The 138,955-nt window shown below is 41.2% G+C and overlaps 2 protein-coding genes across 3 annotated transcripts; one reads left to right on the plus strand and one right to left on the minus strand.

The window, feature by feature from the left end:
* Positions 1-15,727: 15,727 nt before the first annotated feature.
* Positions 15,728-56,735, plus strand: PRSS54 (serine protease 54). Its single transcript, XM_063109910.1, is given in 8 exon segments — positions 15,728-15,814; positions 42,731-42,761; positions 42,764-42,820; positions 46,297-46,468; positions 52,050-52,308; positions 52,920-53,051; positions 56,224-56,665; positions 56,668-56,735. Coding segments are annotated over 8 exon segments (1,248 nt in total).
* CFAP263 (cilia and flagella associated protein 263) lies at positions 53,822-90,350 on the minus strand. 2 transcript variants are annotated; one of them, XM_063111071.1, is made up of 9 exons: positions 90,234-90,350; positions 88,385-88,508; positions 87,378-87,539; positions 76,112-76,267; positions 75,196-75,276; positions 72,793-72,948; positions 68,614-68,721; positions 58,224-58,379; positions 53,822-57,231 (listed from the first exon to the last, which is right to left on the minus strand). In XM_063111071.1, the coding sequence occupies exons 1-9, from the start codon at positions 90,332-90,334 to the stop codon at positions 57,145-57,147; spliced, it is 1,131 nt and encodes a 376-aa protein (XP_062967141.1). In that variant the 5' UTR covers positions 90,335-90,350; the 3' UTR covers positions 53,822-57,144. The 2 variants fall into 2 exon arrangements, with proteins under 2 accessions (XP_062967141.1, XP_062967142.1); XM_063111072.1 differs by lacking the exon at positions 90,234-90,350 and adding an exon at positions 89,979-90,036.
* Positions 90,351-138,955: the final 48,605 nt, after the last annotated feature.

The raw sequence follows: 138,955 nt of genomic DNA on the forward strand, positions 1-138,955 counted from the left end.
CCATCTCTCTGTCTACCCTGGCTTCATTCTTAAGGTTTCACATGGAGGCAAGGTGTCTGCAGCTCCACACTCACATCTTTCCACGTTCAAGTTCAGAAAGAAAGCACAAGAAAGGACACCCATCAGTCCTCTAGGACCTCATCCAAACCACACATCCCCTTGCTGGGGCACATGCTACCCTGTGCCCAGGCCTGAGCCTCCTGCCCCACCCAAGCTGGACAAGGTGGAGTCAACTGCACCCAAAGCATGAGACTGAGAGTAGGGAGAGGTGACCCTCAATGTCAAGTTTGCTGATGGTTACCAGCAGGAGGGGAAATTGATGCTGGGCCATCAAAACAGCAGATGACTGCTACTAGCGTCAAATATATATGTAACCAATAATAAAACACAGTGAAAGTAACCCGCAGGTCAGCTAACTTATTAGCATTTGAAATTTTCAAAGTGTTTTTATGATTTTTGTTTCCTTGGTTCCCCTAGCAATATTCCCACAACTTAGTTAAGGCAAGTACCGCTACTCCCTCTTCCTGGGGGATGAAACTAAAATCCCACGTAGCTTGTCTGGGGTCCTTGGTCATTCCGGGTCAGAGGCTTAACTAGAAACCATGCCTTGGGTTCCTAAAGTTGCCCTCTATTCATCCTGAGGACAGAACTGCTCTGTTTACAGATCATGTAGGAATTAAAAAATTTCTTTAGTAGCGTTGGCTAAGTTTCTGCTTCTGGTAGGTAAAAGAATCTACTACCCAAGCACCTAAAGGTGTTCATGCTCCTCGTGATGCAACCTTAGGTAATGACTCGATTACCAAATTTGGGCTAGAAGAGCTCAAAGAACATGATGAAGATGTAAGGAATCTTCAAAAAGTTCATGGTAAGATTTGTATTATCTTTTAATTTCATTCTTCCATGAACTTTTTGAAGTACCCTTATATTAGTCTGTTTTCTGTTGCTTATAACAGAATACCTAAAACTGGGTAATTTATAAAGAAATGAAACTCATTCCTTACAGTTTTGGAGGCTAGGGAGTCCAGGGTCCAGGGGCACATCTGGTGAGGGCTTTCTTCTTGGTGGGGGCTCTGTACAGAGTCCCACGGTGATGCAGACAGTCACGTGGTGAGAATGGCAAGAACGCTTTCATGGGCTCTCCTTATAGAGCCAACAGTCCATGCCCACAACAACCCATTAAACCATCTAAGGATTAATTCATTCATGAGGGCAGGACCCTCATGATCCAATCACTTCCAAAGGCCCCACCTTTCTTTTTCTTTTTCTTTCTTTTGTCTGCATCATCTTACATCATTTTATTCATTTTATTTTTTATATGTTTATTGAATCATAATTGATTATACACATTTTGGGGACTCACTGTTGACATATGTTGATCAAATCAATATTACTAGTTTGTATATTGTTACAAATCATACTTATTCTTTATGCCCCTTGTCCAATCTCTCTATCCCCTCTCCCTCCCCGCTCCCACCACTGATAACCCTAGATTTCTTCTCTCCCTCTGAAAAAGCAATGGTTACTCTGTTAATCTGTTGCCTAGATGATCTGTCCAATACTGAGAGGTGTGTTCAGGTCCCCCAATATTATCACAGAGCAGATGCTTCTTCTGTCACTCTGGAATGGGCTTTGTGGAGAGAGACATCCTCTTCTTTTCTTTGGTCTCTGCTGCTGACTCTCCTTGTGTTGATGCACTTCAGTGGCTCGTGGACTATCTGCGTGGTGGTTGCGACGTTAGTCACTTTCACGGCATCCATGGTTAGTGTGGTGGCTGTGGTGGGCCACCAACATGGAGGTGATGTTTTTGGCATGCTCCTTGGCGCTGGTGGTGTGTTTGGTTGGGGGGGGTCTGGCCCCCGCTCAATACCCCAGGCCCCTGGGGGGGCCCCAAGGCACTGGCAGTATGCCCGGCTGTGGATGGGGCATCCAGTCCCTGGCTTGTTGCCTGGGCCCCTGGGAAGGGCCCCACCTTTCCACACTGACAAATTGGGGATCAATCTTCCACATGAGCTTTGGAAGGGACATTCAACCCATATTAACCCTCATATGGGTTGGACTTCCAGATTGTCTAAAAAATCATAAAAGTCTCAGTAAAGCATAGAAAACACAAAAGTCTTTAAAAAGATGTGTGCTCTGTGCCCTTATATCATTTGAGCTGTCATTCAAGGGCAGCTCTATGTAGAGAAATGGCCCTGCACTCAGTGAGCAGAGAGGTTTGGGGAAGTGGACAGCCACCAAATGACCAACCTGGCAGTACCTTGCCTTGTATTCTTTTAGGGGTTAAACTCTTTCTGAAAGGTACTGGTGAATTGAGCCTTGGTGATTTGTTTGGTGGTGCTCTGAAAATTTCTTGACTCTGTTCCTAATTTTAGAGCCAGCAGCTGTCACTGCGTTGCTCTGACAATGTGGTAACTTTCCACTCCCCTTGCTAGCTTGTATTCCCTTTATGTACTTAATCACTCACTGAACGAAAATTTCTAACTTGGTCTTATTTTTTTTTAACCCCAAGGAAGGATGTGCGCGTCATATAATCCCTCATTTAGTATTTTGTCATTTCTGTGATTTAGTAATTGCTTTAAAAAATTAAAGTATCACCTTTTATTTTACCTGCATATACTCTACCCCTAAAATATATGAACCTTCTTACATTATGTGGTAGACCTAGAGTTTTATCGCACGATGACATGGCGTTCAATGCTTTTCATCTTCATAGCAGAAAGATTGCTTTTTGTTTCTTATTAATCTTTATTCATTTTTTAGGATCTCATGAGTGCTATTAGAGTACCTTAGAGGTGTTTTACAAGTTTATCTTTCTATTTTAATTTTGCAGGAGTCTGGGAGTCTTATTTGCTTCGACATAATCCAAATGGAGGGGTAAGGGATATGGGTTAATAAAACAAGACTGGCCATGGTGGCTGTTGAAGTGGTGATGAGCACATGGTGGTTCATTATACTACTCTCTCCACCTTTGTTTATGCTTGAAACTTTCCATAATAAAAAGTTTTAAAATTTTGCATGAAGATTATTTCCAGTAATCTTCCTTTAGCAAAGATGCTGCTGCTTGTATGAATATTGCCAACTATAGGTGAAAAATACGAGTATGTTATACTTGGTTTTCTTTGATTTGGATAGGTTGTAACATCAAAAAAAGATAGGAAAAATTTATTATAATCTTTATCTTCAACCTAATAAGTAGTGTCTCTAAAATCTTATTGCCAGAATCTTATTCCGAACTCTCCATTAATATAGATTACTATGTATAACTCACATAAATTATCTTACAATCTCTGTTCTGTTTATCAGTAACTAGAGATTGAAAAAGGTCTAATTACGTATTAATATAAAGACTCAGGATTTCAAAAAGTTTGAAAATCCAAGCCAGAATATAATTTAAAAAATGTTCTTTGACACTTCAAATGTTTTGGGGGACTTGAGAATGTGGCTGTATTGTAAGTTTTCAAGTTCATGTGAGCTTGATACTTCCCACGAGGCCACAAAGAAAAAAAGTGCTGCTTTCGAATTTGGGGAAAATGTAAGAGAAACTTCTCTAAATCAAATAGAGTTGACATAGGTAACTTTATGATTACCATTTTGGGGAAAATAGTTTAGTTAGGCCCCTTTGCCTCAAGTATGGTTGGGGGTGGTGCAGCACATTCTTTGTAAACAAGGTGTGGGTGGAGTTAGTGCACATGTGCACCCATGTATCTTTTTAGTTTTGTTGCTAGCATGTGTTCTTGAGTTTGTGAAGCAGTGGCTGGAGGGCTGAGAGCTCGAGTCTAAAAATAGAGCATGTTTACTTTGCTGGCAGCTGTTCAGTGTTTCTCTGGACTTTGCCAGTAGCTGATGAGTTTCTGAATTTCTCTTTGGACTGCCTAGTATTAGACGTGTGTGTGCTGAATAAAAACTAATCTTTCTTCCAGCAAGTCTCCAAGGAACTTTTTGCCAGTTACCTAGCTCAGAGACCTGCACGTGAAGGGTTTGTGACGTGGTCTGTGAGCTCCAGACCCAGCCCTAGCTCTACAATAGGTGTAGTTGTAGCAGGATTCTGAGAAGGTACAGGAAACAAAAGCCCTTGGGAGAAGGAGGAAATGTGGCTACTTTTGAATATGCTCTGCCCTATGGCCACTTTCCTGTTGACCGGGATCTGGCTGCTGCTCACTATGCTGTAAGGCAGCATAGACCAGGCACTACAGTAGAGAACCCCTTGGGAGGGGGAGGAAATGTGGCTGTCCTTGGGCATGTGGTGCCCGGTGGCCACTTTTCTGCTGACCGGAGCCTGGTTGCTGCTCACTATGCTGCAAACTGATTGAGATGTGAAGAAGAAAGCAGAGGTGTTGGAAGCAAGGATGATTGTCCTGGAGGATGACGTGCAGCGACTGGCCATCCCTGCTCACACCAGGGAAGATGATGAATCCAGTGCTGATTGAGATTTGTGGCAGAAAGCAGAGTTGTTGGAAGTGTGGATAAATGTCCTGGAGGACGACGCGCAGTGACTGGCCACTCCTGCTTCCCATACAAGGGAGGACGACGAAACCAGTTGTCAGTTGGGGGACACTGCACGTCTCCAAGCACAACCTGTTGTGCATCAGAAATTGAAACGCAAGCAGTCTATGGGACCGGCCAGACAACCGGTGGGCAATCCAGAGGTGACTCAATTTACTACCTATGTCCCATATACCCAGGTTGAATTAGTTGACTTGGGGAGACAGTTTTGGCAGAAACAGGGGGAGCCCCTGGCTGCTTGGCTATTATGGTTATGGGACCTAGGGGTGGATAGTGTGATATGCTCTGGTGAGGAGATGGAAAAATTGACCTCCATCACCATGCACCTGTCCCTGAGGCAGCGGCTGCAGAATAGCGGCAGGTATGCACCAGGGTGAGGTAATCACTCCTTAATGGAATGGGTGAGTGCAGCTGCCCAAACCTTGTGGGCAAATGCTGGAGAACTGCCCAAGATTGTTAGTAAATGGCAAACATATGCTGAGTTAGTTCAAATAATTCGGGAGCTGGGAATGCGGCAGTCCATGTTTAATGTGAACACTCGTGGCCTGGATGATGAAAATTTTACAGGCAGCATGAGAAACATAGTGCTGCAGAATGCCCCATCAATGTCCTTTGGTTCACTGATGGCCATACTGGACCCATACATTGGTCATCCTATACATGAGGTAACAACCATGATAGCCAGTTTGGGTGAAGTAGAGGATAGCAGACAAGCAAAAGGGGTCCGAAAGGTGGCTAAGACCAACCCCCAAGAAATGCTTGGGATTTTATCCCAAAGGGGGACCAAGCAAAACTAGCCATAAGCAAATGTGGCTTGACTTGCTTGCAGCAGGGGTTGATAGGAAGAAAATTGACTGGCAGCCAAATGCAGTTCTGTTTGCCTAGTGGCAGCAATTGCACCCTGAACAGCGTTTCACTAAACGTCCAGAAACAGGTATCAAGGTACACTCAGTGGATTTAAAAGATTTTTTGGTTGCTCCCAAGGAGGCAGATGAACTGTTCCATTTCGAATAAGGAGCAGGCCAAGGTGCTCGTCTTTTGGGGGCAGGCAAGGACCGGAAGCCTCATGTTGAATTGGCAATGATGAAGCTGATGTGTTGGCTAAGGTAAGGTGGCTGGAGAGAGCTCCAGCAGCTGATGTAGCTGGGTGGCTACATTGGAGAATGCAGCATGCTGGCTGCAAGACCGGGTGGTCGATGGCTTGCTGGGTGCTGCATAAACCTGAGAAAAAATGTCCCTGATGGGCAGATGTGCTCCTGATGAGCAGACCGGTGCTGCTGATGGGCAGATAACTCACGTGAGAGTGCCCCTGACGTGTTGGCAGGTGGATCTTGTGGGACCACTGCCAAAGTCAGAGAGTTACTGGCCTTCTGTTTGTATGGCCTTGTGGGCCCCAAACCAGGTAAGATACCTATTCCTGCAACCATCCTTTCTCAGGATGGCAAACTGGCATGTATCTTACCAGAGGGGTGAGAACTTCCCCTATTGGTACCAATAACTCTTCTGTCTTTTTGCCCATAGTGTTCTGGCTACAGGCACTAAACCAGAGTCTACTATATATATACATACATTTGCGTGGTCACCTACTGAATATGCATTGAACTTCCCATCAGTATGACTACAGGATTCGCATGGAAAATCACACCGATGATGACAACTAACCGGACATGTGCAGCTAATAGTTAAAAGGACAGAACTACAAGCCTTAGGGCATACTGAATGAACAATAGGTTATATAAATGTAAGGGTCATTTATCCTCACTAAGGGAACATCGCATCGTGGAACATTCTGAATGCATAGATTGTACAGCGAGGGACCCTGAAAGGGTGGATGTGGGGAAAATAGAATAATTTAGTCAGGCCCCCTCACCTTGGGTCTGGCTGGGGGTGGTGCAGCACATTCTTTGTAAACAAGCTCTGTGTGTGTGTGTGTGTGTGTGTGTGTGTGTGTGTGTGTGTGTGTGTGTGTGTGTGTGTGTGTGTGTGTGTGTGTGTGAGTTAGTGCCCATGTGTGTCCACGTATCTTTTTAGTTTTGTTGCCAGTGTGTGTTCTTGAGTTTGTGAAGCAGCGGCTGGCTGGCAGAGAGCTATTAGATGTGTGTGTGCTGAAAAAAGACTACTCTTTCTTCCAGCAAGGCTCCAAGGACCTTTTTGCTGGTTACCTAGCTCATAGACCTGCATATGAAGGGTTTGTGACCCAGTCTGGACAATGGGCTTGAGGGGTCTGTGAGCTCCAGACCTAGCCCTAGCTCTATAACCATAAATAAGTGACAAAAATAAATACTTTTTGGGTTATGGAGAATGTATAGAAATTGTACTTGAAGCTTTTTATAGTTCTGATACCAGGATAAACACAAAGTTGCCACCAGAGACTTTTTTAGGCCTCCTTTCCTGTTCTGTGATTAGAGTTACATGTGCACTTAATCCTCCTTTGTCTTCCTAAGTACTAATTGTATTCAACATAGTTGTTGTGCCTTTCAGATAAAATTTATAATACAATTTGGTCTATTAAAATCCCAAGAGTAACAATCTTTTCTGAGATGAACTTGCCCAATAGTCTTTTCTTCCTAATCATGTCTGTAGGACCATGTGTGTTCCTTTCTGCCTCTGACAGCATATTCTGAGGACAGAGGTTCACCCAGTAATGAAAACATGATACACTGATCCTGTAGGCCAAGTCCATTCACCAAGAGTCAGACACATACTTTCACATCTTCTGGAGAAACCTACATAACCTATAAAACCTATGTAACTGGCTGGCCTAGGCTTTCTTATTACTTACCAGGGCACAATACAAAGACGATATCCAAACATTACCAATAACAGCAACACAATTCTTAATCAAAACCCACTTGTTGAATCAATTCATCTGAATTTTTAAAATTCAATTCCTCTGAATTCAATTCACCCATTTCCTGCTTGAAGATCATGTAGAATTTCTAATATTTTAGGGTGAGAACCCATTTTAATATTTTAGGGTGGGAACTGCATTGCACTGTCAGATTGTCAGGTTGTTCTTGAATATGACTCCAAAACATGGGCAATGATAGAAAAATAGGTAAATTGAACTAAAAATCAAATTTTAAACTTTTGTGCATTAAAGGCCTTTAACTCACTCAGTTGGTTAGACATCAGTTTGTATTATAACACCAAGGTCAAGGGTTTGACCAGCTGCCAAAACAAACAAACAAACAAAGGACACTATCAACAGAGTGCAAAGGAAACCCACGAAATGGGAGAAAATCATATATCTGAAAAAAGTTTAATATCCAGAAAAATTTTAAAACCCCTACAACTCAACAATAAAAAACCAAATAACTGGCTTAAAAAATGGGCCAAGGACATGAATGGATATTTCTCCAAAGAAGATATGCAAATGGTCATTTAGCACATGAAAAGATGCTCAGCATCGCTAATCATCAGGGAAATGCAAATCAAAGCCACAGTGATGTGCCACTTTACACCCAAAACAAAATAAAACCAACCCCCCCAAAACAAAACAGAAAATAAGTGTTGATAAGAATGTGGAGAAATTGAAAACTTGTGGATCACTGGAGGGAATGTAAAATGGTGCAGCTGCTATACAAAATAGTACGGCAGCCCCTAAAAAAATCAAATAAACATTTACCACATGATCCAGTAATTCCACTTCTGGGTATGCACCCCAAAAATTAAAACTAAGGACTGGAACAGATATTTGTGAGCAATATTCATAGCTGTATTATTTACAATAGCTGAAAGGTGGAAGCAAACCAAGTGTCTATCAACAGATGAATGAATAAACCGAATGTTATATATATATACACAGTGGAATATTATTCAGCCTTAAAATGGAAGGAAGTTCTGACACATGTTACCACATGGATAAACCTTGAGGACAATATGCTAAGTGAAATAAGTCAGTTACAAAAAGACAAACAGTATATGATTCCACTAACATAAGGTACCTAGAATAATCAAATTCATAGAGACAGAACTTTGAATGATGGTTGCCAAGGGTTGAGAAGAGACAACGGGGAGTTAGTGTTTAATGAGTACAGAGTATCGGTTTTAAGTGTACAGCTTCAGTTTTAAGTTTTCAGTTTTGCAAGATGAGAAAAGTTCTGGAGATGAATGGTGGTCGGTGACGGTTGCACAATATTGTGAATGTAATTAATGCTACTGAACCGTACACTTAAACCTGGTTAAAGTGGCAGATTTTATGTTACGTAAATTTTACTACAATTAAAAATAAACAAGTAAATAAAATTTTAATAATAAATTTGAACAAAATTGGCAAATTAAAAAAAATCATCAGGGAGATGAAAAAGGGATAATTTTTGAGACAACTTAAAAAGTAAATGTATTTTAAAGCAGCATGTTAATTCTTATCAGTTCTGAGACCATTCTTTTCAGTAGCGTCTTCAGAATTTCTCCATGTGCCTAGCACTCTACCAGATACTGATGTGGATATTGTAGGTACGTGAAAGACTAGCATAGTCTTTGTAGAGAGGACAACCTTGGTGGGAAAATAAGATGCATGAGAAACAAGAGAGTAACAAGAAAAGGCTGCGTGAGATGAAGCCTCAAACGAGTGGCACAGATAATAAACTTAACAGAGAAAAAGTTCTGGGGGGTGGGGATGGTCTAGGAAGTAATAAAGGGCTTAAAAATAAGAGGAATGACAAATCTTGATATTGCTGTGAATTTATGAATTCAGCTTCAATTTGGAGCCATCTCCATTTATTCAATCCAACAACAAATACTTATTGAGCACCAGAGCTGAGTAAAAGGAAATTAGAGAATGTATAAAAATGAGTAAGACATTCTCTGCCTTCAGAGAACTTACAATCTAGTAGAGGAACTAGGGCATGCATACAAAGAATTATAACGTAAAGCAGAAAGTAAAAAATACCAGAAGAGTAATCAAGAAATAACAAAACAGTTAATCATTGGCACTTGAGTGGACATGCAAATCCATGATACTGAAAATCACAAAAGATACTTTGTTATTTGATAAGGTGGCATTTCAGATCAGTGAAGAAAACATAGAATAGTGAATAAATGGGATTCAGGAAATTATCTTGTTGAATTCCAATTTACCCAAATATGTTCCAAATGGATCAAAGATTTAAATACAGTGAAACCATTATAAATACTTGAAAAACTTATACCAATAGAATGATTTTTAAGTCTTGAAGTAGAGAAGGTCTTTCCAAGCTAGACAGAAAGCCAAGAAGCCTTAAAAAAGGACTGATAAATTTTACTTTGGAAAGGTTAAAAAATAATGCACAGGAAAACTTATACAAGTATCACAAACAATGTTTTTTATGACAAATTAAAGTAAATATTTTTTTAAATGTTACATGATCTATCTTAGATAAGGAGTTAACTTATTTAGTACATAAAGTGCTCCTATTGGTTAATAAGTCCAATAAGCCAATAGAAAAATGCACAAAGAACAAGAACAGGCAGCCCCAGGAAAAGAAGCAAAAATGGCTTATGATGTCTTGCTGAAAGAAAGTACCTTATAAACTCTTACTAAAGGAAAGAAAAAAGCATTTTTTTAATGCATCAGAATGACAAACATATAGACATTAATAATGCAAGTGTGGGGGAGACAGAGACACATATTGAGTGTTTCTGGAGAAGTTAGTAGACTTGGGCTCTGGCCTGGGAAAGGTAATTTTAATACAATTTTTAATGGTGGGGAGAGAGAGAGAGATTGATTTTGAATGAGAGAAAGTTCCAGGGGAATGGAAGGAAAACAGTCATGTTGCCTGGGTTAATGGGTGGAGGTCTTGTGGAGGGCAGGATGTAGAACTGGGCCTGGAAAATGGAGAGGTTGTTGAGAAGCAGAGATGAAGGGACTTCTGAGTTTGAAACAACATCTAACCTAAATTATACATTTTTATCAACTGAAGTACACTGGGATACAGAAAAACTCTTCTATTAAACAGATTATGACCATGGAAAAAAATCAATAACAATAACAGAATATTCTGAAAACTCACCTTTTTTTTTTTGGTTTTCAGATTATAGAAACTAAGTTCTATCAGTTGCTAAAAAAGAACTCTCTGGGGACTTGGTCATAAGTTCCAAGGCAATTTCTGATGTGCACAGTCCCACTGAGCTGGTCTTAGTCATGTGGGATTTGGTGGAGAAAACTCCTAACTAAATATCAGATCTGCTGTCTCTAGCCTCAAGCTGTGCTACCAAATGGGATGAAGGCAATTCACTAACCCGTTTCTATAAACCAAGGAAGTTGGACCATCTGAGCTCTACCCTTTCCAACTCCAAAATTATCCGTGGTGGTTCTTTACTACCTGTTGTCAGAGCTAAAATACAGAAACTGACTGTGGTTTTCCTTGAGGCAACAAAATGGAACTCAATTAATGTTTGAGGAAGGCAGGGAACAGACAGAAGGAGCCCCAAATGTGGGGAGGTGCCCCACATCACCAGTTAGGTGAGGACAGGATTCTCTCCCAGGTGAAGTCTGAATGAGACAAACCGATGTTCATTGTCTGGTCACATGGAAAGCCTTGCTCCATTCAGGTGTTGCCCAGCACTTTCCTAACCTTGTGGATGTTGTACAATCATTGCCAGGTGTGCTCCTGGAAACTCAACTGTGCTGTAAGTAGTAATGCCTATTTTTGTCTTCCCAAACAAAAGACTTTAGAATACTGTTAAACTATGGAATTCTGAAAAGGTTCTGTGTTGCCCATCTTTCAAAAATAATTGTGATTATAGTTTTTCACTCCGAAGTTTGGATTTCTTGAATTTACATTTAGAATTCAATTTATGAACATTAACTTTTGAGAACATACTCAGATTGATCATAACAAGGTTTAAACGCCATTTCTGTCAAGGGCTTTATCTTTGCTAGCCTACTTTGTTTCTCAAGTTAAGAGACTTGGAGTATAATCCCCAGATGCTTTTCTATGGCACCTGACATCCATGGGCCTTTGTAACATAGTGGTTTTTTCAGGGCTGGTTGGTTTGTTTTCACAGCAACAGAGACTTTCCATCAAATGAAATCTTACCTTTGAGCTCCAATACAGGTGCTGGGGCTGAAAAGACCCTACTCTGTCTCTTGGGTTCACTCAGGTCTGTACAATGCTGCAAGAGAAGCCAAAAAGTGGCTGCAACCCCAAGTTTCAGTGGTGCAGAAATGTTCCAAACACTGCCACCCAGTGATGGTGACAGACACGGATAGACACTTTTGTGCAAGGCCAATCTGCTTTGAGAGTTCATTTCACAGAGAGCTGGGGTGCGAAACTGGGGTGAGTCTGCCACTCTGCCTTACTGGAAATAAGGAAAATGAAAAAGCCACCTGACATCAATGAAGAAAAATACCAAAATTTTAAAGTTTAAACATTTTCAACAAGTTGACAAAAACAAGCAGTTTCTTATTCTCTCTTTTTTAAAAATAGCAGATCTTCCTAAAAAACAGTGGTCGCAAATAAGAAGGCCCATTTGAGAAATCGTGAATGTAGAATGTTGCAAGCAAGATTGCCACCTACCGGCCAAAATGATCATCGCACATAAGCGCCAGCGTGGCGTTTGGTCGGCAGGGCTGCTTGGGGGGGATGAAAATATTTAACCACGCGACTTCACTGGCTGGAATTCCTTGGACAATGTATGGGTGGTAACGTTTATATGGTCACCTCAGGAAATGAGTGAGAGCTCAAAACTTACCCAGTTGAGGATAAAATGTTCCCATTTCTGTTGCAACTCTCTTGGAATTCTCTATGCCTCTGGAACAGTATGTGTCATTCAAAGTAAACAATATTTTACAAACTCACCTTTTTGTGAAACAGGAGCTCTAAAAATAAGTCATTTTATTAATTTATGAGTCATGAAATTTTAAAGAGCAATCAACCCATAACTTCTTCCACAAAACACGAGGCTTTGGGGGCCACAGGAATAACTAGCCTCCTCATTACAGGGAGAGGAATGTCACCCAGCATGCTTACACCCGGTTCCAGGCAAGTTGTTGTGAACACCAGGGTGTTCACCTGGCCCCTCGCCTCAAAGACTGTACAGTTTAGCAGTTAGCTTACAGCACGTTCTCTATTTTTTCAACGTGCCCAACGAATATCCGTGTTAGATCCTACCACTCTGAGTGGGTGCAGCGTCTATGCAGACCAGTAGGTCATTCCTTTTCCAACATATATTTTTTCAAGAGAATATTTGTAATTTACAGCATACACTTCAAAGTCAGACAGATCTGGGTTTGCATCCCAGCTCCCCTATTTACTAGCTGGGCAAGTCGTTTAACCCCTCTGGGCCACAGTTTTCTCCTCTTTAAAAGGTAGATAATAAATTCTACCTCACGCGGTTGTCATGAGGTTTAAATGGGATGATCATGTGTTAACGCACTGAATGCAGAGTTTGGCCCATAGGAGCAATAAGTAGTTGTTATAAGTATTTGAATATTTCGATTAAACTGGCTTTGTTCTCTGACTTGCGGAGTGGGGCTTGGTGGATACAAGATTTTCCAAAAGTTTTGCCTTTTATTGCACAAGTTTTTTCTAGCCACTTTGACCCTTGTACTGAGGCAAACAAGTCTGCTTCTTCTCTGGTTTTCCGGTTCTCAGGCGAGGTAGGTGGCTGCTTCACTCCTGCCAGAGGTCATACCAGCTAAGTGTGTAGACACTCACAGAGCTCCCATGGTGTCCTTGAGTTTGACCTTGGTGCCAGAATCTATACAATTTTTGTTTATTTAAATAACCAGTGCTCTGTGGACTTTTAATTTTTTGGAGAGCTGGAGAAGTGCCATTTAAAAGTTGTTGACAGTTTTCTGTCTCTGGAAGTTAAGTGACCGCTGTTGGAGCAGCTTCCTTTGCTTGGGGAAAATCTCTAGGATGGGCCTTTTAGTCATACCTATGTAAGAGGTTCTTGGACATCTGTGTGTGATCGCTTGTGACCAGAATGTCAATGCTTCAGATCAAGAATTGAATAAGCCACAAGAGTGGTGAGGGCATCTTTAGAGGGCGTTGGGCCTTCAAGCTCAACTCAGACAGCATTGTCCTAAATATTGTTGTTTTGGGGGAATGTGGGTGCCCAAGAATTGCCCAACAGAGATCTGAAGCACAGGCTGGCCCAAGCAGGAAGGATGAGGAGGCATCTCAGCCGCACCTGGAATGAGCCCTAGAAGAACCAGCCAGGGCCACTAGTGAGGGACCTGGAGGGGAAGGGGGTTGTTCCTGGACTTCACAAGGGGTACATTGTCAGAGGCACTCCTGTGGCTGATGGGTAGGCTGGCCTGTCAACAAGTGAAGGGGACACCACCAAGGGGAGGGGTGGCAGGGAGAGAGAGATTCCTTGAGTCCACTAAATTAGACTGTGCAGAACCAAGGCCTGGGAAATTTGTTTTTTTAAACCAGAGTCACAGGTTGGAGATATGGCTCGAATTCAGTGGTTCACAGCCTTGGCTGCATTTTAGAATCATCGGGGGAGCTTTTAAAAAAAATACAGATGCCCAGTATATACCCCAAAGGATGGAAAATAGATGCTAAATAAATACCTGTACCCCTGTTCATAGCAGCACTATTCCCAATAGCCAAATAGGTGGAGACAATCCAAACGTCCACCAATGGATCAATGGATAAACAAACTGTGGTATATGCAACACTATTCATCCATAGAAAGAAATGAAATACTGATACATACTACAACATGAGTGAACCTCAAGAATATTATGCTAAGGGATAGAAGGTAGACACAAAAGGTCACATTTTGTATGATTTTTTATATGGAATGTTCAGAATAGTTAAATTCATGGAGATAGAAAACAGACGTGGGGTCACCAGGGGCTGTGGGGAATGGGGAATGGACAGTGTCTGTTTAATGGGTGTGCAGGGTTTATTTTGGGGTGATGGTGGTGGTTGCATGGTAGTGTAAATGTATTAAATGCTACTGAACTGCTCACTTTAAAATAGTTCATTACATGTTATGTGAATTTCAGTTCGATAAAAAATTGTAATGATATTTTAAAATATATAAATGCCCAGGCCCCATTGCAGCCTAATTAAACCTGAGCCTCTGGGGATGGGGCCCGACGCGAACAGAGCTCCCAGGTGATCCTTGGTGTAGCCGGCTGAGAACCACATTCATAGGGGACTTGCTGCTGACTTCTTGGGACTGCAGCACTTGGCTCACACCCAGGCCTTCTACAGGACTCATCCAGATGACCTCTCCTTCAGGAAGGTGTCTTCAAGGGAGCCCTTCCTCCCTCCTGCCTGGCTGGGTGATGTACCCCTTCCCTTCAATGCTCTGTAACACCCAGGACAGGCTTCTTCCAGAGCACTTTCTGAACTCAGTGGCCATCATCTGTTGCTCCACCCCCCACCCCAGGCCACATGCTTTCTGGGGGCAGGTGTCAGGCCTTCCTTCTATTTCAGTTCCTCCAGAGCCTGGCACAGAGGGGAGCTTATGAGACGTTGAGTGAATGAGTGGGTGAGTGAATGACTGAGTGGTGCATGAATGAGAGATTGAATGGGAGCAAGGTTCACATGTTCCTTGTAGTGTTTCTTCCATGCACTTAGCTTGCCCGGAGCTCTCATAACACAACTTCTGAAGGGTTCCTCTGGGAGTGGGACTTTGCTTCCTCCTACAGGTTTATTCCTGCAAAGTTGAGTAACTTCACCGCTGGCAGATCAACGGTGTTTCCAGTTTCTTAATTGTCCAGCTTCTCCTGCCATGACAGCCAGCCTGGGCACATTGAAATCCCCTGCAGAGCTTTGAAGCCATACTGACACTTGGGCTCCACACCCAGTGTCTGGCTCAATTAGTCTGGGTTGTGACCAAGGCATGGGAGACTTTAAAAGCCCCCAGATGATTCTATTGTGCAGCCAAGATTCTAATGTGCAATCACTGCATTAATGCTTGGTTGCAGTATTCTTGAGTTATTTGGGTGGCTGGCCAGTAAGTGGATCCGAACTCTTGATTTTGGAGTTACAAGACAGGGCTCTAACCAACTGAGCCAGCCCTAGTTTTATTTTTAAAAGCCCGGAACTATTTAGAAGCTGACCCTAAAGTTCCCTCATGTGGAAACAGAGGATGTTTAGCACAACCATGGTAGCCTCCTTCAATTTACTCTAGAATTTAATGTCATTTCTTTAAGTGTTGTTACCTTCAGGACCTGGAAGCCCTGGGGGAGATGATTTGCCCTCTCCATGCACTGGCTGAAAGAGGCAGTGGATGAGAGGAAGGCAATAGCAAGTTCTGTCCGTGTAGCTTAATGCCGCTGAAGCTTAATGCCTCACCACAGTATCAAGAACTTGCCATCCAGCAGTACGTGACAGAGTGGGCCACTGAGTTCATCGAGGTTAGTGTAATTTTGACATCGGATGTATACTTGCCCGAAGCCCCATAACAGAGCTCTGATGATAATTATACCCCTTCTCTGCATTGTAATATCCATAAATATTAATAAATCATCTGTTTAATTGTCTAAGTTTTCTTTACTAATTGTCCATTTGTATAAGAAAGGTGTTTTCATGTACTTATATAGATCGTCATGATGCGAAATAGAATGTTTTTATCAATTAACTGTATTGATTGATTATGTAAACACAAACGTCTAAACCTGAAATACCTTGCAACTGTTAGCACAGGGCTAGAGAATATAGCAAGATAATATTCTGTCCATTAAATTCTTATGAAATTACAATTATCAGGGGTGCCATTTGCCTTTCATTAGGCACTGACATTTTGTTTTTCTTTAGAAATTATCCCGTACATGGATTCTGTTGTCATTTAGCTATTTCCTTGATTTATACATTTACCACGTTTACTTTTCTACTGGTAGATAACACAACCCGCGTGGATGGGACAAGTAGGGGCCGGGCAAGAGGGGCAGCGGGGGATAGGAATGGGCCGCAGGGCTGAAAGACGGAGGGAGGACCGCGGGCTGGGGGGGCCCTGGAGAGTCCCGGGATGGCAGATGGCCGGGACCCGCGGGGGGGACTCGGGCCTCAGACGCCCCAGACCTTGGCAAAGGGCAAGAGACAGGTGCGGGGAGGCGCAGCGAGGCGCTGGCGGTCGGGCGCCCCCTGCCGGCGCACGTAGCCATACCAGCTTCTGCAGTTTCCTCTGTTGCCAACATCTGGGATGTTCTGTCCTTCGTATGTAAGGAATCCTTTGCTGGGTGGCACTGCTTTAACGACTCCTGGAGCAGCTACTTTTGAGTTGTATTTTGATAAAATCAGAGCTGTGCTGTTCTTTGTAGAAGGAAATTCAAGCCAGGAGTGCAGGATATAGGTGCCAAGAAGGGAATTCATCTACTCGGCATCTACAATCACAGACTGAGAGGTTTCACGCTCAGCTTCCAGCCCAGAGCCAGGTCTTCAGATACCACTCAGGGAAAGTAGTTTCGGAGGCTGGGAAGTCCACAATCCAGGGAGCACATCTGGTGAAGTGATTCTACAGCAATGCAGGGTGTCACATGGTGAGAATGGTGGAGCAGAAAGAGAGAGAGCTGTATGGTTTCTTTTTTAATCATTATTTTTTAACTAGGAAAAAAAAACTTTTCTTTTTGGGGTTTCTTTTCTTTTCTTTTTTTCTTTTTGGCTAGCCGCGGGGATCAAACTCTGAACCTTGGTGTTTTCAGCACCACGTTCTAACCAGGTGAGCTAACTGGCCAGCCCTGAAAAAAATACCTTTAAAAAAGATAATTCAAATGCTCAAGCAATCACTTTCTTTTGCTACTTTTGCTTCCACCTTATGACCAATACACGTATAACACAATATTAATTTGGGATCAATCGTCCTCTTACACAAGGCCCCAGAGGGGGCGCCCAGTGACCTGCCTCATTAGCAGGCGGGTTTAACAGCAGGTTCTATTGCTTGTTTTCCCAGTAAACGTCCAGAATATTTTAAAGGATGTGTAAAATTCACCTACTTTGTTCTCATCTATCTGCGGCTGGTGCTGGGACTAATCGGTAGTTCTAGTTTTATGTTTAATCACAGCTCAGAAATTCAGTTGCCACAGATACGGAGGACTAGAATGATGTGACCGTCGCCGTTTGCCTCATAAGCTGGTTAAAACTGACCTTTAGAGAAAGTAAGCTGAACTAGCTTTCCTGCCAAAATAGGACCCCAGAGACCATGCCTTATGAATTCGTATTTTGGCAATCATTTTCTTCTTTCCTCATCATTAAAACTTATCTTCTCGGTTTGCCACGGAATGCACACCGGGCCTTTCTAAATTGAACGTTTTCCAAATCCACACAAGACAAAAATCCTTATCCTGCCTTTTCCCTAGAGAGGAGGGAGTGCAAGGAGGTCCCACAAAGAAGGTGGCCTAGTTTCTTCTCTCTGTCCCTCCACTCTCTCTCTCCTTGATGGGCTCACCTGACAGGAGCAAAACAAGGGGGAATATGGAGTGGGGATTGTAATAATCCTAGACACAGCCCGCTTTTTCTTAAACACAGCAATATCTTGTTTTATAAATGCTGTGGGAAATAGGTTCTACAGTGAAATTTGCTGTGGTTTAAGATGAGAAGTATACTCACAAACCATGCAACGTACCAGCCATGCTCCCAAGCTGCATGCCCACATGCACAGCTGCACAGCCCTCACCCCCACCCCGTAGCTGCAGCTGGTCCACAGCAGTGAACCCACATCTTCATTCATTCATTCTTTGAACAAATGTCCTGGAAACCCAGGATACAGCAGTGAGCAAGAATGATAAGGAAACAACCTTCCTGGATCTACTTTGAAATGGGGGAGGCTGAGGTGAAACTAATACTCTCAGAAATAACTCTACAACCCCCCTGGTGTTTGGTGTGAGGGAAGAACCCAGGGTGCATAAGAGCCTATTTCTGATCTCTGGGGTGGAGTACGGGAGGGGGTTTCAGTCAAAGTCTCCTCAAGGAAGTGGCATTTAAATTAAGACTTGAACAATGGCACTGCAGATTCTCTGTATAGGTGATGGATTGGGACAGTAACCAGGTTAGAAGGGAGAGGGGGCTGCAGCTGCATGTTTTTGAAAAAACAATTGCTCGTGTAAGGGAAGGGGAGGTGATAGATAAGGCCTCCTCAGACACCCCTTTTTCACCCATACTGGACACGATGAATGAGGTAGCCAAAGAGAGCACGTGCAAATGCCCTGAGCTCAGTCTCCTACTGGGATATATAGATAAAGGATCTAAACTCAAATTATTTTCATTGTAAACTAGTGGTTCTCAAACTTTCTGGTCTCGGGACCCCTTTATAAAAATTATTGGGAACTCCAAAGAGCTTTTGTCTATGTAGATTATATTTACTAAAGATAAATTACCTATTAGGAATTAAAACCAAGAAAGTTTAAAAACTGTTATTAATTCTTTTAAAGATAATAAACCAATTACATGTTAATACAACATATTTTTTTTGTAAAAAGTAACCATATTTTCCAGAACAAAAAAAATTGGGGAAATGTGGCGTTATTTTACAGTTTTGCAAATCTTTTAAATATGTGGTTTAATAGAAGAGAGCTGAATTTCCATATCTGCTAGTATATTCAGTCTCTTGCAATATGTTATTTAGTTGAAGTAAACTGTTGTGGGCTGAATTGTGTCCACTCCCCATCCCACAAATTCTTATGTTGAAGTCCTAGCCCCAGTACCTCAGAAAGTGCCTGTGTTTGGATGTAGGGTCTTTAAAGACATAATAAGTTTGAATGCAGTCATTAGGGTGGGTGTTAATCCACCATGACTCGTCTCTTCATAAGAAGAGAATATTTGGACACAGGCAACGAGAGAAGACCATGTAGAGACACCTGAAGAAAACCTCCATCACAAGCCAATGACAGAAGCCTCAGAAGAAACCAGCCCTGCAGATACCTTGGACTTCCTGCCTCTAGAATTGTGGGAAAGTATTTTTGCTGTTCAATCACCCAATTTGTGGTAATTTGTTTTGATAGCCCCATCAGACTGATGTGTATATGAAGAAAGTTTGGCCTCACACAGATAGTATATTTGGAAAAGGTAGAATATTTTAATGGTTTTTTTAGATAATTGTAATTATTCTTCTTTGATACTATACCAACACCTGACAATTGATAGTTTATCTTATAGGTTAGCTGCAGTGTGAAATTTGAAGTTATATCAATTAATTTTTTGTTCTCCCATATTAAAATCTATTGGTTTGCCTTGCTCTTTAAATGGATCTTGGTTCATGCATGCTTTTATAACATTGTGTTTTGGTCATTTGGAAAATATTGGTTCATTGAGTTATGCAGATTTTCCCAATGTTTTTCTTATACAAAATTGAAAAAAATCACATTTTCTAATGTCACTACCAATCTCACCAGAAAAATATGTAAGTATTGCAAAGCCACCAAGCTCACAGTAGTGGATACAAGTTTTCCAAATGCTAATTTTCACTTGAAAGCTCAACTTTTGTCATTGTCAACAAATAGTTCAGTTGTTTTCTTTGAAGTGACAGGTTCACTTCATTTATTTTCAAGAAAATGTCTCTTGAATAACTACAATTTGTCTGCAGTTATTCTTTCAAGTAAAAATGATGTTCTGTAATAAAGGGGGCTAGTTCATGCAGAATATTTAAAAACTGTGTACTCAAAGGCCAAAATTTAATAAAATTAATAATTTTATTGGTTTCATCAAAGACATTGTTAAGTGAAATTGGCTTTGTTTTTGATTTTGTTTTTACTATGAGTATATGGTGGTGAAGAACCAGGCTGAGTTAATCTTTGGGTCTCTGTTCTGTTTTCCTTTCAAAATGTATCTCAAATCTGACCACTTCTCACTAGAACCCACTTTTCCCTCCCTGGTCTGAGCCTCCACCAACTCTTTTGGATTGCAGAAGCTTCCTAATTGAGATTCCCACTGCCACCACTGTAGCCCCACCAGTCACTTCTCCACATAGCAACCTGACCACTCTATCCAAAACAGCACATACACAACCTGTCCCTCGCCTGGCTTTTTCTTCTTAGCACTTATCATGGACATTATAGTGTATCTGTGTATGTGTCTGTGTGTGTGTGTTTGCGTGTGTTTCTAAATTGTCTTCACTATTAGAAGGGGATCTACCTTGGGCAAGGACTTTATTTGGTTCATACATCTAGAACCGTGTCTGGCACAGAGCAGTCGCTCAATAAACATTTGTTGGTTGAGTGATGCCAATGCTCAAGTAAACCTTCCCTAACTAAACCCCCAAAATACTTTCCTCCTCTGCTCTCCCTTCCTCCCTTTGTCCCTTCTTTGTGCATTTGTGCCAGGCTGGTGGCCAAGTGTTGGGAACAAAAAGGCAAACAAAATGCACAGGAATCTCCTGTTTCAGTGCAGAGGATGGACAGGTCCACAAGCAATTCTTTTTCTTTTTCTTTGTATTGAAACATAGTTGATTGTACATATCTGTGGGGTACAGAGTTGAATATCAATATCTGTGCACAATATGTGATGCTCAAGTCAGGTTAATTATTATATTCGATATTATACAATGTAAATATTTTTTTGTGGCTCTTAACCAATTCCTCTATTACCCCCTCCCCATCCTGTTCCCATCTCTGGTAACCTCAGTTTTCTCCTCTCGTTTTGGAAGTTCAATGAATCATTATGATTGTTGTATCATTCTTTCTTTTTAAAAATTTGTTTTGTTTTGTTTTAGCTCCCACTTATGACTGAGGACATGTGGCTTTTCTGTGACTGGCTTATTTCACTTAACATAATTTTCTCTAAGTTCATCCATGTTCCTGTGAATGGCAGTATTTCATTCTTTTTTATGGCAGAGTAATATTCCATTGTGTAAATATACCACATTTTCCTTATCTGGTCATCCAATGATGGACATTTAGGTTGGTTCCAACTCTTGGCTATTGTATATAGAGCTGTGATAAACACGGGGGTGCAGGTATTCCTTTGACATGATGATTTTCATTCCTTTGGGTATACACCCAGCAGTGGAATTGCTGAATCATATAGCACTTCTCTCTGTAGTTGTTTGAGAAACCTCCATACCATTTTCCATAATGGCCACACCAATTTACAGTCCCATCAACACTGTAGAAGGTTTCTCCTTTTTCAGTATCCTCAACAGCATTTGTTACTCTCTTTTTGATAATGGCCAGTCTAACCGGAGTGAGATGATATCTCAGTGTGGTTTTAATTTGCACTTCCCTGATGCTTGGTGATGCTGAGCATTTTTTCATGTGTCTGTTGGCCATCTGTATATGTTTCTTTCAGAAATGCCTATTCAGCCCCTTTGCCCATTTTTAAATTGGGGGTTTTTTTTACTGTTAAGTTGTTTGAGTTCCCCATGTATTCTGGATATTAATCCTTTGTCAGATGCGTAGTTTGCAAATATTTTCTGCCATTCTATAGGTTGTCTTGTTGCACTGTAATTGTTTCTTTTGCTGTGCAGAAGCTTTTTAGTTTGATATAATCCCATTTGTTTATTTTTCTTTTTGTTGCCTGTACCTTGGAGTCATATTCATAAAGGCTTTGCTCTTTATGAAATATTTCCCCTATGTTTTTCTTTAGGAGTTTTATAGTTTCTGGTCTTATATTTAAGACTTTAATCCATTTCGAGTTGATTTTGGTATATGGTGAGAGGTACAAGTTTAGTTTCATTCTTCTGCATATAGATGTCCAGTTTTCCCAGCACCATTTATCGAAAAGGCAGTCTTTTCCCCAGTGTATGTTCTCGGTGCCTTTGTCAAAGATCAGTTGGCTGGGCCGAGCCCGTGGCGCACTCGGTAGAGTGCTGCGCTGGGAGCGCGGCGACGCTCCCGCCGCGGGTTCGGATCCTATATAAGAATGACCAGTGCACTCACTGGCTGAGTGCCGGTCACGAAAAAACGACAAACAAAATAAAAAAAATAAAATAAAATTAAAAAAAAAAAAAAAAAAAAAAGATCAGTTGGCTGTAAGTATGTGGGTTGATTTCTGGGTTCTCTATTCTGTTCCATTGGTCCGTGTGTCTGTTTTCATGCCGGTTTTGGTTACTATAGCTTTGTAGTATAATTTGAAGTCAGGTAGTGTCATGCCTGGGGCTTTATATTTTTTGCTAAGGATTGCTTTGGCTGTTTGGGTTTTTTTGTTGTTCCATATAAATGTTAGCATTGTTTTTCCTATTTCTGTGAAGAATGTCATTGGTATTTTGATGGGGATTGCATTGAATCTATAGATCATTTTGGGAAGTATGGACATTTTCATAATGTTAATTCTTCCAATCCAAGAGCATGGAATGTCTTTCTTTTTGTGTCTGATGTGGTTCAGGGTTCAGAGTCCAGGACTTGAAGTGACAAAGACCTGAGTTCAAAGCCTAGGCTTCTGAGCCTCAGTTTCCTCATCTGTAAAATGACAACAATAATAACACTTACTGCTCAGGTCTGTTGTAAAACTTAAGTGAGCTAATAATATAATAATATATATATATATATTTTTTATAATAATATATTTTTACGTATTATTAATGGTAGCTGTTTTTTTAAGTGGTGAAGGTAGAATTTGAGTTTTAAAGACCAGATTTTTTAAGAAAATAAGCACAGAAATCACCAGAGACAGGGACAGGGGTTGAGGACAGGGACAGGAGGATCTTCCAGGAGGCAGGTACGTGAGACCATGTCTGGAGCACTGCTGACAGGGTGAGATTTGGTAAGGTGAGTGACTGAGGTGGAGAGAGATTGGGATGACACTAGACAGCGTGGCAGAAGCTGGATGGCAGAGGAGTTTGTGACCAGGCCGAGATGCCAGGGGCTTCAACCTAGATAAAGCTTCCCAGAGTAAGATGACTGGCAGCAGGAAAAGGGTGGTTTGCAGGAGGCAGGGAGACGAGTGAGGGGGCAGAACACACAGGATGTCATGGGGGTGGGTTGGGGCAGAAAAGGCAGCTGGGGAAGACACCTGCATTGGGAAGGAAGCTGAGAACTAGGTCACTCTTATTGCTTTTATTCCCCATCTCCTACAAACATAAGTTGAGGTACAGTAGTTTCCCCTTATCCATGGGTGTAGAGCTAGGGTTAGGGTCTGGAGCTCACAGACCCCTCGAGCCAGTTCACAAACACTTCACACACAGGTCTACAAGCTAGGCAACAGGAAAAAGGTCATTGGAGCCATAGTTGAAGTAGGAATAGTCTTAATTCAGTACACACACGTCTAAGAACTAGGCGGTACAAAGAAAAACTCAAACTGAACTGCTGCCGGCAAAGGCCAAAGACAAACTGAGTAGCTGCCAGCAAAGTAAACATGCTCTATTTTAAGATGCGAGCTCTGCTGGCCAGCACTGCTTCACAAACTGAAGAACACACAATAGTAACAAACTAAAAAGATACATGGGTGCACATGTGCACTAACTCCACCCACACACAACTTGTTTACAAGGAATGTGCTGCACCACCCACAAAGGGACCTGAGGCGAGGGGTCCTGACCAAACTATTCTATTTTTCTAACAATGGGGAATATGTTCTGAAACCCCAGTGGAAGCTTGATACTGTGGATAGTCCTGAACCATACACACAAACACACACACACACACACACACACACACACACACACATATTATGTTTTATTCTACACGTATATACCTATGATAAAATTTGACTTATAAATTAGGGCACAGTAAGAGATTAACAACAATAACTAATAATAAAATGGAGTAATTATAACAATGTACTATAATAAAAGTTATGTGAGTGTGGTCTCTCTCTCTCAGAATATCTTATTGTACTGTACTCACTCTTCTGTGATGAAGAAGGAACAAAGCAGGATGGCATAAGATTTTGTTGTGCTACTCAGAATGGCACACAATTTAAAACTTATGATTGTTTATTTCTGGAATTTTCCATTTAATATTTTCAGATTGTGCTTGACTGTGGGTAACTGAAACCATGGAAAGTGAGATCATGGTTAAGGGTGGGACTACTATATTTGCTGCCTGGAATTTTCTGTTCCTCCCATCTGTCTCAGTATGGTGACATGGGTAATCCAGGATGTCTATTTCTGCAATGAGGCAGAATATCTTAACAGCCAGTCTGACAGATGGGTCCCCAGCCTCTTCCATTGCTTTATTCTACAGTGAGGGACATGGGGAGCCCTTCCTTAGTTGGTTGGTGGGTTTAGACACATCATACTTTGTCCTTCCCCTCCCCCCAAAAATCTTCTCATTCTAACTCTTATTCAATAAATGCTCATTGGTCGATTAATGTTAAATATATATATATATATATATATTTTGAAACAATAATATTTGTTACTAATTATTTATAATCGAATGTTCTTAAAATTAACTGTGCTGCTTTGAGCTCCACAGAAAGGCTAGAAAGACTACATTCTGCATTCTCTAAATGTTCCTTACTATATAAAAATAACGCATGCTAATTAAGGAAAAAGTACAACATTGAATGAAGTCAAAAGTAGAAGATCCCTATCTCCTCCCCACCACCCCTACATTCTTTAACCCACCCTATGGAGGTGTGGATGTAGCCTGTCAGACATTTTCTATGTATCTTTTTATAACGTACTTTTTAACAAACCAGAAATGAGCTCACACTCTATATCCTGTTTTGTAGCTTACTTTTCTCTTCAACAATAGGTTTCCTTTTGGAGGTCCAGGTGTTGACTTGCACCTCATTCTACGTTTTGGCTGAAGAGGCCTCTCTATACAGATTTTGTTTTTACAGGGATCGGTAGCTTTGAGCCTGGCCATCCTCGGTAGAAAAAGCAGTCTTTGTAGCTACCAACTTAATTTGCAAGGGGAACCTTGGAAAAGGGGCAGTTTCTGTCCTTTGTAAAGCACCAGTTTGTGGCTGGGTGACGTGTACCTCACGCTCATGGGAACTCCAACTCTCCCAGGCAGAACTGGACAATGGACAGCCCCAGAGAGCAGGAGAAGGGAGGTTTATTGTTAGATCCGATTCTTGCTGTAGGGGGACCCAAGATCTCAAACAGAACATGTTTAGACACATTTTCCATTTCCTCCAGGGGAAATTGGTCATTGACATTGAGAAATTAATGGCAAGTTTATTTTATGTCAAGGAAAAATTCCTTCCAGGAAAACTAATTATATCATTCACTCAGCACGGTCTAGCGATGACATTTCTTTGGTGTAATGGGTTAGTTCTATGGAACACAAAGACAATCCTTTACGCTGGCATATGAAGACTTGTACAAAAACATTTACTACAAGATTGTTAGTACTTTAAAAATTGGTAACAATTCAAATGTCCATCGGCGGGGGAATGAATAAATAAATTGAAATGTATTCATAGGATAGAATACTCGCCAGCAATTATAGTGGACTAGATCTTAAAATAATGTTGAGCAAAAGAACGTGCAGCAGAATGACACCTATAGTGTGAGATGATTTAAAACACACACAAAATGCTTCATCTTGTTTATGGGTACATGCAATTTGTAGTAAAAGTGTAAAAAAACACCAGAGTTGTGGTAGTGATGGCCTTGGGAGTGGGGGTGGGGAAAGACTGCCTGGCTGGGCCATATCAGGGACTTCAGCTATCACCTGTGATGTGAATTTCTTTCTTCCTTTTTTCAGAATTTTAGAGGAATTTATTAATCTTTTGTTTTTGCTCTTTGTTTTACTTTATTCCCCCCACCCCCAGATTTATTAACAAATACAAATTCTGTATGTTTACGGTGCACATGATATTTTGATATATGTATACGTTGTGATATGATTTCCACAATCAAGCTAATTACCATATCCATGACCTCACATAGTCATTCTTTGTGTGTTGTAAGAATGTCTAAGATCTACTCTCTTAGCAATTTTCAGGTATACAATATGTTATTATAAACTATAGCCACCACACTTACAATAGATCTCCAGAACTCATTCATCCTGCCTAACTGAAACTTTGAGCAACAGCTCCCTAGCCCCTGACCCCATCCCGTAGTAACCACCATTCTATTCTCTGCTTCTATGAGTTCAATTTTATAAGATTCCACATGTAAGTGAGATCGTGTAGTATTTATCTTTCTGTGTCTGGCTGATTTTGCTTAGCATTACCTCCTACGGATTCATCCATGTTGTCACAAATGACAGGATTTTCTTCTTTTTTAAGGCTGACTAGTATTCCATTGTGTAAATATACCACATTTTCTTTATCCGTTCATCTGTTGATGGACACTTAAGTTGCTTCCATACTTTGGCTATTGTGAATAATGCCGCAATGAACATGGGAGCTCAGACATCTCTTTGACATACTGATTTCATTTTCTTCGGATATATACCCAGAAATGGGATTGTTGGATCACATGGTAGTTCTATTTTGAATTTTTTGAGAAACCTCCCTACTATTTTCCATAACGGCTGTATTGGTTTACATTCCCACCAACAGTGTGCAAGGATTTCCTTTTTTTCTACATTCTTGCTAACGCTTGTTATTTTTTTGTCTTTTTGATAACAGCCATTCTAACAGGTGTGAGGTAATGTTTCATTGTGGTCTTAATTTGCATTTCCCTGACGATTAGTGATACTGAACAGTTTTTCCATATACCTATTGGCCAATTATATGTCTTCTTTTGAAAAATGTCTATTCATGTTCTTTTCCCTTATTAAATTGGGTTATTTGGTTTCTTGCTATTGAGTTGTTGGAGTTTCTTATATATTTTGGATATTGACCCTTATCAGATATATGGTTTGCAATATTCCATTCCATTGGTTGTCTCCTTATTCTGTTGATTGTTTCTTTTGCTGGGCAGAAGCTGTTTGGTTTGATGCAATCACATTTGTCTATTTTTGCTTTTGTTACCTGTGCTTTTGTGATTATATCCAAAAAATCATTGCGCAGAACAGTGTCAAAAACTTTTCTCCCTGTTTTTGTCTAGTAGTTTTACAGTTTCAGGTCTTATGTTTAAGCTTTTCATCCATTTTTAGTTGATTTTTGTATGTGTTGTGAGATAAGGGTCCAGTTTTATTCTTCTGCATGTGGATAACTCGTCCGAGAACCATTTATTGAAGAGACTGTTCTTTCCCCATTGTGTGTTATTGGCATCTTTGTTGAAGTTCAATTGACCGTAAATGTGTAGATTTCTGGGCTGTAGATTTCTGTGCTATTGGTCTATACATCTATTTTCATGCCAGTACCATGCTGCTTTTGATTACTGTAGCTTTGCAGTATAATTTGAAGTCAGATAGTGTGGTGCCTCCATCTTTGCTCTTTTTGCTCAAGATTGCTTTGGCTGCTCGGGTTCTTTTGTGGTTCCATACAATTTTAGGATTGCTTTTTCTATTTATGTGAAACATCATTGGAATTTTCATAGAGATTGCACTGAATCTGTAGATTGCTTTGGATAGTATGGACATTTTAACAATATTGATTTTTCTAATCCATAAACATGGGATATCTTTCCATTTATTTGTGTCTTCTTCAATTTCTTTTGTCAATGTTGTATGGTTTTTGGAGTACAGATCTTTTACTTCTTTGGTTAAATTTATTTGTATTTTTTATGCTGTTATAAATGGGATTATTTTCTTTACTTCTTTTTCAGATAGTTTGTTGTTTTTTCCTTAGTATGTGGAAATGCTACTGATTTTTGTATGTCGATTTTATTTCCTGCTACTTTACTGAATTTATTAGTTCTAACAGTTTTTTGGTGGAGTCTTCAGGGTTTTCTATATACAAGATTATGTCATCTGCAAACAGAGACATTTTACTTCCTCCTTTCTGATTTTGATGCCTTTTATTTCTTTCTTTTGCCTAGTTGCTTTGGCTAGGATCTTCAGTCCAACACTGACAAGTTATCAGTGGTGTTTTATCATCATTCCTGTTTTGTTGTGTTCTCATAGTAGGGCTAAGAGAAACGTAAAATAGCTTTTATATCTAAGTCTCTATCAAAAATTAAGAAATGGAAGGTCAATGAAAAAGACTGTTTCATGAAAATACGAGGGCTTATTTCTTTCTGGAACTGAAGAATATTTCTTTCTATTTAATGTGTAAATAAAGTGTATTGGTGTCAGAAGAATACAACTTAAGATTTCATTAAAAAATAAACCATAGTAAGAACTATGACCAGAATCTATAAAAGACGAGTGATGAAGAATTAATGAAAAAATAAACGGATGAAAATTTCAAAAGCATTTGATTTCAAATGTGTGTAAAATGATGTTCTTACATCCTGCAGTTATGGATTTGAGTGGGAAAATATACCGCATTCTGTAGGAATTTGGTGTTTTCTAAGTTCTGCCCTCCTGATCTCTGCACAGCCTGTATCTTTACAGCTGATGTCATTTATCAGAGGACAGACACTGAAGGTGACCGCCACACTCCAGGACCCTGTCCAGCCTGTAGCCCCTGCTGACAGTCTTTTTTGCCTTGGTGGTTACTTAAACAGAGGTGGCCTGGAACAAACAGGAATAAAAGTAATTGGCTGGCCCCAAGAGACCTTCTCTTAGGGATCTGAACTAGATGATGGAAAATTTGTCAGCTGGTAGCAGGAGCAGAAACAAAAATAAACAAACAGGCAGCAAGCAATAAAGGCTATGGGGCAGCCTTTAAGGCACTACAGCTATGACGATTAGTTTGTTTGGGGACAGAAACTGTTTGTTAACTTTAACTTCTGCTTATTACAAGTGGAGAAAAGGGCAAAAACAGCATAACATAAAACCAGACTTTCTGGAACAGGAGACCTGATGTGTGTGTGATGAAGCCCTGTGTGAAGCCCGTATAAAACACCACGGCTGCTCTCCAGGGGTCTGTTTGGAAGCACAAACTTCACAAACCGCTCTAATTCACGGGAAGGCAGACTCAAAATACAAACATAGTGCAATGAGAGCTCAGAGGGGACAATTATTTCCAATTGATGAAGTCGGGAGAAGGTTTCATGAGGAAGGTGGCATTGGACACGGACTTGCATTTGGCTGTGTAGAGATTGCAGGGAACAGCTTGAACAAAGCTTTTCCATCTGGGGATGGTAAAGTGTGGGCAAACGTGGAGAGTAGTATAGTTAGAGAACAGAAAAGGAAAGTTCTGGTAGCAAAGAGAAGGGAGATGTACTGAACATTTAAAGAGAGTAAACGAAGGTATCTGAGGTTTTGCCAACACTGACACAGTAATAAGAGATTCCAACTTAATCCTACTTTGAAGCATTTAGAAATAAATTGTGCAGTACTGGGTACATACCCAAAATGATTGAAATCAGGGACTTAGACAGATATTTGTACACTAATGTTCATAGCTGCATTATTCACAATAACTACAAGGTGGAAACAATTCAAATGTCCATCAATGGATGAATGGATAAACAAAATATGGTTTAGACTTACTGTGGCATATTATTCAGTGTTAAAATGGAAGGAAATTCTGACACAACATGGATGAGCATTGAAGATGTTATGCTAAGTGAATAAAGCCAGATACAACAGGACAAATATTATAAATTCCACTTATATGAGGAATATGGATAGTCAAATTAATGGAGACAAAAAATAGAATGGTGATTTCCAGGGGCTATGGAGAAAGAGGAATGGGCAGTTATTGTTTAATGGGTACAGAGTTTCAGTTTGGGATGATGAACTAGTTCTGCAGATAGATGTTGGTGAAGGCCACGCAACAATATGAATATACTTAATACCACTAAACTGTACATGTAAAAATTGTTAAAATGGTAAATTTTATGTTATGTTATTTCACATCAATCAAGCAATAGTGTAGAGTGATGTCAGCAAAAATGACAGAATAAAGACTACAAAACTCTGTTCTTGCGTAAAACAATGAAAAAGCTGGCAAAAATAGTTGGAATCAACATTTTCCAGAACTCTGGAAACTAACTAAAAGCCTGAATGCAACCTAGGGAATGCTTAACAAAGAAAAACCAGCTGACTCTCAGTAAGAACAGTGAGCTTTGTGGCATTTTAACTGACCCTGCTCCCATCTATGTGGTGACCCTGAAGAAACCAGCCCACATCCCAGTACAGGTACCAGTACTGATACAGAATGGACCCCATAGAATTGTGGTTGTTTGCTTTGACCTGTCTGGTCATTTTTGGAAGGCCTTCTCAAAGGACTTGCCTTTTTTCCACCTCACTCAGAACTCTTCCAGTGCTGAAGTGGCTACCCAGGGGGTGTTTATCACAGTTAAATGTATTTGACACAGTTGCCTGAGGCAATGGATAAAAACTGGGGCAAAAAATAGACTAACCAAAAGCTTGAAAGAAAAGGCTGGGGAATGAGATGTTTTGGGGAATTAGGGCTGTGAAAAGCTCTGACATATTTCTGGGAATCCAGAAGGGCTTGCAAATGTTAGGTTTGTGCATATGCTCAGGAAGACTTGAGAAGGTCCTAAACTCTCACCTCTGGCTGACCTTCAGGCCCTGCACAGCAGAAAGTGAAGGCTAAGACAGAGTTGTAAACTGTCTGGCTGAGTGCTAAAGGTGTGCTCCAACACACACATAGAGGACATCTGCAAAGAACAGATTTTTTTGGTACCTGAGCCTTAAGGAAATCTTTTTCCAATCACTATCAGACCACTAATCTAATGGAACAGAGACTTTGGTGACCACACATAGGAAAGAATATAGATTTTACAAAATTAGTTCAGAAAAGTCACAAAACAACAATACAATGAGCATCAACAATAAACCTTGTAGAGAGCGAGAGAGGGAAAAATCTGATTTTTAAAGAAGCCCAATGACAATATTAAAAATGTCCAGTTTTTGACAAAAATTATGAGGCATGTAAAGAAACAAGAAATGATGGCTCATACACAGGGAAAAAAAAGAGCAACTAATAGAAAGCAACCCTGAGGAACTTGAACTTGTTTGTATTGAAATTACTAGCTATTTTAAATATGCTCAAAGACCCATAACTGGGCACACCAGCAGCTCCTTGCGGCCCACCTGGGGTCCTGAGGTATGGATCTGGGGACCAGACCCCCCTCCCACAACCAGGCACACCACCAGCACCACCAGCAACTAAGTAAGGAGCACGCCAAAAACATCACCTCTGTGTGGGTGGCCCACCACAGCCACCACAACCATGGCTGCCATGAAAGCAGCTAGATGCTACAACTACTATGCAGATGGTCTGCCAGCCACTGGAGTGCATTGACACAAGGAGAGTTACCAGCAGAGACCAAAGAAAAGAAGAGGAGGTCTCTCTCTACAAAGCTCATTCCAGAGTGACAGAAAAAGCATCTGCTCTACAATAATATTGGAGGACGTGAACACACCTCTCAGCATTGGACAGATCATCTATGCAACCAATCAACAGAGTGACCATTACTCTTTCAGAGAGAGAGAAGAAATCTAGGGTCATTAGAGTGGGGAGGGAGGAGCAAAGAGGGATGTGGAGAGACTGGACAAGGGGCACAAAGAATAAGTACAATTTGTAACAATATACATGCTAGTAATATTGGTTTGATCAACATATGCCAATGTTGTACCCCTAAAATATGTATAATCAATTATGATTCAATAAAAATGAAAAATAAATAAATAAATATGCTCAAAAGCTAAAGAAAACCATGCACACAGAACACAAAGAAATGAGAACAATGTATCAATAAATAGAGAATATCAATAAAGAAACAGAAATTTAAAAAAGAAACCAAATAGAAATTTTGGAGCAGAAAAGTACAATAACTGAAATGAAAAAATTCACTAGAGGATTTTAGTAGCATATTTGAGCAGTCAGAAAAAAGAATTAGTGACCTGAAGGACAGGTCAATTGAGATTATCCAGTCTGAGGAACAGAAAGGAAAAAGAATGAAGAAAAATGAACAGAGTCCGAGAAACCTGTGGAACACTATCAACAGTGCCAACATAATGGGAGACCCAGAAGAAGAGGAGAGAGAGAAAGGGGAAGAAATATTTGAAGAAATAATGATGAAAAACTTTCCAAATTTGATGAAAACATTAATATACACTTCAAATAAGCTCAACAAATTCCATTTAGGATATAAGTATAAAGAAATCCACACTACGAAAATTTATAATTAAAATGTTAAAAGACAGAGACAAAGAAAAAATATTAAAAGCAGCAAGAGTGAAGTGACTCATCACATACAAGGGAACCTCAATAAGATTAACATCTGATTTCTCATCAGATATCATGGAGGCCAGAGGCAGCGGGATGAAATATTCAAAGTGCTGAAAGAAAAAAACTTTCAGTCAAGAATTCTGTATCTGAAAAATCTATCCTTCCAAAATATAAACAAAGAAAAATCAGGCATAGTTGTTAGGCAATTATGTTTTAGCCGATGCCTAAGATGGCAGCAGATGGATGGGAGGAAAACCCAAAATGGCTGCAGAGAGTTTCAGGTCCCTAGAACAGCATGTTTTCCAAGAATCACAAAAAAACCCCTCTCCCTTCTTCACCACCACATCCCCTTCCTGTGCTCGAATTTCTCCACCTATAGAAAAACTAAAACTCAGCTTAAAACCCGCTCGCTTCCCTCCCCTTCCTTCTTAGCCAGTAGGAATAGTCCAGCTCAGCCTGACTGGATATAAAAGGCCCAGCCTGACTGTCACAGCTGCTGCCCCCACTCTCGAGAGGGCAACCTGCTTGTTCATGTTGCCTGCCTAATACACTTTGGTTGAGTCCCTGTCTCCTGGTGTGTTTATTTTTGTGCTCAGGTCAGGGCTTTTCCTTTCAATACTTATATTCAAATCAGATAAAGTAAACTTTAAGACAAAGGGTAATATTAGGGATACAGAGGATCATAAATATAGCTGATCCACATAATTCATGGATTCTGTATTTGTGAATTTGCCTACTTGCTAAAATTTATTTGTAACCTCAAATCAATACTCTCAGTGCTTCTCAGTCATTTTCAGACAAGCACAGAGTGGCAAAATGTTAGAGTCACTTGATGTGCATGTTCCCAGCTGGGGTCGAAAAAGATGAGGCTTTTGTTGTTTCATCTCTCATACTGTAAACAAGTTTCCTTTTCATGGTCTATTTAGTGCCATGATTTTTGCATTTTTGTTCCTTTTGTTGGTGATTTCATTATTTAAAATGGATCTCAAGCATAGTACTAAAATACTGCCTACTATTCCTATGTGCAAAAAAGCTGTGATGTGCCTTATGGAGAAAATACGTGTATTAGATAAACTTCATTGAAGCATGAGTTACAGTGTGATTGGCATTCATTCAATGTTAATGAATCAACAATATATATTAAATAAGGTGTCTTTAAACATATCACCTCATAAAAAAGGTTATTGATCTATTGATGAAAATGTGATCAGAGGCTTGTAAAAACCCAGTGTTATGTTTTCCCTAAGAGCAATGGTTGAATACTCACTAATTCAGTATTTGCCATGACTTTAAGAAACATGGCTGCAGTGAATAATGAGAGTCAATTTTAGTTTAATTCACCAGGAAGTGTTAACAATTCTAAACTTTTATATCTGATAAAATAGGCTTAGAACATATAAAGCAAAAATTTCTATAGCTATAGGAAGAAATGGGAAAATTTACTATCATAACCGTAGGCACATTTCTGAATTACTGATAGATCAATTGGACAAAAAAATCAGTAATGATTCAGTAAATTTGAATAACACAATCAACAAGATTGAGGGTAATTGATAGATATAGGTAGTACACATTTTCATTAAGCAAACATGGTACAGGTGCAACAATTCCTATCACATATTAGGCTGCAAAGCAAATCCCAGAGATTTTGAATTGTATTACACAGATTACATTATCCAGCCAATTGGGTTAGAAGTCTATATCAAAATGGTAAGTAAAACTAGTCATATATTTGGAAATTTAAGAACACACTTGTAAGTAGTTCAAAAGCCAAGCAAGAATCATAAGGAAATGTAAAAATACTTAGAACTGAATGATAAGGAAAGCATAACACATCAAAACTTAAGAGATGCAGAGAAGTGGTACTTAAGGGGAAATACATAGCCTTAAACACTTATATTAGAAAGGAGGGCTAACTGACACAAAAAGAAAGACAAATACCACACAATCTCACTCATATGTGGAATCTAAAAAATAAAATAAAATAAAAAGTTGATACTATAGAGGCAGAGAGTAGAACAGTGGTTACCTGGGACTGGGGAAGAGAAAGGGGAAGGGAAAACAGGTAGAGTTTGGCAACTGGGTACAAAATTACAATTAGGTAGGAGGAATATGTTCTGGTGTTCTATTGCACATTAAAGTGACTATGGTTAACAATTAAGTTCTGTATATTACATAAGAGCTAGAGGAGAGGCTTTTGACTATTCTCACCACAAGGAAGTGATAAATGCATAAGGTAATGAATACACTAACTACCCTGACTCCATTATTAGACAATGTATATGTATCAAAACATCAGATTGTACCCCATAAATACATACAATGACAATGTGTCAATCAAAATAAATTTTTAAAAATAAGGCACACACACACAAACAACAGAAAGAAGGGCTAGAATTAATGAACTAAATGTCAGCTTAAAATTTTAGAAAAATAACACAACATAAACTCAAAAAAGGTAGCAGAAAACAGATAATGAAAATAAGGGCAGAAAGTAATAAACTAGGAAACAAAGATACAAGAGCAAAGGAAACCAAAAACAAACGTAAGTTGGAAATAAAAAAAATAACAAAGATTACAAGAGAAATATGTGAAATAGGAAATTAAAAAATAATAGAGAAAATCAACACAGCCAAAAGTTGATTCTTTAAAAAGATCAATAAAATTTGCAAATCTTTATCTAGACTGACCAAGAAAAAAGGAGAAAACACCAAAATTACTAAGATCAGAAATAAAGCAAGGCGTCATTACATTGTCATCATGTGTTTTTTGTGGTGGTAAGATTTAGTTTCACTCTCTTCCTTGTTTGCATTTTCGTTCTACCAGTAGGTTTTGCTCTTTCTTGTGTATTTGTGGTAGTGATTATTGTTTTTCGGATTCCAGATGCAGGATTCCTTGAGGACTTCCTTGAGGATTATTTGTAGGGCTGGTCATGTGGTGGTGAACTCCAGCAGTTTTTGTTTGTTTGGGAAATACACTATTTTCCCCTCATTTCTGAAGGATAGCCTTGCCGAGTATAGTATTCTTGGCTGGCAGTTTTTCTCTTTTAGTATTTTGAATGTATCATCCCATTTTCTTCTGGCCTTTAGAGTTTCTGTTGAGAAGTCTGCTGTTAGTTTGATAGAGGATCCCTTATAGGTGACTTGATACTTTTGTCTTGCTTTTTTAAAGATTCTCTCTTTGTCTTTGAGCTTTGCCAGTTTGAATATAATGTGTTTTGGAGAGGACCTTGGGTTGAATCTGTTTGGGGATCTTTGAGCCTCCTGGATCTGAAGGTCCATGCCTGGGAAGTTTTCTGATACCAGGGAAGTTTTTCATTATTCTTTCATTGAATAGGTTTTCCCTGCCTTTGCCTTTCTGCTTCCCTTGGGAACATCCATGATTTGAATGTTTGTGCACTTAAGATTTTATGATAGTTCTCTTAGATTTTCTTCCTTTTTTAAAATTCTTTTTTCTTTCTTTTTTTTTTTTGTCCACCTGGGTTATTTCAAAAAGACTATCTTCAAGATCAGAAATTCTTTCTTCTAGCCTGCTGCTTGAGCTCTCAGTTGTGTATTTTTGTTTTGTTGAGTGAATCTTTCAGTTTTATGAGTTCTACTACATTCTTTTTAAAGGTATTAATCTCTTTGTAAATTTCTTCCTTCATACCCTGGGTTTTCTTTTCTCATTTCATTTTGTTGTCTAACTGAGTCTTCTTGTATTTCAGTGAGTTTCCTTAAGATTGTTGTTCAGAATTCCTTTTCATTTCAAGGGGTCCCTGCTCTATAGGGTTTAGTATTTGAGAATTACTATATTCTTTTGGTGGGGTCATATTTTCTTGGGTTTTCATATTTCTAGTATCCCACATTGATGTCTGGTCATCTAATAGAGAAGTTACTTATATTACTCTGGAGTAGGCTTTGAGAAAAGAGATATCCTCTTTTTCTGGTCTCTGCTGGTGATTCTCCTTGTGTCAATGCAGTTGAGTGTCTGGTGGGGTGCCTGCACAGTGGATGTGGCTATTGCTGTGGCATCAGGCTGTTTTTGCAGCAGCTGTGGTAGTGGCTGTGATTGGCTACTTGTACAGAAGTGGTGTTTTCAGTTTGCTCTCTTGCCTGCTTCTGGGCAGAGGAGGCTGTCCTCAGCTCCTGCCTAGGCCCCCAGGTCTGCTCTCTTGCTTGCTTCTGGACAGAGGGGGCTTCCCTTGGCTCCTCCTAGGAATAAATTCTATCAAAGATGTACAAGATCTCTATGCAGTAAATCATAAAATTTTATTGAAAAATCTTAAAGAAGACCTAATTTAATTGAGAGATACATTATATTCATGGGTAAGAATACTCAATATTGTGAGGATGTTAATTTATCCACACATTAATCTATAGATACAATGCAATTCTAATCCAAACCTTAGCAGGATGTGTGCATGTGTGCATGCGTGTGTGTGTGTGTAAACTGCCAAGTGGTTTCTAAAATATATGAAATTACAAAGAGCCAAGAATAGCCAAGATATGCCAAAAGAAAAAGAATTAGGTAGGAGCACTTGCCTTACCAGATATTAAGATTTGTGCAAAGCTATGGTATTTAAGATTACGTGGAACTGGCACAGGGGTATAGACAAAATGACCAGTGTAACAGAAGAGAGATCTTAGAAACAGTCCCAGGCATACATGGATCTTTGATATATGCTGGAGTCACATTGGAGACCTGTGGACAAATGATGCTGGCATAACTGAGTATCCGTGTGAGAAAAGTGGATAGACACCATGCACAAATGAATCCAGTCAGATTGAGGGCTTATATGTGAAAAACAAAACTTTAACGTTTTGAGAAGAAGATATAGTAGAACAGATCTCTGATGTTGAGCTAGTGAAGGGTTCTTAAACAAGACACAAAGACTCCTAACTGTATGAGATGAATACATTTTCCTTCATTAAAATTAAGACCTCTGTTTATTCAAAAATACCATAAATAAATAGAAAGTACAGGCCACAAATTGGTAGAAGATATTTAAAATACATATTGTAAATATTCAGAATGTTTTAAAAATTCCTACATATCAGTAAGAAAAAGGCAAGCAACTCAACAGAAAAAAAGGGCAAAAGAAACAAACATTAACTTGTACAGCCAATAAACACGTGGGAAAGTATCCTCAATTTTATTAGTAATAAGAGAAATGCAAGTTAGCAACAAGATATCATTTTATACCCATTTGATTGGCAAAAAATTTAGACTGAGAATAACAAGTGTTGGCAAAGGTATGAATCAATAGAAACCTACATACATTGCTAGTATGAGTGTAAACTGAAACTCACCTTAGTACACAATTTAGCATTATCTTGTAAAGTTAAACAAATCCTAACATATCCTATGACCTAACATATCCTCTGACCTAACAATTCTACTCCTAGGTATACCCTAGAGAAACTCTTGCACATGTACTTAATATAAAATTTAGGCCTACTTCCATATGGATAAACCTATTAAACGAAGAGCAAAGGAAGGAGAAATACATTCCCTTCCTGGAAGCAGGAGAATGAGAGAGGGGACAGAACTTGCAGATATGTACAAGATGATGGCAATGTTCTCTAGCTCTTCTCTCATATGGTAAATTTAATGATCTATACCATTAAATGCTCCTTTTAAATTAAAATCTAAAGTTTTCATTGGACTAAAATTGACATTGATAGACACAACTACAAGTGGTGCAAATGTTCATTATCAGCCAGTCTCAAAGACTGCTGGCTTGGCCAGTGGCTCACTTGGGAAAGTGTGGTGCCGATAATACCAAGATCAATGGTTCAGATCCCCATACTGGCCAGCTGCCAAAAAAAAAAAAAAAAGACAAACAATTCAAAGATTGTGGATTCAGTATTTTAACTTTCAGGGGGGCAGTAACTAATGAAATGCATTTCATTGTGATAAAAAATTGAAAAACTCTTGCACACAGGCTTTTCCTTTAGGACTTAAAAATATGGTAAACATGATATTCTGTTTTAAACACTTTTAGGAAGATAAAAACACTCTATGGATGATCTATTTCCCTAAAAACCTGCAAATCTAACACAGATCTCTGAAAATAATAAAGTTGCCAAATGATGGCTTGAAACCATTAAAGCATTTTTTCATTATTTTCAAACAAGCACAATGACCTCTTTGGTAAATAAATTATGTATTTTTTTCCATAATGAGGACATTATAATGCTTTCCAAATAATTATTTTAATTTCATTTAATTTAATTTTTTGCTGAGTAGAGAAGATAACTAAAGGCAAAAAACTGATTCAGAGTGTGCTCCGCATAGTATATGTTATACCATGATTGGGAGCTTTAAATGAGCATTGACATAAATGAAAAATAACTTGAAGAGAAGTCAGCATGAGCTGTTGACAAAATTCCCGTTCAAAAGACCCCATAGGATGTTACATCCATATCAAAAGCATACCATGCAGTGGAGTACTAACTGTGATATATTTGGACTAGCAGATATTTTGCTTAACAATTCAACAAGCCAGTGATGAATATGAAGCAATGCTTAGAAAATGTGTGGTACATAAGCAAGGCAGAAGGTGACTATTTTTTGTTCTGTCAATTTCAGAACAGAGGAGATTTTGAAATGTAGTTCAGTTGTTACAGATGCTCCTCCACTTACGATGAGGTTATGTCCTGATAAACCCATCGTAAACTGAAAATATTGTAAGTCAAAAATCCATGTAATACGCCTAACCTACTGAACATCATAGCTTAGCCTAGTCCACCTTAAACATGCTCAGAACACTTACATTAGCCTACAGCTTGACAAAATGATCTAACACAGTCCTGTTTTATAGTAAAGTTAATTTAAAGAATTTTGAATTGAAATTCCAAATTTGAATGGTTTCTTTTGAATGCATATCACTTTTGCACCACCAAAAAATTAAAAAATTATAAGTTAAACCATCTCATAAGTCCAGGACCAACTGTGTTGGCATGTTTAAAAACCATTTTCCAAAACTGCAACAGAACATGAAGAAATCTCTTCCAGAGGGAAAAGCAACCAAGTGGACTAGAAATCCCCCCATCACTATCTCCCAGGATGAGATACTCAACTTCCCAGAAGAAAGGTTTGGCTTCCCAGTTTTTGAGTGTGATGGGCAGGCTCATGAGCACCCCAAGAGTAGGCATCTGTGAGAAAATCTCAGCATGATTTTGGAGTCCACATTCAATCTGAATACCCATAACTATCTGACAGAGCCTCCAGAACTTGCTGTGGTTTCACATGTCTTTTAATTGACAGGATTTTCTAACTTCATGAAAATAAAGAGTAAACATTGAAATCTATGGGTTGAGAAAGCACACTCGTTTCATGCTGTCACTATCCTGGACAAGGAACCCTTGGTGTTGGATAGCAAATGAATTTCTGTAGAGGATTCTTAAAGCAAATGCACTTCACAGGGCCTGGTTTTCCAAAGTCTTGCAGTTTCAAATATTGGCCTTGTGGAAATTTTCCTCAGGCTATAAAGTCTCTGTTGTAAGATAAAGATTTGTGGCACAGCCGGGTTGCTGGCTCAAGGACAGACAGGTTACTGATTGATATGTGAAGATACTGGAAAATTGTGGAAGGAGAAGGAATGTTTGCTAAGATCAAGCTTTTGTTGGTGGATCACTTAATTGTCTACGGGAATGTCATCTGACTTGTTTCACTGAAAGTTACCAGACTATATTGTTAAACTATAACCCCACCTATGTTCTCTTCCTGTAACTTCCTGGTCTGGAGAATAAATGCAGGAAGAGAACCCCAATTTGGGGTTAATTTCCCAAGGAAGGGGTGCCTCTCACTTGAGGGTTCCAGGGGAGGTTAACCACTTCAGGGTCTCTCACTGCTCGGAAGAGATGGGCTTTGAGTAATCCTTTGTGGCTCCATCACCCAGGGGAAGTGGGGTGACAAATTTCCTCTCAAAGATAAACTATTATTACTCTTGTTATCATTAACCTTAAAGAATTATATCACTATTTTAAAAATCATGATGAATTTTTAAAAAATTTATGTAAAGTTGATGGTCTGCATTAAGTGGTCCAAAGAGTGAACATTTGAGGCCCACTGATCATAAGGTCTGCTGGGCCCCTACAGGACTGTGAACCTTCCTTATCGGGGGATATGCTGGGTCATTCCTGTGAGGAGACAGAACACTCCCCATGGTCTGCAGCTGGCTTCTTTTCATGGGGGAATTTAAGGAGGAATCTGGAGAGAGTTGAGGTCTTGTGTGCCAACCTCAGCATCCCCACTTTTTACGAGCGGCCCTTGGCTTTGCCCCATCACCATTGCTGCTTCTGGCCCTTATAACGGCAACACAAGGGCTGGGCTGAAGAATGCAGACTTGGAGATGGTTCACCAACCTGGAGTTGGAAGGATCTGGGGTGGAGTCCTGTCCTTGCCACTTGCTAGCTGTGTGACCCTAGGGAAGTGACTTTCCCACTCTGAGCCACCATGCTCTCCTCTGGAAAGCTCAGGTAATTCCTTCATCCTGCCAGGATGATCGTGGATTGTGAATGAGAAGATGTACGTGCAAGCTCTTTGACACCCGTGATGTGGAACACATTGAAGGATTGGCTCCCCTCCTCCCACTGCCTTTCCATTCCCCCAGCAGAAGCCGACCCTGCGTGGGGTTGAAGGTGATGGAGAACGACGAGGCATGCAGGCATCAGGGGAACCATGGGGAAGGAAATAGCAGCTCCTTTCTGACTCAGGCTCACTTTCTATCTGGCCATCCTGCCATTCATCTACCCATTCAGTAGGCATTTTTACAGCACCTGTGCCAGTAGCCTGTGAGCCCTCTATGGTTTCACAGGGCTACATCTTACCATAACGTTGTTGATGCTTTGCTCAAGGCCTGGCGTTTGTGCTGAAACCAAAGCTGCTTGCAGCGGCTGGAGCACAGATCCCATCTGGCCTTATGGCACGGCAGAGCCCGTCTGGGAAGCTTAGCTTGAACTTGCAAGCCAAGGGGCTGAAGAAAACTGGGCTGAGCCTCAAAGAAACCACACTGGGAGTATAAAATGCTGACGGACTGGAAATCTCAAACCCATCCTCGTGGTGGGCTTCCTCAGCTCAGTCTGACAAACTTCTATAGACAAAGGGTGGGTCTGAGGGAGGTAGACAGATGGTGGTGGCCACCATCGGAGAGGAGTCTGTGATCTAGCAAAAGGGATGTCTTCTCAGCCAGACCTGGAGAGTGTCTGGCTTCCAGAACAGCCCTGCCAAGGTTAGGGAACAAGCAGGCCTTTCATCCTAGCTCCTCCTTAGTCCCCATGTCCAGACGTTTGCTTGGTGATGCCATGGTAACTGTGATGCCACAATGGAACATTTTTCCCAAGGTGTTAGAAGAAATTCCTCTGTTGAGCTCTGCTGTGCAAGGCCAGAGTGAGTTCACTTCTCATTTAGCAGGAGCAGTTCACAGAAGAACTCTGAGGACCATCCCAAGGACAAGAAACATCCGGTGTCATGAGCAGAACATGGTGACCGAAAACTGTACACATGGGTTCCTTAGGCTATTGTGCTTTGTTTGAGGCAAGGGTGTAGGCCTGGGGTATGGGGTGGGGTGAAGCACTCACAGGCTTTGTGTTCAAACAGACCTGAGCTCAAATTCCAGCTCCACAACTTGGTAGTGGTGTGACCTGGGGCTGGCTACTCAATGTCTCTGAGTGTCAATTTCTGAGTCTGTAAAACGTGAATAATGAAAGTGTCTATCTCCTCAGGTGGTTGTGTGAATGAACTGAGCTAAAAGTTGGGGCTGTTACTATGTAAAAGTACAGGCTGATACTAGTTCAAAGAAATCCCGGCATTCTTTAAGCCAGCAGAGTTTAGTAGGAGGGGTGAAATCACGGCACAGACATCAAGCCTGGGGTGGGCTTCCACTAAAACCCTGCCTTTTCTTTCAGCAGCATTTTATGGCTACAGAGTTAAGGCAAGGGTTGTATTTTACCAGTCAGAACTCAACCCTTTTCAGAGACCTAACTCTCTGGGACACCCAGGGGTCCAGGCCAGATTGAGAAGAAGGCTGACAGTCGTGGGCTGCCTTCTCCCGCTGGGCCATCTTACAAACTGCTAGCTGAACATCGGTGCTGGACAGCCGGTTCTCACCTCCAGTTTACTGCATGGAAACAAGCCCCAGGGATGTGACAGGTCGGTTTCCCACATCTTGGGATCTTTGCCCACGGGAAGGAGAGAGGCCGGGTGTACGATGCTGAGGGGGAGTCACCACTTTGTGGAGGAGAGGAAATGCCCCGTGTGTGTGCTCGCGCACGTGCGTGCAGAGGACAGAGTCATCGGATGTTCTGTTTCCTCAGCTGCCCACGGTGTCTGCTGCGGCACTTGGGGGACGGCAGAGATGAGCGGGATGCTCCTGGTACTGCTCTACGTCTCCCACTCTTCTGCCAGTGAGTGTGCCGCTTTCTTCTGTATGACCTTAGCTGCACGCGTAGCATGGCAGGGGGGTCATCCGGGAAAATGAAACCATCCTTAATGTTCACAGAGGGACTCAGGGGGAAGGCAACTCATAGCATTTTGCTGTAGGCAACGTGAACTGGTGGCAGGAACCAGGCAAAACAGTGAACCGTGGGGCGTGGATGGAGGAAACTCACGTGATGTCGGGGCTGATCTTTAGGGTGGGAGTATGGTGAGGAAACTTGGGCCTCTGGACAGGGGGGTCAGTGTGAGGCCTGCCTCCCCACTCACAGCCTCTGCTCCACTCTTCCTGGGCTATCCTGTTCTTTTGCAAACTGTTACCCCCAAGTGCAGGGCTGGCCCCAGGAGCAGCAGAAGCTTCTACTGCTGTAGGTGCCTTGGAGGCTGCTAGAGTCTCAGACTGCAGCAATGGCAGCCATTGTCCCCTCCTCCCCTGACATCTAGGCTATTGAGGACTGAGAATTCCAACCTCAAAAGAGGCAGGTGGACAGGGGATACCTAACTAAAGCAAGCTCTGTCCCACCTCGCTGACATCCCAGCTGGCTCTGCCTTGCCTTCCTGGAGTTAGATGGGAGACGTGAAACACACACACACACACACACACACACACACACACGTAAAGAGGGGAACCCTCCACCTTCCTCAGCCTCCTCCACCTCCTCTACTTCCTTGCTGCCCCAAGGAGACCAGGGGATGTCTAGAAAACACAGTAAAGGCCTCTCCCCACTTAATAAGACACAGCAAAGTGACCCAAGGCAAACTTTTCGTCTCTGGCTCAGATTTCCTCATATATCCTGGCCTTGCAATGGTTTTGTAAAGTCAAATGAGCTTAATCAACTAGAGCTTTGAATAAGCAAAAATCATCACATACATGCAGATTCTTGTGGGGTTAGGAAAGATTGGTTAATGCCTGCACCATAGATTGCCAACATCCCAAGGAAAAATCACACCAAAAGATAAGGAATCTTGTCTGGATTCTGAAACACTTGCTCTGTCATTGTTCCACCAAGGTCTCTGAGCATCAATAAATGAAGATGTTTGGTCACACAATGCCCCATAATAAAGAGGTCCTTTGCAGTTCTTTAATACTGTCTATATACCCTGTATGTTACAATCAACTCTAGCATCATGGTTTGGAAACCCTCTGTCTTTGGTGCTCACATCAAAGGTCACCACCTGGAGGAAGCCCTCCAAGATTTCATGCCCTGGGCAGAATTTATGCCCCCTCCTCTGTGTACTCTGGGAGCACTCCCTCATGTCATGTGTCTCTCTATATGGCCATAACTCTTTAGCATGTCTCTGTGACAGTCTCCTGAAATCCATCCCTTTAAGCCCAGTCCCTAGCTCAGCTCGTGGAGGTTTGTGGTGTAGTTAGATGAATGGCTGAAAAAGCAGTCACCAGTGGTCTGACTCATAGAATCTGCTGGTGGTAGCTATCACATGACACCCATGACCTAGGGCCACTGATTTAGAAGTAAGCACTGGGTGTGTAGTATGGGATATAAAAACAGCAACTAGAGCAGTGTTTTACATTTTAAAAAAAAGGAATAGTTTATTCTGCCCTTGGGTTTAGCACTATCAGTCATGGCTATACAATTTGCAAAGCACATTCCCATCACCTCACCTCATGTGATCTTCACAACAACCCCAAGAGGTGTGCAGATCTGGGATTATTACCCCAAGTTTCAAAAGAGGAAGGTGAGACCCAGGGAAGTGAAGTGTCTAGCCCAGGGTCTTGCAGCATATTAAGGGGCCATCTTGACTTTGGACTCTGCATACAGGCCCTTCCTGAATGCACGTTACAATCTACCCTGGGGAGCTTTAGAAAATGCAGTGCCCAGGGATTCTGGCACATGAAATGTGCAGTCAGGGTTGAGTATCTCTGGACTCCACTCCACTTAGGTGAGGATGAGATGGGCAACCTTGGATCCAGTCAGGAAGCCAGGAACTAGTCCTTTGGGCCTGGGAACTCATCAGAACAGGGCATATGGACCAGCAGAGGGGGTCAACAGCCGGGGAGAGTAAAACAGTTCGTGTAATGGTGCCCGGAGAGTAGGAAGCTCAGCTCACCCAACCAGGGGCTTTGAAGAAGTCAATTCCCCTTTCAGACTAGATGAGTTTCAAGAGTACTTCCTGTTCTAACATCCTACCCCTGTCCATGATCCTATGAATACGGAACTTAAAAAAAAATTAAACGGCCATTCTGTACCAACCCAGGCTGGCAGCAGGAGAATATCATTTAAAACAATCAACACACAACTCTCATTAGAAACAAGGTCTAGGCGGCCCAAGAAACTCCAGTTGGAGGTGACCCACTCGAGGGCTCAGGAGGGCACAGGAAGGCTGGGTGGCACCAGAGACAGCCTCCATCTGCCAGGACCTTCTAACCCCTTGATGACAAGAAGTCACGAAGTACTTACTTGGCAGAACCCTTCTGTTCATGCACCAGATAACTTACTGAGCAGCTATTGTGTGCCAGACACCATGCTGGCACCCAGGGATACTCTGGCAAGCAAAACAAACATGGCAGGAAGACTCACACATGCCAACAGCATGCAGGGCAAGAGCAAGAGCAAATCTGAGGATATGAAATGAGGCTGGAACACAGACTGGGAGGGGTTGAGAGGATGGGGTTTGGATTCATCTGGACTGGCCCTGTGTCCTACCAGCTGTGTACCTTGGACAAGAGCTTGCCAGGTCTAACGCTTGATTTTCTTACCTACAAATTGAGAATGACAATGTCCACCTCTCAGGGCTGTTGGGGGAACTGTATCAAGTGACGAATATCAGCAATTCTCAAACATTTCAGTCCCCAAACCAAAGTCTTAAAAATTATTGAGGACCCCAGAAGAGTTTGCTTATGGGGCTATGTCTTTCCATATTTATCATATTAGAAACTAAAGCTAGGAAACTTTTAAATAAAACACACAAGTTTACCCGTACTATCAGCCATCAGAGTGATGACGTCATGTAGCTTCTGGGAAATTCCACTGTACACTAGTGAGAGAATGAGAGTGAAAAACCAAAAAACCAACCCCCCCCAAACCCAAAACAACAACAACAACAAATAGTAATGTCTTAGAATTCTTATGAAAATAGTTTTTACCTTGCAGACACCCCAAAGGGTCTTGAGGACTCCTGGAAGTCCCAGACTACACTTTGAGGACTACTGATGTATTCAAAATGTTTCAGATGCTGCCAGTGTATACTGCTAAATGCTCAAGAGATTACCGGTAGTCTAATGTGAATTTTAGGTTCAAAGATGCCATCAAGCATTGTTTATGGGGGAAGAAGACCCACTGGGATAAAGAAAGAAATGGGATATACAGTTTAGTGACCAGCAAGATGGAGGGCCAGTGGGAGAGGGGGTCCTGAGGTCTGGTGGGATGGTGGTGTCCATAGATGATAACTTCTGGCCACAGCAATAAGGCCCGCACCCCCCTTGCAGGATGCGGCATCCAGAAATCCTCCATTGTGGATGATTCTGAGGAGAACTTGGTCAGCAGCACAGAGTTCCCGTGGGTGGTGTCACTGCAGGATGCCCAGTACACCCACTTGGCATTTGGCTGCATCCTCAGTGAGTTCTGGATCCTCAGCATCGCATCCGCCTTTCAGAACAGGCCAGTACCCCTGCCTTTGGGGCCCACGCAGCCCCCAGGGGTGGGGTGAGGGGTGGCTCTGTTTCCTGCTCAGCTGGGGGAGGCCCAGCAGGGTGCATTCCTGGGGACGGGGCTTTCTACTAGCTCAGCACCTGCTCTGCTGTGAGTCCTGGGGTCCTAAAATCCTCTGTTGCCAAGGCTAGTCTCTGTCGTGAGGACTGCGGGCCTCACAACTGGAAAGTGAAATGATTACTCCTCCATGCTCTACAGGAAGGATATTCAGTGTGATTTCCTGTTAAGAGAATCAATAGGAGCCCTCACCTTAACACACTTACCTCAGGCCTTACAAGTGTTACTGCTACAAATACATGTACAAAGGGAAAAGACTTGAAGGAAATATGGAGACGCTTTAAGAGTGCTTATCTCTGGATGCGCAGAACACACGATTTTGATTTTATTCTTTGAACGTCTCTGTATTCTCCAAATTCTGTACAAAAAATGTGCATTCTTTTAAACCAGAAAAAAAAAATCATACATGCTATTAAAGAAGTAACCCTTTTGGTAAATATTTGTAAAATATTTTTGTAAATATTTGTAAAATAATCTCACTTTTTGACCCAATGATTTCACTTTTGGGAATCAACATTAAGGAAGTAATTTCAACCACTGGAAAAGTCTTATGCACTTTTCATAGTTGTTCATAGGATGGCTTAGTTACACACAAAACACCAGAAAGAAACCTAATGTCCAATTATCACAGTTAAATATAGTAGAATGTATCATATAAATAACATATATAGATATGAGGGTACTTTAAAAAATTGAATTAAAAGATAATACAATTTTCCATGACCTTTTGTATAATATGTAACTATTAATATAGTTTATATATAATAGTAATACATGTAATTACTAATACAGTATATATAGAGTATGAGGGGAGAGTATAATTACTATAATTTGGGTAAATAAATTATAATACAACCCTTGATGGAATATTGTGCAGCTGCTGAATTTTTTAACATATGATTTATATTTTTTAATTGGAAATACATGTACATGTCGTGTTTATGAAAAAGCAAAGGGTGTGTAGTGAAAAGCAGCTCCTTCCCTCCCTGCCCCTCAGTAACTAGTTTCCCTCCCTTGAGCCATATTGAGAATTTCCTTTCCTCCTGTCTTAGTTCAGGCTGCCCCAACAAAATATCACAGATGGGGCAGCTTAAAGAACAGAACTTTATTTCTCACTCTTCTAGAGTCTGAAAGTCTGAGATAAAGGTGTTGGTAGGTGGGTTTCTCCTTAGGCCCCTTGCCTTGACTTGCAGACAGCTGCTTTCTGGCTGTATTCTCACACGGCCTTTTCTCTGTGTGCGTGCATGCCTGGAGTCTCTTCCTCTTCTTATAAGGACACCAGTCCTATTGGATTAGGGCCCCACCCTTATGATTTCACCTAACCTTAATGACCTCTCTCTCCAAATATTGTCATAGTGGGGGTTAGAGCTTCCACCTATAAATTTTGGAGGGACACAATTCAGCCCATAACATTCTGCTCTCCAGCCCTTCCCCTCAATTCATGTCCTTCTGGCATGCAAAATACATTCACCCCATCCCAACAGCCTCAAAAGTCTTAACCTATTCCAGCATTAACTCCAAGTATAAAATCTCATCTAAATATCATCTAAATCAGGTATTGGTACGACTGGAGGTTAATTCACCCTGAGGCAAAATTCCTTTCCAGCTGTGAAACCCATGAAACCAGACAAGTCATGTGCTTCCAAAATATAATGGTGGGATAGGCATAAGATAAATATTCCCATTCTAAAAGCAAGAAATTGGAAAAAAGACCGGGGTGATAAGTCCCAAGCAAGTTTGAAGCCTAGCAAGGAAAATTCTGTTAACTTTTAAGGCTCGAGAATAGTCCTTTTAGGATTGATCCTTTGCCCTCTGGCTCACTGGGGTGTCAGCCCTGCCTTCCAAACCCACTGGAATTGCAACATTACCCCCTCAGCCCTGGGAAGTGCCCCTCCCCCACAGCTCTGGGTGGATGACTTGCCCTTGAGGTACGATGCTGCAACAGCCTGGTCCACTGAAACTAAGAGACGGCCTTATTCCCAAGGCCTATGTGTTCTGGGCCTATGGTGGGGATGGCAGCCCTGCTGATTTCTGAATCATGTATTGGGTCATTCTTCCCTTTTCTTGAAAGGTAATGCACATTCTCTCTATAATCCTGTCCTGTAGAATCTGAAAAGTCTGACAGCCTTCCTTCGTTTTATCCTGTTTCTGTCTCCTTTATTCCTAATTGGCAGTGTTTCTGTGGGTATAATCCCATAATATTTTTATCAAGTGAACGTACAGCCACACCCTTACTGTCCTCTCTGGAACATGCTTTTACATTTTTTGCAATATGTACAGGTGGAGAATTTTCTGAATCTTAAAGTTCTGGTTCCTTTTTGCTTAAAAGTTTCATCTTCAACTAATGTCTCTTTTCACATCTGACTATAAGCAATGAGGAGAAACCAGACCACACCTTCAACATTTTGCCTAGAAATCTCCTTAGCTAAACATCCAAAGTCACCATTTACAATTTCTTCTTTTCCACAATCACTAGAATACAATTCAGCCAAGTTCTTTGCCATTTTATAACAAGGGTTGCCTTTCCTCCTGTTTCCAGTAAGTTTCCTCATTTCCATCTGAGACCACACCAGAATCACCTTTAATGTCCATATTTCTACCATCAGTTTCTTCAAGGCAGTCTAGGCTTTTTCTAACACATAGCTCAAAACTCTTCCAGCCCCTACTCATTACCTATTTCCAAAGCCACTTTCACATTTTTAGGTATTTGTTATACTAGCACCCCACTTTTCAGTACCCAAATCTGTAGTAGTCTACTAGGACAATAGAAATTTATTTTTTCATAGTTCTGGAGGGCAGAGGTCTAAGACCAAGGTGTTGACAGGTTTGGTTTCTCCTGAGGGCTTTCTTCCTGCCTTGTATATGGCCACCTTCTCACTGTGTCCCCACATGGCCTTTTCTCTGTGCCTGCTCATCCCTGGTGTCTCTTCTTATTATAAAAACATCAGTCCGTTTGGATTAGTGCTCCATCCTCATACATCATTTAACCTTAATTACCCCCTTAGAAGCCCTCTCTTCAAATATGGTCACCTTGGGAGGTTAGGGTCTCAACCTATAAATTCTGGGGGAGGTGCAAAATTCAGTCCATAACACCACCCAATACATCTGGTAGCACACCATACACATCATTCCACTCTTAGCTGTTTACACTCTATCATGAATTTTGGAGACCTTTTCTTATTAATACATAGAGAGCTACCATATTCTTTTTGTAGCTGCACAGTATCCCATTATAGCTGTACCATATTTACACAGTTCTCTAATAATGGGAATTTGGGTTATTTCCAATCTTTTACTAGTACCCCAAAATACTGCAATAGATATATTTGTACATACATTATTTCACACACATGCAAATATATTGTAGTGTGAATAACCGAGGAGTGAAAAGACTGGGCTAAAAAGGATAAGAATTTATTATCTTGATAGCTGTTGCCAACTATGCTTCCATGGAGGTTCCATTTTCTATGTAGTATATATTTTTTATTACTGCTTTTTATCTAGTCTGCTCTTTTGGTTTTGATTTTATCTTTGCCTTAAGGGTTTTATTAAAGACAAGTTTTATTAAAATATCCAGGTGCTAGGGTTTTATTTTGTTTTCTAACATTATTAATCTTGAGTTATACCACATGGTGATCTATTTAGGAATTAGTTGAGGTTGTCCTGTGGTCTACTGAATGTGGTCCATGTGAATATTTTACACAGGTAAGTTAAAAAGTTTATTCTCTGTCCTTGATGTATAATTTAACATGTAAAGTTGGGGAAGGGAGGCTGCTTGATTTGTCCTAGACTGACAGGCTTGGTTTATGACTATTATCCCAACATCTTGCTGTTAGCACCCCTCACAAGTTCCCTAGGTTAGACAATACATTATATGGCCAAACTTAAGATGCCTTCATCTTTGTTGGTCTAGATGCCCAAGGATTATTTCTTTTTCACCCGAGTCCAACAACTTTACTAGCTATGCTGGATCTCTCCCTACCCCTCTGGATCCACTCTCTACTCTTTTCTACCCTGCTAGGTTGCAGAATGCTAACCTATGTGTGCTATACCAATGGTCTCTCTTGCTTTCTGGGTTCCTGTTCGGTTTGGCCAAGGGGAGCACTGGCAGGAGATAAGAGAGAGTGAGAAGAGTGAGGTAATAAGTGTCCTTGCTCCCCAGAGGACCGGCTTCCTACTTCAGCTAAGTGACCCCTCCAAACAGCTCTGACCACTCCATCCCCTTGCCTAGAGCCCAGAGGTGGCACCAGCACTGTTGCAACCTCAGCAGAAACTGCTTATGCCATGCAGTTCCCAGCACACTTCACTATTTCTTGTGGTTTTCCCTGTGTTCTGCCAAGACCTTTGTAGAGTCACTCTATTAAACTCTCCCCAATTTACCTTATTTGAGTATGCCATCTGTTTCCTCTTGGGACCTGACTGGGGAATGTCTCAGTGTGGATTATTCTGTATCATTTTTTTCACTAGGATAGCGTACCCTTCCAAACTATAGATTCAAGTATTATTTCTGGAAAACTTTCTTAAATTATGTCATGAAATCTTTTTTCTGTTTCATTATTTTGGTTACCTTCTTGTGGTCTGCTGGCTCTCCTTTGACTGCCATACCTGTCATTTTCCTCTCTTTTGCCCTTTAAAAATCTTGGTTAATTTCCATTTCATTTTGGTTGCTTTGCTCAGCCTACCTTCTACGTCCTTAATTGTGTTTTCTGTGGTCCCTATATATATAAAGATACTGCTTCCAATTTGGCCTTCATTTTGGTGATGGTTTTATTTCTTTTCTTCCCACTTCATTGTTTCTTTGCTGAGAACCATGCTTGATCAGCTTTCCCTGGGCTCTGTGGCTGTAGGTGTCATCTGTGACCTTCTGTACTCCTGCCACCCCTCACTGATTTCATCAGCCCTCCCTCTGATTCTGAAGTTTGGATTTTCTAGTGTCTCTTGATTTTACGGTGTTTGTATTTGTTTCTTATTTCCATAGTTCCTTGACTGATTCCTGAAAGGAGAAAGGTAAAACACCCAGCTTAACTTCATCATTATTAAAACTGTAATTTCTCCAAAATGTATTTACGGAGTATATAATGTGAAAAGATGCTTGTACTAAAATGTTAAGTGCTAAAAGCAGAAGTTGAGATTACATCTTTGGTATAACTACAACTGTGTAAGAAGAAAACTATGCATAGAATACAAGTTAATTAACAATAACATGTTAACAGATTATCTTTAGGTGGTGGGACAAATGATGGTAAGATAGAATAATCCCCCAGATTCTATGGGCCCACAAAAGAGGACACAAGCCTAGGGGTTCAGAAAAGATTTCCTGGAGACTGGGCCCAAAGGGGTGAGTAAAAATTAACCCAGGGAAGATGAGTTTGGATGAGTGTTCCAGGCTGAAAAAACAGTGAATATGAAAACAGGGAAGTGTGAAGGTCCCTTGGTGCCTTGGCTTCTCAAGATCCCCTTGTTCTCTCTCCAGGAAGAATGCTCTCGTTATAGTTGGTATAGCTAACATGGATCCTAGCAAGATTTCTCACACAGAGTATCCAGTCAATACCATCATCATCCATGAGGGCTTTGATAATAAGTCAATGAGCAATAACATAGCCCTCCTGAAGACAGACACAGCGATGGATTTCAACGACTTGGTCCAGTCTATCTGCTTCCTTGGAAGAAATCTGCACATGCCACCAGCCATGCGGAACTGCTGGGTGTCAGGATGGAATCCCACGTCTGCAGTTAATGCATTCCTTCTCCTAGAGCAGGCTCTGTGTGTGCTAGCAGTGGGGGTGACTTGGATGAATCATTCTAGGGCTTTCTTAATTTAATAATTGAGGTTGCTTGAGGTTCTAGAGCTGGGCTGGACTCTTACCTAATCAGTCCAGTTTCCCAGTGCTTGCTTTTATGTGGCCATTCTTGCATTATATGACCTTGATCCCATTTCCTCTAGCCCTAGATGAAAGCTAGAAATATGCAGGCAGTAGACAGCCTGAAATGAGTACATGGTTATGGAGGGGTGAAGGGACATTATTCCTTGAACTAGAGCTGACTGTCCTCTTGTCTAAGCTATCCTTGTTTTCCTTTATTCTTGGGAAAGAAAGAAACAAGGAAATGGATACTCTCTAGATGTGGAGGATGGATAAATTGCTCTCTGCATGTCTACACATTCAAATTCAAAGCAAAGGTGATTTTCTGTAAAAACTCAGATACAGATTCTGATATCTATGAAAAAAAGGGATTTATGAGAACATTTTCTACTCACTCTCATTTGGACATATGGGTTGCAGTTCTGTTGACTTAGGGACTGCCTTCTTGTTGATAATTTTTGGCTCTCTGTTGCATGGTCCAGACAGGAAATCACATGACGATGAGTATCCTAAGGAAAATCTCCGTGAAAGACATGGACCGATGTCCCTTACACAGACTCCAGAAAACAGGATGCGGTGAACACGTAGAGCAGGAAACTAAGTTCGTCTGCTTGGTAAGAACATGATGCAGTAGAAGCTAAATGCTGGGAGTGAGCATTGGTCACATCAAGGGGAGCCTCGGGACTCCCCCTCACAGGATGGGGAACTCCATGAGGGCAGGGACTGTGACTTGGGATTCACGGCTGTCTCTGGGGTGAATAGCACTTGGCAGATAGCAAGTGCTCAATAAAAATCTACTGAATGGACTAACCAATCACCATTTTCAGTATAACGTGATTAAACATGTCTAGGTCACAGATGTTTTTTAACTAGTTGAAAGGGCAAGTCCAAGCACATATGCAGATAGACTTCCAGCAGGTCCACAGCGTGTGGTCACTGTGGGCAGGTTCTGTGGAACCTAGACTCCCCTCTGATGCTATTGCTTATCAGTTACTGGGTTTTTCTTCTGTAAAAAGCCCTGTTCTCCACTCCGATGAGGGCTGTACAGATGTGACTATACTACTGTCTCAGAAAAATGTGTTGATTCATAAACACCTGGTTCAGGCCCCCTTGTGTTTAAACCCAGAGAAAGTGTGGCTTACCAGTGTCACACAGTCAATAAATGTTAGAGCAAAGATAATGTCTTTCTAAAATGCGGATCATCCTCTCTCCTCTAAATAACCTTCAGGACTCCATCATGTGGAAAATATTTTTCCCCAGAGGATCTAGATGAACAAGTTTTTTAGAGTAAGGGGAAAAAAATACATACAGATAATTCTTTCTAAAAGTCATTTTATTGCAAAAGCATACAGGACTGCCTCTCATTAAGCAGTAAGTTTGCCCTTCCAAAGTTGGTTCAGTGTTTACCCAGTGCCTGTTTTGTACTGGGTCCTCTGCCAGGTGGAGGACCTTAACAACTTCTCAAATAATGTGTTAAAATACAGTAGGAGACATAGCTACTTAGCAAAATCCTGCCATCAGCCATTCCATCTATCCAGCATCATACTTCATCAAATCTAAGGTGTTACCACTTGTAGAATGAACCATTATTATATGTAATACCAAGAAGGAAAAAATGCTGCCAGTTAAACTCTCATATCAACTGATTAAAAGACATAACTCAATTTCAAAGATGTTCATTTTTTAAGTGTCTCTTAGACTCAATGGAATATGGTAAGCTGTTTATACTCTAAGTGATCACCTTTTTAAAACCCACCTGCAAAGTTCAGGTTGGTTGTTAACTGTGGTACACGTGTAAATAGTCCTTTGTTTTTGAACAGAATTGTGCTTGCAAACCCTCTAATGGTGATTTGTCTACCTAAAATCCTTTCCTCTCTTGGAAATGTGTTCTAGTGTCCAGAGATCCTCAAAACCACACTTCTCACATGTAGAACAAAACACCAGGTTCAATACCTGCCTAACGGGTTTCTCCAAACCCAACAAAGACAGAATTACTCTGAACTCAGCCCCACCGCCCATTCTTTTTTAAATAAGTGTTAGGGCTTCTGTTGAATGTCCAGGGAGAGGATCACACAATGAAAGAGCCCCTCTGTGCTGTGGCTGCTATCTTGGGAAATGAGGTAGGGCTGCTCCAGAGGGGCACCTGGTACTTTTTGTCTCAGCTGCTTGTGCTTCAGAAGTTGCAGCCCCACGGGATTATGGGGAAGAGAAAAAGCAGCATATTCTGCACCCGGGTGACATAGCAACCTGCACAACCATGCAGTAGGTGGGGACATCTACCACACAGTCCTTCATCTAACTGTTCATCCTAAATTTCATTCCTTTTCTTCCTCAATCGATAAAACCACAGTTAAGACAAACTGGGAATGGAACTGGCAAAAAGGAGGGACATCAGGCCATTCTTGGCAAGGGAGCTGCTTGCCCTAGGTAGACTTAATGGGGTGCAGTCCTAGGATAACTAGCCAGAACTCCAGGATGAAATCTGTGCCCTTGCCGTATGGCAGTGTGGGGTGGAACAGTAGATCGTGAAAAACTGGAAAGACAAGAATCCTACACTTAAGCACTCACTTCTCATCAACGAGAAGCACGGGATGAAGATGCACTGTCTTCCTGCCATGTCTGGCCTTGGCCTGCTGAGAGACCACCAGGGAGTTACAGTGGCTTGGCCGAGCATGCCTCCTTGCTGCCCTGCGTGCAGTTGCTCCTTTCTTTTCCTATCCGTCTTCACCTCTGTTGTCGCGTGGCTTCTTCAGAAAAAGGGAGGTTTGTTGAAAGAGGATACCGGAGACAGACCAAACACCCGGGCCTCGGAGGGGAAGAGCTGAGGGGGACACTCTGCTGCCTTTTAGCTTCTCATTGTCAACTCTGTTCAGACTGTGGCCTGTGGCTGACTAGCCTTCAGGTGACAACACGGTTCTCGGGGCAAGGGTGGGGGTGGAGTATTCCTTTAAGAGGAGGCGGGGGTGGTGGGGCAGGTAAGGTAAATCACATCTAGTAGTCGTCTTGTTGCTTTTCCCATTTTTCTCACCTTTTCACAGAAAAATGATGGCCTTTTACAGACATCAAGATGATGGTAGCTAATACCTCACTGAGGGCATACTGTGCTTCAAGCACGCCGCCAGGCGCTCTGCATGTTACAGGCATTAACCGTATGCTTGCTGTGGCTCAGAGAGAATTAGGCCACTTGTCCAGGGTTACATATCTAGCTAAGCGTGCCAACCTTCTACCCACTCATCCTAAGTGAGATATGGTATATGTGTATGTGGCAGAATTCCCAAGTCCCAGAGGACTCGAGGCAAGGCCAAGAGCAGGCGGGGTGGGTGAGCAGGTGGAAAAGCTGTGAACCTCACCCAGTGTGTGCTCCATGCAGGACTGCGGGTGGGAGGGAGCAGCTTAAACTAAGGACAAAAGCAAGACAGAGAAGGGGAAATGTGAGCAGTCCAGGCCAGAAAGGGAAGACGTACCAACATTTGAGGAATGAGAAGCCAAAAGAGAGGGAAGACTTAGTCAAAGTACTGTAAAGGAGCAAGAAAATCAAATATGAAACAGGAAGCTACAGGCAATCTGCAGAAGTCCCCAGGTAATTTGCATAATAAAAGAAAAAGTCATCTTGTTGGAATTTGTGGTGGTGGCTACATAGGTTTGAAATAGCATCCTATAATTTGCCCCTTTTCCAGTAAGAATGAGTGTAAAACATTTCTAGAACAAACAGTAAACTGCATAAGGATATGTTTAAAAAGAAAACAAGTTTTTCTAAGTCTTGAAGTCTTCTGTCCTTTGTCACAGGGGGACCCAGGAAGCCCAATGATGTGCCAGCTAGACCAGTTGGATGTGTGGGTCCTGAGAGGAATCCTGACCCAAGGTGGCGAGTCCTGCCCTGGTCTATTTCTGTACACCGTGGTGAAAGACTACAGCAACTGGATCATGTCCAAGAGTGGGAGGGCAAGCCTATCCCTGTCTTCACTCTACCACTGGGAGAAGATGAATCCTTTCTCCCCCCGGAAATCATATGATACCTCAACCCAGAAGACACAGACTAGATTTAGCCACAATGAATGGTCCCAATCAGACTTCCAAGGGCAAACAATGTCCACCACATATTCACAGCTAGCAAACAACTCTACAGATAATCTAGACTTAAGTGAAAAGAATATAAGGGAATCAGCCGTACAACCCATGTACTATGACTATTATGGTGGGGAGAATGAGGAGAGTGGGTCCAGTGCAGGAAGCATCAGCCCCAAGAAATTATCTTGGTTTTCTTTGTACTTGCTTTCTTTTGCAGCAGTCTGGTCTAGGAGCTAACCCCCCAAACTGAAGAGTAAGCTCAGGATGCTGAGTGCCAGCTATTCACCATGCTGTTTTGGTGTCTGTTTTTGATAGCTGCACACCCGGGCTGCCACAGATAGGCTCAGGGCACACACTGGTTTGGCTCTCCCTCCTCTGTCCCACTCCCACATGCGGGAAGGTCACTTTCATTTGTGCTTGTGAACTAAATGTGGGCTAACAGTATCAAACCATTAGAGTGTCCTGTGGTTCTTTCAGTGTTAAAGGCTCCAGGGGCCAGACTCTGAACACACCCCTCATGGGAAGATGTGGCCCAGAAGGTGATGGGTAGCCTGGCTGGGGAGTCAGGGACACCAGCCAGCACAGGGAAAGGGAAAGGACCCCATGACTAGAAAGGAGCTGATACTTTAATGGATCTGGCTATTTCCCAGGGGGGCAAATTGCCTGCAACTTCTCACTGGTTGTTTTCATTTTATTCCAAGCCTTGCGGTAGCCTTTTAAGGACATCTGCAAAAAGGAAAAAGAGGGAGGGGGGAGGTCACTTGGGAAGAACTGATTGTGATTATTCAGAATGCAACTCTCATCCAGCCCTGCTGATGGTGCGGATGACCTGGTGTGGTGCAGTGCCCTACGGTTTACGCATGGTACGGGGGCAACCAAGGCATGGCACCCACCTAGAAGAGTCTTCTAAAGAGCTTGCTTCTGTTCAGTGAAGTGGGAAGTTGCAGGTTGCTGCTGCGATTCTCTGTTACTTCCCAGCTTCAGATCTGACAGGCCCAAGTTTGGACCCTAATTTATTCCCCGCCACCAAATGGCTGCAGGAAAGGCAGGAGAAAATAACATGGGAAATGGAATCGGGGTTTAGATGTGAAACGCCAAGCTCCTGGTTTCCCAAGTGACCCGACTGGATTTTTAAGCTACTCTAATCATGCCTTAAGTGACTCAGTTTGCAAACTGGCTGTGGCAGTCTCAGTGCTTTCGTTTTTCTCTGACACCAGCGTATTGTTTTCATGTTGCCCGTTTCTTTCATGCAGCTCAGGAGGAGCAAGAGTGCTACCTGTGCACACTGCAGCATATTCAAAGGCTGAGGATTAGTTAAAAACAAAAGACCCATGGCAACTATGTAAATGTATGGAAGCAAGCTCTGAGTGATATTAATCTCATTTCTTAAAAAACTGGCTTCTCCACATACAAAGTATCAATCACTAAATTACCAACTGTATGGAGGGATTCAGAAGCTTTTAGAATTCATTAAGAAAACAAGCAACTAAAAACACACTATTACTATAGTCTCTCCCTGAAAGCTGGAAAGACCTTGTTCCTAACTATGAAAAAGGAGCTTTGAAAAAAATCACACATCGTTTTGGTTTAATAGTTGAAGCAACTGCTGAGATTTCTCACAGACATTACATGTCCAAACATCTGTATTCCTAGCTCAAAAAACAAAATCCTAAACCAAAATGTTGAGGACATACAAGACGGGATTCTCTGTGACCCACCTCTGCAATCTCCACTTTCCTTTCCCACATCCTGATGCTCTTCTCCAGGTCCCCATTTAATATCTTCTCCCGGAGGTACACCATCACCTGTGGAGCTCGGAACTCAGCCAGCTGCTTCCGTAACTTCTTGTTCCAAGCCTCGGCTTTGGCCCGGTCCTGGGGTGGGAAGGACCGATTACACCCAGGGAACCCTGGCAGCTCCTGCTTTGGGACTTAGCAGCCCTGCCACCTCCCCCTAGTCTCAATGTAGTTCTAAAAATAGTGTTTACATTTTCAGTGGGGTGGAGGGAATCACAAGACTGTGATATTTTACAGATAGTGACGTTTTAATCCAGTTCAGAAACACCAAGTGCAGTCTAAAACAGCCTTTTTCTTTCACTTTTTTCTTTCCTTTCTCCCTCCCTCCCTTCCTTCCTCTCTCCTTTCTCTCCCTTCCTCCTTTATTGAGAGTGTCCTCATATTTAAGTATACTTTGATTTGATAAGTCTCAATTCACTTTCTTGCCTTCTTTCATTGTAAAATATACATAACATTTAGCACTGTAACCATTTTTAAGTGTACAGTTTAGTGGTATTAGTACATTCACATTGTTGTGCAGCCATCTCCATCAGCCATCTCCACAACTATTTCCACTTTTCAAACTGAAACTCTGTCCCTAATGAGGGACAATATTTCTCCATTCTTCCCTCCCCCTGTCCCCCAGCCCCTGGCAACCACCATTCTACTTTCTGTTTCTATGAGTTTGACTCCTCTGGGTACCTCATAAAAGTGGAATCATATATGTCCTTTTATGACTGGCTTGTTTCACTTAGCATAATGTCCTCAAGGTTCATCCATGTTGCAGCATGTGTCAGATTTCCTTCCTTTTTAATGCTGAATAATATTCCATTGTATGTTTATCTAGTCATCCATCAATGAACACTTGGGTTGCTTCCACCTCTCGGCCATTGTGAATAAAGCTGCTATAAACAGGGGTGTACAAAAATCAGTTCAGGTCCCTGCCTTCAATTCTTTGGGGTATATACCCAGAAGTAGAATTGCTGGAACCTATGGTAACTCAATTTTTTGAGGAATCCCTTCATTTTTAATTTTAATTTTAAAAAAATTCTACAGTAAAATTGACTAGCCTTTTTCTTTTAACTGAGTAGATTTTTTGAACATGCATTGTCCTTTAAATTTTTATTTTTCCAATTGTTTTGTGTAAGTAACACATTCAATTCAAATGGTATAAAAGTACACTGTGACAAACTCCCCTCCCACCCTTGTCGCCCCATCATGAAGGTCACCTTCCCAGAAGCATACAGTATTTTTAGGTTTTGTGCATCCTTCTAGAAATCTTTGCCTATACAAACACATTTCCCTTTTTGACACAAACAATAGCATATTCTATTCACTTTTATTCATCCAGCTTTTTTTTTCACTCAGTAAATCTTGCAGATCCTTCTGTATTAGCATGTAAAGAATTTATTCATTCTTTTTGACAGCTGCATAATTTTCCACATGGATGTACCATAATTTAACAAATCCCCCACAGTCACTTAGCTTTCAATCTCTTGCTTTTATAACAAACAATGCTGCAATTATTAATCTTCTGGGTATATGTCATGTTGTAAATATGCAAGTATATCATTAGGATAAACTTTTTAAAAATTTAATTTAATTTTATCAATATAGGATGTAGTTGATTTTCATGTCCCTTTACTGAATCCTCCCTCCTCCCCTCTCTCCCCCCTCCATGAACATCATATCTGTTTGCTTGTCTTAACAAGTTCAAGGAATTGCGATTGAGAATGATAAATGCTGGCAAAGTTGCAGAGAAAAAGGAACCATCCTACACTGTTGGTGGAACTGCAAAATGGTGTAGCCTTTATAGAAAATGGTTTGGAGGTTCCTCAAACAATTACAGATAGATCTACCATATGACCCAGCTATTCCACTGCTGGGAATATACCCAGAGGAATGGAAATCATCAAGTCGAAGGTATACCTGCACACCAATGTTTATTGCAGTACTATTTACAAGAGTCAAGAGTTGGAACCAGCCCAAATGTCCATTATCAGATGAGTGGATAAGGAAACTGTGGTATATCTACCCAATGGAATAATACTCTGCTGTAAAAAAGAATGAAATACTACCATTTGCAGCAACATGGATGGACTTAGAAAAAAATATATTAAGCGAAATAAGTCAGGCACAGAAACAGACATACCACGTGTTCTCACTTACTTGTGGGAGCTAAAAAGGATAAACTTCTAAAAGTGAGATTGCTCGTTCTATGGCAGTGGTTCTCAACCAGAGGTTATTTTTCCCCCAAGAGACATCTGGCAATGTCTGGAGACATTTTTGTTCATCAGAACTAGGGGGGGTACTACTGGCATCTATTAGGTAGAGGCCAGGGATGCCAGTAAATACCCTACAATGCACAAGACAGCCCTCCACAAGAAAAAATTATCCATCCCAAAATGTCAGTAGTGCCATGGTTGAGAAACCCTGTCCTAAGCACATGTGCATGTTAATGTTTGGTAAATAGTGCTAAACTGCCCTCTGCAATGATCAAGCTAACTACACTCTGCAGCAATGTTTGAGACTGCCTGTTTTCCTCCATTCTCTCTCCACAGTCTTATCAACTTTTTGATCTTCATCAATCTAAGAGAGGATAAATAATATCCCGTTATAGCTTTATTTTGTATTCCTTATATTATGAGTGAGGTAGAACATTTTTCATATGTTTGAGACTTTTTAGCTTTTCTGTAAACTCTTTAAAACTTTTGCCCATTTTTCTATTAGTAGTTGGTTTATTCTTATTAATTTATAAAAGTTATTTGTTTTAAGAAAATTAGCTCCTTGTGATATTAGATACAATATTTTTCCAGTTATTTATCTTTTGATTTTGCCTATGATGCTTTTTGCTATGCAGAAAAAAATTATTTTTATATGATTGACTTTATTGATTTAATGGTTTCTAGATTTTATATTTTGAAAGGCCTCCCCGTTCTAAGATTACAATAATAATTTTCCCATTATTTATTTTAGGATTTTAACCATTTTATCACATTTAAATATCTGATACAAATGAATTAATTTCAGTATAAGATATAGTTCCAATTTAATTTTTTCCTAAATGGCTACCTAGTCATCCTAAATCATTTATTCAATAATCTGGCTGTCACTTGCATACTGCAATTACACCTTTATTATAAACTAAATTTATCAATATCAAAACTTTATCAGATACTTATGATCTGAAACAGGGCTCATTATAGGGCCTTATATATTTTTTCTTTGATACTTCAGGCTATTCATGAGCTTGTTTTAAATATTGCAAGTTCATAACATATTTCAGTATCTGATAGGGCTAGTACTCTCATTTACTTATTAAGAATTTTGGGGCGGCTGGCCAGTTAGCTCAGTTGGTTGGAGCATGGTGCTGATAACACCAAGGTTCAGGGTTTGATCCCTGTACTGGCCAGCTGCCAAAAAAAAAAAAAAAAAAAAAAACCTCTTATTTATTTTTCCAAAGGAACTTTTTTTTAAAAAAGATTACTGGTAAGGGGATAACTTAACTTCTTTTTTTTAAAGTTTACTGGTAAGGGGATAACTTAACCCTTGACTTGGTGTTGTCAGCACCATGCTCTCCCAAGGGAGCCAACTGGCCATCCCTACACAGGGATCAGAATCCGTGGCCCTGATGCTACCAGCACCACACTCTCTCAAGTGAGCCATGGGCTGGCCCTTTCCAAAGGAATTTTTGAGTCAGCTTATTTAAATTCTAAAAAAACAAATGAACCAAACAACCAAAAAAACAAAAAAACAATTTGGTATTTTATTTGAAATACCATTATTTCACAGATCAACTTAAGGAGAATTAACATTTTTGCGATATTGAATTTTCCTAACCAAACACTGCCTTTTAATTCCTTGCTTCACAAAGAACAATCTGTGGCTGGCATAACCTAGGAGCTGGTTAGGAATGCAAACCCTCAGGTTACCCCTGACCTATCCAATCAGAATCTATACTCTAACGAGGTTTACAGGTGATTGGTTTGCACCTTCCAGTTTGGAAAGCAATGTTTTAAATCACTATGAAGCAAACCAATAAAATTAATTTTTATTAACTTGTTTTCAGAATGCAATAACATTTGTCAAGTGTTCTGTGACTATCTCCTACTTATGTAGTATAGACATACAACTGTAGGGAGACCTAAAGATGTACCCCAAACCATCAGTGCATACTCTTCTCAGGATGATGATTACAGAATACCTAAGATAATGAAGTAGCAAGCACTGAGGCATTTAAACATAAGTACTACAGCTATGAGGGGCATGCTTATAAGACCAGGGACTACAATCCCCACCCAGCACCCCACTTGTAGAGCAGATGTATCACTACAAAGTAAGGTGGTCCACTGTTCTCACCCCGACCTCCAGTGCAGAGGTATAGAAATTTTGCCCAGGAATAGAGGCTGTCAATCAGAGAGGTCTGGAATACTGTCTAAGGGGACTGACTTTAATTGGATCAGAATATGGAACAATTAATGTATCAGAATTTTGTTAAAGGCAATAGAGAGGGGAGGGGGTCAGTGAGAAATTGGCTAATGGACACAAAAAATCATTATGTATTGTAATGATGAATAAGCTAACTATGCTGACTTGACCATCACATATTGTACACGAGTACTGATAGTCAATTCTGTACCCCACAAATATGTATAGCCAATTAAATTTCAATTAAAAATTAAAGTTAATTAATTTTTAAAAAAGCAATAGAGCAATCAGGTAGCAGTTAATGGATGCTAACAGCTGGGTGGGATGTCAATAGAGGAAGACCAGCCAGAAGCTAAGCAGGAAGATAAAAAGTCAAAGAGAACCCTTCTGAAACAACAATCATGCCTGGATGTCAGGGAGATTGTATCTGACCAAGGTTGCACCATCTGAAGAGCAACATCAGAGGCTACTAACAGCAGGGGAAATAGATTTTGCCAATCTAGTCCAGCTGAGTCACTAAACAAGCAATGAGCAAAAACAATGACAAGCCCAAGAAAGGGGTAGGGGGACTCATATCGAGAGTTGCTATATTATCTAAGATATACATCTTTTTAAACAAAAATTATGAGACAGGTAAAGAAACAAAAAAGTGTGACCCATACAGGGAAAAAAACAGGCATCATAAACTGCCTTATGGCAGTTATGGTGGGCTTAGCAGACAAAGTCTTCAAAGAAGCACTTCAAAGAAGCAAAGGAAACCATGTTTAAAGAATTATAGGAATGCATGATAACAATGTCTCATCAACTAGAGAATATCAATAAAGAGGTAGAAATTATATATATATATATATATAAACAAGTGAAAATTTGGAGTCTTTTCAATAAGATGACTAAAATGAAAAATTCACTAGAGGGGATCAACAGTAGATTTAAGCCAGCATAAAAAATAATCAGTAAACTTGAAGATAGATTCATAGAGATTATGCAATATGAAGAACCAAGAGAAAAAAGAATGAAGAAAAATTAACAGAGTCTCAGAGGAATATGGAACATTACTAAGTATACCAATATATATGTAGTGGGAGTAAAAGAAGAGGAGAAAAAGAAGTAGAAAAAATATTCAAAGACATAACAGCAGAAAACTTCCCAGATTTGATGAAAAACATTAAGCTACACATCCAAAGAGCTCAACAAACTCCAAGTAGACTAAATGTTAAGAAATCCACACCCAGACACATCATACTCAAAATGCTCAATGACAAAGCAAAGAGAAAATATTGAAAGCAGCAAGAGAAAACAACTTACATACAAGGGAAGCCCAACAAAATTAACTGCTGACTTCTCATCAGAAACAATTTTCTTTGATTTTTTCATCTTCCCTTCCCAAAAACTGAGGAAATATGAATAAAGTTCAGAATTGACATTAATAATAATGTATCATCACCGGTACATTCATTGTAATAAACATAAGTGTACTAATGAGGCTGGAAGGCTGTGAGATCATATATTCTAAGTGCTGAGAGAAAAAAAGAAAAAAAACCCATGTCACCCAAGAATCTTTTATCTAGCAAAATGATCCTTCAAAAATGGAAGCAAGCAATGAGCACATTCAGATCTTGATTTCTAATGCCATTCAAAACCAAAAGGAACCAGGAATCCTTAGAGAAACGTCTGGTTCTGGGACTGGGGCAGGAAATATCCAAGATGAGCCTGGAGCATCTTCTAGTGCCAGAAAGGAAGTGCTCGAAATATTAAAAAAAAAAAAAAAAAAAAAGACAACCCACAAATGGATATATCAAAGGGACACAAAAGTCAACTGAAAGAGCTCCCAAAGGCCAACCTGGAAAAATTTGAGCAACAATAATGTAACATTAGATTATAATCCAACATATACAATAAACATTCAGGAGTTAAAAATACCTGACCAGAAATCCTCAAAACTGTCAAGATCATCAACAACAAGGAAATTGTGAGAAACTGTCACAGCCAAGAAGAGCTTAAGAAGACATGAGATTAAATGTAATGTGATATCCTGGATGGAATCCTGGAACAGTTAGAGGACATTAGGCAAAATATAAGGAAATATGAATAAAGTATGGACTTCAGTTAATAATAACATATCAATATTGGTTCATTAATTGTACTACATGTATTGTACTAGTGTAAGACATTAAAATAGGGGAAACTTGGTATGGAGTACATGGGAATTCTTCGTACTATCTTCAAAATTTTCCTGTAAATCTAAAACTTCTAAAATAAAAATTTATTTTAAAAAAATGAAAGAGAGATAAAGACATTCCCAGGTGAACAAAAATCTAGAGAATTCACTGCTACAGACCCATCTTACAAGAAATACTAAATGAAGTTCTTCAGGCTGAAAACACGTGACACCAGACACCAGTAACTTGGAATCCACATTAAAAAAAATTAGCGCAAATAAAGGTAATTACATTGGTAATTATAAAAAATGGTATAACTGCATATTTCTTCTCTTAACTTATTTAAAAATTAAGTGCATAAAACAATACATATATAATTGCATTTTTGGACCTATTACATAAAAATGTATTATATTTGACAATAACAGTACAAAGGAGGCAGGTTGAAGCAAAGCCGTACTTGAGTAAGAAGGTAATACCAGATGGTAACTCATATCCACAGGAAGAAATGAAGAGAACAACAGATGGTAAATAAGAAGGTTCATATAACAAACTCTATGAACATACTTCATCTCCTTTCTTCTTTCAGCTTTTGGATCCCTTCCTCACACCATTTAAAAAATTAACTTAAAATGGATCATAAATCTAAATGTAAGAACTAAATCTACAAAACTCTTAAAAGAAAACATAGGAGCAAATCTTTATAATATTGGGTTAGGGAATGGTTTCTTAGAATTGACACCAAAAGCACAGTGCAAAAAAAAAACTAGATAAACTAGACTTCATTAAAATTAAAAACTTTTGTGCTGCAAACAATACTGTCAAGAAAGCAAACCCACAGAATAGCAGAAAATATTTGCAAATCATATATCTGATAAGAGATTTGAATCCAGAATATATAAAGAATTCTTACAACTCAATGACCAAAAGATAAATAACCCAATTAAAACCTGAGGAAAGGACTTGAGTAGACGTTTCCCAAAAAAGATAGACAAGTAGCCATAAGCACATGAAACTATGCTCAACATCATTAAGGAGATTCAAATAAAAACCACAAGAAAACAATTCATACCAACTAGGACGGTCATTTTATAGAATACAAAACTGAAAAAAACAGGTGTTGGCAAAAATGTACAGAAATTGGAATGCTCATACATTGTTGGTAGGAATGCAAAATGGTACAGACACTTTGAAAGCCAGTATGGCAGTTTCTCTAAATGTTAAACATAGAGTTACCGTATATAACCAACAGTTCCACTTTTAGGTATATGTCTAAGAAAAAAGAAAACACACATCCACACAAAAACTTGTACAAGAATGTATATATCAGCATTATTCATAAAAGCCAAAAAGTGAAAACCCAAATGTCCAACTACTGATGAATGTATAAACAAAATGTGGTCTATCCATACAATGGAATATTATTCAGCCATAAAAAGAAATGAAGCACTGACCTATGCTACAATATGAACCTTGAAAATATTATTCCAAGTTAAAGAAGTCAGTCATGAAAGACCACATATTGTATGATTCCTATCATGTGAAATGTACAGAATAGGCAAAGCCACAAGACAGAAAGTAAGTTAGTGGTCGCCTGGGGCTGGAGGGTGGGAGTGAGATGAGGTAGGGAATGGAGAAGGATTTTGAAATTGTAATCAGTGACTTTTCAGTTAAAATTTATTTCCTGTTTAAATTGCTCATTCTTTAAGTAAATTTCTTTTGTTTTGTTTTGTTTTGTTTTGTTTTGTGTGTTTGTGGCTGGCCAGTACAGGGATCTGAACTCTTGACCTTCCATAAATTTCCATAACTAACCTCTCACTCTATTTCTTCCTACCTGCCTTTTAAGATAATGCTTCTGGCACAGAAGTCATGAGTTGTTTGCCTAAGGTGTTTTGCAGGACTGCTGGGGCTAGCTCAACCTACCACAAACTGAGCTAAACTGGTTGAGACTGCAAACCTCTCTACAAAGCCTGCACAAATATCCGATGGGAGACCTTTTGATATTAAAGGGCTGAAAACTCCACCTCCAGATCATGCTAATGCTGCCAACTTTAACATGCAACCCATGATGAGGCATGCAGACAGCTTGTACCTGCATAGATCATTGAATAACTTCCTCAAACCCTTTAATCAATCATGATCCCCCACACCTTGCACCACCCCTAACCATTTTCTCGTAAATATCCCTTCTTTCCTTCTGTCAATAAGTTGGATTCGAGATTTATTTCCCCTGTCTTCTCACTTGGCTGCCTTGTGAATAAACCTTTTTTCTCTGCTGCAAAGACCAGTGTCAGTATTTGCTTGCTGTGTAACACATAATGGGTCCTGTTTGGTTACAAATTCTCATAGGTACAGAGTTTCTTTCAGAGATAATGAAAATGTTTTAAAACTATTGTGCTGATGGTTATATAACTCTGTGAATATACTATAAACAATTGAACTGTGCACTTCAAATGGGTAAATTATATGGTATGTGAATTATATCCCAATAAATCTGTTAAAAAAAAGTTAACAAGAAAATTAAAATACACTAAGCAGTGAATATGAGACTTTTGAAAACCAATTTTAAGTTTTACTTGTAATCTAATAACTATCAACCCAAGGGAAAAATAAATTATTACCACAGAAATTCTGCCTGGAGAAAGGGCATAGGCTTTTGTTTTAATGTTGTCACCTGCCACTCTGTACTTTTTTTTTTTTTTTTTGTGGAAGATGTTGGTTCTCCATCAAGGATATGATGTGGATGCCAGAATGAAACTGAGTCACATGTAGCAATCCTGTGGCTTTTGGCAATTTGTGGGCAGGTTTGGGGCTGCGCATAGTGATGGGGACACTTCAAGCTCATTCAAGACAATGATGCTAATAATTGTACTAACAGCTTTAGAGGTTGACAAAGCATCATTATACATGGTCCTATCACATCACCACAACAAGGGCTGTGACCTCTTTTTACAGATGTAGAAACAGTCCTGGCTAACTAAAGGGCTTGTTCAAGGCTAGAAACTGGCAGTACCAAACCTGATGCCAGGCCTTTGGACTACAAGTCCAGTGCTCTTTCTCCTCCACCCTCCCAAAGATGTCCTCTGTGAATCACATCCAATGAGCCTTTAAGTTATGGAAATCCAGCTATATGTGCTCAACAAAATAATGAGAGAGAGAAATCGCAATGTAGATACGTAGGGACCTCAGATGAGTCCATCCACCTCTTCACGCAGTGACCACAGGCCGTGGAGTGAGCCCAGGACAGAGGTCATAGGTCTGCGGTCCTTCAACCTGTGCTACAGCTGCTTATGCTGTTAGTTAGCATCCATTGTCCCAAGTGAGAGTTATGTGCATAAACAGCCCTCTCACTCTCTCCTTTAAATAAAACGTTATATTTTGGCAGGCATAATTTTTCTCATATGTTACATTACATTATTTGTTTGTATGGGGTTGTAGATGCAAAAGTTTTAATATTGTGCTTTATGGGTCACTTAAGGAATTTTTGAGTGTTATTTGGACTCTAGGAATTTTGTCTTAAGAGCTGACTCTAAGAGCCTAAGCCAGCAGTAAAATGCAACACTACTGAACTGTGAGTCTCCAGGTGCCACTTTCTGCTTTGATGGCCCAGAGCTATTTGGATTTTTATGGCCTAGGCTTTTCTAGATAAACAACCAGGGCAGCTTGGATCTTGGTGGACATTGTCTCAAGCCCGTGCAGACAGAAGGAAACAAATCTCAAATATGGCATGTTTTGTTCTCTCCTACCTCCTCTGCTTGTAGGGTTTCTCTTTCAATTTTTTCAAGTAGCTCATTTCTCACCAAGATCTCCTTGTCCAGATTGATGGACAGTTCCATTGCTCGGTGAAGCTTGCCCTGAAATATAACAACACAGCAAGTCTTGAGCTAAGATGACCTCTCAGGACTGCAGGAAAGGCAGACAGCTCTTTATTAAGCAGGACCATCCAGGAAGTTGGGCCTGCCCCTCTCACAGTTGTCCAGATTTTCAGAATCCTGGTGTCTGGGAACTGGCAAGAGAAGAGAGGACCTCAGGGTCTTGTCCTCAGCTGGATAGATAGAGTGGTCGGACACAGTGGAACCCAATTCCTGCCCCACTACTTACTAAGGGAAACTTTGGGCAACACCCAGAACCTCTCTAAATATGGTCTGGTCACCTTTGAGGGTTGTGGAGAAGCTTCAAGGAGATATCCTGGTGGAGAGCTGAGCACAATGCCTGGCACACAGGCAGCACTTAACCAATGGGGCCTCACACTGATGGAGAGGGAGGTGGGTGCTACTGCTATCCCACATAAAGGTGAGGGACCTGACCCTTAGGGATGTGAAGTAATTTTCCCAGGGTCACACAGACAAGGGGGCTTAGGGTTGATCCCAGGCAGTGTGACTCCATGCCCATAGGCTCCACCACTGTCCCCATAGCCTAATGGGGCTGAGCCTGCTGGTGTCAGATGATCCTGCAGGAGCTGCCTCACAGATTCCTACTGTACCATTTGCTGGTCACCAGCTCCCCCCAGGCCCCTGCTTCTTGGATTGGCCCCCTTTGGATCACCCTTTCCCAGCAGGAATAGTCAGCCAGAGGAGTTGGGATATACCCTGCTTGGCTGAGGAGTGGGCCAATGGAAGGAACCAGTGATTTCAGGAGGCTCACTCCACAAATCCTGAGAACCCACCCACCCTGCCCCAGGCACTGGGGGAAACAGCCTAGACACTGCCACCAGGAGGCCAGCTCACAGCCCAGATGGAGATGGGAGGCAGCCAAACAACTGCAAGAAGAAATGTAAAACTGAAACTGTGCCAAGTTGTAAGAATGCCAGGACGGTGTTTGGAGAAGCTTTTCTTGCAGAAGGAATGCTGGAAAGAGAGCTGAAAGGTTGAGTCAAGTATGTCCACGTAAAGAGAGAAGAGAACATTCCAACCTAAGGAAAGAGCCTAGGGGAGGGAGTCTAAGGAGCTGGGAGAGGGGGTGACAGAAGCACAGGGCCACAGTCAAAGTGTGAGTGGAGGTAGGAGGATGCGGGGCATTGCCACATGCCTGGGGGACCTCAGGATACCCCAGGGCCACTCCCCTCCCCTGTCCTCTTCTCTCCAGCTTCTTCAAGGCTCATTTCCCACTCCATGTCTGGCACGAAAATTGCTCTGCTGAGGAAAGCAGCAGTGAATAAGGGGCCAGACCGAGGGGCCGGCTGTGGGGCAGGGGAGGCAGGCCTAGTCCCATTCTCTTTCTGGCTGTCAGCAGGAGGTCGCTCTCACTCCCTCCCATGTGGCCCCTCTATCTTCAAGCCACAATGGCGAGCTCCTTGCCAAGCAGATCCCCTTCAACCTCCACACCTCTAAATTCCTCTTCCAGAGAAATGCTGTGCTTTTGAAGGGTTCATGTTCAGGTCTGGCTCTCCAGATTAATCTCCTCATCTTTAGGTCAACTGTGATATATAATATAGCCTAGTCACATAACAGAGCAGAACCTAATCATAGAACCCGTCATATTTACAGAATACGAATATGGCCAGGGATTATACAGGGTGTATATACCAGGGGGCAGTCTTGGTGACACCTTAGGATTCTACCTACCAGAAGGCACAAGATCACTAGTTTACAGTCAGTCAAAAGTGACTCATCACAGTTGTAGTCACATGCTTTTCTTCTACCAGACTCCACCAGGCAGGACTTAAGGGCATAAAGTCAGTGTAAAAGGTATCACCTTCACTCAGGCTCACTCATGCAACTCACAGAAGGGATGAGACTGTGTCTCTCTTGTGCAGTCTAAACGCTGTACCCTTACCATGTAGCCCTGTGCCTTGCATACTTTGGGTGTTGGTACTTTTGGTAACAGAGGAAAGCTATTATTTTAACAAGATCCAATTTGGGTGTTTGATATTTATATCAAAGTGGCCCCTCCTGTCACCCTCCCACCCCCACCAAATGTACACCTGAACTGCCAGCAGTTCACCTGACAATATTGGCTGAGCAACTGCTTTGGCCAGGCACTGTCCTTGGTGCTGGGGACACAGTACAGACTAGATGGAGCTCCATCCTGGTGGCAAAACACAAAAACTTGTCTCCGAGAGGTAAAGTATCTTGCCCAGATGAAGCATCTCCCCCGGTGAAGCCCTATTCAAACCCAGCTGGGATCTGACTCCGCAAAAGTTATTCAGCCTTGGTTTCCCCCAGGAAACCTGAGAATTGAGACAGGCAAGAAGCGAGCTGGCTTCTCCCTCAATCTCCCACTTGAGTCCACCATAGGACTCCCAGGGGGTGTCTCCTCCCCAGCTCCACCTGCTTATCATCACATGTAATAGGCAGGTCTAGAGGCACGATGGCCACTGGGACTTACACTGGAATGGCTCCCATTCTGCCCAATGTGGCCTGTGTCACTGCTGCTCAGGTACTGCAAGCAATCTGTGCTATGTGTTTAGACCCATCCTAAAGAGCATGGGCCCTGCAACTGTAGCTGCATTTTTATAAACCAGTAGTTCCACTTCCAAAACACCTGGCTTTTCCCCACAGGACCAGGCAGGCCCTTTGCTACCTAACTGATTCTGTAGGATAAGATCAAGGTCCAATGTGATCTAACCATACACTGGCCAACTACCCAGGCAACCAGGGCTTGGCTTCATCTTAAAATAACAGTGATCATATAAACTAAATACTGATGAGATAAGCTAAAAGTGGATAGTTTGTTGGATGTTTGTGATACGTGAATTTCAGAACACCAGCACAATATTTTCTACATGCTTTATGCCAGGGTAGGCAGTTGGGAGGAACACATGCTGTTAGGCGGGACACACACTGGACTAGAAGTCCCAGCTCTTTCACTAACTTGTGCTTGAATCTGGCAAACACTCTGCATCTTCGAGCCTCAGTTTTTTCTTTTGTAAAAGAAAAATTTTGGACAAACATAAATCTAGTCCAAACACACTCAAATTAACATTTTTAAACAACATTCTGTGGGTCAAACGAAGTCCACCTGTGAGTGACTTAAGTCCATAGCCACCATTGCCACCGGGGCTCTACACCAGGGTTGGCAAACTTTCTCTGTAAAGAACCAGATCCTAAGTATTTTAGGCTTTCTAGGCCCAGAGGCAAAATTGTGGATATTATATAGTTACGTATATTAACAAGAGAAAAAAAAATCCCTACAAATGATTTATTGATTAAATTCAAAATATAATAATTGAGTACATTATTTTAGAATACAGGTCTACTAATGAGAAGAATGAAATTTCTGGGTGAGAAACCAATTTTGCTTAATTCCAAAGTTAGTATTCTCTAACATCAAATCAGTTGCGAACATTCTTCTATAAAAACCATTCTCAGTTTACAGGCCAGGGAGCAGGATACACTGCATTAGATGGTCACTAGCAGGGTGACCAGATGACCTGGTCTGCTGGTGCCAGGCTTTGTTCAGGTCTGTGATCTCTGCTTAATTATTAATAATGCTTCTTTTCTCTCCCAAAAGGGTTCTGTTTGGAGGATAAATTATTTAGTAGCTTTCTGATTTAGAGCCAAGTCTGTTTTCCTTTGCAGGGTTTTAAGAAGGGAAGTGCTTATTATATGCCTAAATTAAACAGGGCCCTAAACATGATTAGTTCTCAAAATTCACCTCACATAAAAATTACCTAGGGAGTTAAAAATAACAACAAAAAACAAGCTGCATGGCCCTCACTTCCTAACTCAATTAGTCAGGGAGGGACTGGGGCATGGTATATTTTTTAAAAAAGAAAAAGCTTCCTAAGTGGTTCTCATGTGCAGCCATGGATGTGGGAGAATTCAGGGAATTTTAGGAGATGTGGCTTTGTTGAGTCAAGAGATATCAGTGATCAGTGGGACAGTGTAGGTCACCTACAGGCTGTGTGAAACAGCAGTGTGCACAGGAACTTCCCTGTGGCTGGGAAGATGCGTTGGGGGACCTGGCATCGGGGTTGGCCTTACTTTGTATGTGTTGAGGACCTGCAGGGTGTTTCCTGATGCCAGCTTTAGCTGGATCAGTTCTTGATTCCTTGCTTCAATTGTCTCTAAAAACTGAGCGTTCTCAATCTTCAGCTGCTGAAAGTCAACTTCATGGAGGGCCTCGCCCAATTCTTCCTTCTACAGCTCAGAAAGAAGAAAGAAAAGATGGGATATTCAGTTGTGACTTCTCAGAGTATGGCTCATACCTTGTAACTTGGTGAGACATTGGAGGTCAGTCATCATTCGGTCATTCAACATCATGTACTGGACATCTGCTTGGTACCAGGCATGGTACTGGGCACTGGGACAGAGATCTGAGTAAACACAATGCTCCCTGGCCTTGACGAGCACATACGGGTTCACAGACAGGCTGCAGGTATCAACTCAACAGTGTGGGGCAGTGGGATGGGCAGGGGTGGATGAAAGGCTAGGTCAGGAAAGGCTTCTCTCATGTGCTGTGCCTAAACAGGGTGTGGAGAAGAGCAGGAATCAAGCCATCTGAAAGTTGTTTTAACCTGGAAAACCCAGGAAAAGCAGCCCGTAAATTCCACTCCTTTGACCATATGACATTTCTGCACTGTGGGCGTACTAGCATATTGGGTTCCTTCTCTGACCTGGCTCCACCTCACCTGTCCCGCCAGGTCTGGGCCATCTAACGTGTGGTAGGCAATAGCCCCACTCCCATGCTCCACTCATGCTGTACTACTTCCTGGGATGCATCTTCTTCCCCTTCCCCCAAACGAACACAACAATTTCCTTATGCCCAAATATGACCCATCCTCCAGCTCCAAAGCACCCAACTTGTTTTCCACACCTGAGGGTAATCTGTCTCTCCTCTGAGCCTCTGGAAGCTTAGCTCCATGGTCCTTGTTACTGTTGCCTCTGTATAGCAGTTACGCCTCCTTGCCTTTTCTCACCAACACCACTCCCCACTAGAGTGTGAGCTTGCCCATGTCTGTGTCATCTCTGTGCAGCAACAGCATTTATGTTCATCCATCTATTCCCTGTCTCAAGCTTAAAGCCCCTCTTTGAGGTCCCTGAGATTGCATGAACCCCCAAGTACCAAGAACTTACAAACTGCAGGTAGCTCCATTGAGGCAATATTCTTTCTTACACTGAACTCAGATCTCCTTCCCTGATACCTGCATCCCTGGCCCTAGCTCTGCCCTCCAGGCCCTCCCAAATGGTGTGTTCTGTTTTCCTGGAGCAGCCCTGAGCACTCTATGTGAACTCTAATTCATCGATTCATTCAAGTGTGGGGCTCACACTGGGACACAACACTCCAGGTCGGGGCTACTCAGAACCGAGTGGAGCAAGGCCACCCCTTTCTTGGTCTGTGTCTCTATCAGTGCAGCCTAGGCCACAGCATTGCCATCAGCTGAGCTGACATTGTCAGGTACTCTATAGCTAAGCTATCCTGTACCTGTGCAGATATTTTGGGGAAATATCTGCAAAGTGGAGGATCTTCCATTTGTCCTTAGTCACTTCATGTTGTTAAAGCTGTCCCAGTTGAGGTCTTTCTGGATTCCAGGTCGATCAAGCAATAGTCCCCCAACATGTTAATTCTCCTGTCCAATTTTGTGTTATTGTCTGTGGCCACCTCTGATGCACATGCCATCAGTGCTCATATTCAAGTTAATAATAAAAATATTGAGTCAAGAAAGGATATAGCCACAAAGCACATTCTAGAGGCCCTGACCCAAGTCTGCCTTACTGCCTTTAATCAGGAGCGGCAGTGTCAGCTGTTCAAAGACTCACCAAAGCACAGCTTAGCTGTGCCACCCAGGCCACATTCCCTGAGAAGGTCAACAAGTATGTCATGAAGGTCTTTTAAATTCTACCCAACCCTGTCTGTAAAAAACCCCTGATATGCCTGTACAGTAACTATATCAGTTTCCTGTTGCTACTGTAAAAAATCACCACAAACCTAGCATCTTAAAATAATGCAAATTTATTATCTTATAGTTCTGGAGAGTAGATGTCTGAAATGGGATTTGGAGATAAAATCAGGATTCCTTCTGGAGGCTCTAAGGGAGAGTCTGTTTCCTTACCATTTCCAGCTTCTGGAGGCAACCTGCATTCCTTGGTGCACGGCCCCTTCCTCTATCATAACAGCTCATCACTCTGATCTCCGCTTCCATTATTGTATCTTTTCTCACCCTCACGCCTCCCTCTGATAAAGAAGACTACATTGGGCCCACCCAGGTAATCTAAGATCAACTCCCTATCTCAAGATCCTTAAATTAATCACATCTGCAATATCCTTTAGCCATGTAAGTTACGATATTCACAGACTCCAGGGATTAGGACATGGACATCTTGCAGGGGGTGCAGGGACATTATTCAGCCCATCTCAGTAACCTTAAAGAAGAAAGAACCACCTACCTGCCTCAATTGTGAAAGTATTTTTTTCTTCTGAACTTTGAGAGAAACATTTTTCAAACGTAATTTATCCTTCATATTATCCTAAAAAATAAAAGCATATTTTAATCCATTTATCTTCTCTTTCCCTGTTGGTTTGAAAGTTGGTAGGTCTGGGGCTGCAAAGCAGACCTTGAGCCCTAACATGCAGTCATTTATTTCAGGTCTTTTTACTTCTGTCCAAGCAGGTATTGCTATGGCATTTCACTCATGACTAAGAAACAGAGGAAACTGGGTTTGCTCCATGAAAATTTTATATTGCTTTGAAATTCAAGATTATTTTGTATGGTGCTATTGTAGGAGCCTTTCCTGACAAAATGATGTTATAATTCTTTGGTCTTTTATTCTTGTGGTAGTTCGCATAATTTTTATTATTCTTAACATGTTAGGATTAGTAACCCCACCTGTCTCCAGTATCCAAAGCTTGACATGCTATAAAATCTTTGGAAATCTTCTCCAAATTCTCCTTCCTTTCTCATGCCAGCCCAAGGTGTTATCTCTCTGTAATAAGGGAACTCAAAGAGCTTGAGATTTACTTGGCCCACTCCACACAGTCACCTGACTAGACAGGCTGAACCAACCCAGCCTCACACCTTTCTCAAGAAAAGACATCAAATCTTGAAACAAATAACAACAAAAAAGAGGAAGTTAATCTGAGATACTATTAATATGCACCCTGCCTGATTGATGTTAGCCTTGGTAAATGTGCATTTTAAAACACACTTATATACATACACTTCTGGGAATGCAAAAAATCTGCATATGTGTGCAACATTTATGGTGGATGAGATGGAGTTAGGCTGCCTCACATGGATAATTTCTGAGTCATTGCTGTATGAATCTATTCTCCCTTTCAAGCTCTAATGGCATGCCAACTCACCCTCCGGCGGTTCATGTCCTCGATGTACTTCATCACTTTCTGAGTGGCCAAAATACTCCCTTTCTTCTTGGATATGGTTTTTAGAATATCTTTTTCAAACTCGTACACTGCTCTCTGAACTTCAGTCCATCGTATTTCTGCTTCCTCAATAATAGCCTGGGTGAGTCAGCACAAAGAAAAGAGTTTCCAAAAATCCTCAAGGATATACCCTTTAAGGAAATCTATGAATAAAGGCCTCTTTGTGTCCCAATATATAACATTTCTTTTTAGTCTTAGAAAGATATCCTTAGGATATAAACTTGACTATTTAAATGTTATTGTTATTAAAAAGTACTCCTACCAGAAGGCAGGAGCATAGCCAGGGTCCTAGACAGAAGCCTTGGGCAGACTCCACCACTGGAAGAAGGTAAGAGCATGCCCAGGGTCCTAGGCAGGAGCAGTGTGCAACTTCCACCACCCAGTAGAAGGTAGGAGCATGTCCAGGTCCTGGGAAGGAGCTATGGGTAGCACACCCTGCCCAGTCGAAGGCAGGAGGATGCTGAAAACACCACTTTTGTGAAGGTGGTCCCCCACAGCCATGGCAAGGACAGCTCACCACCACAGTAAGAACTGCAGCCACAGTGCAGGCAGCCCACCACCCACTTGACTGCATTGACACAAGGAGAGTCACCAGCAGAGACTAGAAAAAGGAGAGGAAGTCTCTCTCCTCAAAGCCAACTCCAGAGTAATAAAAGAGGCAACTACTCTACCAGATGACCAGACATCAATGTAGAGATACTAGAAATATGAAAAATCATGAAAATATGACACCAAAAAGGAATACAGTAATTTTTAAGTACCAGACCCAATAGAACAAGAAACACATGAAATGACTGAAAATGAATTCTGAGCAACAAACTTAATGAAACTCAATGAGATATGACAAGAGTCAGTTAGAAAACATAATGAAAGGAGTTCCGGTCAAGATGGTGGAAGAGATGGTCCCCAGCATCACTCTCTCCCACAAATCAACCAAATTTATAATTATAAAAATGTAACATAAGCCAAGCTGGGGCCACTGGAGCTCAGGGGAAGAGGAGGAGAGACCTATGGAGTTCATCAAGGAGGGAGAAACCACGATGAGAGAAAGAAAAAACTGCTCTGGGCATTTTGGGCCACAGCTGCTTTAAGGCTGGAGCTTCTGAGCGCATGGAGCAGGAGCCAGCAGAATCCGCAGCTGTGCCCTTTAGATGGAGTTACTTGGAGGCAGCAGGAGAGAAGAGGGCCTTGGCTGCCCCCAGAACAGCAAGGAGCCAGAACAACTGAAAAAAGGGAGCCATTCAGAGGCTGGTGAGTCATTGCAAGGGACCAGCACAGGGCCCATCCCATGAAAAGTGTTTGGAGCACAGGTGGTGGGCAAGATGGGAACACCAGGAGAACACTGGGACACAGCAAGGACAGCCAACCTGCCCCCCAATCAGCGCAGGACCACTCAGAGGAGAATGGTCAGGAATGCAGAATTGCATTGGGTACAGTTTGAAGAAAAAACTCAGGCCCAGATGAGAGATTTTACCAAACACAGATCCACCAGGTCTCTGGAGAGCCGGAAGTACCTATAAGGTCAACCATTAAACCCTGAGCTGCACAAAAAGTCTTCCCTAGGGAAACAGCAGCAAAGCAGCAATTTAAACAACCACACAGTTTAAGTACTGGTTCCCACAGGAAGTTCCCTTGTGTTAGAAGCAACAGACAAAAAATTAATTCTGGCCCAGGCACACCAGCAGCACCTTGGGGCCTGCCTGGGAACTGGAGGCTTGGATCCGGGGACTGGACCCCACTCCCACTTCCAAGCAAACTGCGCCAGTGCCTTGGGGCAAGCCCAGGGACCTGAGGCATGGAGAAGGGGACTGGACCCCCCTCCCACAACCAGGCACACCAAGCCAGCACCTTGGGTCCTGCCCAGTGACCCGAGGCATGGATCTGGGGACTGGACCCTTCTCCCACAACCAGGCATACCATGCCAGTACCTTGGGGCCTGCCCAGGTACCTAAGGCAAGGAGAAGGGGAATGGACCTCTCTCCCACAACCAGGCACATGATGCCAGTGCTTCAGGGCCTGCCCGGGGACCTGATGCATGGATAAGGGGACCAGACATCTCTACCATAATTAGGCACACCATGCCAGCACCTCAGGGCCTGTGTGGGGACCCAAGGCATGGAGAAGAGAACCAGACCTCTCTCCCACAACCAGGCACACCAAGCCAGTGCCTCGGGGCCTGCCCAAGGACCCAGGGCATGGAGAAGGGGACCGGACCTCTCTCCCACAACCAGGCACAACATGCCAGCACCTTGGAGCCCACCCAGGGACCTGGGGTATGGAGAAGGGGACCAGATCTCTCTCCCATAGCCAGGCACACCAAGCCAGCACCTTGGGTCCCTCCCAGTGACCTGAGGCATGGAGCCAGGAACCAGACCCTCCTCCCACAACCAGGCACACCATGCCAGTGCCTCAGAGCCCACCCAGGGCATGGAGAAGGGGACCAGAACTCTCTCTCACAACCAGGCACACCACACCAGTGCCTCAGGCCTTGCTCGGGGACCTGAGGCATGAAGAAGGGGTCCGAACCTCTTTCCCACAACCAGGCACACCATGCCAGTGCCTCTGGGCCCACCTGGGGACCCAAGGCATGAAGAAGGGGACCAGATCCCCCTCCCACAACCAGGCACTCCAAGCCAGTGCCTTGGGTCCCACCCAGTGACCTGAGGCATGGAGCCAGGAACCGGAACCTCTTCCCACAACAAGGCACACCAAGCCAGTGCCTCAGGTCCCACCCAGTACCCTGAGGTATGGAGTTGGGGACCAGACCCTCCTCCCACACCAGGCACAAAACGCCAGCACCTTGGGGCCCACCTGGGTACCCAAGGCATGGAGAAGGGGACCGGACCCTCCTCCCACAACCAAGGCACATGGCGCCAGTGCCTTGGGGCCCACCAAGATACCCGGGGCATGGAGAAGGGGACCAGACTGCCCTCCCTCAACCAGGCACACTGTGCCAACACCTCAGGGCCCAACCAAGGACCTGGGCATGGTGAAGGGAACCAGACCCCTCTCCCACAACCAGGCACACCAAGCCAGCTCCTTGGGTTTCACCCAGTGACCCAAGGCATGAAGAAAGGGACCATCCACCCCTCCCACAACGAGGCACATGGAGCCAGCACCTTGGGGTCTGCCCAGGGACCAGAGGCATGGAGAAGGGGGCCAAACACACCCCACAACCAGGCATACCGCTAGTGCCAAGGAGCATACCGCTAGTGCCAAGGAGCATACCAGAAACAGCACCTCCACGTGGGTGGCCCACCACAGCCACCACAATAACCATGGCTGCTGCAAAAGTGGCTAAACACCACAACCACCATGCAGATAGTCCACCAACCACTGGAGTGCATTCACACAAGAAGAGTCACCAGCAGAGACAAAGAAAAGAAGAGGATGTCTCTTTCCACAAAACCCATTTCAGAGTGACAGAAGAAGCACCTACTCTGTGATAATGTTAGGGGACCTGATCACATCTCTCAGCATTGGATAGATCATCTAGGCAACAAATTAAGAGTAGCCATTATTCTTTCAAAAGGAGAGAAGAAATCTAGGGCAATTAGAGGAGGGAGGAGGAGGGGAGAAATTGGACAAGGGGCATAAAGAATAATTACGATTTGTAACAATATATATGCTAGTAATATTGATTTAATCAACATATCTCAATGTTCAACCCCCAAAATATGTATAATCGATTTTGATTCAATAAAATAAATAAATAAAAAAAAAAAGAAAACATAATGAAAAAAAATCCAGGATATGAAGGAGGAAATAAAAAGAATGTAGCAGAACTCATGGAACTGAAGGATTCATTCAGCAAAATAAAAAACACAACCAAGAGCTTAAGCAACAGGCTAGAGCAAGCAGAAGAAAGAGTTTCTGATCTTAAAAACAGTCTTTTTGAAATAACCCAGGAGGATGAAAAGAAAAAAGAATATAAAAAGATGAAGAAAATCTAACAAAGCTGGCATACAATCTTAAACACACAAACATTTGAATCATGGGTCTTCCAGATGGGGAAGAGAAAGGAAAGGCATTGAAAACCTATTCAACAAAAGAATAGTGGAAAATTTCCCAGGTATAGGGAGAGACATGGACCTTCAGATTCAGGAGGCTCAAAGATCCCCAAACAGATTCAATCCAAAAAGATCCTCTCCGAGACACATTATAGTAAAAATGGCAAAGCTCAAAGACAGAGAATACTAAAAGCAGGAAGAGGAAAGTGTCAAGTCACCTATAATGGAGCACCTATCAGAATAACAGCAAACTTTTCAATAGAAACTCTACAGGCCAGAAGAAAACTGGATGATATATTTGAAATACTAAAAGAAAAACCCCACCAGCCTAGAATACTATACCAAGCAAGGCTATCCTTCAGAAATGAGGGAGAAATAGTGCATTTTCCCGGACAAACTGGGTGGGAGGAGTTCATCACCACACAACCAGCTGTGCAAGAAATTCTAAAGGAAGTCCTGCATCTGAAATCCAAAAAATGATCATCATTATCACAAATACACAAGAAAGAACAAAACCCACTTGTAAAACAAAAATGCAAACAAGAAAGCAAACAGAACTAAATCCTACGACCTCAAAAACCAACACACACTGAAGATGAGTAATTAAAGGGGAAGAAAGGGACAAAAGATATTTAAAACATCTAAAGAAAAAGCAGTAAAATGCCAGGAGTAAGACAATACCATCAATAACAACCCTAAATGTAAATGGATTAAGCCTCTCATTCAAAAGACAGACCAAATAATTGGATTAAAAAGCTACACAAACTATATGCTGTCTTCGAGAGACTTAACTCACCTGTAAAGACACACACAGACTAAAAGGGATGGAAACAGATATACCATGCAAACGGAAACTAAAAATGAGCAGGAGTAGTTATTCTTATATTGGATAAAACAGACTAAACCAAAATCATAAAAAGAGACAAAAAGGCCACTACATAATGATAAAGGGATCTATCCCACAAGAAGACATAATGATCACAAATATAATATGCACCCAACATCAGAGCACCCAGATATATAAAGCAAACACTATTAGGCCTAAATAAAGAGATAGACCCCAATATGCATAGTAGGGGACCTGAACACCCCTCCTCAACACTAGACAGACTATCTGGGCAACAAATCAACTGAGAAACACAGGATTTAAACTACACTTTAGACCAACTGGACCTGGCAGATATCTATGGAACATTTCATCCAACAGCTAAAGAATATACATTCTTCTCATCAGCGCATGAAACATTCTCCAGGATAGACCACACGTTAGTTCACAAATCAAGTTCTCAACAAATTTTAAAAAATTGAAATCATTTCAAGTATCTTTTCAAGCCACAATGGATTAAAACTAGCAATCAATAACAAGGTGAAACTCTAGAAATTATACAAATACATGGAAACTAAACAACATACTCTGGAAAAACCTATCGGCCCAAGAAGAAATTAAACAGGAAATCAAGAAATGTTTTGAAACTAATGAAAATAAAGACACATCATACACAAACCTGTGGGATACTGCAAAAGCAGTACTAAGAGGGAAGTTTATTGCAAAAAACACTTACATCAAAAGAATAGAAAGATTTCAAATAAACAACCTAATGCTAGACCTCAAAGAACTAGAAAAACAAGAACAATCCAATCCCCAAATTAGTAGACAGAAATAAATAATTAACACTGGAGCAGAACTAAATGAAAGAGAAATCCAAAAAATGATACAAAAGATTAATGAAATAAAAAGTTGGGTTTTTTGAGAATATAAATAAAATAGAAAGTCATTAGCTAGGCTAACTAAAAAAAGAAGAGAGAAGACCCAAATAACAAAAATCAGAAATGAAAAAGGAGACATTACAACAAATACCACAGAAATACAAAAAATCATTAAAAACTATTATAAACAACTACATGCCAACAAATTTGAAAACCTGGGGGAAATGGATATATTTTTGGACACATACAAACTATCAAGACTGAACCAAGAAGAAATAGAAAATTTGAACAGACCAATAATAAGCAATAAGATTGAAGTAGTAATCAGCAGTCTCCCAGCAAAGAAAAGCCCAGGACTGGTGGCTTTACTGCTGAATTCTACCAAACCTTTAAAGAGGAATTAATACCAATTCTCTTCAAACTATTCCAAAAAATTGAAACAGAGGCCATCTCCCAAACTCATTCTATGAGTCAGCATCACCCTGACAGTAAAACCAGACAAAGATACAACAAAAAAAGAGAAAACTATAGGCCAATATATCTGATGAACATAGATGCAAGAATCCTCAACAGAATATTAGCAATCAGAGTACAGCAATACATAAAAAAAATTATACACCATGATCAAGTGGGATTCATCCCAGGGATGCAAGGATGGTTTAACATATGCAAGTCAATAACTGTGATACACCACATCAACAAAATCAAGGACAAAAACCATATGATTATCTCAATAGATACAGAAAAAGCATTTGACAAAATTCAATATCTCTTCATGATAAAGACTCTCAGCACATTAGGTATAGAAAGTATCTCAACACAATAAAAGCCATATAAGACAAACCCACTGCCAATATCATCCTAAGAACAGAAACAAAACAAGGATACCCACGCTCACCACTCATAGTCAACATAGTATTGGAAGTATTAGCCAGAGCAATCAGGCAAGAGAAATAAATAAAAGGGATCCAGATTGGAAAAAACAAAGTCAAACTGTCCCTGTTTGCAGATGACATGATTCTATATGTAGAAAAACCTAAAGACTCTACCAAAAATCTCTTAGCACTGATAAATGATTTCAGTAAAGTCATAGGATACAAAATCAACATGCAAAAATCAGTAGCATTTTAATACTCCAATAATGAACTAGCAGAAAAAGAAATCAAGAAAGCAAGGCCACTTACAATAGTCCTCACAAAAATAAAATACCTAGGAATTAATATAACAAAGGAGGTGAAAGATCTCTACAATGAAAACTACAAATCACTACTGAAAGAAATTAAAGAGGACACAAAAAGATGGAAAGACATTCCATGCTCTTGGATTGGAAGAATTAACATTGTGAAAAGGTCCATACTACCCAAAGCAATCTATAGATTCAGTGCAATCCCCACCAAAATACCAGTGACACTCTTCACAGAAATAGAAAAAACAATCCTAACATTTATATAGTACAACAAAAGACCCTGAATTGTGAAAACAATCCTGAGCAAAATAAATAAATAAATAAATAAATAAAGCCAGAGGCATTACACTATCTGACTTCGAATGATACTACAAAGCTATGCTAACCAAAACAGCATGGTACTGGAATAAAAACAGACACTTGGACCAATGGAACAGAATAGAGAACCCAGAAATCAACCCACATACTTACAGCCAATTGATATTTGACAAGAGCAACAGGATCATACATTGGGGAAAGGACCAGCCCTTCAATAAGTGGTGCTGGGAAAACTGGACATCCATATGTTGAAGAATGAAAGTAGACCTATACCTCTTGCCAAATACCAAAATCAACTAAATTGGATTAAAGACTTATATATAAGACCTGAAACTATAAAACTACTAAAAGAAAACATAGAGGAAACACTTTAGGAAGTAGAACTGGGCAAAGACTTTATTCATATGACCCCCAAAACACAGGCAACAAATGAAAAAATAAGCAAATGGGATTATATCAAACTAAAAAGCTTCTCTACAGCAAAAGAAACAGTTAAAGGGAAAAGACAACCTACAGAATAGCAGAAAATATTCACACACTATGCACCTGACAAGGGACTAATAACCAGAATATACAAATAACTCAAATAACTTAACAGTAAAAAAACAAGTAACCCAGTTAAAAAGTGGGCAAATGAGCTGAATAGGCATTTCTCAAAGGAAGATATACAAATGGCCAACACACATGAAACAATGCTCAACATCACTAAGCCTCAGGGAAATGCAAATCAAAACCACATTGAGATATTTCCTCATGCCAGTTAGACTGTCCATAATCAAAAAGACAGAAAATAACAAATGCTGGTGAGGATGTGGAGGAAGGGAAACCCTCCTACACTGTTGGTGGGACTGTAAATTAGTGCAGCCATGATGGAAAACAGTATGGAGTTTCCTCAAACAACTACAGATAGAACTGCCATTTGATCCTGCAATCCTGCTGCTGGGTATATACCCAAAGGAATGGAAATCATCATATTGAAGGAATACCTGCACTCCCATGTTTATCACAGCTCTATTTACAATAGCTAAGAGTTGGAACCAACCTAAATGTCCATCAATGGATGACTGGATAAGGAAAATGTGGTATAAATACACAATGGAATACCATTCACAGCAACATGGATGAACGTAGAGAAAATTACATTAAGTGAAATAAGCCAGGTACAGAAAGAGAAATACCACATGTCCTGACTCATAAGTGGAAGAGGGAGGGAGGGAGGGAGGGAGGGAGGGATGAAGGAAGGAAGGACAATCACAATAATTCCTTGAACTTTCAAAAGGAGAGAACAGAACTGAGGCCATCAGAGGTGGGAAGGTGGGAGGCCAATGGGGGGTTAAGGAGAAATTGGTAAAGGGCCACAAAAAATGTTTACATTGTGTAATGATTAAATAAATAAACAAATAAATAAACAAATAAACAAAATTCTGAACTAGGGGAAAAAATAAAAGGCCAAAAGGTATTTGAACATCAATTTATATTTTTATTTTTTATAGGAATAAAAGTAAAATGTAAATGAATGTTGAAATAAATAAATAAATAAATAAATAAAGCCTTCCTCAAAAAATAATATCTATAAAAAGGGAACAAACAAACAAAAGAAGGTCTCAGATATCTCTATAAATATGTATTCACATATTTGAAATATCGTTTATCCATTGAAATTATATAAAAAATATCTGGTAGGATAAACCCCAAACATTAAACACAGTTACATCTAGTGAGATGGATTACTGGGGAGATGAAGCACTCTTATTATATACTACTGTAAGTTGAAAAATGATGTTATAAATGAATGTATGTATTGACACAGGAAGATATTGTTAAGTGAAAAATATAGTTTGTAAAATAATATGATACCTTTTATTTAAGAAATTTGCATATGCATAGAACATTATCTAATCTCTAGAAGGAGATGAATCCAAGGTTCAATGGTAATTATCTCCAGGTGGTAATATTGTCAATGTTTTCAAATGTTCTTTTAGTTTTTACAGCTGTCTTAGTCCATTTCCTGTTGCTATAATTCAATGCCACAGACTGGGTAGTATAAAGAATAAAGTTTTATTTAGCTCATGGCTCTGGAGGCTGGGAAGTCTAGGGGCATGGTGCCAGCATATGGTGAGGGCCTTTTTGCTGCATCATAACAGGGCAGAGGGTATCACATGATGAGACAGAGCAAGTGGGCTAGCTCAGGTCTCCCTTCCTATCCTAATAAAGCCACTAATCCCATCATGGGGGCCACACTCTGATGACTTTACCTAATCCTAATTACCTTCCAAAGGCCCAACTTCTAATCAACATATGAGTTTGGGGATTAGGTTTCCAACACATGAAATTTGGGGGGCACATTCAAACCACAGCAAGAGTAAAAATACTTAACTGTATTTTTCAGTGTTCTACAACAAATATAGATTGCCTTCAAATAAGAACACACTGAGACACACACACAATATTAAGGTATAAAATGAGAAGGCATCTGTACCCACACAGCAAATCATCCTAGTTCAGGCTTTTTCCCTAGGCACCAAAAAGCAAAAGCATCTTCACTGGCCAGACTCAGGCTCCAGCCCCTCCCCACTCTCTCCACCTTCGCATGCTAGAATATCAATCCACCTTAAATGCTGCTTTCCTACTCAATTATCCTCAGTGCGGTCCAGCTTTCTAAGACATCAAAGGTAAACTCCTCTGCCTGGCTTTCAAGGTCTCACTGCCCTACTCAACCTGATTTCCTAATACAGCCCCCAAAGCACCCTCTGCTCTAATCATCACACCGGCCTCCTCGGTGTCATGAACTTGCCATGATAACTCCCACCTCCACTTTCTTGCTCATGTCATTCATCTTGCCTAGGGTGCTCTCCTTTTCCTATTCTTTAAACAAATGCCATCATTCTTTAAGGCCCTGCCAAGTCCCATGTTATGTCCCACCTCCTCGACAAAGTCTTCTTTGGCCACTCTAGCTCACACTGATCTCTCTCTGCCTTGACATTTACATCCTACAATCTAGCAGGTCAGGACAATGCTACCACAATCTAAGTTCTTTCCACTTGCTGGAATTCAACAATGCATATTTGGAAAGAGCGAGAAGTAGTAGGAGGGAAGGAGGAGGCGGTAGAGAGGGAGGGAGGGATTGGTTTGTGCAGTACAGATGGTTCCATCGATGGGTGACATGAGTCCACTGATACGTCCCTCTGGAGGCAATAAGTATGATTCTGTCTGTGCCCACATTTCAAAATAGAAAAAATAAAAACAGAAAAACTTAGAAATAGAATAGAAGTATCTATTTTTCATACAACATAGTTCTAAAATGTAGGCAAGGAACTTCATTCTGTAGGCAACCAAATTGACAGTGATGTTCTTCTCTGGAGAAATTGACTTTGTTGGACTCACTGAGAGATGTTACGAGAGAAGCTCAAGCAGGACATGGACCGTGGTCATGCATGCTGGATATAATGGGCAACTTAGGGATTTTTCACCTAATTCATTGGCTTAAACCTCAAACCCCTTAAGGAATTATTGTAAAATTTTTAAGGTATTTGGAGTTTTTTTTTTTTAATTAAAGAATCCATATCTTAGAGACATATAGAGAAATATTTACAGATAAATGAAATGTCTAGGATTCACTTCATAATAACCCAGTGGGGTGAGGGGAAAGTTGGTTGGGACATTAAGGAAACAAGAATGGCCATATGTTGATGACTGTCACATATGGGTGTTGAGTACAAGGGGTTCGTTGTGCTAACCTCTCTACATTTGTGTATTTTTGAAATTTCCCATTTAAAACATTTTAAAATTTGTTGTCTCCTCAAGCAGGTAGTTAAGTTCCTTAAAGGCAGGCCCTCTATTTATCTTATCCTGCTCACGTTTCTTCCAAAGCAGCAACGAATTAACATGAACACACTATCGATACTTCTTGATGAGGCAGAAGTGGGGGAGCCCGGGTAGGCTGACCTACACCCAGAGAAAGGAATACCTCATGATGCTGCAGGTCCCGTTCGGCATTGGCCCTCATGTGCCTTATTTCTTCCTTCATGTCTTCCAGCTCTTTTTGTACAAGCTCAAGTTTTTGGTCAACAGTGAGGACTGACACACGGTCCATACCAGTGCGGGTTTTAGATCTACGCCTGCCTCGGAACTGCAACCCAAGAAAAACAAAGTCATTGTCAAAGAGGAATTGGTAATAAAGCAGCCCAAGGTAGGCTTTCAGAGTGATCCCTCAGACCTGCTAGAAATTACCCTGAACGACAGCTGGGGAGAATAAACTCATGGTGGAGGATGCTGGATGTTAGGCCTGAGGTGATATTTATTTCACAAGTCATCCTAAGACCCTGCACTAAATACTTTCAAAGGCGTATGTCTGACAAGGAACTGAAAATAAATAAGGGGAAAATGTCTCAAGGGTGGAAAGACTGTAAACCCGCTATAGACCAGGGTTCAAGTCAAAGTCAGGGGAATACCAGAGCTTGGTGCTTCCCGAACTAACACAGAAGAGAAATTGCATCTGGTGGCACATGTTCAGCAAAGCAGACAACTAAACAAAAATTTTGGATTTTCTATGCATGTAAGGTAAAGGTCACAAGTGGGTGGTCCAGGGAATGTGTGGGCCTGAAGATGGGTTTATTTGGCCCTCAAAGGATGGACCTACTCAGACAGGCCCTTTGAGACAAGGACCCACCCAGGCCCACTTCACTCCATTGTGTGGCTGGCCAGGCCTTGTAAACAGTTGAGTCCCCTGACTTCAGGGAATTCCTTCAAACTAAGATATTTTGGGAGATTCAATACACTATTAATTGAACCTGATGCCCTTCACACTCACTTGAAAGAGAAACCCTGGAGAGGAAGGAAGAATCAAAAGTAGAACAGGGAGAAAGTCATATGGCCACTTGGCCAAAGAGGGCACACCAAAGGCAAATACACAAATACCACTTGTATTTAAGGCGACAAACAGAATAAAATAATTTTCAGATCTCCATTGTGTACCTGTGCAAATTCTGCCGGCATTTTAAGTTCTGATAATTGTTGAGCTTGGTGATCCCTGGACTCCAGTTTACTGTAATATTTTTCAAACATCTCTGTCTCAGTTTTGAGAGCAGAGTTTCCATAGCTGCAAGACAGAGGGTACATGAGTAAGTTCTATTAATAGGAGTTTAAACCCCAAATAACTAGTATTTAACACTTATTAGCCATGTATGACCTTCTGCAAGATACTTAGCCTCTTGGTGACTTAGTTTCCTTACTTGTAAAATGGAAATAACAGCACCCACCTTTTAAGGTTGCAATAAGGAATGCAACCTTAAGAACAGCACCTGGCACACAGTAAGTGTCATTTAAGTATTTGATATTTTTATTAAAATGTTTATTGAGCCACAAGATTCAGAGCACTGGTATATTGAAAATTGTTGTCACAGGTTTGATCTTCAAATGTCATCTAACCCATTTGTAAAATTCCTTCTGAGTTACTACATTCTTGAAGTTACACACACCTACAATCTTTAGATGTTTCCTTTGGTTTATGTTTCTCAGTTCTTTTATTTCCAGCACCCAATACATAAAAAGTATTCACCGGAAGTTTACTATAAACTGTGGAAAACTTTGAATTAATGGTTTTTAAGAACTAAAAATGACAAATCTAGTTTATCCTGTATATGCCAAGATTATTACCTTTTTAACTTAACTTCTCAGATGTGATTGTATATAATATACATGCATGTACATATATGTATATATACGAGAGAGGGAACGGCTTTGATGTTTTCATATATTACTGAGCTAATTTCTGTTTGGCTGAATTTTAAGATTAATGGAAAAGGCTGAATGGAAAGCACAACATACCAAAGTGTCCTTTTTCAGCATACATAATGTTCCAGGTGCAGTCTCAGGAGTCACACCTGAGTCTGAATCCCAGCACTACCACTGACTAGCTGTGTGAACTTAGGGAAGTAACTTAACCTCTGTGTCTTTGTTTTTTTACCCACCGTCTCGGGTTGCTATGTCATTAGTACTTCAAAAAGTTCGTGGAAAATGGGATTAAAAGAGAATACAAATCTTTCGATGAACTTTTTGAAGACCCCTTTGTATAAGGTCATACAGTGTATGTGCAAAATGCATGGTGCATAAGAAGCACTCAAAGAAATGGAAGCTATTAGTAATAATACCTCAGTTCTGACCTAAACTATTTATAGATGTACAGAAGTAACATCAATTCAGCTGCCAGAGCCAGGACATTCTGTGCGAGACCAATACACTGTACAATTAATCTTAACTACATCATGGAATCTTGACATCCAATTTACTTGCTATAGTAGATATAAAACAGACAGCTAAAAATATAGAATATTGGGCCAGTCATTTTTTGCTGTCCATCTCCATGCTTATACCCTGGTTCAGGCACATGTGACCTTATACAAAAATCATCTCAATAGCTTCCTTTCTATCCTTCTGCCATATTAATTTCACTATGGAATCTCAGCATTGGAAAGGGGCTTAGAGGTCACCTGGTCCAACCAGCCGCTGCAGAATAGGGGAAGGGATACACACACAACCTGAAACCAGACAGACCCACTAGGCTTCCCACCTCTAGCTTCACCAATTACCCTCCGGGCTTCCCACCGCCGGCCCCACCGTCCTCGCTCTCCACCCGGTCCTGGCTCCATCAACGGCCTGCTGGCTCAGTGGCTCAAGGGTAAAGAGGCAAAGACAAGTTCCTGCCCCGCTTGGAACTGGGGAAACTGAGACGGGTCGTCTCCATGCCGGACCTAAGGTCCGAGGCCGCTCGAGGCGGAGGGTCCACGGTGAGGAGCAGCGGCCGCGGGGGCCGGCCGGCCGGTACCTAAACTCCTCCACCAGCCCGCACAGCTGGATGACAGGCAGCTCGCTCTCCTCCCCGGTCTGGGACTCGCTGAGGACGCTGTCGGAGTCATCATCGGTCATTTCTCTGCCGCAGCGGTCCCTGCCAAAGCCGAGTGTGCCCAGGAGCGCAGCTGGCTGCCACGCGTCACTCAGTGCGACCCAGGGGCGCGTTGCCGGGACGACCCGACGCGGACGCGGAAGGGGCGTGGCTTCCGGCGGCCCCGCCCACCGCTTCCCCGGTCTATTTCCGCGCCGACACCTGAGCGCTGTCACTTTCACGTCTCTAACAGTGATTCTTTTGTTGATAATAATAGTGGCAGTTACTGTGTCCTCGGCACTGTGTTAGCGTAGTTTATGAAAATACTGCAAAAATCTTGTATCAATTATCCTCTTCATTCTCCAAACGAAGAAACTGAGGCCCAGAAAGTTAATATGATTTGTCTGAGTGTCTTTCTTCCCTTACTTTGCTGTGAGGCCCCTGCTCTGTTCACCACGTGGTGCCTGATACATGCTAACTGCAGTTTCTCTCAGATATCAACATCCTACATTCCTGGAAGGGAAAAAAAAAAACCAAAAAAAACCCCCCATAGCTGATTATAAAATGGATGTAAATTCAAGAGACATCCCTAAATAGCACTGAATATCTAGTATATCCTTAGTATCCTGGGGGAGTGTATGGTAAAGACCATTCTGGCCCTCAAGGAGCTTCCAGTTAAATGAGGGAAACAGCTCCTAAACAAGCTGTTGCAACCTGGATTGAGGATAGTGCACCATCTTGCCTCATACTGTGCTTGATCATCATCATTTCATCAAATCCTCAAAACAGTCTTATGAAATTAGTATTATTCTTTTCATCTTACAGATTAGGAAACTGAGGAATAGAGTAGTTTAGATGATTTTCCAGTGGCCATGTAGGAATGGAACCAAGCTCTAGTGGAACCCAAAGTCTGTGCTGTTAACTTCTACACTGATGTGCAACATGGCCAGAATCCCCAGAGCTTTCTGTCTGCTCCCCATTGGGTGGGAGAGGACAGAGGGCAGGATGGGCAAACTTCCCTCAGGGTGGTGGCCACTGGATGTGATTAGGAAGCAAGCTGTGATAAACTGCCTGGGGTTGGGGTCAGCCACCTTCACTGCAAGGACCATGCGTTAGCATCAACAGGCAGTCACTAGGCACTAAAGGAGGGCATTTGTTTTGCTGCTTAGGGTGCACAAGTTTGGGGCCAGAGTAGAATTACAGGAGATGATAGCAGAGAGGCTGACTCCTGCCACCACTTTTTCCCTCTGCTGGTAAGCCTCATCAGGCTCTGGGAGCAAAACAGACCACATTCAGAAATACCTAGTATGTCCATATACCAAGTGACAGTAAGGGATGCCAGCCCCAAGTGGGTCCAGAGCAAGAAAGGGCTCTGCAGCAGGTCCAGGCTATGATGGAAACAGCCCTGCCAATTGGGCCAGGTGATACAGCAGACCCTATGTGTTGGAAGTTTCAATGGTAGGAAAAGATGTAGCATGTAACTTAAAGCAAGACCAGTGGGAGAATCACAACAAAGGACTCAGTGTTCTGAAACAAGACCATGCAATCCACAGCAGAGAATTATATGCCTTTTGAGAAACAAATCCTGGCCCATTACCACATACTGATAGAGATAGAGTGCTTGACCATGGGGCACCAAGTGACCATACACCCAATCCTCCCTATTACCTGCTGGGTTCCATTGGACCCACCAAGTCAGAAGGTCAAACGGGCCTAGCTTTAGTCCACTTTAAAATGGAAATGGTACATCCAGGATCAAGCACCAGCAGAACCAGAGAGCATGAGTAAGCTGCATGAACATGTAGCCAAGACCAACATGTTATCCACCACACCAGTACCTCCCCCCAACTCATACTTATGACCATATTCAGGGGTTGGGTGAGGGAGAGGGTTATGACCACCTGAAAGAGGGGGGGAAAGCTTGAACTTGGTTTACAGATGGGCTGGTTTAGAATATGTGTACAAGCCAAAGATGGGTGGTGGCTGCCTTACAGTCACATCATGGGAGGCCCTGAAAGATAATGGAGAAGGAAAATCTACCCAATGGGCAGAGTTGTGAGTGAGTGGTGCACCTGGTCACTTATTTTGCATGGTGGGAGAAGTGGCCCCAGGAGACTCATGAAATGGGCAGCTTTTGTGGACTTCCCACCAGACTGACTGAAGAGCTTTGTTAGAACTGTGTTTCAGGCTGAGCTGCTTGCTCCCCCAATCCTCCCTCCTTCTTTTCCCAATTTTCAGTCTGAACACTGTCCTTGTCTACTCCAGCTTCCTCTCCTTTGCCCATCACAGACATTTTCCCCAATAAATAAATCTCTTCATGTATAATTTCATCTTGGCTTAGAGGACCCAAACCAACACAAGGAAAAAATTTCAATCTTAAAGGTATTATTCAAATTTAGTAACATATTACATATGTGAACTAAAATTTGCACTTACCAAACAAAAATATTACACCTTGTTGTTTGCACTCTGTTTCACTGCTGTACATTTTTTAAAAGCATGGTTAAAAACACACACACACACAACATAAAATTTACCATCTTAACCACTTCCAAGTGTATAGCTCAGTACTATGTTCACCTTGTTGTGCAACCAATCTGCAGAACTTTTTCATTTTGCTAAACAAACTCTATACTCATTATACAACTCTATACCCATTTCTCCCTCCCCTCAGCCCCTGGCAACCACCAATTCTACTTTCCGTCTCTATGAATTTGACTACTCCAGATATCTTACATTAGTGGGATAATAGACTACAAGTATTTTTCTTTTTGTGTCTGGCTTATTTCACTTAGCATTATGTCATCAAGATTCATCCATGTTGTAGCATGTGTCAGGATTTCCTTCCTTTTAAAAACTGAATAATATTCCATTGTCTACACCACATTTTGTTTATCCATTCATCTGTTGATGAACACTTGGATTGCATCAGTGCTTTAAATTTTAAAGACAAATTAAAATTCCAAATGGTCACAAAGAATAACAAAATTAAAGTAACTCAAGTTCCTTTTGTCTTTACAATCTCTATGCTATCACTGCTTATTTTGAACCTATTCTTCAAGTGTACGAATATATTATACTACAGGGCTGGAGATGAGGACTTCACCCAAAACAAGCTTGAACTTTTCCAAACTCACAGGAGCTTATTCTTAAAATAAATGTGTAGCTGAGTTTGTGTGTATCAGGGGCTGACTGTACAGCAGGGAGTTCTCTGAATTGAAGTACGCCAATTTGAAGCTAAAATATATACATTACTAAAACTCAACAGTAACCATAGCAGTTGTTTAGGATTTAGACCTATAAATGATTTTGGGGGGAGAAGAATTTTGTTATTTTCATTGTTCAGAGTCACCAGCACATATTAATAACCTTTAAAAGACCGATTTTTAGCTGGTTTTATTATTGTTTTAACGATCTTTAAGGGCTGACTGGTTAGCTCAGTTGCTTAGAGCATGGTGTTGATAATACCAAGGTCTAGGATTCAATCACTGCTATTGGCTGCCCACACACACACACAAAAAAAATCGCTACAGTGTGCTTCTATATTATTTTCTATGCCATGGGTAGAACCCTCCCAATGTCCTGCCCTTGGCATGCCATTGAGAGCTGGCAATTCCTTCGGAGAGAGTTGTCCTAGTAGTCCGGAGTTTCCCTATAAGGGAAGGCACAGGAGGGGTTATTGTATTCCATAAGCCAAATGAGGGAGCTCCAGAATGTCATTTATTGAGCTTACTGGGCCTCTGGAGTTTGCAGGGCAAGGGACTGGCCTCATGCCCAAGAAGTCTAAAGTAGATGCTGGAAAGATCTGCACATTTAAGCACGAGACAGGGAACAAGGGCCTTCAAGGAGTGGGCTACTCTGGCACCAAGGTGGGGCAAGACAAAGGGTTTCCATGGGTAACATGCCCTCACAGAAAGAGGCTGTAGGTACACCATAAAGTGCAGATGAAGAGGAGTCTTAAGAAAGAAGTACTGTGGCCCACGTCAGGGAAGAGCTGTGGGAGAATCTTCAGGGAACCCACACCAGCCCTCTGAGAGAGTAAGAAGCTGTGAGACATATGCTGGCCACAGGAGCATAAGCCTGAAACTACTGCTGCCATGTGAGACCTCCTCTGTCCCTTTCCTCCCCAGTTTTTCTCTCCCACTCCACCCTGGAGAACCCATAAACAACAGAGTGGGGAAGAAGAGGGGAGAATAAAAGCAAGATGGGAAAAGGAGACTGAGGCAGACCTGAGCTGAGTATCTCATCCAGTTGTTAATATGGAAAACCTCCACATCCCAGGGAAGCTCCAGAAGAGTGGATCTGAAGAAGGGAAGAAACACAGATCCTGGCTAAAACCTAAAAGAGTAGAGTCAGCTGCAATAAGGCAACATATATTGCTCTAACAGATGTTCAGAATGAATTGAGCTAGTGAGGGAGAGGGATATTTCAAACATTGGCGTAAAAAAACTAATAGGAATAACAGCCAATATCTGAGTGCTTTGTACTCCATCCGTGTAAGGTAGATACTATTATTATTCTCATTTGAATAGATGAGGAAGCTAAAGACAGAGAGGCAATGTGAATTACCCAAAATCAAACAGTTGGTGATATACAGAGCAGGAGCTCAAAGCCTGCATCATTAATCATTACTCATTCCTTCCCATCCAAAGCTATTCCCACTAACTAAGGTCTTGGAAGAATTCACGGGGATGATATTTAAGCAGCTACCAGGCATGAAGTAAGCTCTGAGTCATTGTTTTCTTAGAGGAGAGGACTGACTATGCAAATACATATCATTAAAATGTGAGATGCTTAATACAGACTTGGTTATTTTCCAGTGACCTTTGTAGTGCCTTCTCCTTGACCCTTTCATCCTCAGAAGTGGAGAAATATTTGAAGAAATAATGGCTGAAATTTTTCCACAATTGATGAAAACTATAAACCTATAGATCTAAGAAGCTCAACAAACCTCAAAAAACAACAAACATGAGGAAAACTACACCAAATCAAATTATAATTAAATTGCTTGCAACCCCTGATAAACAGAAAATCTTCAAAGCAGCCAGAGGAAAAAGACACTTTACATCCAAAGGAACAAAGATTAGAATGACAGCAGATTTCTCCTAGGTAACTGTTCAAGCTATTAGAGCTCAGAAAGAAAAAAGTAACTGTCAAACTAGAAATTTTTATGTAGCAAAACTATCTTTAAAAAACAAAGGCCAAAAAAATATTTTTCTCAGATATACAAAGGCTGAAAGAATTCGTCACCAGGAGAGCTTCGCTATACAAAATATTTTAAAGGAAGTCTTTCAATCAGAAACAAGATGAAACCAGATGGAAATATGGATCTACACAAGAAACAAAGAGCACTAGAAATGGCAACTAAGTGGGTAAATAACAGAAATATTTTCTCATTATTAAAATCTCTTTAAAAGACAATCAACTATTTACAACAAAAACAATAGCAATGTATTTTGGAGTTTATAACATAAAAATTAATAAAATATGATAAGTAAAATAAATAATAAATAAAATAAAATACTAAGTAAATAATAAAATAAAGTATAATAAAATAAAATATAAAAAATAAAATAAGACATGTAAAGTGTATGACAATGACAGTGCAAAGGCCAAAAGAGGAAATGATAGCAATGTATTATGGAGTTTATAACACATAAAATATATATAACATGAAAAATAAAAAACCAAACCCCCCCTACACACAAAAAAAGGAGATATAAAAAAATACAAAAAAGAAACAAAAGATAAAAAATAAAATATATATAGCAAATAAAAATAAACATATATAACATATAAAAATAAATAAAATATAAGTAAAATAAAATAAGTAAATAGTAAATAGATAATAAATAAAAATATAATATATAATAAATAAAATATAATAAATATAAAAATACAAAATAAAATAAATATAATAAAATGAAATAATAAATAATATATAATAAAATAAAAAATAAAAAATTACATAATAAGTAAAATACATGACAGTGATAGTGCAAAGGCCAAAAGAGGAAAAATAGAAGCGTGCTGGTATAAAATTCTTATACTATACGTAAAGTGGTATAGTAACACTAGAAAATAGACTGTGATGAGTGAAAGATATGTACTATAAACCCTAAAGCAATGACTAAAATGAAACAACAAGAGTTAAAACTAAAAGAGTAGCTTTAACTTGTTAGAGTTAAAAGAGTAGCGTTAACTCTTTAGACTGAATGTCTAAACGGTACACAAAGTGGCAGACTGAATAATGGCCCCCAAAGAGATCCAGGTTCTAATCCCTGGAAACTGTGAATATTATCTTATATGGAAAAAAAGAGATCTTGTGATTCAGTTAAGGGATGATTATCCTGAATTATCTAAGTGGGCCTTATATGCAATTATGCATGTCCTGCTATGGTTTGACTATTTGTCCCTCCACAGCTCATATTGAGAGTTATTTGACATTGGAACAGCATTAAGAGGTGAACTTTTAAGAGGTGATTAAGCTACAGGGGCTCTTCCCTATCCTGTTATGAAAGGGTGAATTCAGCCCCTTTTGTCTCTCTCCTACCCTCTCTTTGACCTTCTGTGATTTGATGTTGCAGCAAGAAGACACTCACCAGATACCAGCACCTTGATATTAGACTTCCCTGCATCCAGAATGTGAGCCAATGAATTTCTGTTCACTATATTATACCCCGTCTGTGGTATTCTATTACAGTAGCACAAAACAGACTAAGACATGTCCTAAGAGAAGGGCAGAAAGAGATTCTACTATAGAAGAGAGAAGGCAATGTGGAAACCTTAGTAGAAAAAGAGACTTGGAAATGCTATGCTGCAGGCTTTGAAGATGGAGGAAGGGGCAATGAGCCACGAAATGCAAGGAACAAAACTCTGAAAACTGGAGGTTTCTTCCCTAGATCCTCTAGAGGGAGTTCAGTCCAGCTGACACCTTGATTACAGCTCAGTGAAACCCATTTTGGGCTTCTGGTCTCTGGAACTATAAAAGAATAAATTTATGATGTTTTAGGCCACCAAGTTTGTGTGTGGCAATAGGTTACAATAGTCAGATGAAACTCATGCAGCTAATAACTCAACAAAGGAGGTAAAAGAGAATTGTAAAAAATACTCAATTTGTCCAAAAGAAGACAGAAGAAAAGGAGATGGTAAATACAACACAGAAAGAACAAATAGAAGCACAAGCAACAGAGAAAAAATAAGTAAATTGAACTTCACCGAAATTTAAAAACTTTGTGCTTCAAAAAACACCATCAAGAAAGCAAAAAGATGATCCACAGAGTGAGAAAAAATTTTACAAATTATAAAAGGAAGGAAGGAAAGAAAGAAGAAAAGAAGAAAAGAAGAAAAGAAGGAGAAAAGGCAGGTCTTCAGTAATGACTAAGCTTCTACCTTAAGAAATTAGAAAAGGCAGACAGATGGTGGTGATGTCTGCACAACAGTGTGAATGGACTTAACGCCACAAAACCGTACACTTGAAAACCGTTAAAGAGGTAAGTTTTATGTTATGTATACTTTACCACAATTAAAAAACCAAATAATTTAATAGAAATTAGAAAATGAAGGGTAAACAAAACCCAAAGTAAGTAGAAAAAGATAAAATAATAAATATCAGAGTGGAAATCAAGGAAATATTTTTAAAATAGTAGAAAAAATGAATAAAAAACAAAATTTGGCTCTTTGTGATCAATAATCTCTAGCCAGGATGATCAGAAGAAAAAGAGAAAAATTACCAAAAATAGGAATGAGGGAGAATTGAGGGAAGACAGCAGACTAGAGGAACAAGAGTGCACTCCTCCCACAGAAGAAGACCAGAACAGGCCCACTGACCCCACCACCACACTCAGCATGACATTGTCAGGCCCCAAGACTATCACCTGCCTTCCTGCAGTAAATTTCATCCTGTCCCGCCACCAGTGCCACTTCTGGCAACCATCTATGCCATAACCATTGCACCAGCCAAGCTGGCCATGCATGGAACCTTCTAGCCATAGCTGCCTGCAACATGGCTCCTACCACTGCCACCACTGGCAGCTGTCCACACTGCCACCTTCACTGCCAAACCTGCCAGCCCAGCCATGCATGTGCAGCTGCTGCTGGCGGCAACCTTTCATACCATCACCATTGTACCAGCCAGACTGGGTATGTGTGGGACCCCCTACTGATGCCAAAGCACTAGCCAGCCCAGCCAGGTGCTGGATCCCCCCACTGCTGCTGGCAATGCCCCAGTCAAACTTGCTATGTGCAAGACTAACCACTGCCACCATGCATTGACACAAGGAGGGTCACATGTGGAGCCACCAAAAAGAGGTAAGCCAGTGCAGACCCATGTCCCAGGGGCCCAACACACAGAGGGAATTACGTTGCCCCCTCAGTTATGCATCTGGGGATGGGAGCTATGTGCGCAGTGTGCACAACTGCCTCGATCCAGGGAGAGACACATGCAAAGATCTTGGAGAGTATGGAAACCCAGGATAGCCACATAGTATACAGAAGAAAATTCCCATCCACCACCAACCCATCACCCAACAAAAGGAAGCAAGGACCCATGAGGACCCACTCTCTGCAGCAATGAGGGAAGAGAAAACCCACCCAGGGGCACCCATTCAAGCTGAGGAGATACAGTATGCCCCAATGCACCATGATGGTCTTGGGACACTAGCCAGGGAGCCAACAAGCCTGCCCAAGGTCACCCACCCCAGCCAAAGAGTGACCAGGCATCTAGGCATTTGACCCAAGATTTCAAGATCTCACCCACATTCTCAATGATCAAACACAGTGTCACTAGCCACAGTAAGAAGCCATGACGTGCCTCAGTGCCTAGGCCACAGAGGCACTCACATGCAACACTGACATTGAATGTGGCTGAAGTACCCACACAGAGACTACACTACTGCATCCACCCAGAATCAATACTAAGACATCTTACAGGAGTAAGCATCTCTCCTCAAAGCCCACTCCAAAGTAATAGAAGAAGCAACTTCTCTATCAGATGACAAGACATCAATGTAGAGATACTAGAAATCTGAAAAAAAAAACCCAAAACCAAGAAAATATGACACCATCAAAGGAATACAATAGTTCTCAAGTACCAGACCTCATAAAGCAGGAAACTCTAAAATGACTGAAAAAGAATTCCAAGCAACAATCTTAAGGAAACTCAATGAGATACAAGAAGATGCAGTTAGACAACATAACAAAATGAGAAAACTATCTAGGATATAAAGGAGGAAAATTAGAAAGAGATAAATACCTTTAAAAAAAAAGTGTAGCAGAACTCCTGGAACTGAAGGATTCATTCAACAAAATAAAAAACACAACCAAGAGCTTAAGCAACAAGCTAGAGCAAGTAGAAGAAAGAATTTCTGATCTTGAAGACAGTCTTTTTTGAAATAACCCAGGAGGACAAAAAGAAGAAAGAACTTTAAAAATCAAGAAAATCTAAGAGAGCTAGCAGACAGTGTTAAGCACACAAACATCTGAATCATGGGTGTTCCAGAGGGGAGAGGGAAAGAAAAGGCAATGAAAACATATTCAACAAAATAATAGTGGAAAACTTCCCAGGTATTGGGAGAGACACAGACATTCAGATCCAGGAGGCTCAAAGACTCCCAAATAGATTCAATCCAAAAGGTCCTCTCTGAGACAAATCATACTCAGACTGGTAAAACTCAAAGACACAGAGAGAATCCTAAAAAAAAACAAGAGAAAAGTGTCATGTCACCTATAAGGGAGTTCTCATTACACTAACAGCAGACTTCTCAGCAGATACTCTACAGGCCAGACAGAATGGGATGATATGTTCAAACCAATAAGAGAAAAAAACCTGCCAGCCAAGAATACCATATACAGAAAGGCTATCCTTTAGAAATGGGGGAAAAATAGTGTATTTTGCTGGGCCAACTGGGTGGTGACCAGCCCTGCAAGATGGCTCAAGGAAGACATGCATCTGGATTCTGAAAAATGATCATCACTATCAGGAATACACAAAAAAGAAAAAAAAAAAAAAACCCACTGGTAAAACAAAAATGGAAATGAGAAAGCAAAAGAAACTAAATCCTATCACCTCAAAAAACCAACAAACTTTGGAGACGAGTAATGAAAGTGGAAGAAAGGAACAAAAGATATTTAAAACATCTAAACAAAAAGCAATAAAATGTCAGGAGTAACACAATATCTGTCAATAACAACCCTAAATGGCAATGGATTAAGCTCCCACTCAAAAGACATAGACTGACTGATTGGATTAAAAAACTAGACCCAACTTTATGCTGTCTTCAAGAGACTTATCACATCCTGTAAAGACACACACAGACTAAAAGTGAATTAATGGAAACAGATATACCACGCAAATGGAAAGTAAAAATGAGCAGGAATAGTTATTCTTATATCAGATAAAATAAGCTTTAAACCAAAAACCATAAAAAGATATACAAATGGCCAACAGACACATGAAAAAATGCTTACCATCACTAATCATCAAAGAGATGCAAATCAAACCACACTGAGATATCATCTCACTCCAGTTAGACTGGCCATTAAAAAAAAGAAAGAAAATAACAAATGCTGGTGAGGATGAGGAGAAAGGGGAACCCCCCTGCACTGTTGCTGGGGCTGTAAATCAGTGCAGCCACTATGGAAAATGGTATGGAGGTTCCTCAAACAACTACAGATAGCACTGCTATACAATCCAGAAATCCCACTTCTGGTTATATACCCAAAGGAATGGAAATCATCATGCCAAAGGGACACCTTCACTCCCATGTTTATTGCAGCTCTATTTACAATAGCCAAGAATTGAAACCAAGCTAAATGTTCATCAACGGATGACTGGAGAAGGAAAACGTGGCACATATACATAATGGAATATTATTCAGCCATAAAAAAGAATGAAATTCTGCCATTTGCAGCAACAAGGATGAACTTGGAGAAAATTACGTTAAGTGAAACAGGCCAGGCACAGAAAGAGAAATACTGCATGTCCTCACCAGTAAGTGGAAGCTAAGAAAATGAACAAATAAAGAAAAAAGAAAGAAAGAAAGATACAACAATCACAATAATACATTGGACTTTGAAAAGGAGAGAACAGAACTGAGGTTACCAGAGGTGGGAAAGGGGGAGGTGGAGGGGGATTAGCAAGAAATAGGTAAGGGTTACAAAGAATGATTACATTGTGTAATGATGAATATACTAATTACCCTGATTTGATCACCACATATGACACACAGGTATTGATATTCAATTCTGTACTCCAAATATGTATTCTACAAATATGTATAATCAATTACATTTAAATAAGAATAAAAAAACAATAAGCATTAAACCAGACTGGGATATGTCACATGTAATCTGCTAATGCTATTACAAAGAGGGAAAGAAATCCCATCCTGTTTCGGGTACAACCCATTACATGCATGTTAAGAGGGAAAGAAATCCCATCCTGTTTCGGGTACAACCCATTACATGCATGTTCTTATACATGAGGACTTGTCCTCAGGTGAGAGGACTCCACAGCATCATTTGCTACACATGCTTTCATAGTTTACCCTAAATTCACCTGGTAACTGGGGTGCCCAGCTGTGCTATTTAATTGTCTTTTTCTGAAGGAAAAATAAACCATCTTATATCTCTATGACAAGTAGGTAGTCACAGCAACTAGGCTAACCCTCCTCAGTGACAGGGAGATGGGATGCTGTTCCTTGATATTTACACTTAAAAGAGGGGGTTCCCAGAATTTTCAGAAAAACAGTCCTGGGTTTTAATTCTGATAAGAGGTTTATTTAGCCTTTAAAAAGATTTGTATAAGTATCAAAGGAACAGAGAAAGGATTTATAAATACAAGTTTTTGCAAGGAAATGCTCTAAAAAAAGACGGAGAGAAAAAGTCTCTTTTCCTTTTGAAAACCAGAAAAATTCAGTCTTATTTTTATTTTCCCTTACAATAGCCTCCTTTTCTTACTATTTATAGTAACACTGCAATTTACTAATGATCTCCATTGCTGTTTTTACCTTTCTCTTGGCAATTTGCAGCCATTTAAATATTCAGCGAGCCCATAGTAAAATGCAAAGCAAAGCTGTCTTAGCCCATTCAGGATGTTATAATAAAATACCGTAGACTAGCATGTAAACAACATATTTATGGCTCACAGTATGGATACTAGAGTCCAAGATTAAGGCTCCAGCATATTCCATGTCTGATGAGGGCCTATTTCCTTACAGTTCATGGTCTTCTCACTGTAATCTCACATGGTGGAAGGGGCAAGAGATTGTCACCAGCGACTTTTCAATTAAAATTTATTCCCTGTTTAAATTGCTCATTCTTTCAGCAAATTTCCATAACTAACCTCTGACTCTGTTTCTTCCTATCTGCCTTTTAAGGTAATGCCTCTGGCACAGAAGTCATGAGTTGTTTGCCTAGGGTGTTTTGCAGGACTGCTGAAGTTAGCTTGGCCAAGCACAAACTGAGCCAAACTGGTTGAGCCTGAAGACCTCTTTACTGAGCCTGGGTAAATGTTCAATGGATGACCTTTTGATGTCATAGTACTGAAAATTTCACTTCCAGATCATGCCGATGACATTTTTGAGCATATGACACATGAAGAGGCAGACAGCTTGTGCCTGTGCAGATCATTGAAGAACTCCTTCAAACTCTTTGACCAATCACAATTCTCCACACCTCACTCCATCCCTAAAAATTTCCCAATAAACATCTCTTCTTTCCCACTGTCAAGAGGGTGGATTTGAGACTTTTTCTCTCCTGTCTTCTTGCTTGTTTGCCTTGCAAATAAATCTTTTATCTGCTGCAAAAAAAAAAAAAAAAAAAAAAAAAAAAGACTGGTAGAGGTGATATCACTACAGATTTTACAAATATTACAAGGATAATAAGGAAACATTAAGAAAAACTTAAAGTAAATAAATTTGGTAATTTAGATAAAATAGACAAATTTTTAAAGAACAAATTCCCAAAGATTACACAAGAAAAGACAGATAACCTGAATAGCCCTATAACTATTAAAAAATTAATTTTAGAGTTTAAAAACCTTTCCACAAAAAAACTGCAGGCCCAGATAGCTTCCCTGGAAAATGCTACCAAGCATTTAAAGAAGATAATATTGATTCTATGCAAACTCTTCCAGAAAATTGAAGAGGAGGAAGTACTTCCCAACTCATTCTAATAGATGTACATTATTCTGAGTCCAAAACAAAGTTACAACAGAAACAAAAACTACAGATAAATATCCCCCATGAACATATATTCAAAAATTCTTAACAAAATTTTAGAAAATAGAATACAACAATATATAAAAAAGACAATATATTATGACCAAGTGGAGTATATCCCAGGAATACAAGGTTGTTTTAACATTCAAAAATTAATTAGTGTAATTCACCACATTAACAGACAAAAAAGAAAAACTATATGATCATTTCAGTAGACACAAACAGGCTTTCATGAAATCCAACATCTACTTCTGATTTAAACAAACAAAAAAAACCTTTCAGAAAACCAGGAATAGAAAACTACCTCAATCTGCCAAATGACATCTTAAAAAAAAAGAAAACTATTAAAAGTAACATCATGCTTAATAGTGACAGATACATACTTTCTTCCTAAAATCAGGAACAAGGCAAGAATGTCCATGCTTACCACTTTTATTCAACATTGTACTGGAGGGTTCTAGCCAGTGTAATAAGGCAAGAAAAAGAAATAAAAGATGTACATATTGGAAATGAAGAAGTTAAACTATTCACAGGTGACATAATTGTATAGGTAGAAAATCTAATGAACTCTCCAAAAAGCTACTAGAATTAACAAGTGAGTTTAGCAGTTACAGGATGCAAAATCAACATACAAAGTCGATTGTATCACTATATACTAGCAATAAACATTGTAAATTGCAGTAAAGAAAATACCATCTTAGTAGCATCAAAAGGTATGTATACTGAGGTAGAAACCAGAAAAAAACATATGTAGACATGTACATTGAAAATTACAAAACAATGCTGAAAGAGATTGAAGACCCAAATAAATGAAAGATAGACCATGTTTATGGATCAGAGGACTCCATATTAAGACATCAGTTCTTCCCAAATTAATCTATAGCTGCAGTGCAACTGCAATTAAAATCCTATCAGACTTTCTTTTTCTTTTTAGAAATTTATAAGCTAATTCTAACATTTATATGAAAATGCAAAGAACAAAGAATAACTAAAACATTTTTGGAAAAGAACAAAATTGAAGGACTTACAATACTTACTGTAAGCCTTATTACAAAGCTACTGTGAGACCGTGAGACAGCATGATACTAATGTCAAATAGACAAAACATCAATGGAAAAAAATAGAGTTCAGAAATAAACTCACACATATGAGGGGTTTTCAAAAAGTTTGTGGAAAGATTTATATTATCTTTTCCCTTTTTCTTTGCATTCTGTCAGAATTTCTCTTGTTTTGCATTTACTTCAGTAATTTGATTTTGTGGACAATCTGGCTTGTACATATCTATTACCTCTCTCAACTCTCTGACACTTTTTGAGCCCTCTGACCATCCCTTCTCTATTATTGCATATAGGTTGTTTTATTAGTCCATTTCTGTTGCTGATAACAAAATACAGGGAACTGGGTAATTTGTAAGAAAACGAAATTTATTGCTTATAGTTTCCAAGGCTGGGAAGTCCAAAGTCCAGGGAACACATCTGGTGAGGGTCTTGGTGGTGTGACAGTGACCCAGGGGTCTCCCATGGCAGAAATGGCCATCCAGACAGAGAGGGAGACGCTCATATGCTCTCCTTTTAAACCTCTCAGAACCAGGCTCATGAGCTAGGGCATGGCCCTTTCAATCCAATCATCTCCCCAAGGCCTCACCTTTCAATCATCACAATAGGATTTTCCACCCTCTCAGCACTGTCACACTGGAGGCCCAGTACCTAGAACTTTGGGGTACACAATTTAAGCTTCAGTGAGTTTGGAGGGACATCCAATCCACAGCATTCCAACCCTGGCCCCCAAAACTCATGTACTTTTCACATACAAATGCATTCATTTTGTCCTCAAAGTCTTAACTTGTTTCAACTCAAAAGTCCAAAGTTCAAAGTCCTACCGGTGAAATTAAAACAAGTTGTTTACTTCCAAGATACAGTGGTGGGACAAACACAGGGTACATATTCCCATTCCAAAAGGGAGAAATAGGCCAAAAGAATGACGTAACAGGTCCAAAATCCAGCAGGGCAGACATTAAAACTGAAAGCTGATAAATCATGTACCTTGAATCCATGTTCAATGTTCTCTGCACACTGTTACAGGGGTTGGGTCCCCAAGTCCTTGGACAGCTCCACATTTATGGCTTTCCTGGTCTGAGGCCATGCTTCCACACTGGTAGCCCCACAATACTGGGGTCTGCATGGCAGTCCCACTCCCACTACTCCACTAGGTATGGTCTTGGTAGGGTTTTTCTGCTACAATTCTGACTCCATATTTTCTCTTGGCATTGCTGTAGCAAAGGCTCGATGTAGTGAATTCACCCCCATGACAGATCTCTTCCTGAGCCCCCAACCAAGCCTTTCCATACATCCTTTGAAATCGGGGTAGAGGCTCACAAGCCTACACAGCTCTGGCATTCTGTGAGACTGTAGACTTAACACTACATGGACACTGCCACGGCTTCCAGCTTGTGTCTTTCAAAGCTGTGGGTTCAGTCACATCTTGGGCTAAACTAGCCACAGTTGGAACAGCCAAAGTAGCCCGGGTGCTGGTGTAGGGAGCACCAACCTGAGGTGGCCCTAGGCAGTAAGCCCATGGAGGGTGCCTCATGCCTGTTTTCTGAGACCATTATGTCTCCCTAGCCTCTGGACCTGTAATGGAAGATGTAGCCTCCAAGATCTTTGAAATGCCCTCAAGGTCTTCTTTCCCTTCTCTTGATAATTCCTTTCTTCTGTACTAATCTCTTTAGCAAACAGTCACTGGGCTACACCATCAAATTGTTCTCCTGAAAATGCTCTCTGCTTCTCTACTACATGACCAGGCTGCAAATTTTCCAAATCTTTATGCTCAGCTTCCCTTTTAATTATAAATTCTTGCTTTACATTATGCCTTTTCTGCTGTAACTCAGCATAGGCTGTTGCAAGTACCATGTGGCTCCCTGAATGCTTTGTTGCTTAGAAATTTCTTCTCCTGAATACCCTGGTTCAGCACCTTGAAGTTCCACATTCCATTAAATTTTGGGCATGAACAGAATGCATCCAAGTTCCTTTTAAGTTCATAGCAAGGGTGATCTTTGCCCAGTTTCCAATAAGTCCTTTCTCACTTACATCTGAGATCTTCTCAGAATGGCCTTTACTGTCCATATCTCTATCAGCATACTGCTTGCCACCAAGTAACCAGTCTCTAAGACATTCCAGACTTTCCTTGGTTTTCTCCTCTTCTAAACTCCCACCACTTTTTCTAGCCTGCTGCTTTAAATTCTTCCAGCCTGTCCTCCACATCCAATTCCAAAGCCACTTCCAGTTTCAAGTATTTGTTATAGGCAACATCTCACCTACCTATTTTCTGTATTAGTCCATTTCTGTTGCTAATAACAAAATACATGGAACTGGGTAATTTGTAAGAAAATGAAACTTATTGCTTACAGTTTCAGAGGCTGGAAAATCTAAAGTCCAGGGAACACATCTGGTGAGGGTATTGGTGGTGGTGACGGTGACCCAGGGGTCTCAAGTCGAAGAAATGGTGGAGCATAGAGAGGGACAGTGAGACAGCATGATATAAATGTCAAACAGAGAAAAGATCAATGGAACAAAATACAGAGTTCAAGAACAAACCCACACATGTGAGGGGTCTTTGAAAAGTTCATGGTAAGATTTGTATTATCTTATCTTGATATCTTTTCCTTTTTATCCCACATTCTGTGAGAATTTCTTTTGTTTTGCATATACTTCAGTAACTTGATTTTTTGGACAATCTGGCTTCTACATTTCTATTAACTATCTCAGCTCCCTGATACTTTTTGAGGTCTCTGATCATCCCTTCTCCATTACTGCATACAGGCTATTAAATTCCTGTGTTATATGATTCTTAAACCTTCCTAAAGCTTCTATTTCTGGTGCTATATCCATTTCAAGAGGAGGTATTTTCTCAACTATTTAGCTCTGTTTCATTCTTCTGAACTGTAGTATCATGAACTCAATACCTCTTCTTAGCAAGCAGGACCCAAAACAAAGATTAAGGGAGGTTTTCTGCAGCACATAAAATAACACATCCAAAAAAATCTGTATTATCTTTTAATTCCATTTTCCACAAAACTTTTCATGTACTACCCTTATATATGAGTCAAGTAATTTTTTATGAAGGTGAAAAAGCAATCAGCAGGGAATGAATAATGGTGCTGAAACAATTGGATAGACATATACAAGAAAATAAAATCCAATCCGTATCTCACACCATATATATACTTTACTTAAAATGGGTCATAGTCCTCAATGTAAAACCTAAAATTATAAAACTTCTAGAAGAAAATGAAGTAGAAGGAGAAAATCTTTTTGATATTATGTTACACAAAGATAATCTTAGCTACATCAAAAGCACATCCACAAAAGAAAAAAAAATCAATAGAACTTTTGTTCTTTGAAAGACATTGTTAAGAGAATGAGGAAACAAACTTCAGACTAGAAGAAAATATTTGCAAGACACATATCTTAAAAATGACTTGTATCCAGAATAAATAACTCTCAAACTCAGCAATAAGAAAAGAAACAATCAATTTTTTAGATGGACAAAAAATATAAGGAGATACTTTATCAAGGAAGATATGTGGATGGTGCTATGGGTTGAATTTGTGTCCCCAAAAGTTCATGTATTAGAAATGTAACCCCCACTGTGACAGTGTTAGAAGGGTGGGATATCCTATCACGGTAACTGAAAGGTGGGGCCTTGAAGAGGTGATTAGATTGTGAGGACCATCCCCTAGGGAATGGATTAATAAGTTGATGGTTTAATTGTGATTGTGGGCATGATTCTGAGGGCCTTAAAAGTAGAGCTCATGAGGAGCTATCTCTCTCTCTGCTCCAACATTTTGCCGTGAGAGACCCTTGTGTCACTGTAACCATTAACAAGGCTTTCACCAGATGTGTTCCCTGGACTTTGGACGAAACTATAAGCAACAAATTTCATTTTCTTACAAATTACCCAGTTCTGTGTATTTTGTTATGAGCAACGGAAAGGGACTAATACAGATGGCAAGTAGCATATGAAAGGATGTTCAACATCATTAGTCCTCAGGGAAATGAACATTAAAACCACAAGTTACCACTACACACTTATGAGAGTGTACAAAATTAAAAAGTTTGGTCATACCAAAAGTTAGGTGAAGGTTCCTACTGCTGGTGGAAATGTAAAATTGTACAACTACTTTGGAAAACATTTTGGCAGTTTCTTTTAAAAAAATTTTTATTTATTCTAATTTTGGTGGGGGTTTTTTTTGTGTGTGTGTGTGGGGTCAGGAACTGGCCAGTAAGGGGATCCGAACCTGTAACCTTCATGTTATAAAGCTGTGCTCTAACCAAATGAGTTAACTGGCTAGCCCACAGAAGTTTCTTTCTTTTTTTTTTTTTTTAATTTTAATTTTATTTTGTCGATATACATTGTGGTTGATTATTGTTGCCCCTTACCAAAACCTCCCTCCCTCCTCCCTCTCCTCCCTCCCCCCCAACAATGTCCTTTCTGTTTGCTTGTCGTATCAACTTCAAGTAATTGTGGTTGTTATATCTCCACAGAAGTTTCTTAAAAAGGTAAAGACAGTTCTACCACATGATCCAGCCATCACACTCTGAGGTATTTATCCAAGAGAAATGAGAGCATATTTCATCTAGAAACTTTGTATCGAAAGATTAAAATGTTCATAGCAGCTTTATTTTTAATAGCCCCAAGCTTGGAAACAAACCAAATGTTCATAACCAAATGAAAGAATATCCAGCCAGCCACCAAAAAAAAAAAAAAAAAGAAAGAAAGAATAAAGAAATTGTGACACAACAGAACATGATCCATCAAAAAAAAAAAAAAAAAGGGGAGGAATAAACTACTGACACAGGCAACAATGTGCATAAATCTCAAAATAGTTATGATGTGTGAAAGTACTCAGTCCAAACAAGAAAGAGTACATGCTGGGTGGTTCCGTTTGCATGACATTCTAGAAAATGCAAAGTAATCTGTAGTGATGAAAAGCAGATCGGTGGTTCCATGGTAATGGGGGGCAGGGGCAGAAAGTGGAAATATAAAGGGAGGGGTCACACTGGGGCACAAGGAAACTTTGGGGGGATGATTTAGTGGGTGTAAACATATATCAAAACTTACCAAGTTGTACACTGTACAATATTTAAATATGTGCAGTTTGTTGTATATCAATTACACCTTGATAAAGTTGTGAAACAAACCAACATGCTCTCTTCTCTACTCCAGCCTTATACATCCAACCATCTACTCAACATCTGCACTAAGGTGTGTAATGGGCATGTCAAACTTAACATGCCCCCCCACTAAACTCGTGATTTTTTTCCCTCCCTCCAAACCCACTCTTCACCCATGCTTCCCCATCTCAGTAAGTGAGAAGTCCATTCTTCCAGGGACTCAGGCAAACAAGCCTGGAAGTCGTCCTTGACCAGCCCTTAACTCCCCTCTTTCATCTCCATATCTGATTGTCAGCAGATCCCACTGGCTCCGCCTTCAGAATAAACCCAGAACTTGACCTCGTCTCATTGCTACAATCACCCTAGTGTAAGCCACCATCATCTTTTGCCTGGATTATTGCAATTTTCTCTTCATTGTGCAGTTTGTTGTGTGTTGATAAAACTGCAGAAAGAAGGAAGAGGAGGGAGGAGAAAGAAGTGGAGGAAAAGGAAGAAGAGGGAGGGAGGAAAGGAGAGTTGCTACGCAGATGTCTCTGGGAGAGGTAACTGTTAAATATGAAGTCACTCTAAACTGTAGGACCTCAGCTCCTTTTCATAGGCTTTGTTGGGGGTGGGGGAGACTAAAAGAAGTGGAGAAGTTGATGACTTGGAAGTGAGGGAGTCAGGAGCAGATTGCATCTTAATGGCCCTGGGTTTCAGCCCTGTCTTGGCTACTCGCTACTTAAACTTGGCTAAGTAACTAAATGTTTTTGTCCCTCAGTTCCACCTCTGTAAGTGGGAATGACACATTTTAAGTGACTACCCTATGCATTTTACAAGGTTACTATCAGGCTCAAATGGGATGGAGCAAGAGAAGGTAGTGGTTTGGAAAGTACAGCACTGAGATGGGCACCCCAGCACCTCTCCTATCGGGGAAGAGCCACTTCCCTGGTTTGGCAGCAGTCCATAGTAGATTACGACATGAAAAACTGACTCAGCTTGCAGGCTTTAAATAATAATGATAATTGCCATTGTTATTTCTTACTATGTTTATGGCCAGTTAGGTAATATTATTATTGCTTAATAAAAAAATTCTAATAATTATTGTTTCAGTTACTATTTAGAGTGCTAGCTGCGTGCCCAAAACTGTGCTAAGCATGTTCTACACATTATCTTGTTTCATCAGCTTGATGATTCTGTGAGATACAGATGACTTCATTAGCCCTCATTTTACTCATGAGGAGTCTGAGGTTCAGAGAAGTTAAGCAACTTGCCCAGGGTCATGTAGCTATTCTGGGGTGGGGGCTGAAATCCAAACCCAGGTTCATTCCACTCTGCTCTGTCCTTTCATCATATCTGTCGCATTAGAGCAATGGTTCTCAGAGGGTACATGGGGACTATTTTGCCCCCACCCCCCAGGGGGGACATTTGGCAGTGTCTGAGACATTTTTATTTGTCATAACTGAGGGGGTGCTACCGGCATCTAATGGGTGGAGCGAAAGATGCTGCTTGTATTAGTTTCCTAGAGCTCCCATAACAAATAACCACCAAAACAACAGAAACTTATTCTGTCACTGTTCAAGAGGCTAGACATCCAGATCAAGGTGTTGGCAAGGCCACTCTCCCTCTGAAGACTCTAGGAAAGAGTCCTTCCCTGTCTCTTCCTAGATTCCATGGAACCTGGCAATCTTTGGCATTCCTTGGCTTGTAGCTGCATCCCTCCAGTCTCTGCTTCTGCCTTCACATGGCCTTCCCTATGTCTTTGTGTGTCCCCTCCTCTTCTTATAAGGACAACATTAGATGTAGAGCCAACCCTAAATCCAGAATTATTTCATCTTGACATCTTAAATAATTACATTTGCAGAGACTCTTATTATAAATAAGGTCACATTCTGAGGTTCCAGGTAGACATGAACTTAGAAGGGAAACTATTCGACCTGCTACACTGTTCACCACCCTTCAATGCACAGGACAGCCCCCACAACAAAGAATTATCTGGTCCTAAATGTCAATACCGCTGAGGTTGAGAAACCCTGCTTTAGAGGGAGGCATTTCTTCTCTGAGAAGCAATGAGAATGTGCTTCCGCTAATCCAGACAGCTATAAACAGAGAGGGTTTCAGACTGAGTCGCTTAAAGTCCAGAGACCAACCTGTCCTGCCCACCCACGCCCTCCACTTTCCTGGGACCATGTCCTCTGACTTAGCCTCTAGTATCTCCATGCGGATGCTGCCCCCTGCCTGCCTTTTTGCAGGGTTTTATGTTTTGAATGGTAAGATCATATCCACCCAAAGTATTAAACTTCAAGCATAAATAAGAAAGAAGTCCCTGGTCTCTTCTTCCCGGAAAGAGAAGATGCTCCAAAATCATATAAAGGAACTCAGGCTCATGGGCAAGTGGCTATTCATAAGTTATGGAAAAGGAACCAGTCACGTGAGGTGGACCAACATCTCACGGCTGCCAGAGTACTTTCCTTCATTCTCTCAACAAATATTTATTGACCACCTACTATGTGCTTGGCCCTGGGCATGAAGCAGTGAACAACAAGGTGGATGGTGTCCCTGCTCACATGGAGCTTCCAGTCTGACGTAAACAGCGACAGTCCAGGGTGGTAAGTACCCAGGGGGGAAGTGCAAGGTACCCCAGGCTTCAAGCCATCCAGGAAGGTTTCCTGGAGCAAATAAGGTTTTAGCTGAGATATGAAGACAGAGCAGAATTTGAATCCAGGTGAGTGAGACATTTTTTATTATTCGTTTTTAATTGAAACATAGTTGATTGTACACATCTGTGGAGTACAGAGTTGAACATCAATACCTGTGTGCAATATGTGATATCCAAATCAGGATAATCAGATTATTCAACATTATACTATGCAATCGTTTTTCATTGCCCTTTATCAGTACCTCCCTTCATCCCCTCCTCCTTCCCCTTTCCTACCTCTGGTAACCTCAGTTCTGTTCTCTCCTTTTGAAAGTTCAGTGTATTATTGTGATAGTTGTATCTTTCTTTCTTTTTTTATTTGTTTGTTTGTTTGCTTGTTTGTTTTAGCTCCCACATGTGAGAATACGCAGTGTTTCTTTTTCTATGCCTGGCTTATTTCACTTAACATATTTTTCTCTATGTTCATCCACTGTTTCTGCGAATGCAAGATGAGCCAAACTCTTTACCCCAAACTCAACAACAGCCTTAACCCTCAAGCAAAAGCCAAGAGAAGAGTAGTATCTGGAAGGTGAAGAGCTTGTACAAAGGCCCAGAGAGGAAAGATCACATTTGAAGGAAGGTTAGGCTATGCTTCACCCCATTAGAAGAACAAAGCAGAGGTCATTACTAATATTTGCCTTCTGGTTTCCTCCCTGTCCTCCGGGGGCTCCCTTTGACCTCCTTTTCTAGTGTGAGTTTTTTGGAACTCAATTCCCTTCCTTTTAGAGTTATGGGAACCCCTGTCCAGACCTGGTCCCCAGGCCAGGACAAAGCCTTTTGAGCTCATTCAGAAACAGAGGGGGACATCAGGTATAACCAGACATCTTGGGTGCCTAGAAATTTCTTTGTCCCAGCCGAGGGTGAGGCAGAGACAGAAAGTCCCTGAAAAGCGTCAGAGATGGGGCCTGTTCACTGACAAAGTAGTTTTCATTTTAAAAATCAGAAGCAGAGGCACATAGCTAAGGGTAGTAGCCATAGTCAGCATTACCTGTACTTCCTGTTCTCCCTGAATCACAGAGGAACAGAGGGGTTAAGAGCCTGGGCTCTGCAGCCAATGGGACCTGGGTTCAAATCCTGCCCCTGCCATTTATTACTTGTACGATGTGGAGCAAGTCACCTCACCTCACTAGCCTCATTTCTCATAGCATTGGCATTTCCCCCTGGAGGTGTGTGTCCCTGTGTGCAATGGAGGGGTCATGAGACTGTTTCCATAAGAGCTCAGCATAGGGCTTGGCACCCAGAAAGGGCCAGGTCCTTTGGGCCTGTTTCTTTCTCATCTTTGGCCATGAACCCAGCCTCCTTCATCCAACTCCCAGGGAAGCTCTTTGGGCTGAGATGGGAGAAGCAGAAAGTAGGAAAAGAAAATGGCCCCTAATTACATACAAGACAACGTGCATAAATCATAAGTGTACAGCTTGACACAATTTCAAAAACTGAACACATTTCTGTAACCAGCACGTGGTTGAAGAAACAGAACATCACAGCACCCAAGAAGCTCCCCCAAAGAGTCCTTTACTGTCACCACTACCCCCAAGAGTAACTACTACCCTGACTTCGGAAGCCAGACATCAGTGCCGCCTGTTTTTCTGGTTACGGTAAATGGAACCATGCAGCCCATGCTCCTCTGTGTCTGGCTTCTTTCATTCAGCATCACATTGATGAGAGTCATCCACATTGATGTGGGTCATTACAGATCATTCGTTCCCGTTGCTGTGCAGTATTCCATTGGGTTTATCCATTTCACTGTTGATGAGCATTTGGGGAGTTCCAGTTTGGGAATATTTCAATAAGCACTGCTGCAAACATTCTAGCATTCGTCTTTTGGTGAACATATATACACATTTCTGTTAGGTATATTCCTAGAATTTTCCTGAGCACCTGACACGTCTTAACTTACTAAGCATGTGTTACTGTGATCTTGTTTTATAGATGAGGAAACGGAAGCACAGGGAGATAAAGTAACTGGTACCCAACAATAGCATCAATAATGTCAGAGTGCTTACGAACACTGGCTTTGGAAATCAAAAGACAATGATTTGAATCTGGATTCTGCTCCTTCCTAGTGTATAACCTTTGTCAGTTTCCTTTACTGAGAAATGAAGATAATGATGCCTGGTTGGCCAGCTTCTTCAGAGCTTTAAATGATGAGTGAGCATCAGTGAGGCAGTAGAGCCTGCATGTGTGTGTTCGTACATATACAGACAGCACGCACGTATATATAATGCAAAATTGTACTTCACTGCATGTATGTTACACTTCAATTTTTTTCAGTCATGTACTTATTTATGATTAGTAATATCGTGAAAAGAAGTAATCTTCAGATTTAACAAACCAACAATTATTTTATCTAATAAAATATTATATGTGCTGAATTTGCCCATGTTATTCGAGACACTTGCCTCGGGTCATAAGTTGCCCTTTGGGGGATTACATTAATAATCCCAATATATGAAGCATAGTTTTAATACTGCACTATTTTTAACTTAATTTGAAATATTTTCAGTTGCAAAATAGAATAAGGAATTGCCATACACCCTTTACCCAGATTCTCAAAATTCCCCGAATGTTCACATTTTGCTACATCTGCTTTATCATTCTCTCTCTTTCTCTCTGTCTCTGTCTAAATATATATATATATTTCTTTTTCTAAAACATTTGAGAATAACTTGCAAACCTGATGCCTCTTTATCTCTAGATACTTCAATGTGTATTTATTAGAAATGAGAGCATTTTTTAGTAAGATTATAAAAGTTAAGATATTAACACTGATATAATATTGTTATGTAATACTCATATAGAGACCTTATTTAAATTTTGTCAATTGTCCCACTAACAACTTCTATAGTAAAATAAACAAATTTTACTGTTGCAGGATTTCATTTAATGGTCACGTCTCCTTAGTTTCCTTTGATCTGGAACAGTTCCTTAGTCTTTGTCTTGAGACCTTGACATTTCTAAAGAGTAAAGTCTGATTAGTTTTGAACAGCGCTACTCAATTTGGACTTGTCTGATGTTCCCTCGTGATCCAATTCGGGTTCTGCATCTTGGGCAGGAATATCACAAAAGTGAAGATCATTCTCGGCACAGCGTACCAGGAGGCATTTGATATCCATGTGGTGATTTTAACTTTGATCACTTTCTTAAGATGGTGCCTGCCAGTTTTCTCTACTGTAGTTACTGTTGTTCCCTTTGTCATTTATAAGTATCTTGTGGGGAGATACTTTGAGTCTATGTAAATATCCTATTTCTCCCATACTCCACCCACCAGTTTTGGCATTGTATGTGATAGATGCTTGTCTAAATAAAGTGTTACTATGACAGCTGCCAAATGGTGATTTTTCTAATTCCATCATTCCTCTTATATTTCTTAGTCAGGATTCTACTTTGTTTATTTCTATCAGTGTGAACTGATAGATTCTTATTTTATTCTATAAGCTATAATCCCTTACTATCATTATTTCATTTGCTGCTCAAGTTGTCCCAAATTTGGCCATTGGGAGCCCCTTCAAGCTGACATAAGTGTCCTTTTGACATGTCCCCATCATTTTTTGTGTCCTTGCTTACTTTCAGGTAAACTAGATTTCATCTATATTTTCCTTATGCAAATCTGGAATCAGCCATTTCACCAAATAGCCCTGGTTCCTTTTAGTAAAGAATTTATACTTCAACTTTTAAAGAGGAGGAAACAGGAGGAGGAGCAGGAGGAGGAGGAGCTGGAGGAGGGATGCCAGAATAGGGTTACAAATATTACGGTATGTTTGAAGTGTTTCAGTTGAACAAACCAATGGTTTTAAGACAAAAAAAAAAAAAAAAAAAAGATGATGCAAGTACAATTGTGTTTCCCACAAGAGAGTGGCACCAAAAGCCCACATTTGAGGTTCTTCTTGATCGTGGGTCCAAACAACCTCTCTGTCTCCCCACTACACTCCATAATGGCCCTATACTAGTAACGTTCAAATGGGGAGGTGGCGGGAATTCCACAGTGTCGTGGTGTAGCTCAGGGAGCTCTGCTCTGGGTGCTCTAAACCCTAACCTCGATTCCCAATCCCAGAGCAGCTTAAAAAATATATCTATTTTATATACTGGTATATTAGGATTTCACTGTTTTATTGGAGAAGTTTTGGGGACCACAGTGGGGAAGGTGGTTAAGAATTCCTTGTCTTCCCCCTGCTCCTCCTCCTGCTCCTCCTCCTGCTCCTCCTGTTTCCTCCTTTTTTAAAGTTGAGGTAAAAATTCTCCACTAAAGGGAACTAGAGCTATTTGGTGAAATGACTGATTCCAGATTTGCATACCCAATTTCAAATCCTGGCTCTGACAAGCGACTTTACATCTCCATGCCTCAGTTTCCTCATCTGTAAAACGGGGATGTGGCATCCCCAGAGGGTTTTGATGAAGATGATGTTATTTGATGCATGTCAAGCACAGGGAGCAGCAGCTGGCACATGAGAGTTTTAAACATGATGTTGGTGGCTTTCATGACTTCACTTAAAGGCTGCTGCCTTTGGGGACATCTTCACACTCTTAGATTCATTGCTTAAACTGGGACCTAGGGACTCCCCCTGCCCTCAAGGATTGATGCTCACAAAGTATCTCTTGTGGCCTAGGACTAGAAGACCTCTACTCTGACCCAACTTCAGTCTTGGACACCTGCATGAACCTGTGCATTGGGCACCTGTATCCATTAGGACCCTTTCTGGTGCAAGTGACAGAATCCCATCTCTCAGGTTATACAAAACAAAGATCCATTGGCCCCAAGGGTGCTTCCTCCACCTTCAGGCATGGGTAGAACCAGGGACACAATTAATTATGCCACCAAGGTACCAAGTCCCTCTATCTGTTTTGGACTCAGTTTTCCTCTGTGTTGGTGCATTAGTCAATTTCTGTTGCTTATAACAAAATACCTGGAACTGGGTGATTTATAAAGAAAATGAAATTTATTGCTTACAGTTTCAGAAGCTAGGAAGGCCAAAGTCCAGGGAACACATCTGGTGGTGGCAACAGTGACTCAGGGGTCTCACATGGCAGAAAATGGTGGCATAGAAAGAGAGAAAGTTCCTCACGCACTCTCCTTTTAAAGCCCTCAGAACCATGCCCCTGACCACCATTATTAAATCCGTTTACTATGGAATGGTCCTACAACCTAATCATCTCTTCAAGTCTCCACCTTTCAATTACCATAAGAGGATTTCTCACCCTCAACAGTTACAGGAGGAATTTAAGCTTCAATGAGGTTGGGGGGTTGGGGAGGAGGATCCAACTACAGCAGTTGGCTTCACCCTGAGGCAGATTCTTCTTATGTGGCAGCAAGATGGTCAGTGGCCATAGGCTCATACCCCACCAGCTGAGCAACCCCAGCAAGGAGAGAGAGTGGATCTTTCTCAGTAGTTCTGCAAAGGTCCTAGGGCTGATACTTATCAGTCTACATGGATCGCATGCCATCTCTGAGCCAATACCAGGCCATGTGTTGTGCTGAATTGCTTCCATTTGCCTCTCCATAGCCACTCTCCATCCTTTCTATCCTGCTCTGTGCCTTAGGAGGTTGACCCTTACAGATGACAAAAACAGGCTCCCTTGCCTTCTGAGGTTAGGTTGGGTTCACTGAATGGGAGGCACAGGCAGGAGACTGGAGGCCAGAAGAGTAAAGTCAGGGTATGTATATTCCAGCTACTTCCTTTCCAGGTCTCCATGGGCTGGCTGTGTCTCCACTGAAGGTCCCAGCTCCTGCCAAGGTGCCTTCTTCATAGAGCACAATTCTTCCTGGGTCCAGCAGTCACTCCTTCTTCCTGACCCTTTGTGCTAGGGGGGACAATGGCTCCCTGCTATTGCAGGACCCAGGGTACTGCACCAGCTCCTGTTGGTTTCCCTGGATTCTGCCTTCACCTTTGTAAAGAGACCCTTTATTACACTCTCCTTGGTGAGTGTGTTATGTCCGTCCTGCTAAGACACATGGCTCACTTCTGGAGCACAGGTGAGGTTCATCCTAACCGACCACTAAAGGAGGGACAGAAGAGTGCTACAAGGATGTGAGTGTCAAAATGTTTTGTAAACCCTCAAGCATCAGACCATGTTGGGAGTTGTCAGTCTGGGAATTCAGAGTCCCTTTTAGTCTTTGTTTCATCCTCCTTCCTCTGAGTTCCACTGAGTGATGGACTGAGAAAGAGAACTAGATTTGGAGTCCAAAGCCAACCAGCCTCCCTATCTCTTTCATTTCCCCCTAGCTGTGTGACCAGAACAAGTCACTCAGCTCCTCTGAGCCACCCTTAAATTAAGAAGCATTGCCTGCCTCCCCTAAAAAGATGGGCTCAAATGATGGCTGTGGGGAGAGATTGCCAGCATCTGGAGTTCTCTATTCAATTGAAAGGTGGGGCCTTGAAGAGGTGTTGGATTATGAGGAGTGCACCTCATAATGGGAGAGATACTGATGGCTTTAAAACCAACTGAGAAGGTTAACTCTCTTTCTGCTTCCACCATCTTGCAATGTGATACCCTGTGCCACTGAAGCCACCACCAAGGAACGCCCTCTCCAGATGTGTTCCCTGGACTTTGGACTTCCCAGCCTCTGAAACTGTAAGCAATAAATTTTGTCTCTTTATAAATTACCTAGTTCTGGGTATTTCGTTATAAGCAATGCAGATGGACTAATACAGTAAATTGGTACTACGGAAGTGGGGTGCTGCTTATAACAAATACTTGAAAATGTGAAAGTGTCTTTGGAACTGGGTGTTGAGGAGAGACTGGAAGAATTGGAGGAAGAGGTTAGGAAAAGCCTAGATGCTGGTGAGGAAAGTTTGGAACTTCTTTGAGACTGGTAAAATGGTGGTGAGCAGAATGTTGATAGAAATACGGACAGTAGGGGCCGGCCTGTGGCTCACTCGGGAGAGTGCGGTGCTGATAACACCAAGGCCATGGGTTCGGATCCCATATAGGGATGGCCGTTTAGCTCACTGGCTGAGCATGGTGCTGACAACACCAAGTCAAGGGTTAAGATCCCCTTACTGGTCATCTTAAAAAAAAAAAAAGAAAAAGAAATACGGACAGTAAAAACCATACCGAGGAAGTATCAGATAGAAATGAGAAGGAGTTTATTGGAAACTGGGCCAAAGATCACCCTTGCTATGAACTTGCAAGGAACTTGGCTACATTCTGTTCATACCCTAAATTTTATGGAATGTGGATCTTAAAGATGTTGACCCAGGGTATTTGGCAGAAGAAATTTCTAAGCAGCAAAATATTCAGGTAGCTGCATGGCTTACTTGTAACAGACTATGCTGAGTTATGGCGGCAAAGCCATGATGTAAAGCCAGAATTTAAAAAGGAAGCAGAGCAAGTAGGCATTTCTCTAAGGAAGATATCCAAATGGCCAACAGACATATGAAAAAATGCTCAACATCACTCAGCATCCGGGAAATGCAAATCAAAACCACATTGAGATACCATCTAACCCCAGTTAGGATGGCTAAAATCCAAAAGACTATGAACGATAAATGCTGGCGAGGCTGCGGAGAAAAAGGAACTCTCATACATTGTTGGTGGGACTGCAAAATGGTGCAGCCTCTATGGAAAATGGTATGGAGGTTCCTCAAACAATTGCAGATAGATCTACCATACGACCCAGCCATCCCACTGTTGGGAATATACCCAGAGGAATGGAAATCATCAAGTCGAAGGTATACCTGTTCCCCAATGTTCATCGCAGCACTCTTTACAATAGCCAAGAGTTGGAACCAGCCCAAATGCCCATCATCAGATGAGTGGATACGGAAAATGTGGTACATCTACACAATGGAATACTACTCAGCTATAAAAACGAATGAAATACTGCCTTTTGCAACAACATGGATGGACCTTGAGAGAATTATATTAAGTGAAACAAGTCAGGCACAGAAAGAGAAATACCACATGTTCTCACTTATTGGAGGGAGCTAAACATTAATATATAAATTCACACACACACATACACACACACACACACAAATCGGGGGGGGAGGGAAGAAGATATAACAACCACAATTATTTGAAGTTGATACAACAAGCAAACAGAAAGGACATTGTTGGGGGGGAGGGGGGGAGGGAGAAGGGAGGGAGGTTTTGGTGATGGGGAGCATTAATCAGCTACAATGTATATCGACAAAATAAAATTTAAAAAAAAAAAAAAAAAAAAAAAAAGGAAGCAGAGCATAAAGATTTGGAAAATGTTCAGCCTGGCTATGTAGTAGAGAAACAGAAAGCATTTTCAGAAGAAAAATGCAATGGTGTAGCCCAGCGACTGTTTGCTAACAAGATTAGTACAGAAGAAAGGGATTATCAAGGAAAGGGAAAAAAGACCTTGAAGGCATTTCAGAAATCTTCAAGGCTGCCTTTTCCATTACAGGCCCAGAGCACTAGAGAGACAGAACGGTCTTGCTAAACAGGCCTGAGGCACCATCCGCAGGCTCACAGCCCAGGGCCACCTCACGAAGCTGCTTCCAGTACCAGCAGCTGGGCTGCTTTGGCTGTTCCAGCTGTGGTAAATTGGCTTCAGGCCTGGCTGGACCCACAGCTTTGGAAGATACAAGAGGCTCAGGAGCCTCCACCCCAATTTCAAAGAATGTATGGAAAAGTCTGGGGGCCCAAAAAGAGATCTGTCACAGGGGCAGATTCACCACATAGAGCCTTCTCTAGAGCAATGCTGAGCAGAAACGTGGGGTCAGAGTTGCAGCAGAAAACCCACACCAAGGCTATGCCTAGTGGAGCCATGACAGCAGGACTGCCATGGAAACCCCAGATCTGTATAGTTACCAGAATGCAATGCCAGCCTGGGAGAGCTGAAGCATGGCCTCAGACCAGGAAAACCATAGAAGAGCTGCTCTAGGACTTAGGAACCCAACTTCAGCACCAGCATGCAGAGGACATTGAACATGGAGTCAAGATACATGACTCACCAGCTGTAAGATTTAATGCCTGCCCTGCTGGGTTTTGAGCTTGCTTGGGACCCATTACACCTTTCTTTTGGCCTATTTCTCCTTTTCCAAATGGGAATATGTACCCTATGTGTGTCCCACCATTGTACCTTGGAAGTAAATAACTTGTTCTGATTTCACAGATGGGACTTTGGACTTTGGACCTTTTGAGTTGAAACAAGACTTTGGGGATGGAACGAATGTATATACCTATGAGAAGGACATAAACTTTGGGGGCCAGGGGCAGAATGATAAGGATTGAATTGTGTCCCCCAAGTTTTATGTATTAGAAGCTTGATCCCATGTGACTGTTGGGAGGGTGGGAAATCCTATTATGGTAATTTAAAAGTGGGGCTTTGGAGAGGTGTTGGACTGAGAGGACTGCACCCTTGGGAATGGATTGATCCGTTCTTAGAATAGTGGGAGAGGTTCTGATGGCTTTAAAAAGGAGCCAACTGAGAAGGTTAGCTCTCTCTCTGCTTCCACCATCTTGCAATGTGATACCCTGTGTGACTGAAGTCACCACCAAGGAAGGCCCTCACCAGATGTGTTCCTTGGTCTTTGGACTTCCCAGCCTCTGAAACTGTAAGCAATTACTTTTTTTTCTTTATAAATCACCCGGTTCCAGGTATTTTGTTATAAGTATTAAAGACTGACTAATACAGCTCATGAGACTGAAATGAGATCACGTATGTACAGCACTCAGTGCAGTGCCCATCTGAGCCCAGTGCTTGGTCAATGTCGTGTGGATTCATTGGAAAAGATTTACTCAGCGAGACCAGTGCTTGGCTGAGAGGCCAAAGTGGGGTGTCTGCTCCTGCCAGTCTGGCACCAGCTGCTGAGTTAATATTGGATCCCAAGGAGGGAGACTGTTGTCTTGGGGGCAGTGGCATCTCTCTATTTTCCTCTCAAGGAGGGACTCTGTGGCTGCTTAAAATACAAAGAGAAACTGCGGGCTGTGCTGTGCTGGGCAGACACTGGACTCAGCTACTAACTTTCCCCTCAAATAAATGGCCTAATCTCTCTGGGCCTCAGTCTCCTCATCTGGAAAATGGGGATATTCACACTAGTTTCATGTACTTCACAAGTAGTCCTGAGGGTCAAATAGAAAATGGCTAAAATTAAGAGTTCTTGGAAAATAAGAGGTGAATTTCATGGGATAATTAAAACCTTTCATTCTCCCCAACCTTCCCCCACACAGGCTTAGGAGTCACCAGAGTCCCATTTTCAAGACTCTTCTCCAGCTCCCCTCCATCTCTTCCTCTCACCCTTTGCTCTAATCAATGAATTTTGCACAATTTCCCTGGGCTGGCTCCAAGAGAACTCTGTGCAAAGGCCCAGATTGAAATGGTCCCTTGTTCCTATTGAATGGAAAGGACTCCTCCTTTAGGATTGCTGAAACAGAGAGCTCTGTAGGCTCTAGCTCCACAGGCAGCTAATGCAGAAGGGCAGGAGGGAGCCATCTCCACCCCTCCTGAAAAGTGAGTCACCCTGTCAACATGCCCTTCTGACGTCAAGCTGGTTCTACCAGATACTACTGGAGTTGGAGCCTGCCCTTGCCAAGCCAGAACCCTTGCCCTCTTCTATCCAGTAGGAGACACATGACAGGCCCCAGACACTCACTCTATTCAAGTCTTCCCGACTATCACAGTCTTTGTAAAACAGAAGCAATATTGAATAACATAAAACAAAAAGAAATTTTCCCTCTCTATCCTCCATCCCAGACCACACCCCAAGGGAAACCATTATTAATAGCTTGATATGAAACATTCCAGATTTTGTCTAATGCATATTTGATTTTTTAAATTAAAATTAAAATTTGCAAGTAATACAGAGATTTATCATTTTTGGGAAAAAAAAAAAATGAAACAGAACAAAATCTGACTTGACATTTACCGCCCCCCACCAAATTTATTCTCGTTGAGGCCCATGGGTTATGCCTGTTATCTCTTCCCCACCTTTCTCTATGTGTTTTTATTTGTACAAATGTCTACTGCCATGGAAAATATATAGCTCTGTTTTGTGTGCATGTGTTTTATATAAATGCTGACATATCATCCCTATCGTTTGCCAGTCACAGTCATACTGAGTCTTTAAGACCCCTCTATAGACATACACAGCTACCTCATTCTAAGCACAACATGATATTCTATCAGATAAACATATCACAATTTACTTATCCCTTCCCTATTAATGGATATTTAGGTTGTTTCCCATTTTTTTCTTTTGTCCTTTATAAAAATTAGTTTTTCAACTTTGATCAAATTCATGCATGTTCATGGTATTAATAAGTCAAATAATATTCCAAGATTTATAGAAAAAAATTAGTAATGCCCCCTCCCCTTCTATCCCCACATACATCCCACCTCAGAGTCCTACTCTTTTAAGAAAATGACTTGTCACTCTTTCAGCTGTTCTTCCTAGTGCTTACCTCCATATTTCTAAATAAGATGCTTATATCAGATCTCTTGATTTATTAACCTTAGAAGCAGATTTATTTATTTATTTATTTTTTAAAAAGATGACTAGTAAGAGACTCTTAACCCTTGACTTGGTGTTGTCAGCACCACGCTCTCCCAAGGGAGCCACGGGCTGGGCCCTTAGAAACAGATTTAATGCTTTACATTCACCACCCCCACCCACCTGCCTCTCTTCTCTCCGTTCTTCCCATATAGTTACGTTACAGTTTTCTGGCTACATCAGTACTTCCTGCTTATGTTATTGTGATCACAGTGGTATTTTTTCCTGCCAAGCAGTGGTTCTCCACTTTAACTGCACGTTAAATCACTCAGAGAGTTTTAAATAATTTCAAAGCTCATCCTGTAGCCCAGATGAGGTCAGGCTATCCAGGAGTAGGGCCCAGACATCAGGACTTTTTGATGCTCCCCACATGATTCTAATGTTCCGCCAAGAGTAAGAACCACTGTTGCTAAGCCAAGTATGGTGACATTGTTTTCCTTGTTTATATTTTTCCCTGGGAAATTTTTACTTCTTTTTTTTTACATCTCCTTAGCTCTCCATGTCTTTATTAATAATTCTTTCCAAACTCTCCAACATAAATGTAAAACCCCTCTGTATGCCACTGTCTCCACTGTCAAACATAACAGGTAAGTCTATAAGTTCCATTTCCTGCAAACCCTGCTGCCCTGCTGCACTACAGAAAGGTCACTCTCTCTGTGTGGCTCACCACACAGTTCTCTCTTCTCTGTCTGTGTTCCTTTCCCTATTTTCTGGATCCTCTTTCTCTTTCTTGAAGTACACCCTTTGTTTTGGTGAAGCAGATCCTGTAGTAGCTTCCCAAAGAAGCGTGCATAGGAGTATTTTTTTTGAGAACTTGTATGCCTGAAAATGTTTTTATTCTACCCTCATACTTGATGGATTGAGACTTCAGCTTGGCTTAGAATCCTAGAGTTGGGAATTATTTTTCCTAAGAATATCTGAAGCCATTATGTTCTGTCTTCCAGTGTGGTTTTCAAGAAGTTCAATGCCGTTCTTGTTCCTGGTCTTTTGTATAAGGCCTGTCCTGTCTTTATGGAAGTTTTTAGGCTATTCTTCTTAACTCCTGTAGTCTGAAATTTTGGGGCGATGTATTCTGGTGGGATCTTTTTTACTTATTTTGTTGGGTATTTGATGGTTCCTTTCAATCTGGAAAGTCATGCTCTTGAAAATTTTTAATGAATTACTCATAACAGTTTCCTGTACCCTATTTTCTTTTTCTGAGATTTCTATTAGTTGTATGTTGGACCTCTTAGATTTGTTTTTTCTTACCTATTTTTATCTCTTTCCATCTCTCTGACTTTTTATTCTAGTTTTTGAAGGATTTCTTTAACTTTTTCCTCCTCAACCTTCCAATGAATGTTTAATTTCTGCTCTTACATTTTTCATTTATAAGAACCCTTTCTTGTTTTGTGATTGCTTCCTATAGCACACACTGTCGGTGCCCTACCCATGTACCCTTGGCATTTGCCGCAGTGCTGCCCAGGCTGTTTTCTCTAAGTGTCTATGACTCTCTACCCAAGGGCTCTTTTCTTCCAGATAGCATTCTCAGCCTGAGTGCAGGACAAGCTGGAAGAAACGAAGGCCATTTTCCTTGGAAGCAGCTGGTGGATCCTTGCTCATTGGTTGGGAAACTTCTGAAGCATGTTCTATAGCATATCCCAGAGTTCCCCAGCAAGATAATCTCCAATTGTTCATAATGGTAGCTAGCTTGATAACACGTCTTTTATTGACTTCCTTCCCTTCCCTCTCTCACTTTGCCAATCCTCAACAAGTATTTTCTGGGATTACCCACCAAAAATTACTTGTACTGAAATCATTCTCTGATTCTGCTTCTGGGGAAACCCAAACCAAGATATCCTCCCTCCAAACTTTTTAAAAACAGAATCTTATTCTTGTCTTATGGATGAAAGATCTTATTATTTCTCTGAAAACATTAATTATGGTGAGATCTAATTTTTTTTAAAGGCCCACTTTTGCTGCTACTTGAAGACTTAGCTTGGCCCATAATATCTACAGGTTAATTTTCTGGGGTTTCTCCAGTGAGAACTCTGCAGTCTCCTACTACAGGAGGTCATGTACGTGGCTGGCAGCATCCTTGAAGCCAAGTGGCAGAAGGGGCCAGGCAGGGTTCATGCAGACTTTCACATGTCTTCCTTGGTTTTAGTGTGGTGTCTCTCCCTGCCTTCTGCCATGCCTGGTGTCCTTAGATCTGGAACCTCCCTGGTCCCATTTTTCTGTAAAACAAACCTGTCAAGGTTGGGAAGGGGTAGAGTTGCCTAGCTGTACCAGATTTAAAAGTGGCTCCTGGTGACTATTCCAGTTATAACTGCTATGTAAAATATCACCCAAAACTAATTAAAACAATAACATTCATTTTATTATCTTTCATACCTTCTGTGGCTGAGGAAACTGGGAAAGGCTCAGCTGGGTGATTCTGACTTGGAATCACTCATGCTTTTGCAGATGAACAGTGATTGAAGCTGGACTAGGAGGAAGCTGGCCAAGTGTCCACCTCTCTCTGTAGTCTCAGGACCTCTCCATGTGACTTCGCCTTATGGACTTCTTGGAGCTTCTTCACAGTACGTAAGTCTCAGGGTAGTCAAACTGCTTACGTGGAGGTTTATGGTTCTAGCACATGAGTTCTAGCTTGGAAATTATGCAGCATCACTCCCACTATATTCTGTTGTTACCAGTAAGTCACTGGAATTGAGCCTGCCTCAAAGGAACATAGACTCCATCTCTCAAAAGAAGAAATGTCACAATTGTATAATGGAATAGTCACATGTGGAATGGGAGATATTTGTAGTGGCTGTCTTTGGAAAATACAACTTTCACAGTGGTCTCACCATTTTTTACATGGGATTCCTTGTCATACTACTGTTTTCTTTTCTTTTTTTTTTTTCATACTTCTGTTTTCAACCCCACTTCACCTCTGTATTAGTCCATTTTGTGTTGCTATAACAGAATATCATAGACTGGATAATTCCTTTTTTATAGAAGTTTATTTGGCTCACAGTTCTTGAGGCTGGGAAGCCCAACAGCATGCACCAGCATTAGGGGAGGGTCTTCTTGTTGCGATATCCTGTTGTGGAAGGTAGAAGGGCAAGAGAGTGCAAGAGAGCAAGAGAAAGCCAAACTCTCTTTCATAATGGCTCAGTCTTGTGATAACTAACCAACTCCCCTGACAATGACATTAATTCATTCATGAGGGCAGAGCCCTCACAACCTAATCACCTCTTATTTGGCCCCACCTTCCAACACCATTGCATTGAGGATTAAGTTTCTAACACATGAACTTTGGGGTACACATTCAAACCATAGAAACCTCTGCTTTCTGCCTTCCAAAAATTTGTTAACATCTCTCATCTGCTATTGTCTCCTCTCCAGTTCTCTTTTGGTTCTTTTATGGGTTTCTACCTTTTTGGTTCATTTACTCTGATTTTGGTTGGGCTTTGGGAGAGGGCAGATAAAATGAATGTCCTCAATCTATTATTTTAACTGAAAGTGCCATGCCTTCATTTTTTTCACTGATATAAATTGCTGCAATTATGTCCCATTATGTACCTGAGTGTTCACACCCCTTTGTACAGTTTGTTACAAAGATGGATCATACATGTTGTTGGGCAATTGGATTTTTTCACTTAATATATTCTGGACATCTTTCAATGTCAATATACACACTAGGGTACTTCAAAAAGCTTGTGGAAAAGTAGAATTGAAAGATAATACAAATGTTTCCATGAACTTGTCAAAGTGCTCACATAGATCTAGCTCACTCTTTATGATTGCTGCATAATGTTTCATGGTAGGACAGGAATTCTTTTCCAGAGGAGAGAAAAGAAAAGAAAATACCTGTTCATCACTCTTTATCCCCCAGGAGAGGGGATGACAGCAGGGGAGTGCACCAAGGTCAGGAGCAGGGTTTGGCAGGTGGGGCTCGGGTCCAAGTAGCTTTAACCACATTCTTGCCTCTGTGTTTACATTATTATAGTCATAGTGTGAACACTTCAGATTCTGCTTTTTTCCCTTTGTATTTATTTCCATAAACTAGATTTCTTAACTTTGGCACTGTTGGCATTTCGGAATGGGTAATTCTTTGTTGTGGGGACTGTCCTATGTACTGTAGGATGCTTAGCAGCACCCCTGGACGCTAGATACCAGTAGCACTTCTCCACCCACTGTCTATGACAACCAAAATATTTCCAGTCATTACCTGATGTCCTCAAAAATCATCCTCAGTTAAAAGCTACTACTATAAACTATCTGAAAACCCTTTAGCAAGCTGTAACCTAGTTAGTAAAAATCCAGTTTTTACTTCCTTTGTTTCTGTTCAAAACTAGTTATTTGTGATTTTCTAGGGTAGGATGTGTTTTTTCAGCACCACATTTGCCTGTGTGCCCTGATAGGGAGTAAATTTTTCTTAACTTACAGATTTTTTTCCTGTCAAGCTTATTTGCTGGCTTTCTTTTAAGGAACTTTGAAAAACTCAAGTGTAATACATATTTATTGTTGACAATTGGAAAATACAGAAAAGCTCAGGGAAGAAAATAAAAAATTTCCCCTAAAACCCACTCCAGGTAACAACTGATAACATAATTTTGGTAATTATTCATATCACCTTCCCAATCTTTTTCTCTCTCTTCTTCTGTGTAGAACATATGTATGTATGTATGTATACACACATGTGTTTGTATAAAGTTTTAAGCAAAACCTCTCTTTTTCATATGGTGACATTGTGATATCTCCCCTTGCTTTACCCACCCAGAGACCTTTGCAATCTCTCCATATTTGTGCATCCCGGTGAATCCACCTTACAGCTCAGGTTCTGATGTCTATGCTGATTAAGGCCATCATTTTTGAAATATGGCCTATGATCCCTGTTCCCTGTCAAAGTATAACTCTAAGAACATTAAAAACATGACTCTCATACAAGTAAGCATGTAGCCAAGACATATTTAACCTGTTAATAGCAGAACTAGCAGGATGGTAAAGAAGGTGTAAAGGAGAATTAGAGGAAAAGGGGTTACATAGTCCATCAGGAAGTGCATACTAAAATTGGTTTGCTGGGTTAGAGACAAAATTGATTAATATCCAAAGGGCAATAAAACTGTTACCTTTGGCATTATCTTTTCTACAAGACAAAAATTATTCACATCTCTACAGAACAAAATTCGACATGTTAGCACATAACTTTATAGAATCTGGGCCCCAATCAACAAAGTTTAAGTCAATCAAAGGTACATCCCCTAGATAATGAAACAATCCTGTTTCCAGGGTGGCCTGTTAGACAATGCTCCAGCATGCACCGAATGGATATGCAGTCCTCTTTTTCCCTAATTTCCAAGTTTGGGATAATTTTTGTTAATATCCCCATTGTTTCCCCTAGTTCCCCAAGTAAATTCTGCACAATATTTCCTTAAGTGAAAGTGGACAAGGTTTCTGTGGTCCCTTGTCATCTCTCATCTTCCTCCTCTGCACTTGGCCAGATCTCCTCTTCCATATGGCCCTGTTTCTTCCTTCCTTCCTCCTCCCTCTCATCCTTCTTTCCTTTCATTCATTCATTCTTTCTTTCTCCTTCCTTCTTCCCTCCCTCCCTTCCTTTTTCCTTTCTTTCTTACTTTCATTTTTTTTTGTTGTTGTTGCAGCTGGCTAGCATGAGGATCTGACCCTTAACCTCGGTGTTATAACACCACACTAACCAACTGAGGTAACCAGCCAGACCCTTACTTTCATTTTTAAAAATACATTACTGTTTTGTTGAGATATAATTCACATAGTGGGGTATAATTCATCCATTTAAAGTAAACAGCTCAATGATTTTTAGTGTATTCACAGTGTTGTATAGTTTTAGAACATTTTCATCACCCTAGAAAGAAACCCTATACCCATTAGCAGTCACTCCCCATTTTTGTCCTGCCCCTGGCAATCAGTAATTTATATTTTGTCTCTATAAATTTGCCTTTTCTGGACATTTCCTGTAAATGAAATCCATACAATACGCAGGTCTTTTGTGTCTGGTTTCTTCCATTTAGCATGTTTTTAAGGTTCATCCATGTTGTAGAATGTATCAGTACTTCATTCCTTTTTATTACCAACTAATATTCTGTTGGATAGATGTATTACATTTTCTTTATCCATTGATCAGTTGATGATCATATGAGTGGTTTCCACTCTTTGGCTATCATGAAAAATGCTGCCATCAACATTTGTTACAAGTATTTTTGTAGACATATGTTTTAATTTCTCTTGGGTACATACCTAGGAGTGAATTTCTGGGTCATATGGTAATTCTACGTTAAAGTGGCTGCACCATTTTACATTCCCACCAGCAGTGTATGAGGGTTCTAATTTCTCCACATCTTGTCAACACTTGCTATTATCTGTCTTTTTGATTATAGCCATCCTAGTGGGTGTGAAGTTGTATCTCATTGTGATTTTGTGGCCTTGCTTCTTAAACCAATCTTGCACATCATCTGAGATACCCAGCACCTATTGATCAGATTATAAGTCTCTGTTAGTGGAGTGAATCTGATAGACGAGTAAAGACTTCCTAGCTGAGGGCCGGCCCGTGGCTCACTTGGGAGAGTGTGCTGCTGATAACACCAAGGCCAAGGGTTTGGATGCCTATATAGGGATGGCTGGTTAGCTCACTTGGGAGAGCGTGGTGCTAACAACACCAAGTCAAGGGTTAAGATCCCCTTACCGGTCATCTTTAAAAAAAAAAAAAAAAAAGACTTCTCAGCTGAACCATCCCACAGATGGGGTCTCCCAAAGGGTCGGGACAACTACAACAAGCCCTGACCTGACCTTTTGGTCATATAAGGATCAGGTTCTCGTGGTAAACAGAGGCAGTAAATGCAATGCCTGGGACTATAATACAAGGCAGAGGAGAGAGGAATGCAGCCTGGCCCAGGGCTGGGCCCCTTCAAAGAGGTTCCAGATCTCTGTAAGGTGTCATTTGAGGGCTTCCCAGAACAAAATAGTCTCCTTCACCACCCTGCCATACTGTCAGAGATTCCACGACATTCCCAGAAGTAAGTAAATAAGTTGCCGCCTTTTTAAAAATGAGAATCCTTCAGGGAGGGGTAGGAGTCTTGCAAGAAGTCAATACCTTATTGTGAATTAGCTTATCAGATGCCAACCCACAACCTGCAGAGACAGGACTCAGAGGAAGTGGGAGTTTTGACTCATTGGGAAGGGTGGGAGAGGGATATTAGAGAGCTCTTGTTGAAAAGGGGTAGCTTTGTTCATGTGGTAACATTCCACGACACCAGGATGGGGCCAGGATTGGGTCGATGGGGTTAAGGGAAAGTTTTCATGTTCATTCATCAGTGGACAAACAGTGGTAATAATGTAGTTTATTACATGCTACACATTGTGCTAAGTGCCTTGCATATAATTTTTCTATTTTACTTATTTATTGGTTATTTAACAAAAGCCTATATAGCACGTTGTGCCACCACCACCTATCTCTCACACTCCACATGCAGCATCTAATTTATCACTGATCCTGTTGGCTCCCTCTAAAAAAATGAGTCCTAAATCTGACCATTTCTCACCACCTTCCCGACCATCCCTTCACTTACCTTGTTTGCTGCAGGTTTCCGCACTGGTCTCTCTGCTTCCACATTTGCAGTCAGAACAATTCTTTATAAAGCAATGTTCCTCATGTATTCAGAATACTCCAATGACTTCCTTTCTTGGTCACTATAAAAACTAAAGTCCTTGCACTGGTCTTTGCAGCATTACCTCAATTATCCCCTCTTAGCAGGCTGCCATCATCTGCCTACTGGCTCAGCCACAGGACTCCTGCTGTTCCTCAGACACACCAGCACACTCCTGCCCAGAGCCATTGCAACTACTGCCATGTTCTACCTAGAACACTCTTTTCCTAGAATCTTCATGGCTGATGCCCTCACTTCCTTCAAGTCTCAGCTTCAATGTCACCTCCTCAGAGAGGCCTTTCTTAACACTCTGTCCTCCACATGAAAGAGCCCTGCATTGCCATCTTGCTCACTGTCAGAAAAGAGGGTTACAAATATAGAAAGGGAAAAAACTGTAATGAACTCTATGGTGTTAGGATTGGAGACATGGAGTGATGTCATGGTTTTCAATATACGTAGGTAAATAAATAAAGACATAAATGGAGTGTGTGTGGACATACTTATGTTCTCTAACTCAGTCCACTTGAGGGGGCCTAGGAGCAGCAATAAATCAGTAATGATGAGCACACCTTCTGCCAACACTATTCTCCACTGAAAGGAATCAGGACCCCTTAGAGCAATGGTTGATTCCAGGGCTGGAGTAGGAAAAGTACAAGATGAGCCTGGAGCATCTTTTGTGCCAAAAAATAACAAAGTGCTGAAAGGATGCTGGCATACGTCAAAAGGATTTAGGAGCCAGTTGGAAGGGGCTCCCACTAGTCAAAGAAGGGACAGTTTGAGCATCAAAATAACTTATGATAATAATTGATTATGGCTCATTGAATAAAATATGAATTCATGAGTTCATAATAATATAAATAAATAAATAATAAATAAACAAATAAACAAAAACTGTAAATAGAGTTTTAAATGAGGACCAGGATAATTATGTAGTTTTCAAAATACCTTTCCTCCAAATATGTATTCATTAAAAAGGTAAAAAGAGTAACTTTACAGTGGAGAAACTGGGCAGAAAACACCCCGGTAACCAACTGATTGAAGTCAGTATCTCCAGTAATTGGACAAAGGAAGTTGCATGTCAGCTGGTAGGATACAATGATAAGAACACAGCTTTATTTCTGTGCTGCTTCTGCCAAAGATAATAATCTCAATCAAATCATGAAGAAACATCAGATAATCCCAAATCGAGGAATATTCCACAAAATAGCTGGGCTATCATCATCAACGAGACTCTGAGGAACTGTTACAAACTGAATGAGATTGAAGACATGATAACTAAACATCACGTGTGGTTCTGGAGGGGATCCTCTTGCTGTAAAGGACATTATTGGGGCAAATGACAACATTAGAATGGGGTCTAAGGGTTGGATAATTATAATGAATAGGTGTTGGCAGAATGACACAATTCTTCCACTAATTAGGGCGAGTCCCTGTTTGACTCAACGATGGTTCCAGCAATGACACCAATGTCTGGTGTGGTTGCAACCAGTCCATTTTCTCCCAGCTGTCTTTTCCCACCATCGTTGGTGTCTCCTCCACTTTCTCAGTGGAAGGATTGGTCACCACTTTAGGTGTGTGGAATTTTGATTTTCTGTTAGGGCTTGGATTGTGCTTTCTGGAGCTGGCAGATTGTCCATGGGAACTTCTGTTACAGTCTGTGTTCTTGTGGGCAGCAGAGCTGGCAGGTCCCCAGATCCATAGTGTCCATCACTATCTGGGCTTTCCATGTCATCTTCCAGTCAAATGTGAAAACTTCTGCAAGCATCTAGAATGGTGCACTTCCTAAAACAAAAAGTAGAGCTTATATTTGCAACATCTTTTGGTTTTGTTTAGTTTTTCTTTAGGGTAGTGTAGCGAGTGCCTATTGGGGGACATATAAACCTATCAACTCTCAGGCTCAGAGTCTTCTGAACATATGCCCTAAGCTGAGGAAGAGTAGGGGCTGGAATACAGGAGAATAAGCTCAACCTCAGAAGGATTTCTTCATATTCTTTTGCCTACAACAATCAGACCAGCTGGCCTTTCTGGAAAGCAAACTTTTCTGCTTAAAAATAACACCAGCTATAGTGGGACGAGCAAATATCTGTGATTTCCACTGGTGAAAAGTCACAGATACAGCTAATGCTGCTCTGTTTTGTATTGTTTTGCCTTGTACTACATCCATACTTGGAAGAAATGCTAGATCTTATTTAGAGTTTAGAGAATAAAGATGTAATTTTTTTGGTCCAAGTTTATGAACCTGCTGAGTTGTAGCCACTGACCCCCATTAAGGACTCCTGCGTTAGCAAGTGGTTAGTCTGAAAGCCCAGAGGTCACTGTGGAAAAGGCCCTTGCAGAAAGCCCAGGGTAGAGAGATGATGCAGGCTTAAATCAGGGCAAAGGCTGTGGGCACCAAGACAAGAGGGTGGAAAGCGAGCTGGACTTGGTGATGGATGGGATATGGGAATTCTGGGCAATTTGTTTGGGCTAAGAGATACTTCAGAAGAGCAGTTGGGTAGGAAGATGAGGAGTATTTTTGAGGTAGGATGGCTTTGCCAGGGGGTGTGAGGGGCTGCTCCTGTAGAGATCAGTCCCTGCCCATCCAAATGCTCACCCCATTTACATGGAGTGGCGTGTCCCCAGAAAGTACTGTCTACCTTCTGAAATACTCCTTCCACCTTTTTATCACTTGAAACTCCAGAAGTAAGGATGCGTTCACTGGACTTGTAGTCCTGACACTGTGTAAAATGCAAATCCCTTTGAGACAGCTGTGATTTACATTTTAGTCTGATGGGCTTATCCATCCTTCTCTGAGAGTAACAGGAGACTTTGAGTTCACTGAGCTTTTGGAATAGGTGGGTGTTGGGGTGGCGGCAGGGGGGAAGGGTGGAAGGGGAATGCTGAAAATATGCCCCCTTTCCCAGCCAGACAAAGATGAATAAAAGGATTCCCCCCAGAACGCCAGCAGAAAATATCCATTTCTATAGCTTTCTTTCCTGGGACAGGCTGTGCCCCATCCTCTCCAGCATCCTCAGAGGCACTCTCTGGATGGGAGTCAGAGTGGGTCACACTATCAAAATGATTAGGACAAAAAAAAAAAAATTAAAAAGTGATATCCCTGAGGAATTTGTGTGCAAATATACCCAGGAGGAATGCAGCCAGTTGGGTCCTAATTTACATGTTTTATTCACCTGTCTGGAGCCTCCAAAGACACTGAAAGGTGAGAGTCCAGTATTCTGTTAAATTAAATTAAATTTGGCCTGAGGATGCCTCAGTACTGGATTCCTTACATACCCAACCTAGCATGTAAACTAACTGGCTCCTTTGGGGGATATACTGAATCAGAAAAGGCTTAAGAAAATCAGTTTTGTGGTCAGAAAGACCTGAGTTCAAATCAAGACTCTTCCTCAAGTTATCCTTGTCTTTGAGTCTTGGTTTCCTTCTCTGCAAAAATGAGTATCTTACAACAGCTCTGACTCCATAGTTTTTTAAAAAGCTTTATTGAGATGTAATTTGCATACCATGCATTCCACACATTTAAAGTGTAAATCCAATGATTTTTTTAGCCTCGTATGGTTTTTGCAGGATTTAATGATGTAAAACACATAAATTGTCCTCACTATTAACAATTCTTTGTTCATTGTTTTGTTTTCTTAGGCCGGGTTCTTAAGCAACAATACAGGGTAAAAGCTTGTAAACTTCTCAAGTGTTTTGGAAATAGGCCTTGTGAAGATAGGAAGTGGTCTTTAGAGGGTTTTTAAAAAGTGGGGTTTTTGGGGGAGGGTTGGTGTTTGGATAGAATTTGGAGGAGCTGGTATAAAATTGTTGGGCTATTTATTCAATTCAAGATTCCCCCTTGTATGACCTTGAACTATACTCACCCCAAGTTTTACACACACAGTAATTAGGAAAAGTCAATTCCGGTTCACTGAGCCTCCCTGCCCTGTCATCCACCCCTGCAGAGCCACCAGCTTGCCCCTCTTCATATCCAAGTGAGACTCCTTTGGTGACAGTTGGATTGGTACCATCTGCAATTGCCCATATTAACTCACACCAAGTAAGCTGTGTGGTGGGCAGGAGGGAAGGAGAGGTGGTGGGTCTCTGCCAACTCCACGGGGTGCCCAACTTACTTACCAGCAAACCATAAAAACATATTCCATTTGGCTGTGGGAGGACTGACTGCAGGTTTCAGGGCTGACTTAGTGAAGTGTCAGCCAAATCCAGGAGTGTGTTGCACCAGACTGGTATGTGGGTGAATCCTCAGCCTTCCTGCAGGTGTGGGAGCAGGTTACGTGAGATAGGTGTGGGTTAGGTGGTGAGAGATGAGAGGAAGGTGCAGGGAGGGTGGGTGGGTACAGAGGTGGGTGAGGGTGGAGGCGAAGAATGGGGCCCCAGCCAAGGTTGGACATTGTAGTCAGATCAGTGGTTTGGAATCATTTTTGGGTCATGGCCTCCTTTGAGAATCTGATGGATTGCTAAGGAAAGAATGCATGCACACACACATACATACACACTGGCCTACAAGTTTTGCACACAGTGTCGGGAGTTCCTGATACCTCATCCAAGGGCTCAAGATTAAGAATCTCTGGTCTGGACTACTTTATAGGGACGTGTCAGAAAGAAATCCTAAAGCTGCATTAAGAGCTTGAGAACATTTGTGTTTTCTCATGTGACAGATATTTAGGGAGGTTTACAGGTTTGGGAATTAAATTACAAAGCCAACTTATCCCATAAACGCTTTATTTATTTTCTTCCAGTTTTTATTTTGAAAGATTTCAAATCTACCAGAAAGAGGCAAGCTCGTGTGCTCTTTCACTACATCCATTAATTTCCGACATTTCCCCCAGCTGCTCCCCATTCCCCACTTCCCATATGCTCACGCTCTCAGGAGCCCATTCTATTCTGGAGAACCATTTGAGAGTAAGTTGCAGATATTGTGATACTTCATCCTGGTCTCAGTCTGTTTTGTGTTGTTATAACAGAATATCTAAGATTGGGTGACTTACAAAGAACAGAGATTTATTTCTTATGGTTCTGGAGGCTGGGAAGTCCGAGGTCAAGGGGCCTGCCCATGACAAGTGCCTTTGTATTAATCTGTTTCTGTTGCTTATAACAAAATACCTGGAAGTGGGTAATTAATAAGAAAATGAAATCTATTGCTTACAGTTTCAGAGGCTGGAAAGTCCAAAGTCCCAAACATCTGGTGAGAAACACATTGGATAAGGGTTTTGGTGGTGGTGACAGTGACCCAGAGGTCTCACATGGCAGAAAATGGAGGAGCAGAGAGAGACTAACTTCTCATAAACTTTTCTTGTAAAGCCTGGAGGACTACACCCCTGACCATCATTATTAATCCATTCACTATGGCATGGTCCTACAATCTAATCACCTCTTCAAGGCCCCACCTTTCAATTACCATAATAGGATTTCCCACCCTCAACAGTTACAGTGGGGATTAAGCCTCAATGAGTTTGGGGGAGGCATCAATCTACAGCAGACTTCTTGCTGCATCATTTCATGATGGAAGGTGGAAGGGCAAGAGAGCACACACATGCATGAGAGAGAGAGAGAGAAAGAAAGAGAGAGAGAGAGAGAGAGACAGAGACAGAGACAGAGGGACAGAGACAAAGACAGAGAGAAAGGGACTGAACTCATCCTTTTATCAGGAACCCACTCCCAAGATGATTAACCCACTCCAGAGATAATGGCATTAATCCATGAGGGCTCTGCGCTCATGACCTAAGCACCTCTTAAAGGTCCCACTTCTCAACACCGTTGTATTGCGGATTAAGTTTCCAACACATGAACCCCATTTATATAACACATAAACACATTCAAACCATAGCAATCCCTAAACACTTGGCATTGAACTCCTAAAATCAAGGCATTCTCCTGCATAACTACCATATGATGATCCACTTACAAAATTTAACATCAATATAATACTATTATATATTCTATGTCCAAATTTTCTCAATAGTCTCAACAGTATCCTATTAGCTGTGTTCTTTCTCTCTCCGTCCCTCCTTTCTTTCCTACCTTTTTAAAAACAGGATCTAATCCAGAATCACACACTTCATTAGTTGTTATGTCTGTCTCTCTTAATCAAGACCACTACTCCAGGGTTTTGTTTTGTTTTGTTTTGTTTTCTCTTGTGAGGTTCATATTTTTGAGGAGTCCAGGCTAATTGTTTTGCAGAATGTCCCCTAGTTTGGATTTATCTGATGGTGTCCTTGTGATTTGGTTTAGGTTAAACATTTTTGGCAGGAATACTACATGGGTGATAGGTCCCTTCTCAGTGCATCACATCAGAAGTTCAGTTGGTTCCTTACTAATGATAAGTTTGATCCATGGTTAAGGTGGTGACCTTCAGGTTCCCTTTTGTAATCAGTAAGTCATCTATGGGGTAACACTGTATTCACTGAAGGCCTGCAACTGTGGCAAATGTGGGGTGAGCCAGGGGTGAGCATCCAGACTCGGTCATTGCTTTCATACTGTTTACAGGGGAGGGGACAGACAATAAAGCAGGGAACAACTAATGACAAGATATGCAGTTTTACAAAGGACGTGGATAGGGTGCTTGATAGAAAAGTATCAACTCTAGATAAAGTGACCTTCAAGGTGAGATTTGAAGAGGAAAAATAAGTCAGCCGTGGGAAGGTGGGTGTGCAGGGGGTGGAGGCAGTTTTGGCTAAGCTTGGAGGACAGAAGGAACTGAAAGATGGGTGTGTGGTGGTCTCAGCAGGGGGAAAGTGATAAGAGAAAGGCCCCAGGTCTGGAAATGATAATATTGAGCACTTACTGTCATAATATTGAACACTGTTCTACGTGTTTCACATGGTTTTTACCTTGTTCAGTTCCCCCTGCAGCCCTGTGAAGTGCATGCTATTACTGGTTTTATGCTGTAAAATCTGTAGCACAGAGTGGTTGAGTAATTGGCCCAAGGTCACGCAGGTTGTAAGTAGCAGAGCTGGGATTCAGACCAGGACAGATCTTACTCTTCAGTCTGTGCTCTTAGCTATATCAAGGAGGAGGAAGCAGAGTCTCATTTAGAAAACACAATGTTGAAAAGTTTGGTTGGCCACCCCATCTTCAGTCCATCCCCAACCCCTAGCCTCTCCCTTCAGGCAGGACTCGCAGTTCTCCTGCTTTCCCTCCTCCCGAACAAAAACAGGATATTTACATAGTCTGAAAGTATCTCCCCAACAAATTACTTATTAATTACCAAGGGAAAAAGAACAACTTTCAGCGGAGCAACGTGGCGGACTCCAGCTTAACCAAGTGACCGAAATGGACATTCAGAGGGTTCTCAGGGAAGACTCTGGAAGGGAATTTGGAGGAAAGTGTGGGAGAAGGGTTTGTGAGGGGGCTCTGGATGAAGAGAGAATGGGAGGTCTTGGGGTTGAGGAGTCTGTAGTGAGAAGACAGGGTTGGGTGTGGGTATTTCTGGGAGAGAGAGAGAAATCTTGGGGTGGGGGAGCTTCTGAGTCTTATGAGCGAGTCATTGGGGAGGG

This window comes from Cynocephalus volans, chromosome 10, assembly GCF_027409185.1.
Source record: "Cynocephalus volans isolate mCynVol1 chromosome 10, mCynVol1.pri, whole genome shotgun sequence".
NCBI lineage: Eukaryota > Metazoa > Chordata > Mammalia > Dermoptera > Cynocephalidae > Cynocephalus > Cynocephalus volans.

Coding starts and splice junctions, on each gene's coding strand:
- CFAP263 (XM_063111071.1), bottom strand. CDS start 90,334: ATGACCGATGATGACTCCGACAGCGTCCTCAGCGAGTCCCAGACCGGG. Junction 72,949..75,195: donor TACTTTCACAATTGAGGCAG/GTAGGTGGTTCT, acceptor TCTGAGCTGTAG/AAGGAAGAATTGGGCGAGGC. Junction 58,380..68,613: donor AAACCCTACAAGCAGAGGAG/GTAGGAGAGAAC, acceptor TTCCCACCCCAG/GACCGGGCCAAAGCCGAGGC.